At 41.7% G+C, this 125,620-nt stretch overlaps 3 protein-coding genes across 3 annotated transcripts; 2 read left to right on the forward strand and 1 right to left on the reverse strand.

Annotated features, from left to right (window-relative positions):
* Positions 1–10,072: 10,072 nt before the first annotated feature.
* Positions 10,073–75,201, reverse strand: kdm1a (lysine (K)-specific demethylase 1a). The gene is made up of 21 exons (XM_078567321.1): positions 74,560–75,201; positions 62,179–62,344; positions 58,760–58,798; positions 58,177–58,310; positions 50,955–51,033; positions 50,447–50,539; positions 49,625–49,731; positions 47,785–47,866; positions 46,697–46,791; positions 41,352–41,369; positions 37,175–37,317; positions 36,591–36,681; positions 32,714–32,848; positions 31,459–31,532; positions 30,713–30,824; positions 29,348–29,480; positions 26,304–26,491; positions 25,883–25,997; positions 23,249–23,376; positions 16,103–16,249; positions 10,073–10,704 (listed from the first exon to the last, which is right to left on the reverse strand). Exons 1-21 carry the CDS (start codon positions 74,860–74,862, stop codon positions 10,519–10,521), a joined length of 2,568 nt encoding a protein of 855 aa, XP_078423447.1. The 5' UTR covers positions 74,863–75,201; the 3' UTR covers positions 10,073–10,518.
* A 1,310-nt stretch (positions 75,202–76,511) lies between these two features.
* Positions 76,512–102,184, forward strand: tmem30b (transmembrane protein 30B). Its single transcript, XM_078567322.1, has 8 exons — positions 76,512–76,605; positions 78,319–78,548; positions 88,562–88,669; positions 91,833–91,940; positions 95,486–95,576; positions 96,524–96,667; positions 97,464–97,652; positions 100,288–102,184. Exons 1-8 carry the CDS (start codon positions 76,596–76,598, stop codon positions 100,473–100,475), a joined length of 1,068 nt encoding a protein of 355 aa, XP_078423448.1. The 5' UTR covers positions 76,512–76,595; the 3' UTR covers positions 100,476–102,184.
* On the forward strand, positions 79,994–80,320 carry LOC144695479 (large ribosomal subunit protein eL37-like). Its single transcript, XM_078566357.1, has one exon. It carries the CDS (start codon positions 79,994–79,996, stop codon positions 80,318–80,320), a length of 327 nt encoding a protein of 108 aa, XP_078422483.1.
* Positions 102,185–125,620: the final 23,436 nt, after the last annotated feature.

Below are 125,620 nucleotides of genomic sequence, written 5' to 3' on the forward strand. Positions count from 1 at the left end.
ACCAATGACATAGGTAGGAAGAGGGATTTCAGGGAGTTAGGAAAGAAATTAAAAAGCAGGACCTCAAGAGCAGTAATCTCAGGATTACACCCAGTGCCACGTTCCAGTGAGTATAGGAATAGGAGGATTGATCAATTAAACACATGGCTGAAGAACTGGTATAGGAGGGAGGGCATCAGATTTCTGAGGCATTGAGACCAGTCTTGTGCAAGCTAGATGGGTTACATCTTAACAGGACTGGGACTGATATACTCACAAGCAGATTTGCTAGTGCTGTTGGGGTGGGTTTAAGGGGGGGGTCAAGGGGGGTGGGGGGCTGAGGGGCGGCCCAAATTGGAAGGAAGTAAAGTTGGAAACAGGAAGTAGTAGTGAGACTAGAAGGCAGGAGAAACAAAGCAGAGCATTGAGTATGCTTCGAATGGGGAATGATGTCAAAAAGACAAAGTTAAGGGCACTCTGCCTGAATGCGCACAGCATTCACAATAAGGTAGATGATCTAAAGGCACAGAGGTAAATGGGTATGATATAATTGCCATTACAGAAACATGGCTGCACGGTGACCAAGACTGGGAGCTGAATATTCAAGGATATTCGACGTTTTGGAAGGACAGGCAAGAAGAGAAAGGAGGTGGAGTTGCACTGATAATAAAGGATGGGATCAGTGCATTAGTAAGGAAGGATCTCAGATCAGAAGAACAATGTGTGAAATCTGTTTGGGTGGAGCTAAAAAAACAGCAACGAGGAGCAGACATTGGTTGCTGTTGTTTATAGGTCACTAAATAATAATAGTAATGTGGGGCATAGTATTAATCAGGAGATGAGAGAAGCATGTAGCATGGGCAACACAGTAATCATGGGTGACTTCAATCTGCATATGGACTGGGTAAACCAATTGAGCACCAATGCTGTGGAAGACGAGTTTCTGGGTGCATTAGGGATGGTTTTCTAGAGCAGTATGTTGAGAAGCCGGCTAGAGGGCAGGCTATTTTAGATATTGTATTATGTAATGAAAAAGGGCTAATTAATAACCTTATTGCAAAAGAGCCTTTAGTGATGAGTAAGACCATAAAACCATAAGACATAGGAGCTGAAGTAGGCCATTTGGCTCATCGAGTCTGCTCTGCCATTCAATGAGATCATGGCTGATCTGATAATCCTCAACTCCACTTCCCTGCCTTTTCCCCATAACCCTTGATTCCCTTACTGATTAAAACTCTGTATATCTCAGCCTTGAATATACTTAATGACCCAGCCTCTACAGCCCTCTGCGGTAAAGAATTCCACAGATTGACTACCCTCTGAGAGAAGAAATTCCTCCTCATCTCGGTTTTAAGTGGGGGCCCCCTTACTCTGAGATTATGCCCTCTGGTCCTAGACTCTCCCGCTAGGGGAAACAACCTCTCAGCGTCTACCCTGTCAAGCCCCCTAAGAATCTTATATGTTTCAATAAGGTTGCCTCTCATTCTTCTGACCTCCAGTGAGTATAAGCCTAACCTACTCAACCTCTCCTCATAAGAAAATCCCTCCATCCCAGAATCAAGTTAGTGAACCTACTCTGGACTGCCTCCAATGCCAGTATATCTTCTCTTAGATAAGGAGACCAAAACTGTTCACAGTATTTTAGGTGAGGTCTAACTAGTGCCTTGTATAGTTTTAGCAAGATTTCCCTATTTTTATACTCCATTCTCTTTGAAATAAAGGCCAATATTCCATTTGTCTTCCCTATTTCATGCTGAACTTGTATGTTAGCTTGTTGGGACATGCACGAGGACCCCCAAATCCCTCTGTGCTGCGGCTTTCTTCAGTCTTTCTCCATTTAAGTAATATTCAGCTCCTCTATTTTTCCTGCTAAAGTGCATAACCTCACATTTTCCCACATTATATTCCATCTGCCACGTTTTTGCCCACTCACTTAACCTGTCTATATCCCTCTGTAGACTCTTTGTGTCATCCTCACCACTTGCCTTCCCACCTATTTTTGTGTCATCCGCAAACTTGGCAATAGTACATTCACTTCCCTCATCCAAGTCATTAATATATATTGTAAATAATTGTGGCCCCAGCACTGATCCCTGTGGCACTCCACTAGTTACAGGTTGCCATCCTAAAAATGCCCCCAATTTCCCAACTCTCTGTTTTCTATTAGTTAGCCTGTCCTCTATCCATGCTAACAAATTACCCCCAATACCATGGGCTCTTATTAAGTAGCCTTATGTGTGGTACCTTATCGAATCCCTTTTGGAAATCCAAATATATTATACCAACTGGTTCCCCTTTACCTATCCTGCTTGTTACCTCTTCAAAGAATTCTAATACATTTGTCAGGCATGATTTCCCCTTCATGAAGCTATGCTGACTCTGCTTGATTAGATTATTTCTAAATGTTCTGCTATTACACCCTTTATAATAGACTCCAACATTTTCCCAAAGACAGATGTTAAGCTAACTGGCCTATAGTTACCTGTTTTTTGTCTCCCTCCCTTTTTGAATAAGGGTGTTACATTGGCAGTTTTCCAATCCTATGGGACTTTTCCAGAATCTAAGGATTCTTGGAAGATTATCACCAGTGCATCCATTATCTCTGCAGCTATTTCCTTTAATATCCTCAGATGCAACCCATCAGGTCCAGGTGACTTATCAGCCTTTGCCCCATTAGTTTCCCTAGTACTTATTCTCTAGTGATGGTTATTGTATTTATTTCCTCCCCCACTTTTGTCTCATGATTATTCAGTATTTTTGGAATGCTATTAGTGTCTTCTACCATGAAGACCGATGCAAAGTATTTATTCAACTCCTCTGCCATTTCCCAGTTCCCCATTATTATTTCCCCAGCCTCATTCTCTAAGGGGCCTATATTGACTTTGGCCTCTCTCTTTCTTTTTATATATTTAAAGAAGCTCTTACTGTCCATTTTTTATATTACTTGCTAGTGATCACGATATCATAGAATTTTACATTATGTTTGAAAGTGAGGTAGTTAACTTTAACATCCTTGCTGCAGAGTGAAGTAAAGGAAATTATGAAAGCATGAGGCACAAATTAGCTGAGATGGATTGGGAAAATACATTACAAGATATGACTGTACATAGGCAATGGATAGTCTTCAAAGAACTATTACATAGCTTACAACACCTATACATTCCTTCAAGGTGCAAAAACCCAGAAAAAAGTCAGTCAACCATCGCTGACAAAGGAAGTTAAGGATTGTATAAGATTAAAAGAAAAGGCTTATAAAGTTGCCGGAAATAGTAGTGCACCTGAGGATTGGGAGGTTTTTAGAATACAGCAAAGGAAGACCAAGAAACTGGTAAAGAGAGGGAGAATAGAATATGGATGCAATCTAGCAAATAACATAAAAATGGACTGGAAAAGCTTCTATAGGCATGCAAGGAGGAAAAGTTTAGCTAAGACAAATGTGGGTCCATTACAGATAGTGTCAGGAGAATTTATAGTGGGGAATAGAGAAATGGCAGAGAAGCTAAGTGATTACTTTGTGTGTTTTCACTGAGGAAGATACAGGAAATCTCCCAGCTTTAGAGGTCCAAGGGACTAGGGATAATGAGGAGTTGAAGGAAATTGGTATAATGTTATATTGAAGAAATTAATGGGACTGAAAGTTGATAATCCCCGGGACCTGATATCCTGTATCCCAGAATGTTGAAAGAGGTTGCTATAGAGATGGCGGATGCATTGGTGATCATCTTCCAAAATTCTATAGATTCTGGAATGGATCCTGAAGCTTGGAAGGTAGCAAATGTCACCCCACTGTTTAAGAAGGGAGGGAGAGAGAAAACAAGGAACTGCAGACCTGTTAGCCTTACATCAGTAGTAGGGAAAATGCTAGAATCTACTACAAAGGATGTGATAAATGGGTACTTGGATAATCATGAACTGATTGGGTATAGTCAGCATGGATTTGCAAATGGGAAATCATGTATGACGAACTTGAAGTTTTTTGAGGATGTTATTAACAAAATTGATAAAGGAGAGTCGATGGACATAGTATATTTGGATTTTCAGAAGGCTTTTGATAAAGTCCCCCACAGGAGGTTGATTAGCAAAATAAAAGCACGTGGGATAGGAGGCAATTTACTGGCATGGATTAAGGTTTGGCTAACAAGCAGAAAACAGAATAGGAATAAACAGGTCATTCTCATGTTGGCAGGCTGTGACTAGTGGGGTACCGCAAGGATCAGTAGTTGGGCCCCAGATGTTCACAATATATATCAATGATTTGGATGTGGGAACCAAATGTAATATTTCCAAGTTCACAGATGATACAAAGATAGGAGGGTATGTGTGCTTTGAGGAAGATGTACAGCTCCTACAGGAGGATTTGGACAGGCTTACTAAGTGGGCAAGAACATGGCAGATGGAATATAATGCGGAAAAATGGGAGGTTACCCACTTTGGTAGAAGGAACAGATGTGCAGAGTATTTCCTAAATGATAAGAGATTAGAAAGTGTAGATGTACAAAGGAACCTGGGTGTCCTTGTCCATAAGTCACTGAAGGCTAACATGCAGGTGCAGCAAGGTATTAAGGCGGCTAATGGAATGTTAGCCTTTATTGCAAGAGGATTTGAGTACAGGAGTAGTGAAGTCTTGCTTCAATTGTATAGAAGCTTGGTTAGACTGCACCTGGAGTACTGTGTACAGTTTTGGTCCCCTAACCTCAGAAAGGATATTATTACCATAGAGGGATTGCAACAAAGGTTCACCAGGCTTGTTCCGGGGATGGTGGGACTGTCTTATGAAGAGAGATTAGGCAAACTGGGCCTGTATTCTTCAGAGTTTCAAAGAATGAGAGATGATCTCATTGAAACCTACAAAATACTTAAAGGAATAGACAGGGTAGATGCAGGTAAGATGTTTCCCCTGGTTGGGGTGTCTAGAACCAGGGGCCACAATTTCAAAATAAGGGGGTAGCCACTTAGGACCAAAATGAGGAGAAATTTCTTTACTTACAGGGTTGTGAATCTTTGAAATTCTCTACCCCAGAAAGCCATGGAAACTCAATCATTGAGTATGTTTAAAGTAGAGATTGATAGATTTCTGATTACCAATAACGTAAAGGGTTATGGGGATAGTGTGGGTAAAAGGCATTGAAGTGTTCGATCAGCCATGGGCAAGCTCGACGGGCTGAATGGCCTTCTTCTGTTCCTAAGTTATTTGTGTGTGTTAGAAGTGAGTTGTATCTTTAAGTTTCTTTTATATTTCTGTGTGTGTGTTAAGGGAGCCGGAGTTTTAGTTTCACTTTAAATGGACGCCTGCAAATCTGGAGGCGGGGGGTGGGGGCTTTGTTTGTATACCTGGATTCTAATGAGGTTTTATAACTCAAAGTAGAAAAACTATGCTGTTGCCTAGCAACAGGGGTCCCACAGAGACAGAAACAGAAAGCAGTTTGAGTTTGGTTGGTGATTATGCTCTAAGGTGAAGAAAGCAGTTTAAGTCTCTCTCTAGCTGGACATACTAGCAGATTGCTAAGGAAAATAAGTCTAAGAATCTTAGACTAGTTGCTCTAAAGTTAAAGTAATAGTAAATGTCAAGTGAGTTTTGGATGTCGAGGGAGATACTAAGTTGTCAGCAGTCTACTATGAGACAGAACTGCAGGGAGCAGGTCCTAAAGGAAAAGGAAAAAGGCCCCTAGAAGCCCTTTAAGCCAAAGGACAAGGACAGGGATCGGGAACAAGAGCCTGTTGAGTGGAAGTGAAAGCAAAGAGCAGAGGGAAAGGCTACGAATTAAAGAGCGAAAGCTGCAGGAAGCAGACTCAAGGCAAAATGGGCTGGTGAGAAGCCACAAGGTCTGTGGAGACAGTCAAAGCTTGGTGACTCCTTACTATGGATGTGTGAAGCAGTGATGTTCTGTCGGCATAGCTGAGCATCTGAGAGTGTGTGGGAGGCAAAGCTTGAATGCATGTGGTGATCCAGGGGAGAGGAACATTGGAAGGAGAGATCAAAACCTTGGAGGTGGACCCTTGTGAAAGGCATCCGAGAGAAAGCGTTGTTTGGGAGAAGATTCCAGAGCAATTTCTTCGAGAGTGCAGAGTGGAAAGCCTTGTGAGAAAGACGGAGTTCAGCGAGACCGGTTTGCTTACAGTGTGACAAGCGTCTTAGGGGAGATGGTGAGAGATCTATAGCATGTGTTTGGGATGACATGTCACTTAATCTTGAAGCATGCTGACCACAAGTCACCTATTGGTTTACATGAGCTATGTACTTACTGTAAACATTAGAGTATAAGATAGCTTTTGTAACTTATCATTACAAACCTATATATATCTGTAAAGGTATAGTTGTGGGTGACTTATTGTTATATAGTTCATCTTTTCTTGTTTAATAAATGTTTTATTCTTTTGTTAAAAGTTCATCAGCTGACTCCTGTAGCTCTGTTCAGTAGCTGCCCTCCACGTTTCGAAACAAAAAAATAAAAGTTAGCATCTATCAGGCCGGGTCCCACCCTGGGATCTGACTTGTCCAGCAGTATCAGCTGGGATCATGAAGTTTATTTTTTGTTTGATTAAAACCGTGGAATCTTGTACCATTATTCTACTAATGAGTAACTGGGATTTCAAACCTGGTCTAATTTAAGCAAAAAGCTACTGGTCCCTAATCAGATTGTAACAGACTCCTTATTTAGGTTTCAAGCCTAAACCAGTGTGTATTGATGTGCTGAAAGAGCTGGTCTTGCTAACACAATGTAAAATGAATATTCCAGCTACATTTGAAAGGCATTCATGGAATCAGTGCATCTGGCATCAGGATAAAACCTAGGAAGTGAATTTAGTAATGCATATTTGCATCCTTTTCCTGCTGCTTTACGTGCAGTATAACTCAGTGATGCAAAACTAATGCAATTATCCCAGTTTAGCTAGCTTTTTTATTCAAATTTACTATTCCCCCACCCCAAAATACTGTTATGCTTACACATGTGGGAGCTCTGCAATACCTCACCCAAGTTCTCTAGTGACTAAGGGCAAAGCTATTCATTTGGAGTGTGCAAGTCTAGTCCTTTCCCATCCAACATCCTCCCATACATTTCCCAGCATCTGTCACTGTGCAATGGGGTAATGATGTGGAGCAAAAACCTATTCTCACCTTCCTCAACCAGCCCAGGTGCACTGAGGCCTATTGTGGTGGCCTGAACTGCGATCAGCTAACAGTGTAAACCCGGACTGTGGTAGTCTGAACACCTCAGTAAATCAGGCAGTGTGTTAAGTTCAGCAAGTCAATTCAAACAAGATGACCTTGGAATAAGCAAACAAGCATACCTTTCGTTAACCTATTTAGGCACCTTTTCATGAACAAAATACTGAATTGTTTTTTTTTAAATCATCACAACTCAAAAACTCATACATTCGACTTTTTATTTAAAATATATTTGTGGCCTTACACAAGGCGTAGCCTTAGCACACCGATGACAAAAAGTGCAAAATCTTCTCGAATTTAGCAAACAAGGTGCCCTTTTTTTCCCACACCTTTCTTTGCATGCCAAAATATAAATCTGACAAGCCAATAAAAATTACACTGCTCTTCCACTGTTTCAAATGTGTATAAAATGAAAAGTCCAATTGGCATTTCATGCATATCTGTGGACCAGCTGTTAATTCTAATGGAAAGTCAGTTCAGTGTACTTTAGTTCAGAAACTGTCCTTGTAATTCAAATCAATCAATCTACATCATTCTTTGTACAACCAATAAAAAGCATAACATAATTTGCTTTGACCATAGACACTAGGGTTGACAACATTAAATGTCAATAATTCACAGTAAAAATATTGGCACACTAAAGAGATACTATAAAGGAAACCATTGGTAGAGTGGTTAAAACTGAAGCTCGAGGTACTGTGGTGAATTAATCTTCAGCTAGGTTATCAATGTGACACAATGTACCACCACCTCAGGAAATAAGAACTTGAAATTATATAGCACCTATCACAACCTTAGGAATCCCAAAGCACTTTACAGCCAATTAAGTACTTTTGAAGTGTAGCCTTTGGATGCACAGTGCTAAAACCATCACAATAAAGAGTCTTTAGGCTCTTGGGAGAATGGGGATGCAGGGAAATTAGAGGAATTTATCTAAAAAAACCTATAGGATACAGGATAACAAACTTAGTGATTGATTTGCCACTTGCTCAAATTATCCTTAAAAATACCTGCAGTGCTCCTGCTTTAAAAAAGCTGCTCAATCTCTCCTCCCAGTGCACTGCTCATGATTTTAGCACTCAATGTTGGTGCTCCTTCCACTTTTTTTATTTGCTCATGGGGTGTGGGCTTCACTGATAGGGACAGCATTTTTTGCCCATCCCTGATCGCCCCTTAACTGCTCTCAAGGGCAATCACGTTTCTGTAGGTCCGGAGTCACATGTGAGGTAAGGATGGTGGATTTCCCCCCCTAAAGGAAGGTCTATATGACAATCGATGATAGCTTCATGGTCACCATTACCGAGACTAGCTTTCAATTTAAATTTCACCAGCTGTTGTGGTGGGATTTGAACCCATGTATTAGCCTGGGCTTCTGGATTACTAGTTCAGTGACATTACCACTATGCCACTGTCTCCCCAATTCATTAATTCATTTCCAGCCCAAAGGCACTCAGTAGGAGACTTTGTTCAACCCTTACCTGAACAGTAGACAATTAAAGAGCTCAGCTATTTAAAGTGTTGAAAGTGCTCTACCAAACTAGCAACCCAGAAATCGAATTCAAATCCCACCTGAGCAGTAAATCTGAAGAGAAAAACGCAGGAATAAGCAGGTCAGGTAGCACCTGACAAGACGAGTATTTCCAAGCATCTTCTGTTTATATTTCAGATTTCCTGCATCTGCAGTACCTCTGTGTTAAAGCAATAAATCTGGTAGCTTTAACTATGGAACTTGCTGGATTGTTGTAGGAATCTAACTGTTACACCAATGTCCTTTGGCCCTACCCAGCTTGGTTTACACATGATTCTAATCCATGCTATGTTGCTAGTTCTAACTGTCCTCTGAAGTGGCCTAGCAATTAACTCAGTTGCAAAAACGATTGCTAGGAAACCTTCCATCACTTTCTGAGGAGCAAAGAATGTGGGTTTGCTGGTGTCATTCGCATTCTGAAAAACAAAAAGCATACAGCACACAGCATAGAGCACTGGCTTTGGACAGAAAATCGTTGGAATGCAAAAAGGGGGTGAACGTCAAGAGCACCAAGATCACATGCTGTGTAAAGCATCACATCAGCACTATTCATCTCTTCATCAATGAGCATTCCTGATCAAAACCAATGGAAAATCCTGCAAGTTTACAGAAATGGGTTTGACAAACTCTATTAGATCACTGTCTCACCACAAGTGGTGATCACTAGAAGTGGGTTTCACTAAGTAGTGTGTGAAACTATTCGTTAGTAAGGTTGAAGGAGGGAAGGAAACAAATATCCCCGGGTCCCTAACTTTAAGGAGCAAAAATTAAATAGAAGGGCAATAGGGGTTTGAAACAAAACCTTTTGCCCAGAAAGCCAGTTGGAACTCTGTTCCTCCTTCCTTGTGGTATCCCTGAAGGAAACATATGATCCTACGTTTCACCACACTTCTACACATGTTGCAGTGCTCCTCAAGTTGGACACTGGTGGGGATTGTGGCCCTTAACAAAAGGTTTGAGTAACCCTACTCCATAGCACACGGGCCCAAAGGGAGACTGGATAATGCAACACTAAATGTCAGTTAGACGCAGTGGGTACTTTCAATACACTCCAAGCAACACTTGTTCTTGTTTATACCACATCTCTAGGTAGCATTTAAGAAAACAAGATTGGTAGTTGTGATACACGCAAAGATCATTTGACATTTTCAATACTTCAGAGTGCAAAGTAACCAGAGTTAGTTAGGGAAGGTTGTTATAGAGTTAGGGTTAGGGTTAGTAAGTTAGTTAGTAAGTTAGCAAGTAAAAATGGTCCAAAAGAATCTCCTCACAAACCTAGATATTGCAGTTTAAGCATTGTAAAAATAATACAATTTGAACAAACTTCTATATTGAGCTACCTTGTTCCATTATTAGCCCTAGTGTTTACAGTAACCACGCATTAAAACAAATGCCAATTTTGTGAAAAATTTTGACCATTACATCAAAAAGTTTTATTTCTGCAAATTCACACTCAAAATATCCTAAAGCACATACTAGTATGGCTGGGGAAAAACATCATCAATAATACAATCATTCACACTCTTGCTCTCACAAACAAAATGTCTGATGCATTTACACAGGAGTTAATGCTACAGAGTACCCAAGGCATTATAATGGGCTGTCACATAATTTGGTCAGAAGTGCCCCCGCCCCAACCAGAGTAAGTTGCTCCACTTGGCTCAGTCTCATGGTCATGGTGCCTCAAAAACTTGGCAGTAATGGGGAGGAAGAAAAGGAGGTTTGAAACCAGTGCATCAGGTCTACAGTGAGTCTACTGCAGGGCTGCAGGAGCTTTTTTTTAAACCCCCAGATGAAATCTAGAAGGATGATTTCCATCATACGAACCTTTCCCTTTTATAAATTACATGCTACTGGGTTGTTGGGTCGGGATGCCAGGAGTTGCTTGTCGTTGAAGAGTGTACATCGCACCCAGAAACTGATCAGCAATTCGACCAGCTTCCCTTAATCCACTCAATAAAGCACCATGAACTGTCGCAGGGTAGTTGCGGATAGTGTGCTCTCCAGCAAAAAAGAGACGAGGGACTGGCTGTAATGAAAGAAAGAAAATGAAATCAGTTTTCCAGATAATGCATTAAACTAATGCCATTAGCATTTCCTGTTTTATGTTTAATAGGCTTATAGCAAGCCATGATTTTAAGATTAAATAAAATAACCTCAATTAAGCTGCACTTTATGTCTTCTTTTGAGGGGGCAGAGGCTTGTTTGGGTACAATTGTACCTGCATTAGCATTAACATCTCATCTTTTATATTCTGTACTTCTAGGTATAAAGTCCAGCTTTCAGCTTTTTTGGGTGGAACTTTATCACATTCTTTCTGGAAACCCCAATATGCTACAGGGCTTATCACAATCCACTTGAGGTGTTACTTTCTCAAAGTCAAGGAGGCTTGCCAGGCAGGAATCCTTGTTGGCTGATATTTACTGTGGTCATTAATGTACAGATAATCAAGTTGACAATCCATTGCACTATTTTACACAGATGCAAGACTGATAGGTGTATGATTGCCAATGCCTTATTTGCCAACCGTTTTAAACATAGGCTTCATGTTTGCCTATTTTCCAATCTAGCACCTCCCCATTGCCCAATGGCTCTCTAATTAATGCTGGCAATGCCTCCTTCCATAAATCTCCTTCCTAGTCTCGGTAGTCATTCCTCCCCCCCAAGCCTAGGTGCACGTGCGGATTGTTGGAGTTGGCAGAAACTGCTGCCTTAACTAATTCAGCACAGACTGGAAATCAAACCTGGTATTTTCTGCTCTTTCCAGCGAACGAAATAAAGACTTTCATTTACATAGTGCTTTTCACAACCTCCAGATACCACAAAGTGCTTTATAGCCAATGAAGTACTTTTGAAGTGTAGTCACTGGTATAATGTAGGAAACACAGCAGCCAACATGCACATAGCAAGATCCCACAAACAGCAGTGCTATAGATGACCAGATAATCTGTTTCTGTGATGTTGGCTGAGGCCACCGGGGAAGTTACTACAACTAAGGGCAATATTGAGAAGTATCTCTACCACAAAACCATCTGACATACAGACCCGCAGTTAACTTTAAATCCAATGTATTTACTAGCTATATTTAGAGCCCAGTTGCGGAAGCTTCAGCTTCTATGTGCACTACAACACATCATTCTGCTCAGAGCAAAGTCCTCAAACAGAAGCATGAGCCTGCACCAGGGGAAGAATCAGTATGCAATTTAATCTTGTGCAATCCAGTTCTCTTTATTTCATTCCAAATACATCAAAAGACTTTCCCAGGTGAAAGCATCGGAATCAGTAAGGATGGTTGGTTCATGGAGTTATATAACTGTCAGTCATTCTCATAACCCAGCAAGAGTCTTCTAGGGCACATGTATTTAATTAGTATTTTCCAACAGAGGAAATGTTTATAGCTAATCAGTTCTAATGTGCCTCTTCCAGGCATATCCCGCCTGCCACTTGTTCCATCACCAATTTCCAACTTTTCAAATGGACTTAAGTAGCTTGCACTCCCTATTTCCTGCAGTCTCCTCACACAGCTGAGCAATTGCAATATGCAAAAGGAGAAAATGTGTTGTAGAGAGAGAACATGAGAAGGGGGTAAAGATAGAGGAGTAACAAAGAGAAGGGAAAAAGAGGCAAAATAAGTGGAGGAGACAAAGAAAATTGATTAGTATTTACATATAACAGAGGTGAAAGGTGGGTTGGAAGGACATGAGTTAAATAAAACGAGCATGTGGGAGAGGATCAAGACAGAGCTAGTACACACACACACATGGACAGAAGAGATGCAGTGATCATAATGCAAGTTTTGCAAACATTTGTGTGTTGTTACTGTAAAGTAAGATTTTAAACATATTTCGAGTTGCTGTAATGCATCTTGTAGATGGTACATACTGCTGCCACTGTGCACCGGCAATGCAGGGACTGAATGGAGATGAGGTGAGAGCGACTGCCCTTGATATCAAGGCTGCATTTGTCCAAGTGTGGCATCAAGGAGCCCTTGCAAAACTGGAGTTAATGGGAATCAGAAGGAAGGCTCTCCACTGATTGGACTCATACCTAGTACAAAGGAAGATGGTTGTGGTTGTTGGAGGTCAGTCATCTCAGCTCCAGGACATTACTGCAGGAGTTCCTCAGGGTAGTGTCCTAGGCCCAACCATCTTCAGCTGCTTCACCATTGATCTTCCTTCCATCTAAGGTCAGGAGTGGGGATGTTTGCTGATGATTGCACAATGTTCAGCACCATTTGTAACTCCTCAGATACTGAAGCAGTCCATGTCCAAAAGCAGCAAGGCCTGGACAATGATAAGGCTTAGGCTGAAAAGTGCCAGGCAACGACCATCTTCAAGAAGATAGAATCTAACCATCTCCCCTTCACATTCAGTGGCATTACCATTGCTGAATCCCCCAATATCAACATCCTGGGGGTTACCATTGACCAGAAACTGAACTGGAATAGCCATATAAATACTGTGGTTACAAGAGCAGGTCAGAGGGTAAGAATCCTGTGGCAAGTAACTCACCTCCTGACTCCCGAAAGCCTGTTCACCATCTACAAAGCAATGTCAGGACTGTGATGGAATATCTCCACTTGCCTGGATGAATGCAGTTCCAACAACATTCAAAAAGCTCGACACCAACCAGCAACCGGCTTGGTTGGCACCCCATCCACAAACATTCACTCCCTCCACTACCAATGCACAGTTGAAGCATTGTACACCATCTACAAGGTGCACTGCAGTGACTCACCAAGCCTCCTTAGACAACACCTTCCAAACCCACAACTACTACTATCTAGAAGGACAAGGGCAGCAGACACAATGGCAGCAGTTTGGAACACCACCACCTGGAAGTTCCCCTCCAAGCTACTCACCATCCTGACTTGGAAATATATTGCCATTCCTTCACTGTTGCTGGGTGAAAACCCTGGAACTCCCTCCCTAACAGCACTGTGGGTGTACCTACACTACATGGACTCAGCGGTTCAAGCAGGCGGCTCGCCGTCACCTTCTGAAGGACAATTACAGATGTGCATAAATGCTGATCTGCCCAGCAACACCCACATCCCATGAATGAATTTAAAAAATCTTAAGGTGGTGGATGGGTGTTGATTAAGTGGACTGCTTTTTGTCCTGTATTGTGTCAAGCTTCTTGAGTGTTGTTGGAGCTGCACTCATCCAAGCAAATGGAGAATATTCCATCACACTCCTAACTTGTGCTTTGTAGATGGTGGACAGGCTTTGGGGAGTCAGGACTGAGTTACTCCCCTCAGAATTCCCAGCCTCTAACCTGTTCTTATAGCCACAGCATTTATATGGCTGGTCCAGTTCAGTTTCTGGTCAATGGTAACCCCCAGGAGGATGATGGTGAGGATTCAGTGATGGTAATGCCACTGAATGTCAAGGGGAGATTGTTAAATTCTCTCTTGTTGGAGATGGTCATTGCCTGGAATTTGTGTAGTGCTAATGTTACTTCCAATGTTGCAGTAAAGGAGGAAGCAGTAGATAAATTGGATTGGATGAAAATAGATCCAGGAGGTACTTCTGCAGGGTTAAACATGATATACCATTGTTTAAAAAAAGGAGAGAGATAAACCTAGTAACTACAGGTCAGTCAGCTAAACATATATATTCTCTGTATTCTGCCCAACTGACTATCTTCTGTACCTGGCATGAGTCATCAACCCCTTTTCTCTACTTGATTTTAAATCTCTAGTTCCTTATCTATCCAGGGAGCTCCAGGTATAGATTTTGTTAGCACAACTGAAGCCCAGGGATTAAAAGGCAAAAGCAGAATGGATACAAAATTGGTTAGGAGACAGAAGGCAGTGGCAAATGGTTGCTTTTTCAGACTGGCAAGAAGTATACAATGGTGTCCCCTGGAGTTGACATTAGGACCACAGTTCTTTTTGGTATATAGGGCATCATCTCAAAGTGTGCTGATGACACAAAACTCAGAACCGTAGTCAACAATGACAAAGATGGCGGCAGACGACTACAGGGGTACATGGACACTCTGGTGAAATAAGCAGACACAGCAGGTGGAATTTATTGCAGAGAAGTGTGACGGGGTGAAATTTAAATGGGATAATGAAGAGAGGCAATATAAACTAATTGGCACAATTTTAAAAGGGGTTAGCATAATTTTAAACAGGCACTTCTGGGTTTATGTACACACGTGTTAAGGTGGAAGGGCAAGTTGATAAGAGAGTGTAAAATGCATTAGGGCCCATAGATGTATACATAACAAAAACACTTGTTTTTAGGCAACAAGCCAATAGTGATATAGAATGCACTGCCTGAAAGGGTAGTGGAAGCAGGTTCATTAGCAATTTTCAAAAATCTGCAGAGCTATGGGTAAATTGCAGGGGGAATGGGGCTACTGAATAGGTCTTTCAAACGCACAGCGGGTCAAATGGCCCCTTCTGTACTCTGTGATATAGATTAAGCATGCACAACATATCCTTCAAGGATTGCCTGCTAACTGAATATTCTTTATGAAATAACCGTAGAGCTCGATGTTAGTGCCTTCTACAAACTGGGCAGCATGTACAGCTTACGTGTGAATTCAGCTGTAAACGCTTGGCAAAACACATTTTAATATCTTAGTTGTTTTCTTTTCAACTTGCCTCATCCCTTTCATAACCACTCAGTTCCACACTATCCTCCCTCTTGTCAAAGTCAAATAAGTAGGTCACACAGCCCTTCATAGCTTCTGCAACAAACTATGCTCACACTTCCATTAGGCAAACTGGCCTTTTTGCTTTCTATAGAACATGATTCAAGTGCTGAATACAAATTGGATCTCATCACAAACTGAAAAACATTATTGCAACTGATTGAAGTCACACACTTCAACAGAAATAAATTTTCCATTTATTGCAATGAACTGAATTTTCTGCCTTAAAGTTCTGCATTTCATCTACACGTTCGTAGAGGTAGATTTCCGAGTTAGACCACCAAATTTGCACTGCACTGTCATATTATCATCAGGAAACATATCCAGTATTGCAAACTTCCTGCATTCATATCAGTGCGCTACAACAAAAATTGCATTTTATTATCGAGCATACACTCCCTATGCAATAGTTTTAATTCATAGCTCCCATTGTGTTTCACTGTCAATAATGACAAACAGTCCTTCTCCAACTATGTCTTAATTGTGGATGGAGATTTCATAACTGGACCACTGGGAGCTTTCCATGGAAAAAAAGAGATAATTTCACCCCTCCTTCCAATATCCTTTACTGAAATTCCATTGACATTGAGATATCGCATTAGTGATGGATCAAGTTCATGTCTCTGATTCTGATACTTTGCAAATAAATAAGTTTACAATATTATGAACAAAAATTGAACATCTCTAGTAATCAAAAAACACATCTCTTCTCAAGCTAATTATTTCACTGTAATACTGCCAAAGTCTAATTAGATTTTTACCTGAGGAGCCCCAGGGATGCTGGGGCCTGGGGTTACTGGTTGTGCCATTAGATCATAGTCATTACCAGATGAGCCAGCAGCCACATAGGAGTAGGAACCACGTGCCCATGGGTCAGCACGCCAGCGAGTGACAACAGTTTCCTTAGGCTGCAAGGATTTTAAAAAAAAATATTCAATTGAAAAGGTAACAAACCACCTTTCTACTTCAGAGCTAAGGTTTATTCACTAGTTGTGTCTTATGGCCACTCCTCAAGTACAGTAATTGAAGCATTCTTCAGAAATCCAATCTTCAAAAGCTCTACTGATCACCCAATGCAGTGAAAGGGGGGAGGGGTAAAAGAGAAGTGAATTTCTTGCAAATACAATAAATACGTACTGGGAAAGAAAAGTTTTATTTCTTTGGGACTTCATCGTCTTGTATATTTCTGAAGGTTTTTTTTTTCCCTTATGGACCGGTCTGTGCCATTAAAATAGCAGCTTCATATATTTAAGGCTCAACCTTGCCTTCCGTGTATTATTGATGGCAACCCCACCAATACCCACACATACCCCACCATCAAGGGACGCAAAAGATAGAGAGAATTTTTCCACATGTTTGCTCAAAGTTTTTTTAATTATAAAACAGGCTAAAACAGACTAAGTGGAGCATAGCAATTGTTTGCTGTCGCACATCTCAGTGATTAAGGTTGGCAAATGCACAGGGCAATTCAAGGGTCACATATTACGGGCTGTCCTCATTTAATCAGGCAATTCATCAGGTTGATCTGGTTACACGAATCAGAGGACAACGGTGACACATGCTACAAATGACAACCATGGATAAATTCTATTTGTGGTATTTGGAACTGTAGAGGGTGAATTTCACTGAGTCATTCAGAGAGCAGGGGAAAAAAAAAAATCAGCCAAGAAGTCTCATACATAAGTTTAATTGAAAGCTTTAGAAGTAACACTAATAAATGTTATCAATAAATGGTGCCATTATGACATTATTCTGAATTAAGCATAAGATTTTTAAATACTTAAAATAACCATTTAAGAATGACATGCTTTACACACAATTCAAAGTCCCGGTGATGTGCTTTTTCATGCACAGCATTAAAACGCAGAGTAGTTTTATGCATTGCTTCAACACACAGCTATGTGCCTGAAAATGTCAGAACGGGGGAGAAAAATGCTCTACTTTGCATTATTCTAGAGAACGGAAGTATTGTAGAGAAAGAACCAGGGTTGTATTCGCACCAGGGTTGGTGGAACAGGGGAGATTAACTGACCAGGCAGTTCCTGGGATCCGTACGGACAGCAGGAGGTAAGAGGAGGGAGATGTTGTAGTCTGGGGGCACTGGGGAAGATAGCTATCAGCAATGGATGCTGAAGGTCCCTGGATGTGACAGCACTGGTATTAAAGGTGGTCTCAGGAAAACAAGGTCCCACGCTAGAATTGCACTACATCAGCCGTGTCTCAGTTTGTAGCACTCTCACCTCAGAGTCAAAAAGGTTACGGATTCAAGCCTCTTTCCACAGAATTGAACACAAAATCTAGTCTGACACTTAACTGTGCAGTACTGATGGCTGATTTTTAAAAAATAAACAGTGATAGAAATCAAAAACAGGAAATCAATGCAAAATTTGCAGGATGTAGTATATGCAAAAGTTTTAATACACTATAGAGATATGTATGTCTTTATCAACTGAATTCTGTTTTTGCATGTTATACACATTGTCAACCTAATCTGCAATCCAATTCCATGCTATATGCATAGATGTACATTTTGCACAGAATGCTTTTTTTTTAGCATCACTGAACCTTCATGAAGTTGAGGGACCTAATCAGTGCTCTACAGTCTACATAGTGTATTTCTATGAATTATAAACAGTCATCCTGAACTTGTGGAACTTGGCAGAAAAAACTGCACTCCTTGAAAAACATATAGCCCTACTTACATGCAATAACTTTTGAGAAGATGACGACCCTTCACAGAAAAAAATGTTCTCATATTGGTTGATTTAAATTCCAACAGCCAGGAGCAATACATATTGTTTCAAAAACTGCGCATACATGCTAATGCATAATAGCAATGGCACTAATTGTAACATCCCATACCAAAGAGATAATGAATAACTTGGTTCAGAAGTGCTTACACTCATTGATAATGTTGGACCATATTCTTGTCACATGGGCTTCAAGGGCAGTAAAATGTTAACATACATGGATTAACAGCAACAATTAAGCTAATTACTAGGGTGTAGCTAAATTTTAAGCAGGTTTAACCAGTGATTACCAAATAATAACATGGTTGATTTACCCAAATTTCCTGTCAAAGGCTGAATTAATGCTGATCAGGACAATGACAATCAATTTGTTTTACCATGCACAACCATAGGAATGGAAACAGCTACTCCTGTTGTACTGGCACACAGGGAGCAATCATGCCTCAGAACAGAGGACTGCAAACATGTTTCAAATGTGTGTTATGTTCCCTCCCTCACATTAAAAGGAATATAATATTCTGAAAGGTACAAAGGTGCGACACATACACAATGTTCCCTGTAAGCTGTGTAGCAACCCGAAAGTCCTCCGCACAGGCTGGTTGCGTTAGTTACTGTGCACATGCAACTGTGCAAAATAATGTAAAGGAGCCGCACAGGTAAATAAATCACAAGTGCACTCGAAGAAAAGATTAGAGGGAAGGTTGCATATGCATAGTGAAAATATTAGTGTGAATAGGATTGTACTTTTTGCAACTAGGATCAGACAGGGTACCTAAATAATATTGCTGAGATGTGGTGGGATGGGGCAGCGGCAGAAAGAACAGGGTGCTAGATCAGATTTAAAAGCAATGATTGCAGCTCCACTCAGTGGGGTGAGCAGCCACCAAAGTGCAGGTCTCCAATCTGTGTAGGAGCATTTCAAATATTTGCAAGGAGTAGATATAGACAACATTGTAGACACAGTGAGAATAAACGTCTCTTCCTGTGACTTGAAAAGAGTGACATAAAATATGGTTACTTTATAGTAAACACATTAATTAGCCTATAATCCAGGGCATTGCCATTGCAATACGTCAAATGTATATAACGTCAAAATGTGCGTCAGTGCAATGTCTACTGTCTACTACCATCATGATTGTGAAACAAAAGCAATGCTAATCAGAGTACCTGTAATAATTCTGCCTAAACAGTAGAGGATGCTCTTGAGGGAATGTGGCACTTATTTTGCGATTTAAGAAAAACTGGCTACAGAGCTTGGGAGGACCCACCTTGTCAATGATGCTACAGTGGGTGGTACCCTGGGAGTGGGGAGAGGGGAGAGAGAGCCAACCTAAAGGCAGAATTTTACCCTATACACCGCAGAAGGATTTTCAGTCTAGAAATTCCTACATTGGTGGTGAAGAATAAGTCGCTGAACTTTGAGGATGTCCTTACAGAGACACTGGAGTATCTAACAGGCGACCGGTCTTTATGTCACCAGTTAGCATACTTTGAAATCCCATTCCCAAATGGGTATGTGTGTCAGTGTTTACAGCACAGAAAGAGGTCTTTCAGCCCATCGCGTCCATGCCGGTCATCAATCCCCAATCTACTCTAATCCCATTTTCCAGCACTTGGCCCATAGCCTTGTATGCTATGACGTTTCAAATGTTCATCTAAATACTTCTTAAATGTTGTCAGGGTTCCCACCCAATCCACCCTTTCAGGCAGAGTTCCAGATACTTCCCACCCTAGAAAATTTTTTCCCTCAAATCCCCTCTAAGCCTCCTGCCCCTTTGCCTTAAATCTATGCCCCCTGATTATTGACCCCTCCACTAAAGGGAAAAGTTTCTTCCTATCTACCCTATCTATGCCCCTCATAATTTTATCCACCTCAATTAGGTCCACCCATCACCCTTCTCTGCTCCAAGGAAAACAGCCCCAGCCTATCCAATCTCTATTCATAGCTGAAACGCTCCAGCCCAGGCAACACCCTGGTGAATCTCCGCTGCACCTATATTTATTATATTATATTATATATATATATATATATATATATATATTATCAACATCTGCTCTGTTTTTCCATGGGTGGGGACAACTTCTCCTTGCGAGTGAATTCCTTGCTGTTTGATATATTTTCAGTCTTGTCCAAAATGATAATAACTTGTACGGTGAAAGACAGCAATAGACCTGATGACAAAAAAAATACCGTGAAAAGGTATACAGATGGCATTTTAAAAGATTTACAGAAATGGATGTAACAGCAGTACATAGAACTATTTATAAATTTATGCACACTCACCAGTGATCTAGGCCCCGAGGTAAATGCTTGAACTTCACGAATATTTTCCAATCCGTTCCTCCAGCCATAATCAATTCACCTTCAGTGGAGTAGTGCCAAAATGAAATGCTTTTACTCAAAGCATTTTGCTTTATTTTGGCTTGCCCTATAGCCTTGAGTAGTTTGATAAAGCTTGGACACTTTATGCATGCATCATAAATTATCCATGCATTTGTTCTTCCTTCCAGTAGCGATGTAGCTATAGTCAACAAAGAAACTTAATGCCTGGCTGAATGATTGACACGAAGCAAAAGCTCAGACTTGAAGTAACATGTTCATCATTGTTTCCTTTTGAATTCCACTTTGTGTTGTTAGTGCAGAAACACAGGACTTTGCGCTAGTTATCATGTATTAGATTATGCAAGGCAGACTATGCAAGGGAGGCGATGACACAGTGGTATTGTCACTGGACTAGCAATCCAGAGACCCTGGTTCGAATCCTGCAATGGGAGGTGGTGGAATTTGAATTAAACAAAAATTAGAAGTCTAATGATGACCATGAAACCATTATTGATTGTTGTAAAAATCCATCTGGTTCAGTAATGCCCTTTAGGAAAGGAAATTACCTAGTCTGGCCGACATGTGACTGAAATGCCTAGTAAATGCCCTCTGAAATGGCCTAGCAAGCCACTCAGTTGTATCAAACCATGAAGAAACCGGATGGACCACCCGGAATCGACCTAGGCACCAGAAACGACAACAGCAATCTCAGTCCTGTCGACCCTGCAAAGCCCTCCTTACTAACATCTGGTGTTAGCTCCCTCACTAGTGCCAACACCTACATAGCAACAGCCTGATGACTACAATCTTCAGCCAGAAGTGCCGAGTGGATGATCCATTTCGGCCTCCTCCTAAGGTCCCCTACATAACAGATGCCAGTCTTCAGCCAATTTGATTCACTCCATGTGATATCAAAAAACAGCTGAAGGCACTGGATACTACAAAGGCTACATTCCGACAATAGTACTGAAGACTTGTACTCCAGAACTTGCTACTCCCCCAGCCAAGCTGTTCTAGTACAGCTACAACACTGACATCTACCTGGCTACGTGGAAAATTGCCCAGTTATGTCCTGTAAACAAAAAGCAGGACAAATCCAACCCGGCCAAATACCGCCCCATCAGTCTACTCTCCATCATCAGTAAGGTATTGGAAGGGGTCCTCAACAGTGCTATCAAGCAGCACTTGCTTAGCAATAACCTGCTCACTGGCGCCCAGTTTGGGTTCCCCCAGTGCCACTCAGCTCCTGACCTCATTACAGTCTTAATCCAAACCTGGACAAAAGAGCTAAACTCAAGGGCTGAGGAAAGAGTGACAACCCTTGACATTAAGGCCACATTTGACCAAGTGTGGCATCAAGGAGCCCTAGCAAAACTGGCGTCAATGGGAATTAGTAGGAAAACTCTCCGCTGGTTGGAGTCATAACTAGCACAAAGGTAGGTGGTTGTTGGAGGTCAGTCATCTCAGTTCCATGATATCACTGCAGGAGTTCCTCAGGGTAGCATCCTAGGCCCAACCATCTTTAGCTGCTTCATCAATGACCTTCCTTCCATCATAAGGTCAGAAGTGGGGATGTTCGCTGATAATTGCACAATATTCAGCACCATTCGCGACTCCTCAGATACTGAAGCAGTCCATGTCTAAATGCAGCAAGATCTGGACAATATCCAGGCTTGGGCTGACAAGTGGCAAGTAACATTCATGCCACACAAGTGTCAGGCAATGACCATCTCCAACAAGGGAGAACCCAACCATCACTTCTTGATGTTCAAAGGCATTACCATCACTGAATCCCCCACTATCAACATCCTGGGGGTTACCATTGACCAGAAACTGAACTAAACTAGCCATATAAATACTGTGGCTACAAGACCAAGATCAGAGGCTAGGAATCGTGTGACAAGTAACTCACCTCCTGACTCCCAAAGCCTGGCAACCATCTACAAGGCACAAGTCAGGAGTGTGATGGATTACTCCCCATTTGCTTGAATGAGTGCAGCTCTCAACACTCAATAAGCTTGACACCATGCAGGACAAAGCAGTCCGCTTGATTGGCACCACATCCAAAAACATTCACTCCTTCCACCACTGATGCACAGTGGCCGCAGTGTGTACCATCTACAAGATGCACTGCAGGAATTCACCAAGCTCCTTCAACAGCACCTTCCAAACCTACGACCACTACTATCTAAAAGGACAAGGGCAGCAGATACATGGGAACTTCGCCACCTGGAAGTTCCCCTCCAAGTCACTCACAATCCTGACTTGGAAATATATTGCCGTTCCTTCACTGTCGCTGGGTCAAAATCCTGGAACTCCTTAACAGCACTGTACCTACACCACATGGACTGCAGCGGTTCAAGAAGGCAGCTCACCACCACCTTCTCAAGGGCAATTAGGGATGGGCAATAAATGCTGGCCCAGCCAGTGAAGCCCACATCTTGTGAATGAATAAAAAAAAGTACAGCAACCAGCTTTTAATTAAGTATCCATATGCTGGCATTATTAGGACACAGGTTATAGCTAAAGGGTTTTTAAACAGTTTCAACTGGAATTATCAGCCCAGCTCGTTTACTTAATCCTACTACAATAATTAGCTTTCATATATTTCCTCGGAATTACCGCCAGAATTAATAAATCATCAAAAGGTTTTTACTGCAGTATAAATAAGGCCTTAAGTTATGTTTAAAAACAGTCAAGTTAATTTTCTTTAAAGTTTCAAAGCACTAATCTTCTCTCCCTCCTTTCCGTTTTTTCAGCCCCCCACTACTTTCCTTCAAGATACACACAGATTACAAAAAAAGACACACCAAGCAATGTTAGCATCCTCATACCTGTGGTACTGCACTGCTGCCAAATATTCCTTTTAGGATGGCTAGACAGCGACCGACAATGACATCATCACTAATGTTTTCCATGATTCCAGCAGCCTCTCCAGCCACGAGAGCCAAAAGGATTGGGGCTGTTAATGGACAAATTAATAATGAAAGGAATTGCAACCACATGCCCATGATTACTCAAAGCAAGTTCCATATTTTGTGCAACTACAGAGCAACCGCAACATACATGGATTTAAAAGGTGTCCAAATATTTAGAAACTTGAGTCTTATGAATAATATACATTTCCAGGAAAAGGGAATCAAAGAAGGCATAATGGAGCCAGAAAAGCATAAGATGGGTCCAAATGTGTCTAAAAATTTAGAACATTAAAAAAGTACATTTTATTCCAAACGGTGTTGACTTAAGATTGTAAATAAGCCTAGACAATGTGTCACTCTTGTTGCTGTTGAACTGTAGCTACATCTGTATAACACTTGCAAGCTTTCTTTTTCATTAATTGAAGCTCTGCCACAGCACAATATGCTGAACTTGAATTACAAAATCATTTATAAAATGTAGCACCTAGATGGATATTCAGAGCCCTTAAGTAGTGAACCACACATCATTTAAATAGCATTGGACGGAAATTTCATGATTGATACAGTGCAGTGATCATTTCAAAGTAGAAACTCAAGGGTGCAGCTGCTTAATAATTGCTACAGTCTAAATTAAAGCTCAGATCAAGCAAAATTAGGTACTGCGACAAACACATCATAGAGTAATTACTGGGAGGGTATGGAGGAAGAAAAATGTGATTACAAAGAGCAGGCATGTCTTATCTTGATCGGCAGAACATAGCCTTTATGAGTAAATTTGAGCATGGATCCCATTCTCTGTGGGGTTACATTTGAAGTTTTACATTAATTGTTCCTCCACCAGCGCAACCCCACCCCCCCCAATCCCCATCAAAAAAAGGAGTTATTGTGAAGTTATGACCTAGCACAAGTTACTTTTGATCAAAGAAAATGTTAAAACTTATCATAAACCGGGATCGTTAAATAGAATTAAAATTACTGCAAAGTATTAAAAAAATTTAAGGATAATTATGGTCAAGAAAGGGATTAAAGGACCAACAATTATTTCAAATTATGCATTAGCAAAGGAAGCAATGGTTAGATTTTTCTGGCTCACTCCTGGATTTAGTTTCTGGTGTCCAATTGACTAAAGACGACTAAAATTTGCTAAAACCATGATTCCTTTCATTTTTACTGTGCATACGGTACATTTATATGTTTAGTGCAAGGGCCATAAATACAAAAAAAATCATTTATTTTGCTTTTAATACTTCACATCAGACCACACAGAAGATTCTTTTAAGTCTGAGGGGAAGAAAAATTAGCAAAACATCTGCTTTTACTGAGCTTAACCGGACATTTGGCAGGTTTGCTTTTGAGATTCAAATCATTTTGTGGTTCTCAATGAAAATAAAACAAATTAAATTACCAAAAGTTGGATTAAGTTCTGCAGCAGGTAAAGCTGAAAGGATGTACAATGTTCCCCTTGGAGAGCATTTAACAATACAAGATGTTTATACAAAAAATGTAAAAGGCTCTGGGACTTGCCTAGGCTACTTAAACATGCCATACAGTAATTATTATTTAACTTATTGCAGGGGGCATTCCTGTAGCCAATGGAAATCAGCCAATAATCTGTAATCCAAAACTCTGGTTTGACAGCAAATACAGCAAACCCTAGGTGCAGTAATGAAGCCACTTGCAATACATCTATCATAGCTTTAATTTAATCTTCCTTAGGTTTGGGGGATCGATTTAATTTAAACAGGAGATTGGCGTTTGCTGGCTGTGCAACAGGCCAACATGTAGACCACAACCTTGTCGTGCAAAATTTCCAAGCAATAGTCAGGAAGGTACTTAAAGGAGAGGTTTCATGTAATTAGATACATAAAAGTTATGTAATTTGATCTCACATAGTTGAGAACACTTCTACTGACTCCACCTCTGCCACCAAGGGCAGCAGCACCATTTTGGATCACACTTTCAAACAACATGCATCTGACATGGAGCTGCACGAACTTGATCTCTTAAAAATAGTTATTCACAATGATGCTTAAAATAGATTTTGCTAGTGGATGAAATGCCATGGGGGTGAACATTCCAGCAATTCTTTAAATAAGTTGCAGGTCTGCTGGGCATGAAAACTTGAAGACTGAGCCATAAATGTCAGATTTTGCCATACTTTATGTTTAATTTAGACAGCAAAATTCCATTTGGACTCTCAGGCACAAAACTCGGCTAACTCAAAAAATGTGTGCATAATGCAACTTAACCAAATTACATTTTTGACAGATTCATAAGTGTCTATGGTCTGTAAAATGACTGCAGTTTAAGGCTTGCATAATTATATGAATGATGAGATTATAAAGATTACAATTGTTCAAGTGCAAAATAAGTCTAATGATTTGACAGAGTTGAACATAAATAGATTTAAAAGGCAAGAACTATCTTCTTCATAATCAGAAAATAAATTAGTGCTGCTTAAGTTATATCACATTTCATTATTCTTTCTTCCTTGTCACAGAAAGTGTGATTTCTTTAGTACATAATAAGCCATTTCTGATACACAAATACCTTTATAAAGATTCCAGAAAAGGAATAATTCTCCCCTACTGGCAGTAGTACTTCCAACATGACCAAAGAGATTTACACTAGGGTCCCAGAATACACGATCAAAACATAATACAACCTGTAGGGAATAGAAAGAGAGCATTAACAGATGTTAGATTATTTATTCTCAACATGCTTCAATCAATTAAGGTACATCAGCAGTTACCCAACTACCACACTCAGAGTAATAGGATCCACTGATGTATTTCCGCGGAAAATTGCAGTGAGCCAAAATAAATCAAAAAAAGATAACCAAGCAGTAACACTAGCACTTCATACAGACACTTCTAAAAATTTTCCCTTCTCACATTTTTGATTATTCGATTAATGTTTTTACAAGGACTGATCTCACAATTCCAGAGGGCCGAGCTTAGCGCTGTCTTACCTTGTTGAGATTTCCAAAGCCCATACGCTGAATGGCAGAAGTTTTCCACTCAGGAAGGGGAGGCACAAATTGAACGGCTGGTGGCTGCTGTTTCAACACACCCAGCGGGAGTGTGCATAAAACCGCATCACACTTGTAAATGAATGTCTGGCTGTTTGAACGAGTATTCTGAGCAATGACTTCACATCCTGAAAAATATTTGTACAATCGTAGCAATAATTAGCTGTAAAGAACACAGGGAGCAACAAAACCAGAAAGATTAATTAAAAAAAAGTAACTCTGCTCAAGTTACTCATGATTGCAGTCAGAAGTGGAATAAATCTTCTAAAACCAATATTATAATTTTCTTTCTGCACGCAGTCAACTGCAAAACATCTCGCCACACGTTCTAGGCACAGAAGGTGCAATATTCCCTGTTCTTGTCAAGAAAGTTTATTTTACTTCAGTTCGCAGCAGGGCTTCCATTAGCTTTCGATGAATAATTTACTTTGGGGCCCCCAGCCCAAGAATGGAGTTACTGTAAATTACAAACTTACAAGTAAACTAAAATAGGATTTTTTTGTTTTTTTTAAATAACATTTTAAGACAAGATTGAAATTCCAAGAAACTAAGTTAACAATGTTACGGGATTACCGCTTTCAATTCAGAGACTAGAATTTCAAATCCAGGTTTAGTGACTTCTCTTCCTAAATTGACTGATCAACTTGCAGGAGACATCAAGTCTGCTATCTAGACTGTTTGGCCCTCCAGTCTGAAAAAGGTGCAGAAATATGAGAAATTACTTTTCTCAAGCACAATTGTTTAAAGAAGTGCTTCCAATGTCATTAAAAAAAAAACATGTTGCAGAAGTTTAAAATTTTATTTTGTCAGAAGTTGGGCCTGCAGACAACTGGAAAGGCTGATTGGGCCACGCTGATTTAGAAATCTGTCTTGTTTCAAAATGGTAAAAAAAAACAATGTATTTTCATGATTTACTTATGAAAGTCTGATAGCTGGCCAGCTTGGCACTTCAAGATTGGGTTACTGCTTGCTGAAAGCAGCGTAGCGTCTCATGCAATGCCACTTCAAAAGGTAGGTTAAGTTATTTTTCTAGGTGCACCATTTCACCTGTGCTAGTTGTAATGAACAGCCAGGTATTACGAACAATTTCATGGGTATGAACATGATCAGAAAAGCCTGGCAGGCAGACTGTGCACCTTTTTTTGGAACACATTAGTGATTGGCAGCTTAAATTTTGAAAGATACCCTTTCAATTCTCCTTTGTCCAAGCTTACATTTCAAATTAAGGGCAAGGGAGATATGTAACTGGGTCCAGTGACATTGATTCTTCAGCTCCCATTTTGTACTGCTGAAAAGGCAGAGAAAACTTATGAATTGAACTTTCTAATGAAAGCATTTCATTAAGGACGCAAATTATTTAAATTACTACAGAAAATTCCTAAAGATTCCAAATCTTCATTGTTTTGACTAGATTACACTATCTGTTAAAACCTGCTCTGTTTAGTCTTATCCCTGTTTAATTTAATAATAAGCCTGATTCTTAATTTGTAGCCTGAAGTACAAGGCCTATCATATCATCTATTCTTAAATCACACAGGTTCAGGATTAGTGGTACGGCATTTTACTTCCAGTGACTACTCATTGTTAATCCTGCAACACATTAACTAAGACTGCTTCCTTTATGGAGGTTACATTTCCGTTTTTAGTCTTTCCAAATTATCAGGAACAATTAAAAAGCAGTCATATAGGGTATTTCTAGAGTATTTTATCTGCCAGTGGAGGAAGCTTTACAATATCTTTTTTCTTCTTTTAATGGCATAAACTAGGTTCGCCATGAGGATTACATAGTATTTACAGCACAGGAACGGGCGATTTGACCCAAAGGGTCTATGCCCATGTTTATGATCCAGTCAAGCATCCTCCCACCTTACTTCATCTCATCCCAACAATTCAGGATCTAAATATTTTGCATCTCAAGTTGTGTACCATCTACCCACAATAAGCAAATAAATACAAGAACAACCCCTGAAATTAAGTTGAAGTATAATGTGAAACACAACTTAATCAATACAGTACAAAAACAAAAGTTGCTGGAAAAACTCAGCAGGTCTGACAGCATCTGTGGAGAGAAACAGTTAACGTTGAGTCCAGATGACTCTTCTTCAGAACTAAAGAGAAGTAGAAATGTGGTGAAATATAAGCTGTTTAAGGGGAATGGGACAGGTGAAGCTGGACAGAAGGCCTGTGATAGGTGGAGGCAAAGTAAAGATTGCAAAAGATGTCATAAACAAAAGGTCGAAGGGGTGTTGATAGTGGCTAAAGGAGATGCTAGTGGTGACATTAAGAGTAGAAAGCAGAATGAGCAATTGACAGATGGCCCTAGTGGGGTGTGGTGAGGGGAGGGGACAGTGTGGGAGCAAGAATTAAAATAGGCTAAAAGGTGGGGATAAAACAATGAATGGAAATAAATTTTTAAAATAATAGAAATAGGTGGGGGAAAAAAATGTATATATAAAAATTTAAAAATAAATATTTGGGGAAAAGAGGATCCAAAAGGAGTAAGGATAGAGGAGAGAGCTCATGATCTGAAGTTGTTGAACTCAATGTTAAGTCCAGAAGACTGTAAAGTGCCTAATCGGAAGATGAGGTACTGTTCCCCCAGTTTGCATTGAGCTTCACCGGAACATTGCAGCAGGTCAAGGACGGACATATGGGCATGAGAGCAGGGTGGTGTGTTGAAATGGCAAGCGACAGGAAGGTCTAGGTCATGCTTGCGGACAGACCAAAGGTGTTCCGCAAAGCGGTCACCAATTTGCGTTTGGTCTCTCCAATGTAGAGGAGACCGCATTGGGAGCAGCGAATGCAGTAGACCAAATTGAGGGAAGTGCAAACGAAGCGCTGCTTCACTTGAAAGAAATCAATATAGTTTCTGCCTCATTGACTTTACCAGCTTTAAAAGTATCATGATAAAACCACAGGATGTTAATGTTTTCAACACTAGAATTTATCACAAATTAACTGACGCAGAATTCGCACCAGCTGACCTGAGGCAGTATAGCGGACTTGTCGAACAGCTGTATTCAATTTAATGTCAAGACCTTCTGCAAGTGCCACAGGAACACAAGAATAACCGTTCCGTACTGTTAAGTGACTTCCTGTGAATTCAAAGTCATCGTCCTAAAGAGAAAACAAATAGGATAGGATAGCATAAGATTTAATGAGCATAAGAGCTGTAACATTTAATTTTATTTACTTCAGTTGTACAAGTTCCACAAGTAACAGCAAATTAAAATTTCAAGCCTCCGATTGCTCCTTTTCATCAACCATTCGAAATTTTTACATGTAACTATACAGTAGTAACAAAGAGCACACTAGTATACATATCCTAAATAGAAAGCAACAACTTGCACTTATACAATGCCTTAAATATAGAAAACGTCCCTAGGCACACTACAGAAGAATAATCAGGTCAAAGCAGTCACAGTGACAACTAATTTATCATGTTTTGTTGGAAAATATAGACAAGTGAAAGTTGAGATAGAGGAGGAGTGAGTTATCTGAGACTAGGTGGAGAGAGAAATTGGCATGCAGTACTATAGATTAACAACTGCATAGAAAGACTTGAAAAAAATAGGACTGTTTTTGTTAGAAGAGATTCTGTAGTGATTTGATAGAGGTGTTCAAAATTCTGAAGGGTTCAGACAGAGTAGACATATAAACATATGGTTCTTCTTGGATGAGGAGTCAAGGAAAAGGGAACAATGATGCAAGATTTTTAACAAGACATTGAAGACAAAAAAGAAAGGGAATCTGTTTTCTTTTATATAAAAACACAGAAGGTGAGGCTGTGGAATACACTTCCGGAGTTCATAATTGAAGCAGAGACCATGGTCAACATTTAAGGTTGGGTTTTGTAGGTGGGTGAAGAAAAGGGAAATAGTGGGATATGGGGTTAGAAACACTGCTCATATGGAGAACAAATATCAACATAAACTGGTTGGGCTCAGTGGATCATTTCTATTTAATCTACCTGCTCAGGAGATTGCAAAATATCTCAAACATAATTCAAAGAGTTTTTCCAGTGTCCTAGGCAATGCTCTTCCCTGAAGTTATAAACCGTTCAGCGACAGTGCAGACACTGAGCAGCCATGTACTTCCGGGGGTCTTCAATTAATTCCAATGTAGCCAGTGACTTCAGGCCAGCTTAGTCATCTGACTTTGGGAAGTTCCAAGTGGTTCAATATGTAATGGATAAAGATTATATAGCACACACATCATACATACATCACACACGTATACACATATCATACTCTGGAAATAAAACGGATTCATACATCAGCCACATCAGTCATTGCTACATTAGTCATGGTTAATGCCTAATGTGCACTGTATATTAAATATCTATTCACCTGGTCCCAATGCTTCAACGAAAGTGTGGAGAGAGGTGTCGCATTAGCAAATTCCAAGTTGGCAAAATGCCAATCCAGGATCTGTCGGTCCCTTGATGACAGGTAAACGTCACTACAACATGTAAAAACATACTTCAAAAATAATTCAACACTTTCTCTTCATGTTTCCTAAAGTATTAAAAGTTACAGTACACCGGAACAGAGGTTCTCCAAGTGTGGGCCATGAGGGTCCTCCAAGTGGTCCACAGCAAGGTGTAAAATGCAAGTCACTGACGCACAACGCCACGGCTAAGACCATACAAGAGAACAGGCCAGAACCCTCAATGCCACAAAAAGGCAGCAAAATATTTATAGTTTCCATAAGTCCTCGTTAATTCTGATGAGCTTTTTTTTTTGCAGTGGCAAATGAAAGCAGTTGGGGTAGGACCAGTAGATGGTCTGCGGTGTTTTTTTACCCCACCTAAGTGGTCTGCAGATGAAAAAGTTTGGGAACCACTGCACTAGACCATCAGCACTTTACAGTGTTTAGAAAAACGTGCAATTTCAGACTCATCCTCTAAAAAGGTAGATCGTGCATTGTTCACAGCTGTGCACAAAATACAACATCCCAACTGCATCACAGTAATTAAAACTTGTCACTTATACCGGGTCACATGTGAAACAATCTGACCAACAACCAGCATTGTGCTGGTAAGCTACTAGCATTTAATTTTAAACTAGTAAAATCTGCCCATGAATGGAAATACCTGGGTGGGTTTGCTTCTAATTCCTGGAGCTTCTCCTCAAGCTTCACTTGAGATTCTGCAAGCTCATCATACTCCTGTTACAATTTAAATCAAATGAATGTGTCAAGTGATGATCTCATAAAAAAAATCAATGCTATTGAACAGTATAATAAAATTCTGTCTCTTCACCTTTGGAACTGGGTTGGAATCCAGCCCAGGCCGATGGGATGAGAGTCCTTTGCTGACAGTTCAGAATCCCAAATGATAGAAGATTGAACCATTTCAGTCAAGCTTCTATTGGCTACAATAGCATCAAGCTCTGTCCCAAAAGCTGGTCTTAACCCAATCATTAAAATCAATCTTTAGTTCACTAACAGTAGTTGCTTCATTTTCCATGTCAGCACTCCTGTGATCTCTCCCAATCTGAGGAGCAGCTTGTTCTGTATTCAAATATTTATGGACTGGGTTTGAATTATACCCATCACCCAATACCATTCCGCTTCACTTCTCTTGCTGCTCCCCGGTCTCAGTGAATGACTCTTATGACTCTTCATGACAAATTTGGGGGGGGTGGGGGGGTGATGGGACAAACTAGCCAAGAATGTTAATTTACAGGACAAACATCTCAGTTCTGATGTGCGGCCGAAACATTATTCTTCTTGTTTGATTAACTGGTAGTATCCTGGCTAGTTCATTCACAATGAAAAATGCTACTTCAGGCTCAAAAACATAGCTTTCATGTTTCTAAGCTTCCAGTGAATGCATTTCAATAACGATATGAATAGTTTTTCTAAGCTTCGTGTTATATTATTAATATTTCCATTACCGACATAGCAAAAACAAATTTACAGTATTTGAAGTTAAGAACAATTATTTAAATAGCTACAATCCTATACAAACTCTGAATCATAGCATACAAGATGGGCTGGGCATTCTTCTATGGGTGCAGACAAGCAGAAAATATGCAAACAGCCACCAGCAAGTGTTTATTAACACAGTGCAGAACTATACCTGCGCCATCAGAAGCCATTATTATTTTTAGACAGCTTTCTAAACAGCACGCAGTGACAAAAATAATTTTTTTTTTTAAAATGGAGTAACATTCAAATCAGATCATTACACCATCCGCTCCACATCCACGCCAAATTCCAGGCTTTACTGCCTTCAAGAGACAGGGTGAAAATAAAAAGGAACAACCCCCCCCCCAACCACCACCACCACAAAATTCATACAAGGGAAATAAAAATAGAAATCCCCACACAAAAAGAAAGCTCACCTTGCATAATGCAGTTAGGTCTCTCAATTTACTTTTCACCAGAAATTCTGCGGTGATGTCGCGAGGGGGCTTCACTTCAGAGGCTTCCTTATACTGCTGGTGTAGCTCTTTTATTTTTTCTTTCAGCGATACCATCTGAGTTAAAAAAAAAAACCAAAATATAAAAATATACAAAAGACACTGGTGATCATAAGATAACCCTGTGAAATCCTTATAAATGTCATTGTCAAAACAACCTTTAATCTATGATAAAAACAAAACAAAAAAAAACATGCTGTAAATACTCAGCAGGTCAGTAGTGTTTGTGGAGACAGAAACAGAATTAACATTTCAGGGCAATATTATAGAAATTGCAATTCCTTTCTGTACACTTTCTCCTCCACAGAGAAGATAGAATTATGCATTTCGTGATGTTGCAAAAACTAAAATATATGTATATTAAATTAAAATACTAAATCACATAGCAAATGTGTTAAAGATCCTGAAGCAGGATAGCTTTATCCAGTTATCTCAAGCCTGGACAACTATAAAATAACTTTAAAATGGCAAAACATTCCAGAAATCTGAAATAGAAGCAGAAAATGTATCAGCACATTTCTGATATATCTGGAATATCTGATGTAGACCCTCATTCAGAACAACCTATTCTGGAAAAGGGACTGCATTCCAAGCATTAGCCTTTTTTCTTTACAGGTGTTAAAATAGAGCCTGCTGTGGATTCCCATTTCATTTTTTCATTTATATTTCACATATCCCTGAAAGAGGGTTTACAAAGGATGGTGAGAGAAAGTCAATCACTTTTAACAAGGATGTATTGCTCTTCAAACGTTGACTTAGTCAAACAGCTGCAATTACTGCTAATATATGCGATGCGAAGTGTTGCTGTCCTCTGCAGTTCAAAGATAATCAAAGAACAGTCTCCAGCATTACACAACATGCAACAGATTTTCTGAACAATATATTTCAATACATGGTTGTGAATACATGGCATTCTTCCAGGTAATTCTGTTTTTATATTTCAATACATGTTCCATTACAGACTACAATTCACAAACAACTTGACCCATTCTCTAAAATTTATGCGCAAAATATAAGACCAAGCATTTACACACTGCAGTAATTTACAACCAGAACGTCAGGTCTGCAATACTAATAACTATCAGCAGCACCATCACAGGGTAGAAGATGGTACTGCAGCCCTACATAAAATTTAATCACAAAGAGATCTTACAAAGACCAGGATTGATTTCTCTGTAAATGTGAGTGTTATTAGAATACTTAAATTTCCACATTTGGCACAGAACACTTCTGCAATGAAGATGCACATTTAAAGAAATGCTGCAATTACAGACGGTGCATTCACAAGAATAAATAATATTTTCTTAATGAGAGAGATTACATATCGGACGTGGGAAGGAACTTTAGATCAAGGCCAAGCAATACAGATGCTTGCTGTGGTTCAGTTAGTAGGACTCTCACCCAAGTCTAAATGTTGAGGGTCCAAGTTGCGCTCCAGAGACTTGAGCACATAATCCGGACCAACAAGCCAGAGCAGTTTTGATGAAGTGATGCACTGTTGAAGGTTCCAGTTTTGGATGTGATACTCGAGACCCCAAGAGCTCTCTCAAACAGAAGTTAAAAAATCCCTTGGCACTATTTCAAAGAAAAGAGGGGGAATGCACCTCGCCATTCTGGACAATATTTATCCCTCAACCAACACCGCCCAGGACAGGTCATCTTGTTTCTAGGTTGTTGCTGCTTGTGGGGCTTTTTGTGCAAATTGGCTGCCATGTTTCCTACAATCCAACAGTGATTACATTTCCAAAGTACTTAATTGGCTGTGAAGTGCCTTTGGACAATCTGAGGCAGTGAAGCATGCTATGCTATATAAATGCAAGTCTTTATTCTTTCTGCAGTTTAAGTTTAAAAAAAGCAGAGAATTCCTCGAATCTTCCGCAGGAGCAGCTAACTACTTACAAACAAATTCTCTTCAAAAGGAACTGCAGGCAGCAGTTGAATGGATTTTGGGTACAGTACGTACGGTGTGTTTTCATTTGAAGGTCTTATAATTAGTCAATCATTCTTCTTATATTATCCTCCATGTAAGACTGTTCAAAACAGATCAACTGAAAAATTTATGTGGGTAGCATGTTTAAGGAAGTGGTCACACCACAGATTAGGAGCATGCAGGCAGAGAGGGGATGTGACTGCCAGGCAGTCAAAGAGAAGCAGGCAGGTAATGCAGGAGTCCCCTGAGTCTATCTTGCGTGCTAATCAGTTTTCCATTTTGGATACTGGGGGTCACTCATACCTAAAGGTTCTTTGACAACGTTTTTCACCCAGAGGGTGGTTGGAATCTGGAACACTCTCTGAGGGGGTAGTAGAGGCAAGAACTATCAACATCTATTAAGTATTTAGATGAGCACTTGAAATGCCATAGCATACAGGGCTACGGGCTAAGTGCTGGAAAATGAGATTAGAATAGATAGGTGCTTGATGGCCAGCACAGGCATGATGGGCCGAAGGGCCTGTTTCAGTGATGTATAACTCTATTACTTCAAGGGGATTTGGACAGACTTAGTGAGTGGGCAAAAACATGGCAGATTGAATATAATGTGGAAAAATGTGATGAGAAACAAATGTGCAGAGTATTTCTTAAATGATGAGATTAGAACGTGTAGATTTACAGAGGAATGTGGGTGTCCTCATTAATAAGTCACTTAAAGCTAACATGCAGGTGCAGCAAGCAGTTAGGAAGGCTAATGGTATTGTCTTGCTTCAATTGTATAGGATGGAGGTGTCAGCTGTGGCTCAGTTCATAGCACCCTCACCTTTGAATCAGAGGGTTGTGGGTTCACGTCCCACTCCCGGAAACCAAGAACTGTGATTGTACTCCGAGGTGTCAGCTGTGGCTCAGTTCATAGCACCCTCGCCTTTGAATCAGAGGGTTGTGGGTTCATGTCCCACTCCTGGAAACCAAGAACTGTGATTGTACTCGAAAGAGTTGCAATCTGTGACTGTTGATAACTCGAAAGAGTTTCAATTGTATAGAACCTTGGTTAGACTGCACTTGGAGTAGTGTATGCAGTTTTGGCCTGTTACCTTAGGTAGAATATTGTTCCCATAGAGGGAGTGCAATGAAGGTTCACCATGCTTGTTCCTAGCATGGTGGGACTGTGCTATGAAGAGAGATTGAGGAAACTGGGCCTGTATTCTCTAGAGTTTCGAAGAATGAGAGGGGGTCTCATTGAAACCTACAAAATGCTTAAAGGGATAGACAGAGTAGATGCAGGTTAGATGTTTACCCTGGATGGGGAACCCAGAACCCAGGGACACAATTTCAAAATAAGGGGGAAGCCACTTAGGACCGAGATGTGGAGAAACTTTTTTTTACTCGAGGGTTATGAATCTTTGGAATTCTCTACCCCAGAGGGCTGAGGAGCTCAGTCACTGAGCATGTTTAAAACAGAGATTTACAAATTTCTAAACGCCAATGACAAAGGAATCAGGGGATTGTGTGGGAAAAGGGCATTGAAGTGGATAATCAGCCATGATCATACTGAATGGCAGAACAGGCTCGACGGGCTGAAAGGCCTACTCCTGCTCCTATCAATTGCCCTTTTGCAGAAAGGTATAAAGTATTTGGGTGTAGTGTGGCAATGTAAAAGTAGTACATTTGAGGCAGTGCAACATTTTCATCTAGAGCATTTGAACTTTTGACAAATCAAAATACAGGACAAGGCTAAAACCACCCACTGTTTAATAAGTACTGGGAACTTTCTGAAAAATGGGATTTAATGTTAAAATGTCCAACTAAAGGCAATTTCTTTTTTGTATTTCTAGTTTCTAGATAAAGTTTAAAACAAGTTCAAAGTACCTTATTAAGCAACTCTTTCAAATCCTCTTGTGTTTTCACTATTTTCTTCCAGTGTTCAATCTGTTCATCCTTCACATGTTTCTCTTGCAGTCTGACAAGGTTTCAAATCATTGTTTTAATATAATCAATGCTCTGGGGTTTATTGCTGTTACATTATATTTATATTATCTTAATAATTACATAATGGCATAGTTCAAAATTACTTCATTGGCTATAAAGCAATTCGGGACATCCGGAGGTATGCGGAAAGACGCTGTATAAATATTTCCTTTGATATTCATTATGTTAACCTCACTACCTCACCTACCGTACAATTATTGAAGAATACTTGAGGTGAAAGGCAGGTTCTGAAAGACTAGACATTTTTAAACACATCTTTTCCTTGGACCAAGAGCATGCCAACAAAATAAGATGCACATTATAAATGAGAAACATTGCTTGCTGAAGAAACCAATAATTGGTGATGACTTGAAAATACAGTTCACAAGAAATGATTGTGGATATTTGTTATTTAGACTGGCTGGATGACTTAATGCAGTAATGCATGCCTGAGTGTTAAATATATTAAAAGATCAAATACTTACTGTATGACAACTTCTAACGCCTGTCCTAATGATACAGGCTTGTTGTTCAGATAGTTGAAGTCCAACTGATGACTGAGGTAAGATGTGGCCTCCAGCAAACGATTGAATTCCTGCTCCACCATCTCATCTTTTTCTTTGGGAACCTGAAAAACAAGTAGAAATATTGATGTTACCTAAAACAGCAAAGATAGAATCATTTATTTATGCAAGAATACACAACAGCCACATCAATAACACCAATATCTCTAGTTAAATTAGGGTTGAGCAGTGCTTTATGCCTATGGGGTTACACACCCAAAAAAAAGGCTACAAATGTAATATCTTTTAGGAGAGATCCAAGCTTTCAGAAACAAGTCCACCCCAAGCAAAGACTTGTCTCATTTTGAAGTCCCTGAAGCATCAAAAGAATATCCTCACAGGCCTAAGTGCATGGTGATCAAGGAATGCTGAAGGTGAAACAATAAATAGCCGCTACCAATATACATTCTTTTTTTCTTTGGAGTGCACGGTCCCTTTAATCCTTTTATTTTGCTCGGCCCAACACCTGTGGCAACTTGAAAGGAACCAACCTGTATGCGGCCTGTACAGGGACATTCATGCATGTTGCTGCGTAGCCACGCAGCTAGAGGGAATGTTAGTCCTCACCACTTATACTGGACGCACTGGTATCAACACGATTTTTCCCCAATACACATTATGTGATATTTCCATCAAATTCATGGGAGGAGCGAGTTCCATTGTGAATTTGCCACACATGGAAACTGAACTGTTAACCATGCGAGAATGTCAAAGCGGGGTCCACAAGCCAGTGCGAACATTTCGTTGGAAGGAAATATCCAGGAATGTGTTAAACTTGTTGTCATTCTATTTTTGCCTGGGGCAGATAAATGAATCTTCAGCTGTTATTTAGGTTTTACTTCGGGGTTGACGTCAACAGCAAATGATTAGCATAAGTCCTAGCCCACAAAGCGTGGAGGGCTTTTGCCACCACAATCCTAACCTAGACATACATGCTCATCAGTTTGTCCTAAGGTGCACATTGGACATTAAAACCTTAAAAAAGCAAAATCAATTCGCCCTGGAAGAAGGACAACACTGGCCACCATAAACTATGACAAACCAGTAGGCCTCACTGAGGTTTACGTTCTTTTAAGCATTCAGATGAGCAGTTTAAGAATGTTAGCACTAATTATTAATCTGCATAATTTATCCAATGTATCTCCTTAAATAAAAACTAGAATTCTATTTGGGGTAAAAAAAGACAATGAAGACAGAAAGAATATTAATATTCAACAACTTAGTGCAGTTATTACGTCCCAATGAAGTGCATTCAGACCAGTGAATCGCTTTGTGTAATAAACGCTCCCTCCTATCTTATGGTTGCACTCATCTAAAAATATCTCAAATGCTTGATGCGTTCCATGTTAGTTTGTTGAACTTGATTTACTAGCGGTTAATGTACACCATGCTAAAAGTTTGAAGTACAATGAAAGCATTGTAAACTATTAAATTAAATTCAAAATTATAAAGGGTTTTGACGGAGTAGATACGGAGAAATTGTTTTCACTGACAGGAGGTTCAGAAACCAGAGGATGCAGATTTAAGATCATTGGCATAAGGACCAATGATGGCAGATGAGGAGACTTGTTTTTCTTTACAGAGTGAGTTGTGAGATCTGGAATATACTGCTTTAAAAGGATGGTGGAAGCAGATGCAATAGGAAACCTGATAAATACATCAAAAGGAAAGATTTGCAGGGCTATGGGCAAGGAGTGGGCAAGTGGGGCTAATTAGATAATCCTTTAACAGGAACACTGGGCTAAATTGCCTCCTTTTGTACTGTATGATTCTATTATAAATTCCTATGTTCACATAGCATCTGCCTTTATAAATTTGCCAGGCTCCAATTACATTCTCCCACTGTTGTGGCAACATAGCTCCTCAGCCATGTCTTCCCTAGCTTCTTAGTAGAACTGTTCAGAAACATCTACATTCCAATCGATACTATTTATGATTCTCAAGCTGCCATGAGTTTTGCTATTTAACTAAATATAAAAGCAAAGTAAATAAAAATAAGGACAGAATGTATGAGTTTAAAACAAGGGCGGACGATACGAAACCTGGTGGGAATGTGAGCGATGAGGAGGGTGTTAAGAGGCTTCAAGGCGATTTAGACAGGTTGAGTTAGTGGACAAATACATGACGAGAGGATTCGAGTACAGGAGCAGGAATGTCTTGCTGCAATTATACAGGGCGTTGGTGAGACCACACCTGGAACACTGTGTGCAGTTTTGGTCTCTTTATCTGAGGAAGGATGTTCTTGCTATAGAGGGACTGCAGCGAAGGTTTACCCGACTGATTCCTGGAATGGCGGGACTGACATTGGAGGAGAGATTGAGTCGGTTAGGATTATATTCGCTGGAGTTCAGAAGAACGAGAGGGGATCTCATAGAAACCTATAAAATTCTAACAGGACTAGACAGGGTAGATGCAGGAAGGATGTTCCCAATGGTGGGGGAGTCCACAACCAGGGGTCACAGTCTGAGGATACGGGGTAGACCATAAGACATAGGAGCAGAAATTAGGCCATTCGGCCCATCGAGTCTGCTCCGCTATTGAATCATGGCTGATAAGTTTCTCAACCCCATTCTCCCCGTAACCTTTGATCCCCTTACCAATCAAGAACCTATCTATCTCGGTCTTAAATACACTCAATGACCTGGCCTCCACAGCCTTCTGTGGCATTGAATTCCATAGATTCACCACTCTCTGGCTAAAGAAGTTTCTCCTCATCTGTGTGATGGGGTAGACCATTTAGGACTGAGATGAGGAGAAAGTTCTTCACCCAGATAGTGGTGAGCCTGTGGAATTCGCTACCACCGAAAGTAGTTGAGGCCAAAACATTATGTTTTCAAGAAGGAGTTAGATATAGCTCTTGGGGCGAAAGGGATCAAAGGATATGGGGAGAAAGCGGGAGCAGGCTATTGAGTTGGATGATCAGCCATGATCATAATGAATGGCAGAACAGGCTCGAAGGGCCAAATGGCCTACTCCTGCTCTTATTTTCTATATTTCTATAATGTGGAAAAGTGTGAAGTTATCCACTTCAGTAAGAGAAACAGAATGGCAAGGTATTATTTAAATGGTGATAGATTGGGAAATGTTGATGTACAAAGGGACCTAGCTGTTCCTGTGCACCAAACACTGAAAGCAAGCATGCAGGTACAGGAAGCAGTTAAGAAGGCAAATGGTATGTTGGTCTTCATTGCGAGAGGACTTGAGTCCATGAGCAAGGGTGTCCTGCTGCAGCTGTACAGGACCTTGATGAGGCCATACCTGGAGTGTTGTGTACAGTTTGGTCTCCTTACCTAAGAAAGGATATATTTGCCATGGAGGGAGTGCAGCAATGGTTCACCAGACTGATTCCTGAGATGGCAGGGTTGTCATATGAGGAGAGATTGGACCAACTAGGTCTGTATTCACTGGAGTTTAGAAGGAGAGGAGATCTCATTAAATCATATAAAATTCTGACAAGGATGGACAGGCTGGATGCAGGGGTGACATTTCCTCTGGCTGGGGGATCTAGAACAAGGGGGTCACAGTCTCAGGATATGGGGTAGACCATTTAGGATTGAGATGAGGAGAAATCTCTTCACTCAGAGGGTGGTGAACCTTTGGAATTCTCTACCACAGAAGGCTATATATTTATTGAAGTAGTAAATAGATAGATTTCTAGACTCTAAAGGCGTCAAAGGGTATGGGAAGGGCGCAGGAGTACGGCACTGAGATGAAGGATCAGCCGTGATCATATTGAATGGCGGAGCAGGCTTGAAGGACTGAATGACCTACTCCTGCTCCTATTTTCTATGTTCCTATATCCATAGCCCTAATCACATTATAACTTGCTTCATCTCAAGTCTACAACTGGCTTTCACACTTCATTTGCCATGCCATGGGAGACAGCTATAACTATATCGTTCATTGTAGTTCAGTCAGATGAGGTTTCTGCAATCTGAGGATTATTATATTGCAAATCATATCTACATTTATTTTCAATTATCCAAAATGTTAACATTTTTCAAACAATTGAACTGATTTTTCTTTCTCCCCATAATTACTTCCTGCTTGCTATGAGGTTTCATAACATATGCCCATTAATAGAAGTAGAAATACGTACGTTGGTGCATCTTTCTCCCTGGATTAGGATCAGATTCCAAACATCGGGAAGTGACATAGAAAAAAAAAAGTGGAGAAAGGTCATTAGTGCCTTGACCCAGTGGCCACAATTTTGAAGTGTTCAACCTTTAAAGAAACAAACTTGCATTTAATCTCTAATTAGTCCCACAGTGCCTTATTGTGGATCTCAGGATGGCTCCAAATGCTTCACCTACAATGAATTACTCAGAAGTGTGACCACTGCCGTTATGTCAGTAAATACAGTAGCCATTTTGCTTACAAAATAGTAATGAAAATGAATGAGCAGTTAACGTCTTTTTGGTAACCTTCATTGAGAGAAGAATGTTCAGTAGCATACTGGAAGAACTCGCTGCTCTCTCTCGAATCACGCTAATGGGTTATTAATGCCAACATGAACTCTGAAAGATGACATCTCCACCAAAGTAACAGTCTCTCAGTACTGTACTGAAATATCAAACTACAATAGTTGCTTGGATTCTGAACCCGGGCTTAAATCCATAACCTTCTAATTCAGAGGCAAGCTCAGAGTCCATTTATAATGCAAAGAGTTCTCATTCTTTCAATAAGTATGCACAACTTTTTTTTAATTCATTCATGTGATGTAGGCGTCGTTGGCTGGGTCAGCATTTATTGCCATCCCTAACTGCCTCAAGGTAGTGGGGTGAGCTGCCTTCTTGAACCGCTGTGGTGTAGGTACACCCACAGTGCTGTTGGGGAAGGGGTTCCAGGATTTTGACCCAGCCATAGTGAAGGAATGGTGATATATTTCCAAGTCAGGATAGTGTGGGGTTTGCAGGGAAACTTCCAGGTGTTGGTGTTCCCTGTGTCTGCTGTCCTTGTCCTTCTAGATGGTAGAGGTCGTGGGTTTGGGAGGTGCTGTGTCAGGAATCTTGGTGAGTTCCTGCAGTGCATCTTGTAGATGGTAAACGCTGCTGCTACTGTGCGTCAGTGGTGGAGGGAGTGAATGTTTGTGGATGTGGTGCTAAACACATCAGGCTGCTTTGTCCTGGATGGTGTCAAGCTTCGAGTGTTGTTGGAGCTGCACTCATCCAGGTAAGCAGAGAGTATTCCATCACACTCCTGACTTGTGCCTTGTAGATGGTGGACAGGCTTTGGGGAGTCAGGAGGCCAGTTACCCGTTGCAGGGTTCCTAGTCTCTGACCTGCTCTTCTAGCCACAGTATTTATATGGCTAGCCCAGTTCAGTTTCTGGTCAATGGTAAGCCCCAGGATGTTGATAGTGGGGAATTCAGCGATAGTAATGCTACTGAATGTCAAGGGGCGATGTTTAGGTTCTCTCTTGTTGGAGATGGTCAGTGCCTGGCACTTGTGTGGCACAAATGTTACTTGCCACTTGTCAGCCTAAGCCTCGTCATTGTCCAGGTCTTGCTGCATTTAGACATGGTCCACTTCAGTAACTCAGGAGTTGTGAATGGTGCTGAACATTCTGCAATCATCAGCGAACATTCCCACTTCTGACCTTGTGATGGAAGGAAGGTCATTGATGAAGCAGCTGAAGATGGTAGGGCCCAGGGCACTACCCTGAGGAAGTCCTGCAGTGATGTCCTGGAGCTCAGATGACTGACCTCCAACAACCACAACCATCTTCCTTTGCGCTAGGTATGACTCCAACCAGCAGAGAGTCTCCACCGCTAATTCCCATTAACTCCAGTTTTGCTAGGGCTCTTTGATGCCACAGTGGGTCAAATGCAGCCTTGATGTCAAGGGCAGTCACTCTCACCTCACCTTGATAGTTCAGCTCTTTTGTCCATCTTTGAACCAAGGCTGTAATGAGATCAGGAGTTGAGTGGCCCTGGCAAAACCCAAACTGAGCATCAATGAGCAGGTTATTGCTAAGTAAGTGCCACTTAGTAGCACTGTTGGAGAACCCTCTATCAATTTACTGATGATCAAGGGTAGGCTGATGGGGCATAAATTGACTGGGTTGGAGCGTCCTGCTTCGTTTGTACAGGACATACGTGGGCAATTTTCCACATTGCCGGGTAGATGCCAGTTTTGTAGCTGTACTGGAACAAATTGGTTAGGGGCATGGCAAGCTCTGGAGCACAAGTCTTCAGTACTATTGCAGGAATATTGTCAGGGGCCATAGCCTTTGCATTATCCAGTGCCTCCAGGCATTTCTTGATATCACATGGTGTGAATCGAATTGGCTGAAGACCGGCATCTGTGATGTTGGGGATCTCTGGAGGAGGTCGAGATGGATCATTCACTCGGCACTTCCGGCTGAAGATTGTTGTAAATGCATCAGCCTTATCTTTTACACTTATGTGCTGGGCTCCCCCCTCATTGAGGATGGGGATATTTGTGGAGCCTGCTCCTCCAGTGAGGTGTTTAATTATCTACTACCATTCATGACCGAATGTGGCAGGACTGCAGAGCTTAGATCTGATCCCTTGGTTGTGGAATCGCTTAGCTCTGTCTATCACTTGCTGCTTATGCTGTTTGGCATGCTAGTCCTGTGTTGTAGCTTCACCAGGATGGCACCTCATTTTTTGTTATGCCTGGTGCTGCTCCTGGCATGCCCTCCTGAACTCTTCATTGAACCAGAGTTGATCCCCTGGCTTGTTGGTAATGGTACAGTGGGGGATATGCCAGGCCATGAGGTTACAGATTATGTTCGAGTACAATTCTGTTGCTGCTGATGGCCCACAGCAGCTCACGATTGCCCAGCCTTGAGTTGCAAGATCTGTTTGAAATCTATCCCATTTAGCATGGTGGTAATGCCACAATGCACTGCATGCCAGGAGAAAAAGTTCAGCACAAGATTAACATTTTTTATTTTGCATCCCATAATATTAAAGTTTCCCAAGTCAGATATTACAATAACTCTGAAGAAATCCAGAACCTTCCAATGTCAATATCAACTGTACCATCAACAGAGCATGAGTTATACCAAGAACAGGACATCCTCATTCACCAGAAATCTCAATCTCTTTGGCTCTTAGCAAATATTCTGGCAATGAATCAATTAGTAGTATTGTATACTAAACAGGCCAGTCAATACTACTGAAATTTCAGTTATCATCATCTTTGGTCATCTCACTGTCTTGAATGACTTTGTTAACTGCTATATCTCAGGGCCCTAGATTCCACCCCGAAATTCAGAGCAAACTGAGTGTAGGAATTCCTGAAGTAGTTTATCAAAAGCCCTAATGACAACTAACAAGCAATTGTACAATATTTTCTAAAATTGAATATCAGAAAGTCCAAAGCTTTCAATATAACGCATGTTAATGATGCACTTGATGTTAGGCTTTCTATCCTAACAACCTTACTTGTCACATCAGCTAAACAGAAAACACTCCATGGAAATATACAAAACTGCAATGTTTCCGAACTACATGGAATCTTACTCCTTAGATTCTGATAAGTCTAGGCAAATACATTCTCCCAGGGTATCCTTCAGAGAAGGAAATCTGCCGTCCTTACCTGGTCTAGCCTACAAATAACTCCAGACCCACAGCAATGTGGTGGACTCTTAAATGCCTTCTGAACAAGGGCAATTAGGGATGGGCAATGAGTGCTGGCTCAGTTAGCGACGCCCACATCCCATGAACGAATAAAAAGAGATACACTCCCAAATTTTAGGTTAACAAACAGTACAACATTGAAACAACAGTATTAAATAGAACTAGCCAACTTTCCAGAGCAGTTTCACCACAATACTATTAACCTGACCTACAACAGCAAACACAACTTTAAGTAAATTTAAACTTTGATCTTACTCGCTTTACTTCCTAAAGGTAAAATTAAAACAAATAGAATGGCGAAGGGAAGGCTAAGAGAGCAATGGTAAACTTAAATTTATTTGAAACTGTGTTTTCTGTTGTAGGCCTACCCAAATCTTTTCCTACACAAAAATTAAAACACTTCACTTACCAGTCAGCTTCTGCCACCCTCTAAGGCAAAGTAGCCCACTTGACTGGCACCCCCTCCACCACCCAGGCACAGTGGCAGCAGCGTGTACCATCTATAAGATGCACTGCAGCAACTCAACAAGGCTCCTTCGACAGCACATTCCAAACCCTATCACATAGAAGGACAAAGGCAGCGGATGCATGGGAACACCACCACCTGAAAGTTCCCGTCCAAGCCACACACCATCCTGACTTGGAACTATATCACCGTTCCTTCACTGTTGCTGGATCAAAATGCCAGAACTCCCTCCCTCACAGCACTGTGGGTGTACCTGCACCTCATGGACTGCAGCGGTTCAAGACAGCGGCTCACTAGCTTCTTCTCAAGGGCAATTAGGGGTGGGCAATAAATGTTGGCCTAGCCAGTAATGCCCACATCCTGTAAACTATTAAAACGTTTTTAAAAGGCTCCCACCTCCCATTGTGGAGTCATTTACAATTTCTAACATTGGTCTTTGGTAACAAAATCGTTTATCAACCAGTCAAAAGGTAAAAATTAGCATTCACAAACACAGTCAGGTCAGCCTCATGATAAAACAATTTTAAAAAAGGTCTGCCAAAGGCAAATAAAATAATTTATAAATTATTTACAGAAATTACAAGGCTTCATACAGGAAATAGTATGTTTACTTTATAGCTTCAAAACACAAATATCCAAAAAGAAATAGAACACTCAAACATCTATGCAAGTGAGGCTTAAATAAAGTCCAAGAACCTTCAAACTCACTGCTTTACTTTTAGAAGTGGTAATTTGGGACATTTTGATGTTAGGCTGATGTTTGAGGAGCGTGACCCATATCATTGCCTGCCTCATATAGCAGGCAAACCACATGAACACCAATATGCCTGCTGTAAGTGGTGGAGACTGTACACTCATTATATCAATATAAAAAGAGTGTCAACATTTACAGAAAGAAAGGACTCTGGGTTCAGGCAAGTGTTAAAACTTGAATGCTCTTTACGGTACAAGACTTTAAGTTTGGAGTTATTTTCAGCTATGTTTACATATGATCATCCCTCTCCATTCTTTCCCCCACAACACCTTCATTTTCATTAGGATGACAGGTTAGGGCCCATATCTTCTAGTCTATCAACCTGACTCTTTACCCAATCACTAGGAAATGTAAGATTGTGGTTTGAAGTAACCAGCTGCCAATTTTCCTAATTCCCACTAGGGAAGCACTGTCATTCAGTCAAATTCTTCCATAGTAGAATGGCTGGGATTGGGAACCCCTCGCATAAACAAACATCCTTTCGCTCCATAGTGCAGTATACACAAGATCTTTAATCAATGATAAATTCACCGTAGCTACATGGAGTAAAGCAAGTCTAACTATTAAACAATCTGCGTAGTACTTGTAATCGTAACTCATTATTTTAAGACTTACAGCCTGCCCATTTGCCTCATATAGGGGACACTTTTGTTTTATTTTGGCCAGCTCCATGTTCACTTGCTTGCTGACCACTGCCATTGGGTTTCCACCTGCAGAATAAAGGGATGAATAGTTATCTTTGTTAGAATTTAACACCACCACAGTGAACATGGAGAAAAATAGACTGAAAAATAAAAATACCCAACAACATGTTCAATATAAACTTACACAAATTATGTGGCTAAGTGTCCAAAAATCTCCCTTCTCATATTACCAATGCAGTCTAGGTTCTCACTCCTGATTATGATCCAGTCACCTCTGCTCGAAAGGATACCTCTGCCCTCCATGACCAAATAAGCTAATAACATTCAAACATGAAGAATGGTCACTCTGAAGAGGTACCGGAAATATCCGTGGGACAGCAACAAGACAAATTTTGTATTAACTATTTTCATAGGGAAGGGGAAGAGAGAATAAGAGAACAGCAAAGTAGAGGAGAACAAAACTGAGAGAGATTTTCTTTGGTTAGATCCCATTTGGAGTACTGCGTCTAGTTTCGGCCACTGTTTCTCAAGAAGGACATATCAGTCATGGAAGGGGCACAGTGCAGATTCACCAGAAAACACCAAAACTGAAAGAGTTAAATTTGGAGGACAGATTGCATAAATTTGGTTGTTATCCCCTCAATTTAGAACGTTGAAGGGAGATCTAATTGAAATATTTAAAATGATGAAGATAATTCAATACAGAGAAACTATTTCCTGTGATGGAGAAAATCAGCAAAAGCAATCTCAAAATTGCAGCTAGGCCATTTCGAAGTGAGATCAGGGGGCATTTCCTACCCCACATAAAACATCATGTGAATCTAGAATTGTCTCCCCAAAAGGCTATGAATGCTGGGTCAATTGAAATTTTTAAGACTGATATAGGGATATGGAACAAAGACAAGGAAAATGAGAAAGACACAGATCAGTCGTGATCTCAAGAGATGTTACAGGTTCAGTCAAGGATCTGACAGACCTACTTCATTCCCATTTCTTCTCCCATGTTTAGTCTCCTCCCAAAAATGAAAAAAAATCATTTTGAAGTCATGCAAAGCTTACCAAGTCCTGTCACAACCATGGCCCCCAAGTCAGCAACGTAGTTTCCTTTCCTAAATGTGGCTACTCGCCCTCCAACACGATCCTGCAATTGAAGTGATTACGAAGCAATAAGCATGTTTATATGTATACAACATAATAAAACTGATGAGAATTCACACTCCTGATTTGGATTCATCGTTGTGAGCGTTTTTTGAAATCTTTGGAATTCTGTACCAGAGAGAGCTGTGGAAGCTCAGTCATTGAGTATGTTCAAATCAGAGATCGATAAGATTTCTAGATACCAATGACATCAAGAGATATGGGGATAGTGCAGGAAAGTGGCATTTGATGTAGGTGATCAACCATGATCTAGTTGAATGGGAGTGCAGGCTCGAGGGGCTGAATGGCCTACTCCTGCTTCCATGTTCCTATGTGTCACACCTGCACATTATCACCACTGGAGAGAGATCCATAAGCTCTGCCCCATTCCCTATAACCATGCCTGCAGCATTACTAATACACACAGGGGAGTTGGCTTAGTCTAGATTTTCCATGGCCAAAAGCACAGGAAAGTCCTTGTATATGGAAACATTGGGTGGAATTTAAAATTGTCTTGCTGGCAGGAGCCTCACGTCACCTCCATTGGAGAAGGCCTGGTGGTATTAAGTGCCCAGGCATTTAAGTGGCGGAAATCCTGCCCCCGAGAGCTGCCAGTTAGAGGTCGGCAGCTCTCCACTGTCGTCACTGCCATTACGAGTAGTGGCAGCTGCCAGCAACGCACCCACCAAAGGCCCAGGATCAACAAAGGACCACAGGCCATGTGAGAGAGAGCTGGGTTGGGGCGGTGGAAGGGAGGGGGATTGGCTTTCAGCAGGATCCTCCCTTCCCAATGGCGGGTCCCTCAATCAGGCATTTGAGTGCCTTTGAATGAGGGACTCCCCCAAGAGCCTGCAAACAGGGTTTGCTTTTCAGATTCGCCATGTGGTGACTTCCCTGCTGTCACTGGTTGAATACCAGCATTGTTGGGATGAGGCCCTTAAGTGAGCATTAAAGGCTGTCCCCATAAGCCTTCCCGCCCTAGACTTAATCAGGCGAAGGCAGGAAAGCAGCAGGGGTCCTCACACTGCACCCTCTCACCTGATTAAATGCTGCCCCCCCACCCCCAATGTCCAAACTCACCTCAGGGGGTAGAGACATTCAATTCCGCCCATTAATTCTGTTTCTTTCTCCATAGATGCTACCTGACCTGAATATTTCCAGTATTTACTGTTTTCATTTCAGATTTCCAGCAACCATAGTATTTTGTTTTTGCCTTATTATATTAAACATTGAGTAAACTTCTGGTGAACATGGGTCTTAGGTCTTAAATATCTCAGGCAGATTAATTCCAGAGGCCAGTTAAGTATACATATGTCACTTGTTTTATATACAAGTCTGCAGGCCAAAAAAAAACGCTCTGTCCTCCAAAGGACAGAAGTCGCACCTGCAGCACACCTCCCATCAGTGAAGCTATCTACTGGAGTAAAATTTTTCTTCCATTTCATTGTCAAGAAATGGGAAAAGCTGAATCATTAAATAATTGTCCACTTGTCATCTCAAAAATAGCTACTTCAAAGAATGCTATAGGCTCAATGGCACCAGGATGATTTTGTTCTTGCTAAAAGTACGAGCAAACAATATTTTTAAACCATATCTGTGTACTTAACTTTGACTTTGAAAAAAAACCAGTAGGTCAATTGTGAAATTCATTTTGTTAAATAAATTTTTATTTCATCCGTCTCTTATGCTACAGATGTTTAGGTTTCACAAACTTCTCCTGCTAGGTTTTCTGCATTAGTGAACAAAAAAAAACTGGACTTACTCTTGCCTCCAGGACTGTGACATCCATTCCAAAGCTCTGCAATTGGCGAGCCGCAGCCAGACCCGACACCCCTGCACCAATGATTATCACCTTCCCTGTCTTCTTTGCTGTGAAGCATAATTTTTTTCCAGTTACTAAACAAAGGGAACATAGATCAACAGCATAGCCCAAGATCATCCAAACTACCAGAGCACCCTAACTTTATTTAGATATTCTAATTAATTTGGAACATCTTTTGGCGCTATTTTCTCACCACAGTGAACTCTTTTCCTTGGTCACCAGTTCCAACCTCCCTCCCTTGTCATTGCAGTCTGGTTCAGTCTGAGACAATCTTGCCATTCTAGCTGATCCTGAGCTGTGTTTCTGACTCCATACCCCCCCATCACTAAGATTACCTACTACCACCTCCATACCATCACCCATCCCAGACCCTGCCTCAATCCATCAATTGCTGAAACCCCCATATTTGTTATTTCCAGACTCTACTATTCCATTTTTTTTTGCCTGTCCTCGCCAACTCCATAAACTTGAGCTCATCCCAAATTCTCCTGCCTATATCTTAACTCACACCAGGTCCCATTTCCCAATCACCCTTCTGTTCATTGATCTAAGTTGGTTCCCGGTGATTAAAATTCTTGGTTCCTGGTGATTAAAATTCTTGTGTTCAAGTCTCTCCACAGCCTTGCCCCCATTCCTATAATCTCTGCCAGCTCTACTACGAAAAATCAAGCAATACTGGGCAATATAATTAGGTGTCATTAGCGTTCTTTTTAGAATGGACATCGTAAAAAAAAACTGTTAAGGTATTAGGGAATTACTTACTTGGAAGTGGTTTCACCCGTTTGTAGATGCCAAAGTTAATTAACCCATGGCGCTCCAAATAGCTGTGTATCCTGTGAACTAGTACAGCATCGCCTAAGACAAAGAGGAATTAACAATGTGTGGCTGGACAAACTGGATTACTGAAATAGATCTCACACACACAAACAAAACAGATTTTTCCATATAGAAAACTACATACATGCTTTAATATTGATCCAGGAAAGCACTGTATATCAGTTTCACATGAGTTTATTATTGTTCTGGAAATTACCGGCTCCAATTGCGGCCTAGACAATCTAACACGCAATTGAAAATAATCTGACAAGTAAATGAGCACTTTTCGTCCATATTTAAATTTTGCAATAAGTATTTTCAAACCATTTTATATTGTAAATGAGTAAAGCATTTTCATTAGTCACAGATTGATACCCATTTGAACATCACCCCAAATTCAGAAAAAGCTTTGTATGTAACCTCTTGCAAGCTCACTTATAGTAATCGCACTTACTGTTATATGGAGATTCCAGTTGCTGATGAGTTACCTCAAAGGTCAACTGCACTTTAGGGTTGTCCAGCCAGAGCTGCAGCTGTTTAAATAGGGAAAAAAAGTGATGAATAATTGCACTTCAAATTAACTTATGGAAATGTATTCTAGGTTGTCAAGAGGACAATGCCAATAGCTGCCCACAGAGTTTTCATAGACTTTTGTCCAGACCTGCTGCCACTGGGCTTCTGATACTCTGTGGAGGGCATTGTGCTGTATTTGTTGTGTCTGCAAGCAGGGCAAGCAATAAGGAGGCTCTTCAACCAGTCAGACTGAGGGATCCTTGCAGACACACAGAGTCTAAACTAGGGAGTATAAATTAGATTTAAACCATGTACTGAAAGTGAAATAAAAGAGAGGAAACAAAAATGGGATAGAGAGAAATAAAAGGGACAAATAAAATCAAACAAAAAATTCCAAGTTATTAAATTTTAAAGGAATGAGACTCCATGCTTGTAAAATTAAATTTTCAGGGGCAGAGGGGTTGTTTGGCAGTAATAACATGCGGTTAAAAATTCACTTACATTTGAATGGAACAGCCCTAACTTTTCCTGCTGCACTTAAGTAGTGGGTAAGTACCACAAAGTCACCTTGATTTCAATGTTGAGTCTATCAGCAATGTATTATTACAGCATAGCCTGTGGAGGAACAGGGTAACTCTGAACACAAAGTCCAGATTTCCGCATTTAACTGTGCAGGTCCGTAATCCAGAAATTGCTGTCCAATGTACTCCATAATAATGGTAAGCATCATTAGCCTCACCATCATTCTCAATACAAAAACTGAGCCATTAATATACTCAGCCATGTTATCCATTTTCCTACCATAAATTGTATTAATAGTGACAGATTTCAATAGTAATCAGATTTCTGAAAACAAGGGTTGATTAGCAGCATTCCAGAATTGGATTAATGGGAAATGAAAATAATCTTTTAAAGATCAATAGTTTGTTACAAGATTTTGCACAAAAGTAGAGTGTCAATAAGAGTTACCCATTCCATAATGTACTGTTAACAAGTCTGCATTCACCGGAATTCAAATCCTTCAAGCAAAGGACTTTGTGTTTTCCAGGTTGAGGGAGGAAATAAATTAACACATTTATGGTACATGGAGATAACGGGAATAAGTAGGAATCAACAGCCAGAAATAATACAAAAATAGAGAATTAACAACACAGCTATTATTGGTTCATACAAAATTCAGCAATTTGTGATGAGAAGACACCACAACATTCAATTCTTCAAAGATTGCTGGTCAATTTGCGCCATTCCAGCATTACCGTCAACAAAACCAAAAAAATGCAACCCTTCCATGAGTGTCCCAATTGAAGATCACCAAAAGTCAAGAAATTGCTGAATTTACTACATTAATGCAAATTAATTTAGGACTGGTAATTCATGTTGTAAAGACCCTATTAATGACCTGATTTATCATCCAAACATGACACTCAGCCTCAGAGGCCCAGAAATGGAACAATGAAGATGTGGAGTTGCATTCCAGCAGGGAGTGAATTGCTCCTAGAGGTTTTAAATATTTTTTTCAATCTGTTTTAGCAGAAAAGGTAATTTTGGACCAATGGGTCCCAAAGCTTTTGTCCACTCGAAGTTTTTTCACATATCATTTTTGGTCTGTGGTAGATTAATTGGTAGAGATTGATTGTTCTGATTAGTGAACACCATTATCGTGATATCGTGCAACTACCAGAATAGTAGAAGGCAAACGACATAGATCCTGGTCTTTATGCAAATAGCAATTCCTACGGGCTGTAACCTCCGACTAGCGTTGGAAAGTGCTGGCACGCAGAAATTAGAAGAAATAAATATGTACTTACATGGTCTGGAAAATTGGGTGGCCACTTCCATTCGCCGGAGCTGCTTGGGGCCTGCAGCGAAAGGCTCCTCGCAGGCCCAGTGAAGTGTAGCTCCAGCCAATTCAAGGAGGTCACTGGGGGAGGGGTCCCGAGGTTGGGGGAGTGGGGGACTGGAGGGTCCAAGGTCAGAGGATGGCTCCAGGGTCGGGGGGGGCGGTGTGTCAGAGGTTATGGGGAGGTCGGGGGGAGGATCCGAGGTTGGGGGAGTGGGTCAGGAAAACAGACCATGTTTTCTAACAACAGTTCTAATAACAATAGACAGAGGTCAATTCACAGTCTTTAGTAGGGGTCAGGATATCCACAATAAGTGAGAGATTGAATAGGTTGGGGTTATTTTCCTTAGAACAAAGAAGGCTGAGAGGTGGCTTGATTGAGGTGTACAAATTTATGAGAGGAATAGATAGAGTGGACAGGATAAAACTGTTTCCCTTGGTGGAGAATTCTAGAACCAGGGGAGAGTCCAAGGTCAGGAGTGGGTGACTCCAATGTTTGGGAGGGGGCTTCCGAGGTCGGGGGTGTCTCAGAGGTCATTGGGGGGTGTGGGGGGGGGGGTGTCAGAGGTCATGGGGAGGTCAGGGTCCCGAGGTTGGGGGAGTGGGTCAGCAGAGTACAATGGGGGTGGCTCCAGAGGTCTGGGGGTGAGGTCAGGATTTCAAGGTCGGGGGGGGGGGGGGGGGGAGGAGGAGGTGGAGTTTGGGGGATTCCCGTGAGGTCAGCCAGGGCCTTTACAATACTTACCCAGAAATTAGAAGATTAGAAGAGGTTTTAATTTTCCCAACTTTTTCTGGGTAAATATTGGTATAACCCAGGCTGAAACATCCAAAGTTTGCAATTTAAATCACATTTTCAGATGGTTCCCAGCACAGTGTAATTGACCAGAGGAAGTTAGCGCTTCTGGGCAATTGCCATGCAAACCTTTGCCTGGGAAGTTGCCAGAGGGATTCCCCAGCGCACCTTTGGGGTATCCCCCAAATCCGACACTGGGGAGCGTGGAATTTACGGGCCATGTTTTCTGAAAACAGTTCCACTGTTTGACCTCTGTAGACAGAGGTCAAATCACAGTCTTTAGTAGAGGTCAGGATATTCACAATAAGTGAGAGATTGGATAGGTTGGGGTTATTTTCCTTAGAACAAAGAAGGCTGAGAGGTGGCTTGATTGAGGTGTACAAAATTATGAGGGGAATAGATAGAGTGGACAGGATAAAATTGTTTCCCTTGGTGGAGAATTCTAGAACCAGGGGACATAGATTCAAGATAAGTGGCAGAAGGTGTAAGGGGGGCATGAGGAAGAACTTTTTTATGCAGAGGGTAGTGGGTGTCTGGAATTCGCTGCCCAAGTTGGTGGTAGAGGCAGAAACTCTAAACTCTTATAAAAAGTACCTGGATCTGCACGTAAAGTGCTGTAAGCTGCAGGGCTATGGGCCGGGTGCAGGAAGGTGGGATTAGAAAGGGCACCTGGGTGTCCTTGGGCTGGCATGGACAAGATGGGCCGAATGGCCTCCTTCTGTGCTGTGACTTTTCTTTGGTTCTAAGTAATTTATTTTTATTTATTCTTTCATGGGTTGTGGGCATTGCTAGCAAGGCCAACATTTGTTGCCCACCATCCCTGATTGCTCTTGAACTGAGGTCAGTTAAGATTTAACCACATTGTTGTGGGTCTGGAGTCACATGTAGGCCAGATCAGGTAAGGATGGCAGATTTCCTCTCAGAAAGGACATTAGATGTGTTTTTACAATGATCGATGATAGTCATCAAGGTCACCATCACTGAAACCAGCTTTATATTCCAGATTTACTCACTGAATTTAAATTCCACCAGCTGCCATGGTGGGATTTGAACTCATATCCCCAGAGCATTAGCCTGGGCCCCTGGATTACTAGTGTAGTGATAATTAGACAATAAAATGGCAATTCAGTCCAGGATACAGAACATTTCTTTGTGGCCAGTTATGCCACGGCTTACAAGATACCCAAGAGTACACTGCTGCTTAACTGCCTTCTGTCCTTCCTTCTCCACCCCGCAAAGGCAGAGAATTATCTAATGTAAAGAACATATATTTTTATTTCTGTTGGACTGTGGATTAAAATTACAATGGCTGCAGTTTGAAAGACATGTCCACTGAAACAGTGTGAGGGATATATACAATGTTGCTGTCCTGGAACAGAGTGCGCCATGAAAAGACAGGATAGTGCCGAGGAGTCGTCTAGTCTAATGGGGAACTGCCTAGCAACAACGTTTTAATTGGCTCCTGACCATGTGATCAGGTTTTGTGTGAGAGCAGTTCAACAGAATAGCTCCTAGCCTGAAAGGAAAAAGACCTAAAACCTCTCTCCTATGTGTGTAAGATTCCAGTAATCCTACAATAATACCTAGCTGGCTTTTTCGCCTCGTATCTCTATAACCTGCTCTTTCTCTGAAAACCCCTGTCAAGGGAAATGGGGAAAATCACCATTAGAGACATTGAAAGACAAGTGCTCAACCAGTGAACTAAAGACTGAAAGTGATGGAAGACCACCTCGTGTCATCAACAAAGAACTGAAAGAAATTTGGGAGACATCGATCAAAATCAACCCATTGAATCCTGTGCTCCGAATAGGTGCTACTGAACTGTTTTATCCTACCCTTAAAATCCACATTTGTGTGTGCCTTATGTGTCTTGTACGTGTATGTATAGGGATTTAAGAAGGGGTAGAGTTTAGGTTATAGGGCTAGAAATTACCAGTTCATATTTCTTTCTTTTGCCACTGGTTCATGACAGTTTGTTCAATAAACAGTTATTTATTTATTAAGTTTACAAACCTGCTGTTCGTATTTTGTTAACCTAACTTACACAATTAGGTGGGTTGATCAAACTTTTTCACATTTGTCCCAGCTCGGAGAGCAATGGGGCGATATTGCAGCGCACTATCCTCAGTGAGTCATGACACTAATAAAAGAAGGAAGGGTGGGGAGGGGAAGATAAAGGCAAAGGCAACACAAAGTTCATCCTTGCTTTTGTGGAAAGAAAGTCTGTGTAGATATATTTTGAATAGTTAGGTATAACCTGCAGCACCCCATTGTTATCTCTATTTGTCAATCATCATCTTCTGATGAGGCCAGGTTAATCCAACAGCAACATATGTACTGCAGTGTATACCATCCCTCAAAAGACTTTTCTTAAGGGTAAATGGTGAATGACCCACTGTGAAGCCTATAAATCTAAATTAGCTATTTGATTGGTCTGCCACATTATGTTGTTCTCATATTCAAGTTTGGGGATTTGGCATTGTTGCAAGCTATGTGCTAGCACTTTGGGCTACACCTGCTGAGATGACACCAGTACTATAAATTATTTAAAAGGCACAATAATGACAAATATTATGACTTCTACTTACCATGTAGGCAGAGTACAGCTTCTGGACTGTACAGCCTGCACAAGAAATAATTGCGAATTCAGGTAGGGGCCTGGGGCAGGGGTGGTTTACTGACATGTCATTCAGTACAGTTACTCATACAGGCACACCCAAGTTATGTTGGACAATGAGTACACCTGAGCTGAGAGGAAATTAGTCATGGCGAAAGTCAATCTAAGTGGTTGCCATTTGGTGCAGAACAATTCACAAGAAACAGGTGGAATGGTTAAACTTCACCAGAGCAACAACATGCTGAGAAAGTCAGTTTGTCACAGGAGATACTTGCAATAGCAGAATGTGGGGGCAGTCATCCACCCTCACTAAAATAGTCACATGAAACTCCAAACCTGTTTTCAGTTTTTCAAACAAGTCTTGCAGTGTTTGATTCACACCTCAATCCCTTTAGATGCTGCCTTCTCTTGAAGGTGACAAACAAATCATCTCAACCAACCTGTTAATTTGAGAACATTAAGAAATAGGAGCAGTGGACCAAATGGCCCCTCTAGTCAGCTCTGGTGTTTGAGCTGACTGGTCTGTTTCTGTGCTGTAAGTGCTTGGTAAAAATACCTTAAGAATCAGACCAGTATCAGGATTTATTTGCTGCGCCACTAAATACAACTGAAGAAAAATACGTCAATAGACTGACTGACCATCAATGCCTCATAATAGATCATAATTCAGCTTTTCTTCTAACAACCTATCAATCAGTGCCCACAACATCAACTCAGTGTCCATAGCTATACCTGCACTTTCGGTAAACTTCAATTTGTAACCTTGAGTGGAGTAAATAGGTTAATGTGCCACCAGATTAACAACTACATTTTTTAAGCACAGGTTACATATTCTAACTACAATAGAAGTGCTACAGGATGCCCACCATATTTTCCTGACCTCTTTGATAGGCAGTACAACAATATGCTGCGAGACTATGCTACACACACAAGGCTAAAACTAGAAGTCAGATTTACATGCAATACTTCAAACCCTTCCCACATCGAAATAACAAATGCTTAAATTCTTAAGTCTTTTTAGCAAATGTTTTGAAGATTTATATGTGGAACACTTCTCATCTCAACAAAATTCAGTCTCGCTGCACAAGAAATACCAGTATAAACTTGAGTAAATTGAATATACCAGATATGCTGCTAAGATATGCCCCATACTTACTTTGAGATCATCAGCTTCTTCAAAGGACATCCCCTGATCAAATCCAGCAATTTGTGTGACATGTATTCACTAATGGGAGTACTTTCCCAAAGAGGTTACCGCCAAAGAGTCACCCATTACCGATCACTCGGTGGCAACCTTGACCACATTATCGGAAGTGCTAACTGTTTTAAAGTACTGTTAGCAAAACTTATTAGAAAAGTCAAAGACAGACAGAAATGTCCTTTATCACAACTGACTACTTGGCAATTAGTAGCAGCTAATGGAGTTGGTCTACTCAACATCAGCAGAGTACATTCTGCTCATTTTTAGGTGGATGAAAAGTATCCTTGCTGGAGTTAATAAAGGAACCCTGCAATAATGTGTGTGAAATACGTGGAAAACATAGAAGAGCAAGTATGTTACAATGGCATGACAATCAGCCTCCCATGCTGTATTTTTCATTTAAACAGTTAGTAAACTGATACCTTCAAGTTTATAACATACACTTTTGGTTATCCAGTGAATGTGTTTGTAAATTTCTGTACAGTAACCCAGGACCTTAAAAGTGTCGCAACCACAGGTGGGAGTTCTGAACATTAAACTAGCCAAACTGTCAAAAGGATCCCACTGCTAGTTGTTAGACTTCTAATACTCAAGATACAATATTGTAGTTTGAAAAAAAAATCCAGAGGATTCTCATTCCCTTCAGCAAAAAAAAACTATTATGCTCATCTTAAAAGATTTAAGAAATTATATTTCTGGTATATAAACTTACTGTGCGATTTCTGATGTATAGAAACACCTTCTGGGTCTGCGCAGGACCACTGATAATGTCTGGGAAACAGGCTGCTTCCTGTGAGGTCATGCGATCGTGAGGTAGACGACTCTGGAAAGCAGCACCCTCAACACCTGATAAGAATGAACTCACAAAATTAGTGCAATAAAACTTTTAACCTAGGGCCGTGAAGAAACACGAGATAAACCTCAATAGCCTCCAATTAAAAAAACAAAATGTCATCTGCCAGGTGACACCACGTCAGGGTCCATAACTCCTCCCGTGAATGTGACTGCTGACCCTAACAAAACTCGTCCAAGAGCCCCTCCATGCGCTGTTCCCCACCTCTGCCCCTGGAAACTGTCCTAAATAACCGCCAAAGATTGAACCCTGATCACCAGGTCCCACCCATGGATCAAACTTTAGCTAGGAGATACTTCAGATCCCACAACCCAAAAGTCATTCACCACCTTCCTTCCTCACAAATACTACCTGCAACATAAAAAAATTAAACATAAAATTAAAACTAAACCAGCGCACAGAATAAAAAATAAAAAAAAAGTAATTAAAAAAAAATACATACCTGCGATCGACCCTGCCAGATTGATGTTGCTCCAATGCACTGCGGGAACGAACGTAAAAACATTCACACGCATGCGCACACTACTAATTTCCCTAATTTCCGCGGTCTTGTATTAAAACAATATCTTAAATTTAACATTAATATATTTTCTTATAGATATTTAACGTCTGGCAGATAAATACAACATTAAAAGCATTGAAAGGGTTGCCAGGGCAGTTACCTCAAGCCACTACGGCTTGGCTGTTATCCACTGCATCTCCCCTCATCGGGATCATTCCAAGACAACTGCCCCAGTAACCCTTCCAGCACACTAATTATATTATTGTATCTTTAAATTTTTAGTCCCCTTTTCTACAAAGAGCGCCTTTCACTGCCTCCCAAAAGTCAACATAGATGATTTAAGTTACTGGAGACCGATAAATTATCAGATTCAATCCAACTTGGGGGTTGACTGTATGGTTAGTCAGTCTAAATAGCAATTTCTTTGCTGATTGTTGTATTAAAACTCCTCTTACATTGATATTTACAGAAGAGCTCTATAATTTATAATCAAAATCCAATGTGAAATTTTAGCACAAGGTTTAGGGAAATAGATCACTGAATAGGATTAATTGTTTACTTGAAACTTATATTTCTATACCAATATATACATACAATTATAAAAAAATCTTTTTGGATCTGTATAAAATTAACAAATTAGAATAGCTTACACATTAATAGATATTTAAATATTACAATGAATAAAGTAGGATATCCCAATTTCACATTATGGAAGATCAGAAGTACCAATGGTTCAATGTCTGGTCTGCCCTCCCCAAACTTAGTTGGCCTCAACTGCAGTAACAATAACGGTACTAGAATTGGCCTCAGCATTCCTAGGGCTAGGAAATAGGCAAAGGGAAGTGAGAAAAGTCAACCATAGTTTACACTGCTGACCATTATCCGATGATCCCTGTTAGAAAGTGGGTACATGTAAACATCAGGTGATGTCAGGTTGAGGCACGGTAATTATACCCTTGCCATTCAAACAGCCTGCTAACGCTCACCACCTAGGCTCACAAGCGAAGAATGGCTGCTTGGCCAAGTTACATGCTGATTGATGCCTGTTATACTTCTGTTGCTGGGTGCAGTTTAAGCAAAGAAATGGGCAGGAGGGGAAATGAAATCCTATGAAAACAAAATTACAAAAGGTCCAAACATGGGCTTAGAGGATATCAAATCTAGACCACTTTGCATCAATGCATACTTCTAAAGTTTGACCGAGTCTCTGGTTGCAGTGAAGAATTGAGTACACTGTAGCTGGATGATCTACTAGACATTTTAAATGCTAATATACACGGTTGCTTTTTAAATAAAACTCTTTATTAGTAAGCTTTACAATCTGTGTGTGTGTATGTTCCTTCCCCACCATTAGCAGCAACAGATTTCCTCTCATTTAAAATCTGCACTGGTCCATGCTCTTCTCTAATCTCAAGTGACATTCCCATATCCCAATTTCTATGCTGCCTCAAAGAAGCTTGCTTTTCTTTTCATGCCACTCCCTCCTCTACCACTGTTACCACTCTCAACTCCCCCAACAATCTCGGCCATATTTTACTTGAATACTTCCTGCCCTATATCTGGGAAAGCATCTCTCATAATATGATCACAGCTGCACACAGGATATTAGAAACCATATGTCATTGGATCTGCAATCCTTCACTTGCTTTTTGTTGCTAACCTATATCATATCTATGTATATCCACAATTATGCTTCTTCTGATCTATCTGCTTCCTCCTAAATGCCAAAAAGTGTTGTGCCACCTGGTCTTTCTATTCCCAATATTTCTTATTGAAATCAAGACTCATCACACCAGATTCTACTCTAATTTATGCTTTCCCAGTACCTCAAAACTGTTTACAATCCCCCTTTCCTCCAACAGTTAACATGGTGCACATAACATGACACTCAAATGTAAAACAGTAATTAGATCAAGATATTATGAAGTACAACAAAACTTGGGCAAGATTAACATGACCATCTTAATCTCAAGATTGGATTACAGTATGAAATCATAACCAGGTATTTCTTTTTTCTCAGCAAGTCTAACAGCATCTGTGGAGAGAAAAACAGAGTTAATGTTTCGAGTCCGTATGACTCTTCTTCAGAGCAATGACTCATACGAATTCGAAACGTTAACCGTGTTTTTCTCTCCACAGATGCTGTTAGACCTGCTGAGTTCTTCCAGCATTTTCTGTTTTTGTTTCAGGTTTCCAGCATCCGTAGTAATTTGCTTTTATTTCTTTTTTCTCTCTCTTCTATATCCTGGTTGTATAGTTTACAAGCAACCAACAGTTAATGGTGAAGTCACAAGTTTAACCCTTCATTGTGGGCATCAAACTTCAATAGCAAGAAATTCAATGGTGGCCTGTTGCTGGCAAGAAAACTATATAAAAGCCAGAGGAAAGGGGAGGAAACAGATACACTGGGGTCATTTGAAGGTTGTGTAGAGAGGAATCTTTAGAAACCTACAGATCTCTTAGTGATTCAGCAGAAATCTGAGGGCATGGCTTCCATTATAGAAAACTTCGACATAGAGAGTCAACTACTCAATTGTTTGGCCCAAATCTGAATTGAGGACTTGCCAATAAAACTGATGGGGGTCTCAGAAACTCAGGGAGGTAGATACTGTCAAGGTATCAAACAACCAGCCTTACAGAGACAAAAGGAGTTCCAAAGAAAATAGCAGCTGGAACTTCCACAAGCCTTGCTTCCAACACATACTGGAGTTCCGTTACACACCAATGATGAGCAGACAGAAACCCTGAAGGAAGCCACTGTTGGGAAGGGAGATCGAGTGCTAGCTAGGTGTTTTAAAATAAATGTTCTAAAACAGACCAATCCAAGATAATTATCTTCCTTGGATACCATGAAAGAAATGAAAGAACCAAGTCTGACTGAGGGATTGGTGAGGGGGGTTGCACTATAGAACTGGACAGTCATACAACCCAGAACACAGGGTACACTGCTGAACAGCAGGGAAGCCGAATGTCATACATCTTGACATTGGACAGGTAGACAACTGGAGGTAGATAATTGCATTTCCATTAACTTTAACCATCAGCTGAATTGTACCATAATCATTGGTGGCTAATACACATTTTAATTTGCAATCCAATTTGCCCAGCATTCCAATGCAGAATAATAAATGGGACAGTTACAATAGTAGCAGAAATTAGATCACATAAATTGTAATCTTATCTGAGTTTAAAAACAAAATTTGGGAATGGTTAGTTCCTGTTAAACTTAGAATGTTGAAGCAATAGTTTTGGGGAATTTGACATCCAGTGTATACTTAACACCATCAGCTTGTTGAGAGTTTCTTCACCTCCTCCCCACCCCATTATAAAAGTCACCGGTCTTAGTAAATGTCACTTACCAGATGGTTCTTCTGGGTCACTTTCAATCTCCTCCTCAGGTGGAGGTGGCTGTGGTGGCGGCACCTGCTTCTTTTCTTTTTCAGCCTTTGCATTACGTTCCTCTTCTGAATAATATTCATCTTCTGATAGGTTTGCCAGGCTCTCATCCATCTCTCTGTACTCAACCTACAAAGAGTATTGCAGAGGAAAAAAAAGGTAGAACTCATAGCTGCAGGTCAATCTCCCACACTGTGGCAGTGACCATTTAAAAACTGCAAACTATATTTTTAATTTCAGTACTAGTGTTCTATCAACACAGATCTCTCTTTCGTAATGAGAGACATGCTTAGGCCACCATGACAAAAATTCTTCTCCACGTAATATTTTGATTTGTGAAGTGATCTACAATAATGAGTCATTTTGCTGCTCACAGTAAGCAGAGAATCAGAATTATGCAATACAATAGGGGACCATTTGGCCCATCGTGCCAATGTCAGCTCTTTGAAAGAGCCTTCAAATAACCACACTCCTGCTTTTCCCCACATTTCACCCCCACCTAAATTCAAGTAATTATTCAATTCCCTTTGAAAATAACTATTAAATCTGCTTCCACAACCTTTTCTGGCAGCACCTTCCAGATCACAACAACTCAGAAACAAAAGGTGTTGGCAATAAATTTAAAGATATGATAAGCATCTAAGGAGACAACGCACTGTAATGTTACACCAATATTTTCCTCATAGATTACTCTTACTTCACTTCAGATTGACAATTGCATGGATCTCACTTGAAAGATAAAGATGTTATCACCCTGCACTATCATGAACGTGCACATCAGCCAGATGTTCAGGGGGCTAACAACCATGCTATGAGTTGAGAATTTCAAGAACTTGCTGATCGATTCATGCCACTCTGCCATTTGTCTCACACAAATGTCACCCGTTATCTTTAGGAACTCGCTGGATTTGCACATTAATTGCTCAGGAAATTTGCCACAAAAGGTTAGGGATGCCCCTTTTCAATGACATGGTAATTGTCAATGCATTAAATCAATCTGACTCAAAGTGAACAATTTAAATTTATCAATTTCATTCCTACATGTAGTAAATAGTTGTTAGAGATTTAAAAGGTCAAATTTGAACAATTTTTTTTCTTTACCTCTTTCTCTTTTAATCTTTTTTTTTCCTCTCCCTTAATTTCTGTTTCTGAACCTGGTTTAATTTGTCCTCCTTCTTACTTCCATTGTTCCTTTGTTTCTTTCTCAGTTCTTAAACCTCATCGGTTGAGGGTCTGCCTTTTGGTTCCACCATTCACCAACATCCCAGATGCCTCATTGCCCTTGCCACACCAATATCAGCCTGCACTTCCAATAAGATACTGCACAAGAAATAAAATGAGCTGAAGGGCACAGGAAAAAGTCTAACAGTATACACTGCAAGATGCCCCACTCCAGCAAGATTTGAATCAGTGATAGATTTGTCACCACCATTAAGGCAGAAGTATCTGCAACATTCTTCAGCCAGAAGTGCAGAGTGCGTGATCCATCTCAGCCTACTCTGGAGGACCCCAGCATCATAGAAGCCAGTCTTCAGCCGATTTAATTCACTGCATGTGAGATCAAGAAACAGCTGAAGACACTAGATACTGCAAAGGCTATGGGCCCTGACAATATTCCGGCAATAGCACGGAAGACTTGTGCTCCAGAGGTTGCCGCACCCCTAGCAAAGCTGTACAGCTACAACAATGGCATCTACCTGGCAATGTGGAAAACTGCCCAGGTATGTCCTGTACACAAAAAGCAGGACAAATCCAACACAGCCAATTACCGCCCCATCAGTATAATCTTGATCATCAGTAAAGTGATGGAAGGGGTCATCAACAGTGCTACCAAGCGGCACTTGCTTAGAATAACCTGTTCACCGATGCTTACTTTGGGTTCTGCCAGGGTCACTCAGTTCCTGACCTCATTACAGCCTTGGTTCAAACATCAGGAAAAGACCTGAACTCCCGAGGTGAGGTGACAGTGACCGCCCTTGACATCAAGGCAGCATTTGACCGAGTGTGGCATCAGGGAGCCCCAGCAAAACTGGAGTCAATGTGAATCAGGGGGAAAACTCTCCACTGGTTGGAGTCATACCTAGCACAAAGGAAGATGGTTGTGGTTGTTGGAGGTCAGTCATCTCAGTTCCAAGCCATCACTGCAGGAGTTCCCCAGGGTAGTGTCCTCGGCCCAACCATCTTCACCAGTTTATCAATGACCTTTCTTCCATCATAAATTCAGGAGTGGGAATGTTCGCTGATGATTGCACAATGTTCAGCACCATTCGCGACTCCTCAGATACTACAGCAGTCCATGTCCAAATGCTGCAAGACCTGGACAATATACAGGCTTGGGCTGACAAGTGGCAAGAAACATTCGCGCCACACAAATGCCAGGCAATGATCATCTCCAACAAGAGAGAATCTAAGCATCGTCCCTTGACATTCAATGGCATTACCATCACTGAATCCCCCACTATCAACATCCTGGGGGTGACCATTGACTAGAAACTAAACTGGGCTAGCTATATAAATACTGTGGCTACAAGAGCAAGTTAGAGGCTGGGAATCCTGCAGCAAGTAACTCACCTGCTGACTCTCCAAAGCCTGTCCACCATCCACAAGACACAAGTCAGGAGCGTGATGGAATACTCTCCACTTGCCTGAAAGATTTCAGCTCCAACAACACTCAAGAAGTTTGACACCATCCAGGACAAAGCAGCCGCTTGATTGGCAAGCCATCCACAAACATTCACTCTCTCCACCACCGATCCACAGTGGCAGCAGTGCGTGCCATCTACAAAATCACCAAGGCTCCTTAGACAGCATCTCCCAAACCCACAACTATCATCATCTAGAAGGACAAGGGCTTGATACAGGGGAACACCACCACCTGCATGTTTCCCTCCAAGCCACTCACCACCCTGACTTGGAAATATATCGCCATTCCTTCAATGTCGCTGGGTCAAAATCCTGGAACTCCCTAACAGCACTGTGGGTGTACCTACAGGACATGGACTGCAGCACTTCAAGGAGACAGCTCACCACCACCTTCTCAAGGGCAATTAGGGGTGTGCAATAAATGCTGGCCTAGTCCTCATCCCATCAATGAATACAAAAAAAACCTCACCCTAGCTACATAACTCCAAATGTTCTTTTCAGGCACAACCAAGTTTGCAAAAGTAAAAACAGATCTCTGGGCATTAACAATTTGAATGAACGCAGGCTGGTGACCATTTCTGCACTAACATTTCTGCTCAGAACAATAATAACTGTGATGTCAATGTTACTTCACTTGCCATTATCGGGCTCCATGGAAAAGCAGCCCCGTCTATTTGATTTTTATGATGAAGTAAAAAGGGTTTTCTGCTGCCATTGAAACCAAGTGATCCTCGATAATGCACCAGTTGAAAGGTATGAACTATGTATATAGGATGACTGATTTACCACTTTGCAGTATGGTATTTTCTGGATACATTGTGCATTGTACAATTTAGTACGCAGCCTGCACTGGCTCAAAATTGTATCGCTGCAATTTGTTATATTGGTGAGATGCCTGGAGCTTTACCCATGGAAAGTCAGGACAACGTGAATTTGCTTCAAGGGATGCTTTTGGTAAGGGAATCCAGTTTCTGGAGCTTGGATGGTTCCATTTAATAGTATAGGTGGAGGGCAGTTAGAGGAGGTTGGTGTGGGTCATCCATGTCAAAAGCACGGAATTTGCAGCATACATACAAAATTATAAATATGAAAATTCTTTGTACTTTAGGTCTTGCAACATGAGGAATTAGTTTTCAATGCATTTGTGCACACCAGCAGATCTTTTTCGACAATGAAAATCTGGGTGGAGGGTACATTGTATAAAGCATACAGCTATAGAATCATCCATGACAAAAGATACATTCAAGAACAAGCTGTGTACTAATATAGGCTTGATCCATACTTATTTCATATGTTGGGGAGAAACAGATTGCTGTGACATTTACTTTGCGAAACACACTGCACAACTTCCAATGTGATTCATAAATTGACAAAAATTCTGAAGTCATCTTAAAAATTCACATTTGCAAGTACATACAAATTAGAAGCAGTAGTAGGCCATTCAGCCCCTTGAGCCTGGTCCACCATTTAATGATATTGTAGCTGATCTGATTGTAACTTCAACTCCACATTCCTGCCTAGCCCCAATAACCTTTCACCCCCTTGTTTATCAAGAATCTATCTAGCTCTGCCTTAAAAATATTCAAAGACTCTGCTTTTACTGCCTTTTGAGGACGAGTTCCAGAGACTCACGACCCTCAGGGAAAAAATTTCTCCTCATCTCTGCCTTAAATGAGTGACTCCTTATTTTTAAACAGTGGTCCCTAGTTCTGGGTTCTCCCACAAGAGGAAACATCCTCTCCACATCCACCTTGTCAAAACCCCTCAGGATCTTAAAGGTTTTAAACAAGTCACCTCTTGCTCTTCTAAACTCCAGTGGATACAAGCTTAACCTGTCCACCCTTTCCTCATAAGGCCACCCGCCCATTCCTGATATTAGTCTAGTAAACCTTCTCTGAACTAACAACACATTTACATCATTCCTTAAATGAGACCAATAATGTACACAGTACTCCAGATGTGGTCTCACCAATGCCCTGTATAACTGAAGCATAACCTCATTACTTTTGATTTCAATTCCCCTCGTAATAAATGATAACATTCTATTTGCTTTCCTATTTACTTGCTGTACCTGCATACTAGCCTTCTGTGATTCATGCACTAGGACACCCAGATCCCTCTGCATCTCAGGGCTCGGCAATCTCTCACTATTTAGATAAAAAGCTTCTTTTTATTCTCCTGTCAAAATGCACAATTTCACATTTGTACACATTACACTCCACTTGCTAGATCTCTGCCCACTCACTTAACCTACTTCACTCTGTAGCCTCCTTATGTCCTTTTCACAATTTACTTTCCTACCTATCTTTGTGTCAACAACAAATTTAGCAACCATTCCTTTGGTCCTTTCATCCAAGTTATTTATATGATTTGTAAAAAGTTGAGGCCCCAGCACTGATCCTTGTTACATACTGCCAACCAGAAAATGACCCATTTTTGGCTACCCTCTGTTTCCTGTTAGCTAGCCAATCTTCTATCTATGCCAATATGTTATCTCTCCCTATACTATGAGTTTTTATTTTCCACAATAACCTTTGATGTGGCACTTTATCAAATGCTTTCTGGAAACCTAAATATAGTACATCCACCGGTTCCCCTTTATCCACAGCACGTGACTCCTTCAAAGAACTCCAACAAATTAGTTAAACATGATTTCTCTTTCACAAAACCACATTGACTTTGCCCAATTACCTTGAATTTTTACGAAGTGCCCTGCTATACCATCTGTAATAATAGCTTCTAACATTTTCCCTATGACAGATGTTAAGCTAACTGGCCTGTAGTTTCCTGCTTTTCTGCCACCTCCCCCAACTTTTGAATACAAGGAGTTACATTCGCTATTTTCCAATCCAATGGAGCCTTCCCCGAATCCAAGGAGTTTTGAAAAATTAAAACCAATGCATCAACTATCTCTCTAGCCACTTCTTTCAAGACCCTAGGATGAAGTCTATGAGGACCCGGGGATTTGTCAACCTGCAGCTCCAACAACTTACTCAGGACCACTTCCCTGGTGATTGTAATTTTCCCCCGAGTTCCTCCCTCCCTTCCATTTCCTGATTTATAGGTATTTCTGGGGTGCTACTTGTATCATCTATAGTGAAGACCGATGCAAAATACCTGATCAATTCATCTGCCATCTCCTTATTTTCCATTATTAATTCTCCAGACTCACTTTCTATAGGGCCAACACTCACTTTTTTTTAAACTCTTTTCTTATTTAAATATCTATAGAAACTCTTACTATCCATCTTTATATATCTAGGTTGCTTCCTCTCGTACTCTAATTTTTCCCTCCTTATTCATCTTTTTGTCATTCTTTGGTGTTCTTTATATTCTGTCCAATCTTCTGACCTGCCACACATCTTTGTGCTTTTTCTTTTAAGTTTAACATTATCTTTAACTTTTTTAGTTAACCACAGTTGGTGGGTCCTCCCCTTGAAAGTTTTCTTTCTGATTGGAATGTATCTATTGTGCATTCTGAAACCCATTAGACATTTCACGAGCACAGTATTCGGACACATTTTGGAGAGAACTCCTCAGAAAAATCCTAAAAACATCCGTATGCAGTCTAAAACTTGCAACAGTGTACAGGCCCATATATATACTTAGACCCATAGAAAATTACAGCACAGAAGGAGGCCATTCAGCCCATCTTGTCCATGCCAGCCCGAGGACACCCAGGTGCCCTTTCTAATCGCACCTTCCTGCACCCGGCCCATAGCCCTGCAGCTTAATACAACTTGCCAAGGCTCCTTCGTCAACATCGTCCAAACCCACGACCTCTACCACCTAGAAGAAAAATAAGGGTAGCAGGCACATGGGACACCAGCACCAGGAAGTTCCCCTCCAAGCCACCCGCTATCCTGACTTGGAATTATGTCGTTGTTCCTTCACTGTTGCTGGGTCAAAATCCTACAACTCCCTCTCTAATAGCACTGAGTGTACCTACACAACATGGACTGCAGAAGGCAGCTCATCCCCACCTTCTCAAGGGCAATTAGGGATGGCCAATAAGTGCTAGCCCATATCCCATAACCAAATTAAAGGGAAAAGGAGAGCCGTGCAGTTTGATTCATTCAGAGCCTGCACTGAAGTAGTACTGCTGAGTATGTCATTCACCAAAATGAGTTTGAATATCTCTGGTACGACTCTTAAGTAGTTCATCTTGTTATTTCCTTTTAAATGAAAATCACATCCCCTCCAGTCTTTTGCCCTCCTCTCCTGAAGGCACTAACTCTGCACCCCTTCCCTGGTCGGCCTGCTGCAGTTTCTGTTCTCAGTAACAGAAACCCAGGCAACACAGCATCATTTAAGGTACTTGAACTTTCTGAGGAGCTGATATTCTCTTCGTGGTTCAATACCAGTCACTGGGGCCCTCATCTCGCTCACGGTAACTTGTAATAAGGCACATGATTCGAAACTGTAACTTTTTAATTACTGTATTTTAGACATTTCCATCCTAAACAGCCCTCCCTCTTTCTCCCCACCATCACCTCTGCCCCTATTTCCCTCCTGCCCTTCCCCGATGGCACAGGGACGTGCTGCGGTACAATTCAGCCACAGTGGCTACACAATACTCATCCGTCACGCCTGAGCCTAAATAGTGACTTAAAAACAAAAAGTGCTGGAAAACCTCAGCAGGTCTGGCAGCATCTGTGGAGAGAGAAACAGAGTTAACATTTCAAGTCCAATATGACTCTTCAAGTTCCGAATGGACTCGAAACGTTAACTCTTGTTCCTCTCTCCAAAGATGCTACAGACCTGCTGAGTTTTTCCAGCACCTTCTATTTTTATTTCAGGTTTCCAGCATCCGCAGTATTTTGCTTTTATCCAAATAGTGACTGGTTGGCTTATTATTCGCCTATTGATGCGACTGTAACCAAACCTGCTCCTGTCCTCCATTTGATGGTCAGAAACATTGAGTTTTCCAGCGGTGACAGGCAAGTTGGGGAGCAGGATCTTCACCTTTGAGGTCAGGCCCATCAGCATCACCAAAGCTGTGCCTGAAATGGCACTTTACATTCCTTGGCAGGTTGGTGATGGTGTTGACTGGCAGAGGGTGGCCCCAGGTTCTCGTCTCTGTGCTAACCCTGGCAACCTAACCGTGTCACACATGGGATTTCCAACTCTCCAGGATTGAAAGATCAATCCCCAGGGCATTGCCATGAGCAATTTGGAAGGAAAGTCATGGCAGCATTAAAAGAATTTTGTGTCTTTTTCACTTTCTTTATAAACTAATCAACAGAAGCGTTCAAAGATATTGGGGAGCTGTGCAGGGGTGTAGGGGGTGTCCAGGGAAAAAAAAAGCTGTTCGACCAGGTGGGACATTTGGAGGTGGGAGGTCATGTAATGAAACCTCCAAGAAAACATCCAGCTAAGGGGTGGCAGCTCTTAACTTCAGAGGCCTCACTGCTGGACTGAGTCGCTCTGAATCACTGAGCAAGTCATGGGGATGGTTGGAGAGTCGGGGGCAACCTTCCTGAGCCCATTGATCTGACCACTTCAAAAAAAAGGTGAGACTAATCATTAAATAATGTAATAAATGTGCATATGAGCAGAGTCAAACCGTTCCTGTTTTTATAACAAGCCTTGAAACCCGCAACAAAACAAAGGATGTGTATGAATAAGGCATGTCAGACTGTATCTTACTGAAACACATTTACAAAAAGGACACGATACACAGTGTGAATATTCAGAGTGGCCAGAAAGACAAGACTGATAGGTTTTTTTTAAATTCATCCATGGGATGTGAGCGTCACTGGTTAAGCCAGCGTTTATTGCCCAACCCTAATTGCCCTTTCATTATACAAATATTAGGAATTGTGGATATTTGAAAATATTTTTTTTTAAATTTGAAAATATTTACCTTTTCTTCGCCCATTTTTAATATAAAAGTCCTGCCGAATACTGGATGACACCCAATTCCAACAACAACTTGTATTATTACAAAAGCTAAAATGTCCCAAGGAGCATTATAAAACTAAATTGAACACCGAGCCAAATAAGGAGATATTAGGGCAGTTGACGAGGTGGGTTTTAAGAAGCATTTTAAAAGGAAGAAAGAAAGGTAGAAAGGTTTAGGGACACAACTCCGTAGCTTATGATCTTGGCAGCTAAACTCAAGGGAAAAAAAATTATTTTTCTTCCCCCCCCCCCCCCCCCCACCATTGTCAGTGATGATCCTGTCAAGTTAAAGCTGGTGGCTGCCAGATACGGAGACTTTGATGAGCCACATTCTGATGTATCCTGAGATTTAACAGTAGAGTATTTTAAGGAATTGTGTCCCAGGATAGCATATAACATTTAGCTTCTTATCTCCCTGGGCCAGGCAGTGTTTGGCATATGGAAGCGTGGTCAGACGGCCAAGACCCACTCCCAGACGGACTTTTCTTTCCTCCTCCACACAGAAAATTTGATGCAATTCAAAAGTCCAATTCCAAAAACACTTGGTAAAAATCCCTGGAGTCTCATGTACCACAAAACAGAATTTGATTAATACGGTCATCATAAAACAATGACCCCGAACGTAATTGCGGGTTTATGATCCGTGTAATTCGGTTAAAATTCCTGGAGTTCGATTAAATAAATAGCTTGACTTATGCCAGCAAGATACAAGAGTGGCCTTGTGGATGATCTGCTTCCACTCTTCTTCCCTCTGTTCGGTTTCCTACATTACAACACTTCAAAAGCACTTCATTGGCTGTAAGTGCTGAGAGGTCTGGCACTTGTGAAAAGTGCTATATAAATGCACGTCTTTCTTTCTATATTATAAGAATAGCTGTTAGAAAGTGCTGTGGTGATTTTAGGGGCCTCTTGCACAACTACCTGCATTTTGCATGAGCATCAGGAACATAGGTATAGGAGCAGGCCATTCAGCCCCTCGAGCTAGTTCTGCCATTTAATTAGACCACAATTGAATCTGCATCTGAACTCCATCTACCCGCCTTGGTTATAACCATTCGCATTTCAGACCTATGGGATGATTCCTCAATTAGATCGTCCCAGTGGGCAGTGCTGATCCCAGAGACCATTGGTCAGGAAATCAAGAGCTTCCACCCAGAACGGATTGAGAGAGTACCAACAGCGAAACAGCTTCATATCAACAATGCTTCTCCCAAGATGACCCCTCCAAACTACCTTGCCTAGTTCTTCTGCACACACACAAATTACAACACAGAGGCCCAGCCAATTCCCATTCACATTGACCCTCCACACAAACAAACCATTTTAATCACATTTACTCAACCCGTATTTCTTGCACTTGATAATGCACGTCAGTGATCGACGGCAGAGTGGGTGAGATAAAAAGACAGAACATGCGGAAACCACACTTGTGTGTACTCTGTATTTTTTCCCCTCTAACTAAAATCCTTAGAAAATTCCACAGCAAACTACAACTTGGTTCAAGTTCTGATTACAAAGTCACTTCTACTTGAAACAATTCACCAGCTGGGGCTCCTGATACTGTGGAAACCCTGTCATTTCTACTGCAGAGTCTATGGCACTGAGGGCAGCACGATCCCACGTCGTTTCTTGCCAATCAGGTTACAGATAGTTTGAAGTAAACAGTGTGGATGGCAAAGCTAGCGTTGAAAAGCCCCAGGTAGGCCCCTGAAAACACCAGCTTGCACAGGTTTTTCAAGCCTTCCTAGTGCCTCGATGTAAATATTCTGCCCGGAGGTGAAGGTGACTAAAGAGTCAGTGGTTTCAAGTCCATTTTATTCAGCTTGTTGTTTGACAGAGGCGATAGTGGCCTCAGTCCCAAAGGGCAAGGGACGGAGAAAAATGAATTACTTCAGCTTCATACTTCCAAAGTCTCCTGACAGAGTCTGTGGATATAGGGTGGGAAAAGTTCAGTGACCCCTTGATACCTTTCAATGGTTGAATAGTCCACTGACACTGACTGATGATCAGCTACTGGGTGGGTTCCCAAACGATGACCAGTTTCCATAGGCCCATATGACAACAAGCATCAGGGTCTCCAGAACAGGGGGAAATATCAATGCAAAAATATATTTTTGTTTCAAATGCTACCAGGTCACAATAATTAATTCAAAAATATCCATTGTTGTTTGGTAGTACAGAACTTGAGCATTGCTGAAAAAGAGAGACATGTCAAGCTTTTCATCTTGCACTCATCAGGACACTTGCAAGAATACCAATATAAGGGGAAAATAACAACTTATACTGTATGTGAAGAGCGTGCTGATTGGTTGGCAAGTGGCATTGCCATGGAGAATACACCACTGATGGTGGCTGATAGTTAACTGCCAAACGTTGTTTGAAATTTAAACCAGGCAGCTTGACCCTGATTGGCCAAGGCATTGTCCTGAGGAACGAATCAGCGAATGGCCATCACTTATTTTGTTTAACTGAAACAGGCACAATATGTGTACATGTTCTTTCTGTCTGCATAGAACAGGGCCCTGTGTATTAATATATGTAGCTACCAGTACAGGCAAATGCACCACACTGCGAGGCTGACTGACAATCTTAAATTGGCTGTCAGCATAATTCTCAGCACTCTCTTCACATACGGTATAAATTGTTGTTTTCCCCTTAAATTGGTATTCTTACCAGAATCAAGATAGACAAAATGCATTGTACTGGATTTATACAACAGCTAATCAATCCAGAACCTGATTCTTTTATCCAGATCAGTATAAAAGATTTGGACAAGTTTATCTGAAATAATACTAGCATAAACTACTGAAAGAGAAATGTAATCATATGAACGTGAAAGACCAAAGGCAACCACTATTCTTTGCATAACTTTAGTGTTAAGTAATCTTCCATTATTTAAATATTGTAATACAATCAACCCTGAGCACAGAACAAAGACAATGAACACTCAAACTCCCGTCACAAGACCTTGTAAAGCTATCCTCCCACAATCTACCTAAAGAATACAAATAGATACAAATCACATATGAACCATGGATTCATCCCTGCCTCAAAAAACTTAATTGAACGCTATTTAAAAGTACATCTCTTTCGTATCGTTTTCAGTTTTCAATGAAATGTGTTCAAGGTTTGTGGGGCAATAAAGACAACCAGGCCCCGCCCCCCCCACCACAATGTGGAAATCGATTTTAAAAAAGGGGGGGGCAATCCAGCAATCCTGTGCAAAGTGCTATCTATTCTTCCTTTCCCAAAAAAAATATAGAGGGGGGGGGAGGGGGGAGAAGAACCTCTAAAATCGCTTCTTGTTACAATGTAGTTTCAATCTTGCCTCCTTTTTTTTTTGGTTTTAAAAATGTGCATCAGAGCTGGAGAACAAAGCCTGAGCCAGAGACACCCTTGAAGTGCCAGTTTCAGACGTGAGAGCTAAGACAAAGGAGAGTGGCAGGTCCCAGAGCTCACAATTCCTGCTCGCAGATCCCCAAGCCAACAATAAAAAGGAGGGGGGCATTTCTACAGCAAAATAATAGGAGGAGATTGGGGGGGGTGGGGGGGAAAGAGGAGAGAGAGGGGAAATCATAAGGATAGAATAATCCACAATTGCAATTAACCATGTGGGGAATGAGCCAGACACAAAGAAAATGCCCCTCCTTAAGACAGGCACCTCCTGCACCCACAAAATTACAATGAAAAGATGCCCAAGCCTTTCTCTCTCTCTCTGTCTCTCTCTCTCTCCCTGTTATCATGTGTACTTTTTGGGTTTTCTCTCTCTCTCTCTCTCTCTCTATCTGGAGCCTTACTTTAGCTCGCTTGCGTTTGCTGGTTCTCCGGCCGTCCGGGGTTTCTGCCGTGCCTCCCTCCATGGTGCCCTCGTTGCTGCTGCTGCTGTGTGGGGACGCTCGCTCTTTCTTCTTGGGGGTCCGCTCGCTGCTGGTGCTGGTGCTGCTGGTGGTGGTGGCGGTGGTGGTGGTGGCGGCAGCGGCGGCGGCGGCGGCAGCGGCGGCGGCCGCCAAGGCCAGGCCTCCGTCGGCCGGCGCCTCCAGGCCCTCGGGGCCGCCCGCCGGCCTCTCCTCATTCTTCTTCGCCGCCGACAACATCATCATCGCTGCTGCTGCTGCTGCTGCTGCCTCCCCAGGGGGTTGGGGGTTGGGGGGTGGGAGGGGGGGGCTCCCCCCCGCCGGCCTCACTCACAACAACAACAACAACCTGCCGCCCCCCCCCCACACCCTCCCTCCCCTCCCAAAACCCAACCCCCCCCCCCACCTCACCTCAGCACAACCAGATCCAAAAAAAAAATGAAATCAAGAGAATCCACCTCAGATTGCTTCGCCCTTTTTTTTTTTAACAAAACAAAAACAAGTGAGGATAAATGGTGGGGGTAAATTATTTAATATATAAATAAACACAAACCCCAATACAATCGATTGATCGCCTAACGCCGAACCAACCTAGCTTGATTGGCGGAAGCACCCGCCTCCCGTCGCGCCCCCGGCCGGCTAACGATTGGATGGCGCGGACGTCCATCACGTTTGCCTGACTGCCCCCGGCGGGGGTGGACTCTGCAAGGGTTCGGTTGAGGGGAAGATCAGGGCCACCGCGCCCGGACGCACAGGTCGCACGTCAGCACGTAGGCCGGCACGTCAAGCTGCAACCGAAACAGAAAGGGAGGGGGGAGGAGGAGGAGGAGGAGGAGGAGGCGGCGGGGGGAGGTTAGGACAAGCAAGCAGTGATAGGAGGAGATAACCAAAAGATGGTCACAGACAAAAGGAGCCAAGAGGTGGTGATGTTATCTAAAAGAATGTGCTAATTAAGATTGGAGAGCAGGACAAGCAAGGTAGCTCTAGTGGAGGTGGGGGGTGAAATAAACCATGGGTGGAATACATTTAAAAATAATGCCCTTGTTCAGAGGGCATTTTTTTTTTAAAGAACCAACCACACTGCTGTGTGTCTGGAGTCACATGTAGGCCAGACCAGATAAGGACAGCGGATTTCCTTCCCTAAAGGGCATTCGTGAACCAGATGGATTTTTACAACAATCGACAATGGTTTCATGGCTATCATTAGACTTTTAATTCCAGATTTTTATTGAATTCAAATTCCATCATCTGCCGGGGCAGGATTCAAACACCAGAGCATTACCCTGGGTCTCTGGATTACTAGTGCAGCAACAATACCACTATGGCATTGCCTCCCCTTGCCTTGAATAAATTCAATGAATACATTTAGATTGATAATGCAGTAGTTGCAAATTGTTTCATAAAGAAAGGAAAGACCTATTTCCAAAAACCAGACACTGATGCAAACCAGTATATATTGGTGCCAGTCCACAGCCTGGATAAATAGCGAGAGTTGGCAACAGGAAGGGCATTTGACAGCAAAACCAGCCCCCAAATCCAAAAATGGTGGTTAATGTAAATTGAGAAGGGTGATCAACTAGGGTAGTGGTGATCCAATGTAACATGGGAATAGCCAAAAAAGAGAAGAGAGAGAAAGGACCCAATTCCAATAACTAGGAAGGTCAATAACGATGGAGCATAGATTTAAAATAATTGGTGAAAGGAATATTGCAAACTGAGGAGATTTTTTTCATCCAGTGGATGCTGGGGATCTGAAACACTGCCTGCAAGGTGGTAGAGACAGAAACCTGGATCATATTTTTTTTTAACTCTTGGATTTGCACTTGAGGTGCTGCAACCTTCAGGGCTCCAGACTAAGAGCTGGAAGGCGGGATTAGGCTGGATACAAATACAAACAGAAAGTATCGGAAAATCTCAACCCGTCTGGCAGCATCTGTGGCGATGTGGGAGATCCGTGGAGATTGTTCTAGGGACAATACATGTCTCCAGGTGAGTGCATCTTCTTAACCAAGACAAAGTTTCCATCATTGCATTAGCTCATGGTACTGGTTCTCTGCTGTGCATTTAATTGAATTTTTTTTTAATTTTAGTGAAATGTAATTTAAAAATAGTTACAGCACCAACAGTCCATTCGGCCCATTTATTAACAGAATTAACTGTTGAGTCCAATAAGACATTTCATCTCAAGAACTGAGGAAGTGGCAGATGAGATTTGAAACATTAACTCTGTTTCTCTCTCCACAGATGCTGCCAGAACTGTTGAGTTTTTCCAGCACTTACCATTCTTACTTCAGGTCTCCAGCATCTGCAGTTATTTGTTTTTATATTAGGCTGGATCACTGTTTTTTGGTTGGCATGGACACAAAGGGCCAAATGGCCTCCTTCTGTGCCATAAATCAATGTTTCTATGGTTTTCAGCTTCCCCTTAAATGCATCTGTGTTATTCACCTCAACGACTCCCTGCGGTAGCAACTTCCACATTCCAACCATTCTCTGTGTAAAGTTGCTTCTAAATTCCCTATTGGATTGAGCAGTGACTATCTCATATTTATTGCCTTTAGTTGTAGTTTCATCTGCAAATGGAAACAGAGCAACTCAACCATCATGTGTACATGTGTTTGTATTTGACACACATTTTCAGACTGAGCAAAACCTTCTATTCTTTCTTTCAAATGCTCCTTAATACCTACCTCTGATCAAGTTTCTGGCCTATAATCCTATAACGCATTATGTGGCTCAATGCCAAATTTCGCTTCTATGATACGCCTTAGGATGCTTTATTATGCTAAACGTTATATATAAATATAAGTTGTTGTTATTCTTTTCACCCTCATGTGCTTTTCCGGCTTCCCTTTAAATGTACCCCTGATATTTGCCTTACCTTGCCATACATTTCTCTAGGTAGAGAATTTTTTCCTGAATTCCCTATTGGATTTATTAATGACTATTTTTGATTTATGGCTCCTCGTTCTAGTCTCGCCCGCAGTATAAACATAAGAATGTCACCAGCTAAGTATCCAGATAACACAGCAATTGGAAATTATCCCTTCAGGTACTAGACCTGTTGACCAGGGCTGGGATTTCCAATGTTCATGCCCTATTTTAGCAATGGCTTTATTGAATTTTCCAAAAATTCATTGGCTTTAAGTATGACCTATAACACATTGGGGGGGTTTATATAAAAAAAACTTTGCGGGATTTCGTGATCTTGGGACTTAAAACAAATTTCTAAAATTAAAATGTTGGGGGGGGGTTATTACTGACGTATCAAAATTACATCAGCGAATACAAATTGCCGCTGATTTCAGGCCAGTTAGTTGTAAATATCGAGAATAATTGCATTTAAAAGTTGGATTTCCAGCATATAAAAACATGACCATGCTGATTGTGAATGTGAAAGATAGTCAGTAGCTGTGGTCATCTTTGGTGACCGGGTTGTGGAACCGGTTTGATAAATAACCATGTGACGCTCTTTCCAAACCCCAGAAACTAGGTGGAGCGCTATCTATTAGCAGGTAGGAGTTAAGGACTCGGGATCAAAGAACATTCGGGACGACACTTTGCTTCCTCCTTCTACTAACTCGGTGCGTTAGCCTTAACTTCCCTCTCTCCAGCCCTTTTATTTTTTTTTTAAAAAAATAGGAACCAAACAGGACGATGTCCGAGTTTAATTTTTTTTTGTCAGTTTCTTTCTCCCACTAGGAACTGGCTGGGAAACAGCGCCGGAGATGCCGGGTTCGTCCCGAGAGGAAGACGGGGCCGCTTCGAAGAACAAGCCTGACAACACCGCTTTCACCCAGCAGAGACTGCCGGCTTGGCAACCCTTCCTATCCGCGGGCTATGTCCTTCCCGCCTTCTTCCTGCTGGGCTTGATATTTATTGCGATCGGCCTCGGATTGTACTTTACCTCCAACAATATCATCGAGTTCGAGGTGAGTGCAATGGGTGGCCGTATTGTCACCTACCCCTCCTCTCCCAGTATCTCCCTTATTCAAAACATTGGTGAAATGCCTACGTGACTCTCTATTTCCTTTCTAACAAGTTGTCCAACTAGTTACCAAAGTCATTGTTGCATCAACTTATGTACTATACCGAACATGTTGTTCCAGCAATTTTTAACTCCTACTTTCTTACTTGGTCACCTGAGCTTAGTTTTTGGCAGATGGGGAGTGGGAAGCCTCAATATTTTTTCTTCTAGTATGGACCCCAATGCTATGCAGAGCGTTGGTCTTATTTTTCAGGTTTTATATGGGTTATCATTGATGGATTTTATTACAATTTCCATCAGAGACACATTAACATGTAAAGAGAAAATTGAACACCCAGTGATTAACTGAAAGAACGACACCACAAGGTTTCACACTTTAAACAAAAACCAACTTTACTGTCTATTTTTTTAAAAAAGTTAAAGCAAAGCACTAAGATAAAGGCAAAATACTGCCGATGCTGGAAATCTGAAACAAAAACGAAAAATGCTGGAAAAACTCAGCAGGTCTGACAACGTCTGTGGAGAGAAAAACAGAGTTAACATTTCCAGTCTGTATGACTCTTCTTCAGAGCTGAAGGGAAGTAGAAATTTGCTGAAATATACACTGTTTAAGGGGGGGGCAGAACAGGTGAAGCTGCATAGAAGGCCAGCGGTAGGTGGAGGCAAAGGAGAGATTGTGAAAGATGTCATAAACAAAAGATCAAAGGGCTGTTAATAGTGGTGGTTCTGGCTAAAGGAGGTGCTAATGGTGACATTAAGAGGAAAGCAAAATGTGAATGGCCAGACCAGGGTAAGCACTCTGGAAAGTGACAGACGGCCCTAATGAGGGGAGGGAGGGGACGGAGGTGGGACAAAAAAGATCGAAAAAGCTAAAAGCTGGGGATAAAACAATGTATAAAATGGAAATAAATTTAAGTGAAAAACCTGATTGAGAAACGTTATCTACATTTGAAATTTCCAATCCCCAAACTAAAAAGTTATATTTCTAAAACATATGAATTAGGAAATTAGACATTTCCAACACTGTCATATTTTATACCTGTTTTGATTAAAACCTAGAATTCCAATAATCTAGTGAGATGCTTATTAATTTGAGGTACTGCCTTTAAAGCCCTGACAACCTATACACCCTCCAATTCCTTCTGCTCTTCCCAGCAGTGAGCAGAATTCCTTTCAGAGTATAATTATTGATGTTTTACTTGGGAAACAAATTTCCAATATATATACATATATAAATGATTTTGAGCTCCATTGCACTTCAGGTTTCATCTTTCGTATAAAATGGCAGCTGATCGCAACTGATCAATTTTCTTTTTCAAAAAGTCTCCATGTGTATGTCATTAACAATTTGGAGCGAAGTTCCAACAACTCGAGTGCGCAGTGAAATTGATGAAGGGAACATCGTCATTTGGTAAGAGGCGGAACAAGGCCCACGCTCTTTGCCGGCGACGTGGGGCTAAAGCATTTCACCTGCAGAAATCGACCTGCGGTAAATGTGCCTACCCTGCCAAGAGAAAGAGGAATTATAATTGGAGTGCTAAAGTCAAAAGGAGAAATACAACTGGTGCAGGCCGTATGAGGCACCTGAAGGTGGTGAATCGCCAATTCAGGAATGGGTTCCGCGAAGGGACCATCCTGAAGCCCAAACGTTCCAGAATGGCTTTCTCTAGCACTGCACAAACTACCAGTGTATCTACACAACAAATAAAGCTATGATTCGGAAAAAAAATTTTTAAAAAGCCAAGAATTAGCCTTGTACTTGGCCACTGGATTCGTTTGAATCATTTATCCACAAGGAGTACCTGATCAGTGACCTTAATTGAAAACCCAGGTTCATAGTGAGGCTTTGCAACCATAATTCACTTCCAGTGAGTAATGCCACAGGGGAGCAGCCAGCATAAGCAAACCTATGTATATTTAGTTTGTAGCTGGAACATGGACATCCAAACTCATGTACTGTGTACACAACATCAACATTTCTCTACTTTATTGTGAGCTTGCAAAATATACTGAGATGCGTTGGTTTGATTCTGGACTGGTGACTTTCTTGCTTGACGAGTTTTTTGTAATGTGCAGTAATAATACAACTTGTTACTCCCCTTGCTGGTGGGGCAATCCTAACTTTATAATCCGCACAGGATTTCTACTTCATAACTTATTTCTCTTCACTGGATATCTTAACTCTGATCTGACTTTAATCTTCCCTGTGAAGATAATCGGGCTGGCTTTTCCCGTGATACTCTGGGCGAACACTATGTAACACATTACTTAGTGAATCATAGAGAGCAGAAAGATCTCTAGTTTGGTCATTGGTCTGTATTGAATTCATTAGTCCCAGCCAAGGTGGTAGCTGGAGTGTTGCAGTAGTCCTCACGTTTCTCTGGATTGTGGGCTGGGAGACAAAGAAATAAGTTATGGTTCCCGCTCCAGATTGTTATCCATTGCTATATGGATGGAGAAAAAAATTGAGCTCTGTTGCGGTGCACACCATGAATTAATAGCCTGTCAAAATTTATTGTCTTCGAACCTCCATAAACCTGAGCTTATCAAAAACTCTGCTGCCCAAATTCTGACCTCCACCAAGTCCCAATCACTTATCATCCCAGTTTGCACTGACGTACATTGGCTCCTGGTCCACCAATGTCTTGACTTATCCAAAAAAATATATCATTCTTGTGTTCAGGTATCTCCAGTCCCTGGGCGGGATTTTCCAGCGGCGGGTACAGCTGGTCGGGAACGTCCGGTCCCACCGGAAATCAGTGAGCGGCCAAATCTCCAGTGGCAGTCATGCCCTGAAGGGGCCAGAAAAATCCCAACCCCTGTCTCTGCAATCTCCTCCAGTCCACATCCCTCCTGGAACTCTGTGCTCTTTCATTTCAGGCCTCTTGTGCCCCCCACCATGTCCTTCGCCTTCTTTCCTCAAAACTCTCCACCTCTTTCTCCTTCAAGATACTCCTTAGCATCTACCTCTTTGGCAAAGCTTTTAGTCAATTGTCTGATATCTCTTTCTTTGGCACGTTGTCAGTTTTAAACTCATTATGCTCCCGAGAAGTATCTTGAGGCATTTTACTATTTGGTGTGACATTAAAGCAAGTTGTCTCGGTTCATGTTGTGGCTAGAAGGGAGGAATGCAAAACAGAGCCTAAGATTCTAGATTTGGGTAAGGCTAACTTCAGTGCAATGAGACAAGGACTCTTCACAGTAAACTGGGAAAATACTTTATAGGTAAATGGACAGAAGGTCAATTGGTAGTGTTCAAAAAAAGCATTTAATGTGATACAGAACCAGTATATATCCCTCAGGCAAGAAATCTACTTGCCAAAAAAAGCCATTACTAAAGAGATATTAGACAAGATAAAATTAAAAGAAAAGGTAAACAAAAATGCAAAAAGAAATGCAAATTGTAGCAAATGGGAAGGATACAAAGAACAGCAGAGGGTGACAAAGATGGTATGAGCTACATAAGAGTGTGAAAAGAAACTTGCAAGGGGTAGAATCACAGAATTGTTACAGTGCAGAAGGAGGCCATTCAGCCCATTGTGCCTGCACCAGCTCTTCAAATGAGCACTTCATCTAGTGCCACTCTCCCACCTTCTCCCTGTATCCCTGCTCATTCTTCCTTTTCAGATAACTGTTTAATTCCCTTTTGAATGCTTCAATTGAACCTGCCTCCACCTCACTCTCAGGCAGTGCATCCCAGACCTTAACCACTCGGTGCGTGAAAATGTTTTTCTCATGTCGCTTTTGCTTCTCCTTTATTAGAGGGAAACGGAAACAGAAAGCTGAGCTGGCTGTGTGGGCATATCAAAATCAACACAAAAAATACAATTATATTGGGGTAAAGTGAGTTGTCAGGAGCAATGTGAACCCCCTTGAAATTGATAAGTGATATTGTCATTGAAATGGCAGACATGCTGCATAATTTCTTTTGCACCAGTATTTATAGTTAAGGAAGAAGTGAGCATGCTGGAAGTACAAAGGAAACTAATATTGAATCAGGCACAGTGACTCACCAAAATTAATGTAAGTCATGGAAAAAAAAATGACAGGGTCGCTTGGTAGGCCAAACCTTGAGTATTGCTTGAAAAAAAAGAGACATAAGGTCAAAGCTTTTCACTTTGCACTCACCAGGACAGATGCAAGAATGCCAAATTTCAAAGGGAACAACAATTTATATTGCATGAGTAAAGAGTGCTGATCGGTCAAGACGTTGCAGTGGAGAAAATACCAGGGAATTATTTTTCCTGTGCTTTTTGTTTAATTCAAAAAAGGTGCAATAAGACCATAAGACATAGGAGCAGAAATTAGGCCATTCAGCCCATCGAGTCTGCTCCGCCATTCAATCATGGCTGATAAGTTTCTCAACCCCATTCTCCCGCCTTCTCCCCGTAACCTTTGATCCCCTTACCAATCAAGAACCTAACTATCTCAGCCTTAAATACACTCAATGACCAGGCCTCCACAGCCTTCTGTGGCAATGAATTCCATAGATTCACCACTCTCTGGCTAAAGAAGTTTCTCCTCATCTCTGTTCTAAAAGGTCTTCCCTTTACTCTGAGGCTGTGCCCTCGGGTCCTAGTCTCTCCTACTAATGGAAACATCTTCTCCACGTCCACTCTATCCAGGCCTTTCAGTATTCTGTAAGTTTCAATCAGATCTCCCCTCATCCTTCTAAACTCCATCGAGGATAGACCCAGAGTCCTCAAATGTTCCTCATATGTTAAGCCTTTCATTCCTGGGATCATTCTCCTGAACCTCCTTTGGACCCTCTCCAGGGCCAGAACATCCTTCCTGAGATACGGGGCCCAAAATTGCTCACAGTATGCAAAATGTGGTCTGACCAGAGCCTTATAAAGCCTCAGCAGCACATCCCTGCTTTTACATTCTAGTCCTCTCGAAATAAATGCCAACATTGCATTTGCCTTCCTAACTACCGACTCAACCTGCAAGTTAACCTTAAGAGAATCCTGGACTAGGACTCCCAAGTCCCTTTGCACTCCAGATTTCTGAATTCTCTCCCCATTTAGAAAATAGTCTATGCCTCTATTCTTCCTACCAGAGTGCATGACCTCACACTTCCCCACGTTGTATTCCATCTGCCACTTCTTTGCCCATTCTCCTAACCTGTCCAAATCCTTCTGCAGCCTCCCTGCCTCCTCAATACTACCTGTCCCTCCACTTATCTTTGTATCATCTGCGAACTTAGCCAGGATGCCCTCAGTTCCTTCATCTAGATCATTAATGTATAAAGTAATAAGTTGTGGTCCCAACACTGACCCCTGCGGAATTCCACTAGTCACTGGCCGCCATCCTGAGAAGGACCCCCGTATCCCCACTCTCTGCCTCCTGCCAGACAGCCAATCTTCTATCCATGCTAGTACCTTGCCTCTAACACCATGGGCTCTTATCTTACTGAGCAGCCTCCTGTGCGGCACCTTGTCAAAGGCCTTCTGGAAGTCCAAGTAGATAACATCCATTGGCTCTCCTTTGTCTAACCTACTCGTTACTTCCTCAAAGAATTCTAACAGATTTGTCAGGCATGACCTCCCCTTGATGAAACCATGCTGACTTTGCCCTATTTTACCATGCACTTCCAAGTATTCTGAAATCTCATCCTTAATAATGGACTCTAAAATCTTACCAAACGACCGAGGTCAGGCTAATCGGCCTGTAATTTCCCATCTTTTGCCTCACTCCCTTCTTAAACAGGGGGGTTACATTAGCGATTTTCCGTCCTCTAGGACCCTCCCTGACTCCAGTGATTCCTGAAAGATCACCACTAACGCCTCCACTATCTCTTCAGCTATCTCCTTCAGAACTCTGGGGTGTAATCCATCTGGTCCAGGTGATTTATCCACCTTCAGACCTTTCAGTTTTCCTAACACCTTCTCCTTAGTAATGGCCACCATACTCACCTCTGCCCCCTGACTCTCTTGAACTTTGGGGATGTTACTCGTGTCTTCCACCATGAAGACTGACGCAAAGTACCTATTCAGTTCCTCCATCATTTCTTTATTCCTCACTACTACTTCTCCAGCATCATTTTCCAGCAGCCCAATGTCCATTTTTGCCTCTCTCTTACCCTTTATATATCTAAAAAAACTCTTGCAATCTTCTTTTATATTACTGGCTAGTTTACCTTCATATTTAATCTTCTCCCTCCTTATTTCTTTTTTAGTTGTCCTCTGTTGGTCTTTGTAGGCTTCCTAATCCCCTGATTTCCCACTGTTCTTCGTCGCATTGTATGCTTTCTCTTTAGCTTTTATGCTGTCCCTGACTTCCCTTGTCAGCCATGGTTGCCTCATCCTCCCTTTAGTATGCTTCTTCTTCCTAGGGATGAATTTTTGCTGTATCTCCCAAATTACTCCCAGAAACTCCTGCCATTGCTGTTCCACTGTCTTTCCTGCTAGGCTCATCTCCCAGTCAATTCTGGCCAGCTCCTCCCTCATGCCTCTGTAGTTGCCTTTATTCAACTGTAATACCGTTACATCTGATTCCAGCTTTTTCCTCTCAAATTGCAGGGTAAATTCTATCATATTATGGTCAATTCCTCCTAAGGGTTCCTTCACCTTAAGCTCCCTTATCAAATCTGTCTCATTACACATCACTAAATCTAGAATTGCCTGTTCCCTAGTGGGCTCCACCACAAGCTGCTCCAAAAAGCCATCTTGTAGACATTCCACAAATTCCTTTTCTTGGGACCCACTACCAACCTGATTTTCCCTGTCTACCTGCATATTGAAATCCCCCATGATCACTGTAGCCTTGCCTTTCTTACATGCCTTTTCTATCTCCTGGTGTATCTTGTGCCCCACATCCTGACTACTGTTCGGAGGCCTGTACATAACTTCTATTATGGTGTTTTTACCTTTGCGGTTCCTCAACTCTACCCACACAGATTCTACATCATCTGACCCTACGTCTTGCTATCAATTTAATTTCATTTCTTACTAACAAAGCAACCCCACCCCCTCTGCCAACCTGCCTATCTTTTCGATAGGATGTAGATCCTTGGATATTTAGCTCCCAGTCCTGATCCCCTTGCAGTCATGTCTCCGTGATGCCCACCACATCATACCTGCCAATTTCAATCTGCGCCACAAGCTCATTTACCTTATTTCGTATACTGCGTGCATTCAGATACAACACCTTCAGTCCTGTATTTCCCGTCCCCTTTCTCATTGTCGTCCCTTTATCTGATGTGCTTGAAGTTAGATTCCTAGCCCTTTTCAAACACTCTGTCCTATTTTGTGTTCTGGAGACTTTGATAGCCTCTCCTGGGCTCTCCTTTCTTTTCAGTTTTTTCATAATTTTCCATGAAGTTGAATCCACCCCCCAACATGCTAACCTGCTGCTTTGTTTCCCATTAGCCATACTTCTTTGAGTTTTACCCTTCCCTCCCCCCCACTTTCTAGTTTAAAGTCCTGTTGACACCCTATTTACCCTTTTCGCTAGAACATTGGTCCCAGATCAGTTCAGGTGGAGACCGTCCCAACGGTACAGATCCCTCCTGTTCCAATACTGATGCCAGTGCCCCACGAAATGGAACTCCTCTTTCCCACACCACTCCTTTAGCCACGTGTTTACTTCCCTTATTCTCGCGTCCCTAGGCCAATTTGCACGTGGCTCGGGTAGTAATCCGGAGATTATAACCCTTGAGGACCTGTTCTTTAATTTAGTTCCTAGTTCCTGATAATCCCCAAACAGGTCCTCTTTCCTAGTCTTACCCACGTTATTTGTCCCGACGTGGACCACAACAACTGGATCCTCCCCCTCCCTCTCCAATGTCTGGATATGTTCCTGTTTGCCTGCAGTGGACAGGTCCTTGCATATGCATACATGTAGTTTCTAGTAAGTGAGCCGCATTGTGAACTCGACTGATGATCTTACGTTGGTTGTTAGTGTAATTCTTAGCACACTCACAAGTGCTGTCCAATCACTTCAGGGAGACAAGTCCCCAGGGCCAGATGGTTTCCATCCCGGGATTTTAAAGGAAGTAGGTGAGAACATTGCAGATGCCCAAACTATAATCTTCCAAAGTTATTTTGATTCAGGAACTTTACTCTAGATTGGATAGTAGCATATGTCACTACCGTATTTAAAAATGGTGTTATGAGGAACCCAGAGAACTATAGACCAGATAGCCTAACATTTGTTTTCAGGAAATTACTAGACTCTATAATTAAGGACTGGCTGACTGAACACCTGGAAATTTTTCAGCTAACCAGAGAGAACCAGCATGGATTTGTAAAAGACAGGTCATTCCTGACAAAGCTGATTGAATTTGTTTGAAGAGTTGACTAAAGTAGTGGACTGAGAATCTCTATGGATGTTATTTAGTTGGACTTTGAGAAGGCAAAAGACTATAAGCTAAAGTTGAAGCCCATGGAATTGAAGGCAAATTATTGGCCTGGTTAGGAACTTAGCTATGTGTCTGGATACAGAGTAAGGATGATGGGCAATAACTATTATTGGCAGGATGTAACTACCGTGTCCCCTAAGGATCCGTGTTAGGGCTTCAACAATTCATCATATTTGTTACTGACTTAAATGATGGCATAGAAAGTTACTTGTTCAAATTTGTCAGTGACACAAAGGTTGACGGCATTGTAAGCAATGTAGATGGAAGCGTAAAATTACAGATATTGATAGAATGAGTGAATGGGCAAAACTGTGACAAGTTGATTTCAACATAGGTCCAAAATGGATGAACTGGCTTTTGCCTATCCTTTTAAATGGTGAAAAGCTAGAAACAGTGAAGGTCCAAAGAGACCTAGGGATCTATATTGCTTTTCTTGGTATATTAACAATTTAGACTTAAATGTAGAGGGGCATGATTTAAAAACTTTACAGATGATACAAAAACTTGTCGTTTGGTTGATAGTGAGGAGGACAGCTGTAGACTGCAGGAAGATCTCAATTGATTGGTCAGGTCAGCAAAAAAAAATAACAAATAGCATTCAATCCTGGGAAGTATGAGGTAATGCATTTGGGGAATATGAACAAGGGAGTAGACAATAAATGTTAGGATTTTGAGAAATGTAGAAGAACAGAGGGACCTTGGAGTACATACCCAGGGAAGGTAGCAGGATAGTCGATGAGGTGGCTAAGAAGGCATACAGGATAGTTCCTTTTTATTAGCTGAGGCATACTATATAAGAGTGGGGAGGTTGTGCGAGAACTGTATGAAACACTAGTTAGGTCACAGCAAGAGTATTATATACAATTATGGTCACCGTATTGCAGGAAGGATGTGACCACACTATAAAGGATACAGAGAAGATTTGTGAGGATGATGGCAGGACTGAAGAATTTTAGTTATGAAGAAAGATTGGATTGGCTGATTCTTTGGAACAGAGGAGGCTGAGGGGAGATTTAATTGATGTGCATGGGCTTAGATAGAATGGATGGAATGCACCTATTACTTTTAGCTAAAAGGTCAATAACTAGGAAACTAGCTGGGAAAAATCCCCCCCCCGCCCCCGTCTCAGTGCTTGAGTTAAACTGTCAATATGTTGAGTGCCTTTGCATGATCTTTGACATTAAATCACTATGCAAATACAAGTTGTACCTAGACTGGAGGTCTTCAGTGTAGTTACTGGATGTTCAAAATGGAAAAGTGTTGGAGGTAACAGTGCTAAAATCCTTGTCACTTAGAGCACAAAAGGGACCAGAAGATAATTTCTTATAAATGTCTCAAGTTAGAGAGACCACAAATATGATAGCTCACATGAGGACTTGCACACACATGAAAGAGGAAGGAAACTCCTTCATATCCAGAATGGAAGACTAAACTAAAGCTGGTCTCTCGATGCAGGAAACCAAGTGTCAAAAATTTACTACATGCCCTTAATTCTTTGTGAGCAAATCTGATTCAGCTTTCAATAAATGGTCAGGGTCACATGGATTGTTTGCATATTGTCGAAACGTTTTACATGAGAGCTTTTTTTTTTCCAGCTTGACTATACGGGCAACAGCCCCAACAGTTCATGCCACCATTGCACCAGGAACAATACCACGAACTGCAAGTGCACAATACATTTCAAGGTGGACAAGGTGTTACCGGTAAGGACACTTGGAGTTCTGGCCAACAAATAGTTCCATACTTGGTTCAAGTTTAAACGTTGCACCCTTTTTTGTTTTGGAGGTATCTCTAAATTCAAAGTATTTTCAAAAGGAATAAAATGGGAACCATATGAAACAAGTGTATATTATCAAATTCAACCCATCATTGCAACTAGGAAGTACAGATCCTTAGTGTTATGCCCAGTAGTGACCTGGTAATTGTAATACGTCCATTTGGGAGCTACTCCAAACCAAGAGGAATTTCAAGATGGACCCTTGTGTTAAACTTCTAACAACCATTTGGTGAAGGAGGAGACCAGAAGTCAATCTTTACTCAGTTTAGATTTATTCACTAAGTGTACTGTTCCTCATCCTACAAACCCCAGTGTCAGTAAGTGTCTCTTTATACTCTTTTGAGCACCAATAAAAATAAACTAATTAACAAATTGTCAACTAATTGACAGCCCCTTAAAGGGGAAATGTCCCTTTTATAATCTCTGTCAAATAAAACCAATAAACTAACGAGAGGGGGTGACAGCCCCTGGTGGGGCACTAACAAAAAATCAAAATTTCAAAAGGAAACTTACAAAATCAAATCAAAATATCATTCCCGTGGTGAAGATGCACCCCAGCCCACACGACTCCCACTGGTCGCAGAAAGCGCCATGCGTACCGATGGACACCACATGCTCCTTCTTCAGGGCCACCCGACCGCAAACATAGCCGCAGTGGAGGGGGCAGATGGTCGGGTCGGATGACCCGCCTTAACCACCCACTGTCTGGAATTATTAATTGGCCGTGCCCAGGAGCAGGCTTACAAGGAGGCCCTCCCCCCCGATTTATCCCTTTATATGTGCTTAAATAATGAATGCCCTCCACCTGTTTATCCTTTCCCTTCATTAATACAATTAACGCCTTGACCCTGGGTTAGCTGATCTGACCTGAATGGGCATTAGAGGTGATACATTTAGGTTCTATGCTTTGGGTTTCAAGCTGGAAGATGCACACATTTTAGACATTGGATAAGGATAGAATTTGGCTCAATCGCAATGTTCCCGCTCATTTCTCAACCACCAAATCAAACAGTCCAAAGATATTTTAGGGCAGATGGCGGTGTAGTGATAACGTCACTAGTAATCCAGAGACCCAGGTTAATGACCTGGGGACATGGGTTCAAATCTCAGTATGGCAGCTGGTGGAATTTGAATTCCATTAATAAAATCTGGAATATAAAGCTAGTCTCGGTAGTGGTGACTATGAAACTATCGTATTTTCCTTGTTGTAAAAACCCACCTGGTCTGCCGTCCTTATCTGGTCTGGCCTACATGTGACTGCAGACCCACAGCAATGTGGTTGACTCAACTGCCCTCTGAAATGGCCAAGCAAGCCACTCGGTTCAAGGGCAATTGGGGATGGGCAAGAAATGCTGGCCTTGCCAGCGATGCCCACAAAAGGGAATAAATACTTGAGGGAAGAAATTTTGCAACGTTATCAGGAAAAAGCAGGCAAGAGGGCCTAACTGGATTGCTGTTCGAAAGAGCTGCTGCAGACTCAATGGGCCGACTGGCCTCCCTCTCTGCTGTACTGTTCTATGATGCTCTGCTGAGTTTCACTAATGAGGAACCATCTCCTGGGTGAGGTATCAGAGTTTGTTGCAGCCTTGGCCTAGCATGGGACATCGCCCAGAGGAGAGGAGAAAATTGAGAAGGTGAAAAGGTAAATTATCTAATTACCTCATTTTTAACAAATAGCATAATTCATCTCCCTTGTACCACATGAATTGGGGAATTTTGCATCATATTCCCCTTTGCTCTTCGATGATGCATTTAAGTGTGAGTTATTATGTTTAAAAAAAACCTGAAGTTATCAAAAAACATCAATACTTCTTTTAATCTGTTGATCTGAGTCAAGTCCATTCAGGAATCCTGGATTTCAGTCCAGCTCTCGTCACTGGAGAAAGCCTCCTCTCCTTCTGATGGTTACAAGGTTGCTGAATGAAATGAGTTTGGGATGTCTCAACGCATTTCCTATTGGGGAAAGAGCTCACAAAATGAAAGTGTTCATAATTTGCCAGTCTGAATTGGAGAACCTATGCAGATGAACTTAAACTGGGGGCTGAGAAGTTGTAATTTAGGAAATTTAAGGCCAGGGTTTTCCAGGGCTTCTGTATCCAGGACTCTTAGAAATATTGGCATACTAATGAGGACCCCCATCTCAACTTCCAAAAGAAAATGTAATTCAGACAAAGAAAAATGTTGTGAGATAAATGTACACAGTGACGGAAATTATATATACATGGTAAGTTCACATACATAATTCTTTACACTGTACACAGTATATAATATGTACAGCCTGAGATGGACATTGTTGATGATCAGGTTGTCCCTCATGGGCCTACTAGATCCAATAACTCCATTTTGAAAGCCTATTTTATAGATGGAGCATCTGGTGAGGGAGTACCTGGGCACACTACCAAATGGCAAACTTCTTCAAACTAACATGTGTTGATACTCGACCTGTGATTTGGGTCAGCACTCCTAATCGGTGAGGCTGTAGCATCCATTAACATCAGGAAGTCATCTAACGCGTCAGAGAAGGTTCACTTGAGCCATTCCTGGGGTGAAAGGCTTATCTTGTGAGGAAAAGTTGAAGAGGTTGGCCCTATGCCCATTGGGGTTTAGAAGAATGAGAGGTAATCTTACTGAAACATATAAATCCCTGAAGGGATATGATAGAGTAGATACCGGGATGATGTTTCCACTTGTGAGGGAGACTAGAACCAGGGGGTGCAGTTTAAGAATAAGAAGTCTCCCTTTTAAAACGGAAATGAGAGCAATTTCTGAGGGTTGTTAGTATGTTGAATTCTCTTCCCCAGAAAGCAGTGGAAGCTGGCTCATTGAATATATTCAAAGCTGGGTTAGATAGATAGATAGATAGATAGATAGATTTTTGATAGACAAGGGAGTCTAGGGCTATGGAGGGCAGACAGGAAAGTGGAGTTGTGACCACACCCAGATCAGCCACGATCTTATCAAATGGCAGAACTGGCTCGTGGGGCTGAATGGCCTATCCCTGCTCCTGAGTCCTGTGTTCCAACTAGGGAAGGTTTGTGTAAGAGTTGTCATTGAATCTAACAAATGGACCACGTTGTGTTTCTGTTTAGGGCCCTGTTTTCATGTACTATAAATTATCGAACTTCTATCAGAATCATAGGAAGTATGGAGTCTCCCGAGATGATGATCAGCTGAATGGGGATTTGGACTATTTAAAGGTAAAAGTTAAAATAGAACCTGATAAGTGGTTGTACTGATTCTAAATGCTTTCAGTATTTTTCTATACTTGCCTTGCATTCTACTCATCAAAGGTGAGCACAGCCCTTTGAACTCAAAGCCAGACCCAAGTCATGCGAAAACATAATTTTTTAAAGAAGCAAAAATATTCAAATACTGGAAAAGCATGGCAGATCAGTCAGCATCGATAAAGAGTAAAGACTGTTTATAATGTCTCAGGTATGTGGCCTTCATTAGAACTGATGAAGTTTTAAACCTGTCTTTTCTCATAACAGATCCTGACAGACAGATGCTGTCTGCTTCCAGTGTGTTTTGTTTTATTCCAAATAATCAAATAATCCTGCACCTAACTTGTGCAAAGTTTTGGTCTTGCTTGGAACATTGAGTACCAAATGCCTAATGACAATTGGCATTGGAACTTAATAATCTGGAAAAAAAAATTTCTCTTCTTCCCCTTGATTTTAACGTAATGAGTTATGATGATCTGGAGTGCACGGCCTGAAAGGGTGGTGGAAGCAGATTCAATAGGAACATCCAAAAGGGAAATGGGCTATGAGGGAAGTGCAGGGAAGTTGGATTAATTGGATAGCTCTTGCAAAAAGCCAGCACAAGCACGATTGGCTGAATAGCCTCCTTTCAGTGCTGTATGATTATATCGTTTTTGCTTCTGTACAATTCATATTTCTAACCATAATGACTCCAAGAGGATCATTCTAGGCACTTGCTCAGGCTTCCACCACTTCCATTTTTAGACCTTTTCGACCCAGGCACACATCATGTGTCATATGTAGCGTACTGCAAAGTCAGGAGTCTATTGCCCAAAGATACTTTTTTAAAAAACCTTCTAATTTCCACCCCTTTTCGTCTAAAGGTTCTGTCTCATGTGCAGGCAGTATCAGCAGCTATTATACGTATAAGCCTAGACTGGGGGTAGAATTTTCTGCCTGTCAGGCAGGCTGGCCCGACCCAATCTCCAGCGGGCAGGGAGCCGATCCCTGCCGGAGAAGCGGGCCCCACCGCCATTTTACGTCCCGCCCAGCGTGACATTCAACGGGAAGTGCCTTGCGCTTCCTGTGCGGGCGGGGGGATTCCCCAAAAGCGAGAGTGTGCTCTTTCACACGTGCACACGAAAGAGTGCACATCTCCCTGAGGCTAAGTGCAGCCACAGGGAGATCGCTTACACTGTGAAAAATATGAACAATAGAAAAAAAAAATTCCCTAACATGTTCCTCTCATGTGACAATGTCACATGACATGTCCATAATTTACATAATAACTTTATTAAACTTTTTAAAACCCTACATGAAACCTCATCCCGCTGCTGGATGAGGTTTCATGTTTTATCTATTTACCGCTGGGGCTCCTGGCCTACCCGCCAACCTCAAGGTTGGACGGGCAGGTCCTTTAATTGTATAATTGATCCTGTCAATGGCCTCAATTGGCCATTGACAGGTCAGTGGGCCCGCAGCTGATTTCGCTGCGGCCCCGTCTTCCTGAAAATTTAAATGGGCCGGGAGGACATCGGGGGTTTCGCCTGACATCATCCCGCGTCGGCAAGCGGGCCCCGCCCCCTGCTCACCGACGGCAAAATTCTGCCCGGAGTATCCACAGCCTGGGAAACTGTGGGACGCCGGAGATCCCCTGATATTCACATGCGTGTCCATCCCAGCAACTAATCCAGAGTGGTATCCTGAATAAATTTCTACTCCCTTCCCAAAAGTCAGTATGAGTAGTATCTGCAAACTCAACACCTTCTGCTTGAAGTTCCATAACTGGGGTAGTTTCCTCCCAACCGAGACAGCAGAAGATCCATAACTGGGGTAAATTTGTACGTTGTTTCTGGTGTCATATCTGCAGCAGCCTGGACCAGAACCTTACTGCAAAATGTAAAGCAGAGGGTCTGCATCTGCCTCTGGTATGGAGGGTTGTACGGACCTGTTATACGTGCTCCCTTGTGGAGTTTTGCAGTCAGTGGTGAAGTGACAACGCTCATCGGTGACCTCGAGAAAATCAGCCCACAAAGAGCTAGTTTTGGTGTTCAGTAATAGTGATGTCATCAAGCAGGCCATGCAACCAATCACACTGAAGAGCTCTCAGACAGCAAACCAGGAAGTAATAAGCAAGTTTTATCATTTACTTTTTATAATTTTACAGAAAACAAAGATTGGTACATGCACATAGGATTAAGGTCGAAGCTGAAATACCAAATTCATTTTAACAAAAAATATAAATATTAAAAATGTACAGAATTTTTAGCATGGAATGAAAAAATTTGATATTCCACAAATATAAAATTAATTTTTCAGGGCCAAAGAGGTTATTCAACAGTGATTATGACTTAGTATGCCACTTGAAAACCCAGTTACATCGCATTCAACAAAGTGTAACATTTTCAAATGCTTTTACAGTGGGGATACTAGCATAGAAAATTAGGAGCAGGCTTGAGGGGCCAAATGGCCTACTCTTGGTCCTCTTCCTTAGGATTAAAAAAATAGTAGTTATATCAATTCATTGATTTCCATTGAACTTCAAGAGCGTACCATGCAGAGGAGTGGGTAATCATTCACAGCAACTTCTGAATTTTCACATTTAACTGCACATGCGTAAACACCAGCTGCTGCTGTCAGTTTCACTACAGCAATGGCAGTTTCGCCATCATTATAGCCACAAAATCTGAGCCATTGTTGCTCTAAAGAGTTAGCTTTGTTCCAGGAGAAATTCCCAGAAAGGAGAATTTCTCAGGATCCTTAAAACCTGACAACATGGCGAAGGAGTAAACCAGCATTTGAATCACAACTTTTTTTTAAAAAAATCCATTATCCAGGCTCCTGTCACAGCTGTCTGGTATAAAACCCATAACATTCACTAGTCACAAATCTTTTTAAGAGACTGTGCCAGGTACCAGCACTGCATGGCCATTTCCATACTGAACCCTGAAAAGCAGCTTAGTCGCTCTGGTATTGGTGTGAACCAACCTGCTGTGCACTTATAACTGCAGCTGGCACAACAGCAATGCATTCCGTCTATCTTTAAAGCTCATGTTTTCCACCTACATTGCCATTCTATTTGTTTCTGGTTTTCTGACTGTCAAGAGCAAGGTGAAGAAAATGGTGGCTGGGTCGGAGACGGCATAAACTTATATTCTGTGCGTTTGTGCACATGTGGAGTTCTTTTACCATCTGCCACTCAACCAGGGTAGGGAAAGCAGTCAATGCAACTCCCAACTCCGATAAACCACTTTAACATCCATCAGCAGAGGGCATATTACACCTGTCATTGACAGCACACTATAATACAGAAATAACGAGCTCTCAAGGCACCCCCTAACTGACAGTTCATGAGCCCCAGGAGCAGAAGTTAGAAGCCTTGTCCTGTTGCCCATCTAAAGGGGTTAGCCTCACATAAGTGCACTAAAAAACAGAAATGAAAGCAGCCCACGTATTAGTAAATCTTGCATTGGGGCAATGCAAATCCGCCAAATTGGCTTTGTCAATATTATTTCATTGCCTGCTCGCCATTTTCACAGGTACCTTCTGAATACTGTTTTCCATTTCGTTTGGATAGTCAAGGCAGGCCTATCGCTCCCTGTGGAGCCATTGCAGACAGCTTGTTTAATGGTGAGTTCCTGCACATTGTGAACCCCTGTACAATTCAATTGAGATTAACATATACTATATGCTGACAAGTGTTGCACCTAATGCAGTCAATGTTTTCAACCACACCATTTTTTATGTACGTGTCATTGGGAAGATTCTGTGTCATTTTGTGCCTCTGTACTTCTGTGAAGCATTCAGCAGAAGAAGCATTTCAAAATTAGAATCATAGAATTTTGCTTCACAGGGGAGGCCATTCGACCCACAGCGCCATGCTAGCTCTCAGAAGTAGCTACCCACTTAGTCCTATTGCCCTGTCCTTCTTTAAGTGCTTTTTCTTTTAAACCAAATATTTATTCACTCCCCTTTTTAAAGCTATTATGGATTCTGCCTCACTGTTTCTGATGAGAGATATCCTATGTCCAAATCTCTCCTCTTTTTCATGCTATATACTAGAGTGGACATTGACCAAACCTTGTTTGAGTAATTTCAGATTGAATTATTTTTTTTTGGCAGCATAACAGATGCCCTGTTGGTGTTTTACAAGAGGCAGCAAATTTATAGAGCAGGATGCAGGTGTAGGGTGGGAGGAGAGGGAGAGCACAGCCCAGCGGCAGCTTCTAAGGAGGCGTTTGAAGGTGGAGGAGGAGAGCGATAGCAACGGAAAGGTGTTTGGGAAGAGAATCCCAGAGTCTAGGCTGCCAGTTGTGTCTCCAGTGATGAAGCAGAGGGAAGAGGGATCATGGTCCAGACAAGGCCATCAATCAAAACAACTTGAAGAATTTTCCAAGATGTGGCAAAGTCATGAAAGCATTTCTGAAGACTGCTTCTGTTCAATATTCCCAGCAAACCCCCGTGATCAACACATTGCCCCACTGCCTCTCTCTTTGCTCCCTATTACTCAGTGACAAGTGTAAACTCTGCTTTGCTAAGTTGGAAAATAAACCTGTCAATGTATTTCTTTCTTTCAGATTCCTTTGTGGTATATAAGATAAATAGCAGTGGTGTCTCCAAGGTGTCTCTAAATGGCAAAGGAATTTCTTGGTGGAGTGACTACAATGTCAAGTTCAATAACCCTAAGTCAGACAATGGAACATTGGAACAGACATTTCAGGGTAAATTAACTTCTTTTCACTAAATGTTTCTATCCATCAAATGGGCTTTATGTGGGGGTGGGGTGGGGCGGGGGCGATGTTGGCGGGGGGGTGGTGATGGGAAGGAATGCAGGCCAATGAACTGAAATTCTGTGCCCACCAACCTCCGTTCCTGCCCCAACCGGGGGCTAAAAGACTCTCTCCAACGTCCTGATGCTGAAAATCCAGTTCAACCAACTGGAGCCCAGCTTAACCAAAGAAAGGGAGAGTGCTCATGTCCAACCAGAAGGATTTTTAAGCTTTGATTTTAGTTTATCCCATGTATAATGGAGCAAAAGCTTGTGTACACAGATCAGGACAGTGTTGGTCCCTGTGGAGGAAAGGTGAGTCTACAGCTGATTGCTCACTGTATGGTTACAATACCTCACTACATAACCAGTTGGCTCATTGTTTCCTACGTTACAAATGTGACTACACTTCAATTTCTTCATTGGCTGTAAAGCGCTTTGAGATGTTCGACGGTCATGAAAGGTACTATATCTTTTCTCTCTTTCCCACTGGGGCTTAAGCTCTGTTTTTGAAATCATTGAGTAAAGTTCTCATTAAAGTCATAATAGAATACAACTGTTAGATTATTTGTCCTGTAAAATTGTGACAATGGCATTGTTGCACAGTAATAGGACTAGACTGGTCAGAGGGGAAAACCACTTAATCGCTAATAACTGATGTCATTTTGCAAATGTTGGATGATAATTGTTTTGTCTGCTTTTTAAATAAGTGTCTTTTTGCACCTCAAACCCTACACGCTTAATTACAGGAACTGTAAAGCCTAACAACTGGCCCAGGCCTGCCTACGAGCTGGCCACCAACCCAGAAAACAATGGCTTTATCAATGAGGACTTCATTGTTTGGATGAGGACCGCGGCCTTGCCAACATTTCGCAAACTTTATCGTCGTATTGATGATGGGATGCAGCCAGGAAATTATTCCGTGGAAATAAGTTACAGTATCCTTGAATTTTTCAGCTGGTAACATGGGGAGGGCTAGCATGACCAAATATTTTTTAAAAAACAACAATAAACTGGGTCATGTTCAAGACGAGTTTTTTTAATGATCTGGTTACACTGCGTCATGGTGGTGTATTATTGGCTCCACACTTAGCCAGTGTGACAGCCTGTTCATACTATCCAAGTAAGGAAGTGTCCCTTTGACTGTAAATTTTTAATTGAAAAGAGTTGATGTGATAGTCGGATTTTACCAACAGTTGATATTGTCAGCACAATGTGCTTCCCTGATTATTTTTATACTGTACTTTTTAAATCTTTAAAGTTCATCCTGAGGAAAATAGAACCTGATTTCCAATAACAGGAACAGGGTTGGCCCTAATTTTTTTAATTTCCATTTAAAAAGTGGAAATATATTGCTGTCCAGTCCAGGTACACATTTTATTAAACTTTAAAACCCTGATGAATAACTATCTCATTAAAGATGCCTAGGGGCAGATAATTCATTGTTTCTATGTGTGGGGGAATTCAAAACCACTGATCAGAAATATTGGATTTTTTAGTGACTACCATCTAAGTAATTCAGGAGAAAGATCTTTATTCAAAGAGCAATGAACATGTAGAACTCAGTACAGCAAGGAGTAGTTGAGATGAATGGTATAGATCCCTTTTAAGGGGAAGCTAGTTATGGACATAAGGGAGAAAGAAGTACCAGTGTAGACTAATTGGGCCAAATGGTCTGTTTCTATGCTGTGAAATCTATGTAATGTAATTATTCAGCTATTGAGATTTTGTTGGTACCTTCCACACTCCCAAATGAAGCAGTGTAGGTCACTGCAGCATCCACTCCTCAGAAGAAGAACAGCTAGTGCTGCAGCTCTGCCCTAATAAATTCCTGGGCTCCCAAAAAAAAACACAATTTCCTTCCTTCTCTCTGTTTCCTTGAAATCAAGACTCAATCTCCCACTCATTCTTGTCCAGTATTTTTTTCATTCTTTCATGGGATGTGGGTGTTGCTCACAAGGGCCAGCATTTGTTGTGCATCCCTAATTGCCCTTGAACTAAGTGAATTGCTAGGCCATTTCGGCGTCAACCACATTGCTGTGGATCTGGAGTCACATGTAAGCCAGGTCAGGTAAGGATGTCAGATTTCGGAAGTCCGAGCACTAGTGAACCAGATGTGTTTTTAACACCAATCCATGGCAGTTGTCATAGTCACCATTGAGAGTGGTGAGATTTGAAGCCCAGAGCATATAGCCTGGGCCTCTGGCTCACTAGAGCAGTGATATTACCACCACCACCATCACCATCACCCCCACCCCCACCACCACCACCACCACCCCCACCCCCACCCCCTGCAGGAAGAGAGGACTTATTTCAGTAAGTCTTGTCTTCCTCCAACAATCTGCAAACTCTAGTAACCAAGTTTGGTGCCAGCTGACCATTCTTTTCAGTATTCTATCCTCCTGTTCAGTCTTGGTGCTGTGCTGCCTTGCGTGCCTTGGTGCTCTGTTAAAGTTACTCAGTAAGGAATAAAAAGCCATCAAATCTTGAGGATTGAATGTGTCACCGAGCAGTGTTTGTCTCTCAGATTGAACCAGTGAGCTGAAGAAAGGCATTTCTCAACAAGAAGTGGGACGGCGGCGGTAGCGGTTTTCCTGTGACATGTGTTACAAAATTGTAAATCCATTGATGAAGAACAGGCTGCGGCTTCCAATCCAAGAATAGGATTGTGAAGACATGAGATTAGGTTTTCCTGCCTGTCCATGCCCCTGTTTTATGATGCTCAGGAGACATTTCCCAAAGGTTTTTTTCTGAAATAGTCCATTTGTGTTTTGTTCTTTCCCCCTAAGGAACTAAGTATTCCTGGTAGTTGGGGAAGGAAGTTTTATCATCTGTTGGATAGGGAATGAATTGATGGGCCTGACAGTCTTTCAGTGCTTTTTTGTTTGCATATTTGTGGCACCAGATTTTCACCTAAGATGTCGGAACCATCTTTGCCATGGGGAATGGCGCTGGAAAGAACCTAGAATCATGAGTTCAAATCCCATGATGGCAAACTGTGAAATTGATTTCAATTTGTAGACTGGCACGAGAAAACTGTGACTATTAAAGCTGCCGATTTGTTGTGTATTTTTTAAAAGAAAAATGAAGTGATGGGAGTCTGTTGTCCAGTTTATAAGTGACTCCACTCTCACGCAACATGGTTGACTTGTAATGCTCTTTGAAAAATCTTAGCCACGTAGGAAACTGGAGATAGGTCTGCATTTATTGCCCATCAGCATCTCTCATGTTTTAAGAGTAAATATATATCAAAATAGTTAACTTTGAAAGGTTTCTTCTCCATCAGCTTCAAGTTCCCCTCGGAGCCACACACCATTCTGACTTGGATGTGTTTAGCCGTTCCTTCATTTTTTGCTGGGTCAAAATCTTAGAACTCCCTGCATGACCGGGAGTACCTTCACCGTACAGGCTATGGTGGTTCAAGTAGGGCATCTTCTCAAGGGCAATTGGGGATGGGTCAGTGGTGCCCACCTCCCACAGATAATTTTTTTTTAAATAAATTTTTGAAGTAATGTCACACTCTCTGGTATTGCTAGTTGCCATGGCTCTGTTCCTCCTTAACTCTCTGTTCAGATTATCCAGTGTTGAGTTTCAATGGACAGAAACGAATAACTTTCAGCACCATATCCTGGATGGGTGGAAGGAACGCGTTCTTGGGGATTGCTTATCTTGTATGTGGTAGTGCCTGTATTGTTACAGGAATAGTAATGTTCATAGTCTACATAAAGTATCAAGGACAGCACGTCTTCAAAGAGGAATAAGCACAAAATGCAATACTAATACCTTTCCTTGATGGGTAATTTGTTTCAGAAACTGTCACTAAAAGTTAACAATACATTTTACCACATTAAGCTTGGGCAGAACACACAACTTTACCCTTACAAATTGATGATTTTGACATTTTGTATTGTCCATCTCCCTAAATGCAGCTCCAATGATTCATACACTGTGAAATTGTTTTAATTTCACAGGTTTATTTCCACTGTGAAACATAATGGTGAAAGACAAATGATTTAGTATTGAGTTAGTGAAAATGATTATTAGAATTGTTGTCAGTCAGGCACCAGTGGTCCCAGCAGTAAAATTTCTTGTGTAAAACCATTCCACGTATTCAATAGAGCTGTGATGTTTGGTTTGGTTGTTACAGTAGAATTCTATTGTACAGTTTTTCTAGTCTCGATTCTCAATAGATCCATTAATATTTTTCATGGCTATCATTTAATTGTTAATTTCACGTATCACTAAATTGTTTTCTAAGTGTCACTATCTCAATCCCTTTATCAGATTTCCTGATGTCCTTCCTGTTAATGGAGAACACAATCAAAATTAAATTACAGACACTAAAACTCATTATGTCTCACCTTGTTGCGTTTTATGTGAAGAATTCCAATGATAAAGTTTAAAGTGCATCATGCTTTTCCAAAAAATTGGAAACCAATGTCCTGGGAATTCCTTCACATGGTCCAGCTTTAATACCAGAGCCTTTTCTATAAATTGACCTCCAATTAACTTGTGCTGCCAATAGTTATCCAAAGAGTAGCCAAAAAAAATCTAATACCCAACCCTCCCCTTAGCTTGAAGCTCAGGTTGAAACAGTGTTACATAAATAGAAAATGCTGGAAATACTCAACTGGTCAGGCCGTACCGGTGGAGAAAGCAGCTGTTTTGTTTTAGGCTTGTGAGCCTTACATCAGAACCGAGGAAAGTTGGGAATGTCGTAGGTTTTGAGCAGGTGAAAGGCGGGAGGGGGACGGAAAACAGAAGGAAAAGTCTGTGATAGGGTGGAGGACAGGAGAGATTAATTGACGAAAGATTTCATGATAAGTAAAGAAACAAAAGACGCCTCTAGATGAGGTGTGAATGGCTGGGTAACAGCCATCAGAATGCAAGGTAAAGGAATAAAGAAAGAGACGAGAGGAAACAAACAAAGCAAAAGAAACACACACACAAAATCGAGGCAGACGTTATGATCAATGTTGAGTTCAGGCTGTAAGAGTGTCGAGTCGAAAGATGATGTACTGTTCATCAAGCTTGTGTTGAGCTTCGTTGGAACACTGTAGCAGATCAAGGACAGAAAGGTCAGAGTGAGATGGAGAATTGAAATGACAAGTGATAAGAAGCTCAGGGTCATGCTTACTGACTGAATGGAGGTGTTCCGCAAAGCAATCACCAGCCTGTTTTTGGTCTCCCCAATGTAGAGGAGACCATACTCTAAGCAGCCAATACAGTATACTAAGTTGAAATAAGTACAAGTAAATTGCTCTTTTACATGGATGAAGGGACCATGGATGACCCATTGTTAATTGAAAACAATTAAACGCAATTAATATACAAGTTGTGGACATTAATTGCCCTATCACTTGAGCACAGATTTAAAGGGACACTCACTCACTGAAACTGTGGTGCGGTTGAGTTGGGAGGTATATGCTTGTAATTCTTCACTCTGTAAATAAATGTTATACTGAGTAAACGTTGTCTCCAGCATTATCCTTCCAGAAGGGAACAACCATTTTGTCTGGATCAAAAATGCAAAGTTAGATTTGCAATCATAAGACAAATATTTTATGTGCCTCAGTTCTGAGTCTAACATCTTGGTTCATTGTCATTGTTTTCCATGTAGTTGGCACAACCACCAGTTGCTGACACTCTCGCCTGACTCAGAAGGTTTTGGGTTCAAGTCCAGGACTGTAGAAACTTGAGCACAAAGTCTAGGCTGACATCCAGTGCTGCAGCACTGAGGGAGTGCCCTTTTGAGTGAGATGTTAAACTGCGGTGCCGTCTGCCCCTCGAGTGAATATAAAAGATCCTATGGCACTATTCAAAGATGAGCAGGGGCATTCTCCCACCTCCCACAGGCAGCCAGGCTCAACAAGAGAAATTTCAGCAGCCCCTGGTATCTTCCAAGAGGATGGTGGAGGTGATTGTGTCATGACAGCGGATCACAACCCAAATTACTTACAGACATATTGAACTTTTTTAAGGAAGATATGTGTTTTTTTAAAAAGGACATACAAGCAAAAACTGGCTGAGAATTTAAAGCAACCACTTTCTGGAAAATTTCTATGTAGATTATGCTTGACCAACTCGTCCAGGGAGGCCTTGGAATGTTGCACCTAAAAAGGTGTCAAGAACTACTTCAGACAGAGACACTTGAAAGGGAGATACACAATGCAAAAGACTGAACTTTAATCTCCTGTGGTTGCAGAGACAATGGAGACTGATTACCATCTCCTGTGGAATTATATCTCAGAATGTGGACATGATCTGAGTTGAACGAAAGCAGATTCTAGGCAAAAGACATGTTTGTTTTTCCCTTCCAGAAATACACAAGAAAATAGGTTAAAAAGCCAGCTGCAAGCAGCAACTAGATATCCCTGCAGCTTGCCAGTAAAAGTCTTCTCTCCCTCTTGCTCTCTCTGTCGCTGGAGGCAAGTCTTCTCATTTCTAATCTGTATACGTGTGTGTTGCGTTTTTATTATTCTTTTCTTGGGTTTTTAGTAGCTAATAAGCTCACTCCTCCTTTGACTCAAGAAAGCCTGGTTAAATTGGCTCCTTTCAAAACATAAAACACATTTGGATTGGGAAAAGGTATCCACAAGGAAAGGGGTCCTTTTTAAATTAACCCCGTTGTGATCAACCTAGGGGGTTGAAAAAAGAAGGGGAGCCAGCTCATTCCTCCTCACCTGAGAGCATAACAAAATTGGGGTCCCGTTCGGGAAGTTAACAATTTGTGGAGTATCTTGTCTGGGATCAAAACAAGTTGGGGGGACCTCGCCAAGGATTGGTCAGAACAATTGCCAGAATGGGGCAGATAGAGGGGGTACTCCCGTACCTCCGGGTTATACATAAGAGTTTTTTATTACACTTTTTAAAAAAAACTTACCTGGCATTGGCTGTTGAAGAAACCTGTGCCGGGCCAACCTGAACACCAGCCCTCACCAGTAACAAATTTTGCCTAGGTGTGATTCGATGGATGTTTAGGCCCCAATGGGGAGGCAGTGGCATGGTGGTATTGTCAATGGACTGGTTATCCAGAGACCCAGGGTAACGTTTCAGGGGACCCCGGTTTGAATCCCACCACAGCAAGTGGTGAAATTTGAACTGAGTAAAAATCTCAAATTAAAAGTCTAATGATGACCATGAAACCATTGTTGATTGTCGTTAAAAACCCATCTGGTTCAACATCGCTCTGTAGGGAAGGAAATCTGCCGTCCTCACCTGGTCTGGCCCACATGTGACTCCAGACCCACAGCAATATGGTTGACTCTTAAATGCCCTCTGAAATGGCCTAGCAAGCCACTCAGTTGTATCAAACCGTTACAAAGTCAATAAAAAGGAATGAAACCGGACAGACCACCCAGCATCGACCTAGGCAATGTAAACGACAATGGCAAACCCAACCCTGTTGATCCTGCAAAGTCCTACTTACTAACTGGGGGCTTGGCCCAAAATTGGCAGAGCTGTCTCACAAGTTATTCAAGCCACAACCTGACATGGTCATCCTCACAGAATCATACCTTACAGACAATGTCGCGGACACGACCATCACCATCCCTGGATATGTCCAGTCCCACCAGAAGGGCAGACCCAGCAGGGGGGGAGGCACAGTGGAACACAGTCGGGAGGGAGTTGCCCTAGGAGTCCTCAACATTGACTCTGGATTCCACGAAGTCTCATGGCATCAGGTCAAACATGTGCAGAGAAACCTCCTCCTGATTACCACGTACCGCCCCCCCTCAGCTGATGAATCAGCGCTCCTCCATGTTAAAAACCACTTGGAGGAAGCACTGAGGGTGGCAAGGGTGCTGAATGTACTCTGGGTGGTCGACTTCAATGTCCATCACCAAGAGTGTCTTGGTAGCACCACTACAGTCCAAGCTGGCCAAGTCCTAAATGACATAGCTGCTAGACTAGGTCTGCGGCAGGTGGTGAGGGAACCAACAAGAGGGAAAAACATACTTGACCTCATCCTCACTAACCTGCCTGTCACAGATGCATCTGTCCATGACAGTATCGGTAGAAGAGACCACCACACAGTCATTGTGGAGACGAAGTCCCGCCTTCACATTGAGGATACCCTCCATCGTGTTGTGTGGCACTACCACCATGCTAAATGGGATAGATTTCAAACAGATCTAGCAACTCAAGACTGGGCATCCATGAGGCGCTGTGGGCCATCAGCAGCAGCAGAATTGTATTCAAACATAATCTGTAACCTCATGGTTTGGCATATCCCCCCACTCTACCATTACCATCAAGCCAGGGGATCAACCCTGGTTCAATGAAAAATGCAGAAGGGCAGGTCAGGAGCAGCGCCAGGCATACCTAAAAATGAGGTGTCAACCTGGTGAAGCTACAACACAGGGTTACTTGCCTGTCAAACAGCATAAGCTGCAAGTGATGGTTACAGCTAAGCAATTCCACAACCAATGGATCAGATCTAATCTCTGCAGTCCTGCCACATCCAGTCGTGAATGGTGGTGGACAATTAAACAACTCACTGGAGGAGGAGGCTCCACAAATATCCCCATCCTCAATCATGGGGGAGCCCAGCATAGCAGTGCAAAAGATAAGGCTGAAGCATTTGCAACAATCTTCAGCCAGAAGTGCTGAATGGATGATCTATCTCAGTCTCCTCGCAGGTCCTCAGCATCACAGATGCCAGTCTTCAGCCAATTTGATTCACTCCATGTGATATCAAGAAACAGCTGAAGGCACTGGATACTGCAAAGGCTACGGGCCCTGAAAATATTCCAGCAATAGTACTCAAGACTTGTGCTCCAGAACTATCTACGCCCCGAGCCAAACTGTTCCAGTACAGCTACAACACTGGTATCTACCCAGCAATTTGGAAAATTGCCCAGGCATGATCCACACACAAAAAGCAGGACAAATACAAGCCGGCCAATTACCATCCCATCAGTCTACTCTCGATCATCAGAAAAGTGATGGAAGGGGTCATCAGCTGTGCTATCAAGTGGCATTTGCTTAGCAATAACCTCCTCACTGACGCCCAGTTTGGGTTTCGCCAGGGCCACTCAGCTCCTGACCTCATTACAGCCGTGGTTCAAACATGGGCAAAAGGGCTGAACTCCAGAGGTGAGGTGAGAGTGACTGCCTTTGACATCAAGGCTGCATTTGACCGAGTGTGACATCAAGAAGCCTTAGCAAAACCGGAGTCAAGTCAATGGGAATCAGGGGAAAACTCTCCACTGGTTGGAGTTATGCCTAGCACAAAGGAAGATAGTTGTGGCTTTTGAAGGTCAGTCATCTCAGCTCCAGGACAACCACTGCAGGAGTTCCTCAGGGTAGTGTCCTTGGCCCAACCATCTTCAGCTGCTTCATCAATGACCTTCCTTCCATCATAAGGTCAGAAGTGGGGATGTTCGCTGATGATTGCACAATATTCAACATCATTCGCAACTCCTCAGATACTAAAGCAGTCCATGTCCAAATGCAGCAAGACTTGGGCAATATCCAGGCTTGGGCTAACAAGTAGCAAGTAACATTCATGCCATACAAGTGCCAGGGAATGATCATCTCCAACAAGAGAGAATCTATCATCTCTCCTTGATATTCAATGCCATTACCATCACTGAATCCCCCACTATCAACATCCTGGGGTTTACCATTGACCAGAAACTGAACAGGACTAGCCATATAAATACTGTGGCTACAAGAGCAGGTCAGAGGCTAGGAATCTGGCGACTAGTAACTCACCTCCTGACTCCCCAAAGCCTGTCCACCATCTACAAGGCACAAGTCAGGAATGTGATGGAATACTCCCCCTTGCCTGGATGAGTGCAGCTCCCACAACACTCAAGAAGTTTGTCGCCATCCAAGACAAAGCAGCCCACTTGATTGGCATCCCATCCACAAACAATCACTCCCTCCACCACCGACACACAGTAGCAGCAGTGTGTACCATCTACAAGATGCACTGCAGGAACTCACCAAGCCTCCTTAAGTAGCACCTTCCAAACCCGCAACCACTACCACTTAGAAGGACAAGGGCAGCAGATACATGGCAACACCACCACCTGGAGATTCCCCTCCAAGTCACTCACCAGCCTGACTTGGAAATATATCATCGTTCCTTCACTGTCGCTGGGTCAAAATCCTGGAACTCCCACCCTAACAGCACCCTGGTTGTACTTACACCACAGGGATTGCAGCGGTTCAAGAAGGCAGCTCACCACCATCTTCTCGAGGGCAATTAGGGGTGGGCAATAAATGCTGGCCCAGCCAGCAAAGCCCACATCCCATGAATGAAAAAAAAAACACAAGCTATGTCTGTAAATAATGCACCGTTTCACTCTACAAACCCTTCCGTTTTGGGGATGGAAATACTGATTATAAGTTTTGATGTCTAATGAGTAGCTGTTATTTTCACATCTTCATACTCCTCTCCTTGGAGAAATGTGTAAAATAATGAAAGAATTCAGGCTGTAAGGGTCTGACGGGTCGTGCCATGACTGCGCCCTCCATGACTGTAGCTGTAATACCAGCCAATACGCTGGTTAGTCCAACATGAAGGAATGGTTTTTTGTGCTCCCACAACCGTATATGGGAAGGTGGGGGAGCACCCATTTCCACCAGGCACAAAAATCCCCTCAGGAGGTCAAACTAGAATTTAGAGTTGCTTCCACTCACCAGGCCGCTATAGATCAGGGTTCAAATTCTGACAGAGCTGGAGATGCTACCAGTCATCCAAAGACTCAGTCGAGTCACTAATGGTGTGGAAATATGAGTCATAAACTAGGTCATAGTTTCACAAAGTTTCATTTGGCCACCAGTGTTTTTCAGAACTGCTCCTTGAAAGGGACATTAAATAAACTTATACTCTCTCAGTGTTTGGGACTAATACAGTTAGCAGTTTACTTGGTTCTCTGCTTCCAACTAGAATGGAAACAATAGCTCATATAGGTTTATTGTGCAACCTAAAGGGGTCAGGCCTTAGCTGAACTCAATCTTGGAAACTCATCAGAAAAATCCCAGAGTAGGAGCTATGTCAATGTTTGAGTACTATGTGGATCTCTACAATCCTGTACATCACTCCAGAGTAATTGCTATGGTGGGACTTGAACCCATTTACACAAAGAATTAGCCTGGACTTTCTGGATTATTAGCCCATTGAAATTACCACTACACCACCTTCCCCCATTTACAGAGTCAGTAGAGCACAAACTCCCTTTATCCAAATTAACTTTTGAACTGGTTGCTTTCGAGACTCAACTGATTTGTATTTGAGTATTTTCAGAACTAGGAATTGGAATCTATAAGTGCTGGTTCTCTCCAGCAGTTTATTGTGAAATAACAGTTCACCTGTTCCCTCAACAGCTTCTGTTCAAAATTTCCCATTCAGTAAGATTGGAATTGGCTCCATCTCTCAAATCCCAAAAGGCTCATTAAATTAACAGTAAACCCATTTCCTGTTTCAATTACTATCTCAAGTAAAAATCCTAGGCCTCATAACACCATGTTGTCATTTATTCTGACCTTTCTTCAGATTGAAATCTTGGCTCTGGTTTAAAGGGACATAGAACCATAGAAAAGTTACAGCACTGAAGGGGGCCATTTGGCCCATCTTGTCCATGCCAGCCCGAGGACACCCAGGTGCCCTTTCTAATCCCACCTTCCTGCACCCAGCCCATAGCCCTGCAGCTTACAGCACTTTAGGTGCAGATCCAGGTACTTTTTAAAAGAGTTTAAAGTTTCTGCCTCTACCACCAACTTGGGCAGTGAATTCCAGACACCCACTACCCTCTGCATAAAAGAGTTCTTCCTCATGTCCTCCCTACACCTTCTGCCACTTATCTTGAATCTATATCCCCTGGTTCTAGAATTCTCCACCAAGGGAAACAATTTTATCCTGTCCACTCTATCTATTCCCCTCATAATTTTGTACACCTCAATCAAGTCACCTCTCAGCCTTCTTTGTTCTAAGGAAAATAACCCCAACCTATCCAATCTCTCCTCGTAGCTACACTTTTCTAACCCTGGCAACATTCTTGTAAACCTCCTCTGCACTCTCTCCAGAGCTATTACATCCTTCCTGTAATGTGGTGACCAGAACTGCATGCAATACTCCAGTTGTGGCCTCACCAGTGTTTTATACAATTCCAACATTATATCCTTACTTTTATATTCTTTACCTCTGCCAATGAAGGAGAGCATTCCATATGCCTTCTTTACAACCTTGTCTACTTGAACTGCTGCCTTCAGGGACCAGTGTACTTGTACACCAAGATCTCTCACTTCATCTACCCCTCTTAGTATATTCCCATTTATTGTGTAATCCCTGTAACTGTTTGACCTCACTAAATGTATGACCTCACACTTCTCTATGTTAAAATCCATCTGCCACTTTACCGCCCACTCCGCCAACCCATCTATATCGTTTTGGAGATTATGGCTATCCTCTACACCATCCACTACGCAGCTAACCTTCATGTCATCTGCAAATTTCCCAATCGTGCCCCCAATGTTCACGTCCAAATCGTTAATATATAACACAAACAGCAAGGGTCCCAACGCCGAGCCCTGTGGAACATCACTTGAGACAACTTTCCATTCGCAAGGGCGTCCATCAACCATTACCCTTTGTTTCCTGTTACAAAGCCAACCTTTTATCCAGTTTGCCACATTACCCTGAATCCCATGGGCTTTTACTTTCCTGACCAATCTGCCATGTGGGACCTTGTCAAATGCCTTGCTAAAATCCATGTACACAACATCCACTGCACTACCTTCATCAACCCTTCTTGTCACTTCCTCAAAGAATTCAATCAAATTTGTGAGGCGAGACCTTCCTTTAACAAATCTATGCTGACCATCCCTGACTAGTCCATGCCTTTCCGCATGACAGTTAATCCTATCTCTCAGGATTGATTCTACTAATTTGCTCACCACCGATGTAAGACTAACTGGCCTATAATTGTTTGGCATTTCCTTTGATCCCTTTTTAAACAATGGAACTACGTTTGCATTTCTCCAGTCCTCCGGTACCTCCCCTGTATCTAGTGAAGATTGGAAAATCATCCTCAGAGCATCTGCTATCTCCTCCCTGACTTCCTTCAGCAGCCTCGGAAACAATCTATCTGGCCCTGGTGACTTATCAACTTTCAAGGATTTCAACCCTTCAAGTACTTCCTCTCTCTTTATGACTATCCCATCCAATATCTCGCAGTGTTCCTCCTGGACTATTATATCTACATCCTCCCTTTCCTTTGTAAATACGGAGACAAAATATTAATTTAAAACCCTTCCCACAGCCTCTGCATCTACACACAAGTTTCCATCTTCATCTTTGATGGGTCCCACTTTTTCCTTAGTTAACCTTTTAGTATTAATGTATTGGTAAAACATCTTTGGGTTATCTTTAACTTTACTTGCTAATCTTTTTTCATGCCCTCTCTTTGATTTCCTTATTTCCTTTTTTACTTCGTCCCTGCACTTCCTATGTTCGTCTAGGCTACGTACCTAATCAGCAGATAAAAGCAAAATACTGCAGATGCTGAAAATCTGAAACAAAAACAGAAAATGCTGGAAAATCTCAGCAGGTCTGACAGCATCTGCGGAGAGAGAAACAGAGTTGACATTTCGAGTCCGTATTCCCCTTATCTCTGACAGATGTCAGACCTGCTGCGTTTTTCCAGCATTTTCTGCTTTTGTTCTTAATCAGCAGATTTACTGAAATAGTTGCTTGTCAATGAATATAAGGGCTTTTCCAGACAGTACAAAGGTTATTGTGACACTTCTGAGCAGCTTGGTGCAAGTCAGAAATACGATAACTAAGCCTAGCATCTGTTGATAACATCTGGTTCAAGCAGTTAAACTCCTGTGACACTTTCTGGAAGCTAAATAAGACATTTTGTGAGGTCAAAGTCATGGGTCTGATCTTGGATAGGATAGAGAGAACAAAACTATTTCCTCTGATGGGAAAGTCCAGAACAAGGCATCATAACCTTAAAATTACAGCTAGACGATTCAGGGGTGATGTCATGAAGTACTTCATTACACAAAAGGTAGTGAAAATCTGGAACTCTCGTCCCCAAAGAGCCATTGAGATTGGACCAACTGGAAACTTTAAAACTGAAATTGATTGATTTTTGTTCAGTAAGGGGATTAAGGGTTAAGGAAGAGAGGCAAGTGGATGGAGTTTAAATACAGATCAGCCATGATCAAGTTGCGTGGCAAAACAGGCTCAAGAGGCTGAATGGTCTACTCCTGTTCTTATATCCCTACAGATTTAATTATGGGCAAGAAGTTTCCTTCATGCCCGGATTTTTAATGGCAAAAAAAAATCAATGTAGTATTAACAGCAAAATTCACTGTATTTTACAAACCCAACCCATTGAATATTTTGTAAAACATAACTTCTACCTAAACGATTATACTGACACAAGGAGGGAGAAAGTAGAAAGTAAAAGGCTTGTTTCTGTCAAAGTATCACTAAGCACTTCAAATGAATTACTTTGAACTGAAAATGACATCACTCTGTAGACAAATATCACAGCTAGCTTCTGTACTGTAAAATCTGACAAACAGCAATGAGATGAACGACCAGTTAATCTTTTTTGTTATAATAGTTGAGGAATGAATATTGACCAACTGTAAATGTCCACCAGAAGAGACAACTCATCCAGTGCCTGACGCGTTTTGATTGAATATCTCACCCAATGAATGGTATGTCTTGACTTAACATCTCATCTTGTGAAATGCAGGAGTTTCTACAGATTAAAAACCTCCAGCACCAGTTTTCTCGTTAAGAATCTGCTCATACTAGGTTAAGTGTTGCCCTCAGACTACCACACAGGCTGAAACCATCTGACTAATCTTTGACCAGGAATTAATCCGGGCATCTTCTGCACCACACAGGTACCAAAGGATTGCATCGGTGATTAAGTGTATTCCTGGAGGTTTCATCACATGACTTGCCCCTACACTTCAGCCATTAGTCGGCCAACATATCCAACCTTGTGACGCATGGCCTTCCTACACAAATTGGAAAGCAAAAAGACTCATTACCCAATTGGATGATGCTTGACTGTTAACCAATCAGCCTCTTTCCCCCATTTTCAATATCTTTTGTTCTGGTAAGGAGAAATGTTCAAAGAAAATGACGAAAAAATCTTTTTTAATGCTGCTATGATTTTTCTCCAGGGTTGCGCACAGCAGTGTCTTGGGGATTGATCTTCAATTCCTGGAGACTCCAGGCCTATCCTGGAGGGTTGGCAACGCTCGTACCAACAGTTGTCAAGGAGCAGACTGAAATATTCTTCATGCTCAGATGAGATGATGATGAATTTGTAACTTTTCCCAGCCTAGTTCATTTATTTCCTAAACTGAAAAGAAAAAAAGGGCAAAAACCATTGAATGCAGAAATTCAAGTAAAGAAACGGGAAATAAAGATCAAAGTCAAGTTTGGGCGAAAGCTTAGTTTGGGCCTATTTTCAGGACCAGAACTGCCTGCTGGGGTTAGTCAGTATTCAGAGTCGATGCTTTTTTTTCATTGAACAAGTCCTATTTCAGTCAGCTGCATCGCTGGTTTCTCGGCAAGAGTGGGGCTCAACACGGGCCTGCATGCCCTCATGGGTGTTGTGGAGAAGCTCCTCCTGGCTCCCCTCATGAAGGTAAAATAAAAGCCTACTATGCGGGTGGCCACTGCAGCCATGGCAGAGAGCCTGAGAAGTTTGGCACACGCTCTGCTCTTGGCTGAACAATTTGGCAGAGAGTTTCTTAATCAGATATTAGACCCCTCATTAGCATGTGTAAGGGGCCTAATGCCTGTTTAGGGTGGCCAGTAGGATTGCCAACTGTGATTAAATGTTTTCCTTGAGGTTTCATCACATGTCTTGCCCCCACACTCCAGCCATTAGTCAGCCAATGCATTCATCCTTCTGATGTACTACCTCCCTACACCAACTGGAAAGCAATAAGACTCATTACCCAATTGGATGATGCTTGACCGTCAGCCAAACAGCCTTTCCCCCCACTTCCCCCGCCCTATTTTCAATATTTTTACATCTGGGCAAAGAGAAATGTTCAAAGAAAATTACAAAAAAAAACTTTTTAAATGCCTCTATGATTTTTCTCCAGGGCTGCACAGAGCTGTGTCCTGGAGATTGATCTTCAATTCCGGTGGACTCCCAGGCCAATCCTGGAGGATTGGCAACCTTAGTGGCCATCCAGGATGCCTGAATATCATCCAAGGCCTCGCTTACAGAGCTGTAAATTTGTCAGAGATCTTCTGACCTTGTTTTAAAGCCAGAAACAGATTAAGTTTGTCAGCCATTTTATTTTTAAGTTCCACCAGAGTGTGTTTGACTGTTTCAAGCTGTCACGAGCAAAGGTTTGTGACATCAGAAGCCTGATTGTGACACTATTAAGAAGGTAATGTCCCTCCTCATGTTCCTATTTTCAATGCAAAGTCTGTTGAGCAAAGCTGTTCAGAGTTTATATGTTCAGGCAGAGAAGGAGAGTCTAATGGTCACTGACTGGTAAGAATAGCTCGCAAATAGGGCGGCCTATCATGAGGGCCCTCATTTAGAAACTTTACTATCTTTTCTTTTTCAGTGAAGGAAACCCGATTAACTCAGTTGGGAGGTACGTTCCAGCATTGTCCAGTGTAAAAATCAAGAGTTTAATCCTCATTTGATCCTCTTGATGCATTAATATGAGATATGGCCTCGAAAGTCCCATCTCCTCACGTCAATAATGTCCGCTGATCTCAGCCAGAATGGCCCTCGGGAATGAACGATCGCCGAGGGAAGGGGTAACAAAAGTTAGCCAGTCCTGATTGACCCCTGTTGAAAAGTGTGGGCAGGTTCATAAAATTGTGGCCTCCATGTTTGAGCTGGCCTGATTCAGTCTCAGCTAGGCTCAATGACAAAGTATAGCCATTTGGACAAAGGGCAAGTGAAGTGTTTTGGAATTATACACCAGGGAAAGGGTCTATGTCCAAGGGTACCCCAAAAGAAACATCCAGTTTTTGGATCAAAGGAGTGTTTGTTAAATAATTTTCATGAAAATAATCCTAACTGTAAGACATGCAAAGGGACTCATAAAGAATAGTTCCCATGAATTATCAAAAATAATTTTAAACACACCTTACATCTAGAACAGTAAATGGTTGAGGAATACTCGACAGTAATTTAATTCAGGTATTATAAACAAGATTGCTTTATGGACATCCAATTTCAGCCTTTTACTCACAGCCACTGATTTACTTTAGTACCACAGGTGGTTTTTTTAAAAATCCAAAGTCGGTATGACAGATAAATATTTCAGTGCTTAAATTACATTGAGATTGAAACTTCTGAAATCCTCCTGGGACTTTTATTTCTCAGTAAAATGAGCAATATCCTTTGCCTAAACTATTATTATTTATTCAATGTTAGGTTTTAAACAATTCTTTAGCTACACACTTGGGGAAAATACCTTATTGTGATGTCACAATGCAATAAATGGAATGAGACGAGAACAGTTTTGCAAAGGGAAAATTATTAAGACCACACTTTATATTTGATAGAGATCACAACATAGAAACAGGTAATTCGGTCTAACTGATCTATGCCAGTATTTATGCTTCAAACGAGCCTCCTCCTACCTCTCTTCATTTAACCCTATTCCTTCTACTCCTTTCTCCCTCATGTGATTATCTAACTTCCCCTGTGGGCCAGAAATGATCTTGCTTAGCACCGGTGAAGATGGTGCAAGGGAAGCTATTTGAAGGGTGTCCTGCACTGTTGGACATTTCCTTTGTAACTTGTGTGGCATTCTGCAAGGAGAAGGGTGCACAGGGGCATCCCTTAGCCAGGAATCAATGCCATCCTGCAGTCACAGAACCCAACCAGCTGATATGATGCCAGGATCCCTAATTTTGGCAATGTTAGTCCCGGCAAAGAATTCAAAGATCAGTCTCAAACAAAAAGCGTTGTGTTGCAAGATTGCCTTGCACTAGCAATATTTGTAGGACTATCGTGTAAAATTAAAGCGTATGGGATTGGGGGTAGTGTTTTGAGATAGATAGAAAACTGGTTGGCAGACAGGAAACAAAGAATAGGAATAAACGGTTCTTTTTCCGAATGGCAGGCAGTGACTAGTGGGGTACCGCAGGGATCGGTGCTGGGACCCCAACTATTCAAAATATATATTAATGATTTAGATGAGGGATCTAAATGTAATATCTCCAAATTTGCAGATGACACAAAGCTGGGTGGGGGGGTGGGGTGAGCTGTGAGGAGGATGCAGAGATGCTTCAGTGTGATTTGGACAAGCTGACTGAGTGGGCAAATGCATGGCAGATGCTGTATAATGTGGATAAAGGTGAGGTTATCCATTTTGGTAGCAAAAACAGGAAGGCAGATTATTATCTCAATGGCTATAAATTGAGAGAGGGGAATGTGCAACGAGACCTGGGTGTCCTCGTACACCAGTCGCTGAAGGTAAGCATGCAGGTGCAGCAGGCGGTAAAGAAGGCAAGTGGTATGTTGGCCTTCATAGCCAGAGGATTCGAGTACAGGAACAGGGATGTCTTGCTGTAATTATACAGGGCCTTGGTGAGACCACACCTGAAATATTGTGTGCAGTTTTGGCCTCCTTATCTGAGGAAGAGTGTTCTTGCTATAGACGGAGTGCAGCAAAGGTTTACCTGACTGATTCCTGGGATGACGGGACTGACATATGAGGAGAGATTGAGTTGGTTAGGATTATATTCGCTGGAGTTCAGAAGAATGAGGGGGGATCTCATAGAAACCTATAAAATTCTAACAGGACTAGACAGGGTAGATGCAGGAAGGATGTTCCCGATGGTGGGGAAGTCCAGAACCAGGGGTCACAGTCTGAGGATAGGGGGTAGACCATTTAGGGCTGAGATGAGGAGAAATTTCTTCACCCAGAGAGTGGTGAGCCTGTGAAATTTATTACCACAGAAAGTAGTTGAAGCCAAAACATTGTATGTTTTCAAGAAGGAGTTAGATATAGCTCTTGGGGAAAAAGGGATCAAAGAATATGGGGAAAAAGCAGGAGCAGGCTATTGAGTTGGATGATCAGCCATGATCATAATGACTGGCGGAGCAGGCTTGAAGGGCTGAATGGCCTATTCCTGCTCCTAGTTTCTATGTTTCTATTCCCCCAGATTGCAGGTACAGTGATTTTAAAGAACTTTTTTCTGTTGCAAAGTGTCTAGAAGTATTCTGGAATGTTTTTGGAGGTAGTGTGGTGAATTCTTAGATTTGCCAGGGACTGTTGATGAATTCTCTTGGAAGGGAGAAGATGGAGCAGAAGAGTAGGTGACCTGTCCAGACAAAGGATACAGGGAGATATTCAATTCCTCCCAAGTAAGATATATTCCAAAGAGTAAGAAAGGTGGTAAGAGGGGGAAAAAGCATCCATGGCTAAGCAAGGAAGTTAAAGATAACATAAAGGCAAAAACTAAGGCATACCAAATTGCAAAGGACAGTGGCAGGCTGGAAGATTGGGAAACTTTTAAAGATCAACAAAGTGTCACTAAAAAAATAATAAAAAGTGCAAAGGTAAATTATGAAAAAAAACTAGCACAAAATGTAAAAACTGATAGCAAAAGTTTCTACAAGTATATAAAAGGAAAGAGAGTGGTGAAAGTGAATGTTGGACCCTTGGAGGATGAAACTGGGGAGCTAATAGTGGGGAACGCAGAAATGGCAGAGACGCTTAATCAATATTTTGCCTCAGTTTTCACAGTGGAGGACACTAGTACCACCCCAATAGTGACAGGTAGTGCAGAGGGTATAGAGAAGGAACTTAGAACAATCACCATCACTAGAGAAAAACTGAATTTTTTGAGGAGGTGATCAGGTGTGTAGATGAGGGTAGTGCAGTTGATGTAGTTTATATGGAGGTCAGCAAAGCTTTTGACAAGGTCCCACATGGGAGACTTATAAAGAAGGCAAATGCACATGGGATATACGGTAATTTGATAAGGTGGATTCAAAATTGGCTTAGTTGTAGGAGACAGAGGGTGATGCCAGAAGGATGCATTAGAGCCAGTGTCCAGTGGCGTACCACAGGGATCTGTGCTTGGTCCCCTATTATTTGTCATTTATATGAATGACATAAATGACTATGTGGGGGATAGGGTTAGTAAGTTTGCAGATGACACAAAGATTGGCCGGGTGGTTAACAGTGAGGTTGGGTGTCTTGGGCTACAGGAAGATATAGACAGGATGGTCAAATGGGCAGATAAGTGGCAGATGGAATTTAACCCTGAAAAGTGTGAGGTGAAAAACTTTGGAAGGAGTAATTTGACAAGGAAGTATTCAATGAACGGCATGACACCAGGAAGTTCTGAGGAACAAAGGGACCTTGGCATGTGTGTCCATAGATCTCTGAAAGCAGAGGGGCATGTTAGTGGGGTGGTGAAAAAGGTTTATGGGACACTTGCCTTTATCAATCGAGGCATAGATTATAAAAATAGGGAGGTCATGTTGGAGTTGTATAGAACCTTGGTGAGGCCACAGCTGGAGTACTGTGTGCAGTTCTGGTTGCCACATTAGAGGAAGGATGTGATTGCACTGGAGGGGGTGCAGAGGAGATTCACCAGGATGTTGCCTGGGATGAAACATTTAAGTTATGAAGAGAGGTTGGATAGACTTGGGTTGTTTTCATTGGAGCACAGAAGACTGAGGGGCGACATGTACAAGATTATGAGGGGCATGGACAGGGTGGATAGGGAGCAGCTGTTCCCCTTAGTTGAAGGGTCAGTCACGAGGGGACATAAGTTCAAGGTGAGGGGCAGGAGGTTTAGGGGGGATGTGAGGGAAAACCTTTTTACCCAGAGGGTGGTGACGGTGTGGAGTGCACTGCCTGGGAGGGTGGTGGAGGCGGGTTGCCTCACATCCTTTAAAAAGTACCTGGATGAGCGCTTGGCACGTCATAACATTCAAGGCTATGGGCCAAGTGCTGGTAAATGGGATTAGGTAGGTAGGTCAGGTGTTTCTTATGTGTCAGTGCAGACTCGATGGGCCGAAGGGCCTCTTCTGCACTGTGTGATTCTGTGATTCTGTGATTCTGTACTGAGCAAACTATTGGGATTAAAGGGTGACAAGTCCCCAGGACCTGATGGCCTACATTTCAGGGTCATAAAGGAAGTGGCAGCGGAGATAGTGGATGCGTTGGCTATAATATTCCAAAATTCCCAGGATTCTGGAAAGGTTCCAGTGGATTGGAAAAATGCTAATGTAACACCCTTCTTCAAAAAGTGGGGGGGAGGTATAAAATAGGAAACTATAGACCAGTTAGTTTAACGTCTGACATTGGGAAATTGTTGGAATCCATTATTAAGGAAGTAGTAATGAGGCATTTGGAAAGTCAAAATGCAATCCATCAGAGTCAGCGTGGTTTTATGAAGAGTAAATCGTGTTTGACTAATTTGCTAGAGTTCTTTGAAGATGTGACAAGCAAAGTGGATAATGGGGATCCTGTAGATGTAGTATATCTGGACTTCCAGAAAGCCTTTGCAGATGGCAATCCAATTCCTTTTGAATACCTTGATTGAACCTGCCTCCACCGCCCTCTCAGGAAGTTCGTTCCAGACTTCAACCACCCTCTGGGTGAAAAAAAATTTCCTCACATCTTTTACTCCTTTTGTCAATTATTTCCAATCTGTGCCCTCTAGTTCTTGATGCTCTCTCGAGTGGGAACAGTATGTCACTGTTTACCCTGTCCCTCGGGATCTTGAAGACCTCTTTCATGTATCCTCTCAGCTTTCTTTTCTCCAAGGGGAAACAGTCCCAACCTCTCCAATCTATCCTCATAGCTGCAGTTCTTTATCCCTGGAATCATTCTTGTGAGCAATCAATAGCAATTCAAAAGGTCCAAATAACGATGAAAATGTGACTGCAATTTGGAAAAGTCACATTGTAGTTTTCCAAACCACTTAAGTCAATGAGCAACACTCTGGGAGAAACCAACGTGAAAGGATTAATTTCATCATGCTGCAAGGAGTTTCACTTATCTTTTCTCCTATAGGATGTTACGTTTAAGGAGATAGAGGGGTAACTTTGGGGTCAAGTTCACTGCAGTCCTTCAGAGCCATGTCAATGATGGAGCAACAAACTTGGTTGAATAATGGAGGCTGGAGGCATAGACTAACTACTGGAGGTTGTGATTATTGGTATTTAATTCCGATTAACCTTGCAAACCAATAAGGTACAGTGATCATATCTGTACAGGTAGCAGGAAGTTTACCAGTGCTCTGTGATGGCAGGGTACGTTTTTAGGTTATTAAACACCTGCAATATCCCTGCACAGAATTGGCCATCCTGTCAACCTCTACCAAAGGTTTCAGGGCTTAAATAAGTAAAATGTTTACTTCCAGGTAGAGAAGAATATGCTGTCCATAATCAGACATAGAGGAACTGCTAGTGTTTATTTCTTCGTTGTTTGCCAACTTATGCATGATGGTGGATCTCACTGCATGCTCTCAGACTCAAAACTGACAAAAAAGAAAGTGACTTTTAAATGTAATTTTGTGTTATTTACTTTGCTTCTCCATTGAAATTTCTCCACCATTATTATCCCCTCCTGTCCTGACTCCTTGCTGGGGGGCTGTTCAGGACAATTATCCTCTAGTACTTGCCCAAGGGGCCATTCTTCCTGTTCAAGCCTTGACCGTGATTAGCAGCACATTATTTGTGTGCGTCGTTCGTACCCACACCCCATGTCCACACTTGCTTGCCTATTCAATAATCATTCAATAACACCCTCCCCAGCACTATGTCCAACCATAGAATCATGCAGCATAGGAGGTAGTCATTCAGCCCATCATGCCTGTTGTGTAGCAAACCTCCCATTGTTCCAGCTGAGATAAACTGAGTCAACACTGATTGGGACTTGAGCCCAAGACCTTCCTGACTCCGTGGGTTCACCTCCTTCCGACACTTAACACGATGACTTTAACAACGACCTGAGCTGCAATATTCCAGGCTCTGAAAAGTTTCAAGCATGTTTTTTCTTCCCCCTTCTTTTATTAAAGGAGCTCAAAACATCAAGAGTCAGGATGGAGATGATTCCGGAAGACTTTAATCTGTGGGCGACCAGTAAGCCTGCACCGACGCAAAGCACAATATTCGGTCAGATTGTGCTCGATGTTATTCTATTCCTCTGCCTCGCTGTATTTATTGTCCATGTGATCAATTTTCTAATTAAATATTTATCCCGTCACCCTTCAAAGGTTAGTGATCAGATCTCTTGCTAAAGAAGTTACTACAGACCATGTGAGGTTTTCTGGGAGCAATGGCCTTCGTTTTTTTTTTAATTCATTCTTTCGTGGTACGTGGACATCGCTGGCAAGGCCAGCATTTGCTGCCCATCCCTAATTGCCCTTGAACTGAGTGGCTTGCTAGGCCATTTCAGAGGGCAGTTAAGAGTCAACCACACGGCAGAGAGTCTGCAGTCACACATAAGCCAGACCAGGTAAGGATGGCAGATTTCTTGAATCTGATGGGTCTATTACAGCAATTGATGATCGTTTCATGGTCACCATCACAGATTAGCTTTCAATTCCAGATTTTATTAATTGAATTTAAATTCTGTCAGCTGCCGTAGTGGGATTTGAAGCTGTGCCCCCAGAACATTAACCTGGGCCTCTGAATTAATAGTTCAGTGACATTACCACGCCACCATCTCTCCTGTTTAATTTCATTACTTGAATCATAACATCTTAATCAGTAAAATGATTTGAAGTTTGTAGGAAAGGAAACAACGATCGTGGTACTGTAAGCTTCCTGTAAATTGCATAGTGCCTTCAGATGGTTATACCTGCTTAACTATTTTATGTAGGTCTGTACCTTTGAGTAGTTCTGTTGACCACCCCTGCTTTATCATGCACTGTTCTCAGCTGGAGAGGGAAGACTTGGCAAATTTTCTGCAAATGCCTGGGTCCAGTTACTTTCCAAAACAATGAGAGGGAGGAAGTTATCACTGATGCTAACAGGCTGACAATTTTTTTTTATTATTTACATTCCATGAGGAGACAACAAGAAGGTTAGCTCATTGACATCCCAACCACTGAAACCCATTTTTAAAAGAAATCCTACATGGGACCTGCAGCTTAGAAGAACGAGAGGTGATCTTATTGCAATATACAAGGTTCTGAAGGGGGATTGACAGGGTGGACACTGAGAAGTTGCTTCCCCTGGCTGGGGAATCCAGAACACCAGGGCTGCAGGGGACAGACTCAGAATAAGGGGCCGATCATTTAGGACTGAGATGAGGAGAAATTTCTTCATCCAATGGATTGTGAATCCTTGGAATTCTCTATCCCTGAGCGTTGTGGATGTTCCATTGTTGAGTACATTTAAAGCTGAGATCGACAGGTTTTTGGTCTCTCAGGGGATCAAGGGAATCGGGAGTGGACAGCAAAGTGGAGTTGAGGCAGAAGATCAGCCATGATCGTAGTGAATGGCGAAGCAGATTCAAGGGGCTGAATGGCCAACTCCTGCTCCTATTTCTTATGTTCTTATTAATACACTATGCTTTAAAGCATCATGTTTAAACAAATACAAAAGCAAAACACTGCAGGTGACGGAAATAAGAAAATGCTGGAAATACTCGGAAGATCTGGAAGTATAAGTCGAGAGAGACACAGAGATAGTGTTTCAGATCGATGACCTTCCTGAGGGGTCATTTTTTTTTTAAGTTTAGAACTAATGGTGGCACGAGCATTGGCCAAAGAATTTGGATGGGGGAGAAAGTAGACGGGCTTACTGGTCCCAGTTTAAAATTAACCTGCTGTAAAATGGACCTGTGTGAACGCAGGGTGAATGAGTGTGAGGTGTTAACATCACCACCCGCCCCACCCCCCAAACTGGCTGAATAACCGGCCAACATTCAACTTGGGGGCCTACGTGTGAAGTTGGCCCCTTTTCATATATCAGTAAGCTGTTGGTGATGATGGAACTGTGTCTTAGTGGGATTCTGTGCCTTTATGAGTGAAGTGGAGAGCAAGTTATAAAATGATTTTTAAAATCTTTATCAAAAACTTCTAGCAATTTTAAGTATCAAATGTCAAAAAAAGTAGCTAATGTTTTTAGGTACCAACCCTGTAGAGCATCAGTCATAACAGCAGCATATTTATAAAGCACCTTTAACGTAATAAAACGTCCCAAGGTATGTTACAGGAACATTATAAAACAATACGGCATTGAGCCACATAAGGAGATATTAGGTCAGATGACCAAAATCTTGGTCAAAGAGGTGGATTTTGAGGAATTTCTTAAAGGAGGAAAGCTAAGTAGAGAGGCAGAGAGGTGGAGGGAGGGAATTCCAGAGCTTAGGGCCTGGGCAACTGAAGGCGTGGCTACCAGTGGTGAAGGGAATAAAATCAAGAATGCTCAAGATGGCAGAATTAGAGGAGCAAAGAAATAGCATAGAAATAATTTATAAGTAAAAACAACTCTGAATATATTTGGTTCGTGAAAAAAATGCTACTTAAATATCAAGTAGTTTTCCCTTTGGTATGTTGGTTTGCATTGACCATTTTACTTTCTCCAACTCAGGAAAAACATTACAAGCTCAATCCTCTAACAGCAGACGAAACAAGAAGATTGCATTATGGAATCACCATCCAGAAGGTTATACTGAAAAAGATGCAGCTGGTTGAGTTAAAGATAGGCTTATTAAAAGCTATTCTCGGCTCCCTTAAGAAAAAGAGGAAAGTGAAGCATATTCACGGCCACAACAGAACCTTCTGTTGCGCATGTTCCTATTGTTACAATGCCAGTACTGGTACAGCTGGCACAGATGTTAGTATGGCTGGATCAGACAGATGAAACACTACAAAGAAATTGTACTAAATATTAGAACAAACTTGAAAATATCTAATAGTGATTAAAATAACCTACTCTAACCTCAGAGCATCTGAATTGTGTTTGTTGACATGCATTTTGGTTGAGGACGGTCAGAGTTCATAGGAGAACCCCTCAACGTTTTTGAAATTTTTATCCTCAGGATGTGTAAAAAAAAAACTTGCATTCATATAGCACCTTTCGTGACTTTGGGACATCCCAAAGCGCTTTACAGCCAATTAAATGTTGCTATTATTGTAATGTAGGAGCCACACCAGCCAATTTACACACACCAAGCTCCCAGAAAAATCAATGAGATGAATGATGAGATAGCCTTTTTTCTGTCATGTTGATTGAGGGATAAATGTTGGCCAGGACACAGGATAAACCCCTGTGCTCTTCTTCGAAATATTGCCATGGATTCTTTGGCATCTGCCTGAGAGAGCAAACATGGCCTCACGGTAATGTCTCATCCAAAAGATGGCACCTCCAGTAATGCAATACTCCTTCAGTACTGCACTGTCAACCTAGATAATTGTGCTTAAGTCTGAAGGTTGAACCCACAACCTTCTGACTGAGGGGTTAAGAGTGCTACCCACTGAGCTACAACTGACATTATTGCATTTATTTCCCATCATTTGTTTTAGGAACAGGAGGAAGTCATACAGCCCCTCAAACCCATTCCACCATTCATTTAGATTGTGGCTGATCTGTGCCTTAACTCTATCTACCCTTCTTGGCTCCATAACCTTTAATACTCTTGTCCAACAAAAATCTATCAATCTCATCTTTAAAATTTTCAGTTGACCCCCAGCTTCAAAAGCATTTTGGGGGTAGCAAGCTCCAGAATTCTACTACTCTTTGCGTGAAGTTGGCCTGACAAGGGGGTATTGCACCTTAGTTTGTATTAATTGTTTCTAAGTGGCATCAAGAATCAGCCATGTAGTGTGAGACTGGAGCCAGACCAGGTGTGTGTGCGCACCCACAAATTACCAGCCTTACCGAATTCAGCATCAGAATGGGATTTGAACTTATTACTTCTTCATCAAGTATCATAACCATTACACTATCCAAAAACAAAAATGGCCCTGTTCTCCTGGGTTTGGCTAGCAATGTTTGCACTGAGTAATATTACAGTCAAACCCAATTACAATCAACTCTTGTCCAGTTAAGAGAAAGTTAAACATGACTTTTAGAAATGAAAATTAACCAATAAAAACTCTTAAGTAAGTCTCCCTTCCCTAGGCCGGTGACACTGAGACAAGTATCTGTGATTCTATGCCTGAAGTTAGATCACTAACCCACTACAATAACCATTTAGTCACTGGGTATTCTTGAATTTACATCTTTTCAATTTTCTCTTTTTGCACCTCATTCACTTCTTCAAGTCTTTATCCATGTTTCTCCTGTTACCCCCTTGCCAGCTATATTTTCTGTCTTGTTTGTTGTCTTATGTAACCCTTCCAGTCAATATTGTTCCACCCTCTTACTCACAACCCGCTTTGAAATTTGTCTGAATGACTATTTGCATTTCCATTAAAATATTTTTGGTGTCACTTTACCTCTCAGTTAAGAGATGGGCAAAGAATAAAAGAGTGAGGAGAAGAATGTTATATAAATGTGCCAATTTGCAGTACACTACCACTGAGGCAAGTCTACAGGCAGTCGAACATATCTCTCCCTGCCAAAACTTTCTTCATCACTTACCTTGGGTTAAATCTCAACTTTCCCTTAATTTTCCACTATTTTTTTTTGAACTCTATGTCACCTGAAGGTATCTGCTCCTTGTTGACATATTGTTCCACAAGTACTCTTCAGTAGCTTATTCTATCCGTCCTTTTCTCAGTTGTGAGTTAGTTGTTGGAAGATTATGCAACGCAACTGAGCATAATCATAAGAACATTAAAAAAAGCAGGAGTCGTGGGCCACACAACCCCCAAGCTTGCTCCACCATTCAAGAGGATTGTGATTGTCTACTTCTATTCCACTTTCCCGCCCATTCCCTATATCCCTCAATTCCTTTATAGTGTCCAAAAATTATGAATGACTAACAGTTACTTTGGAGCTTTTAGGATCTTTGGATGATTCTATATCCATAGGAACAGGAGTAGGCCCATTAGCTCCTCAAGCTGTTCCACTATTCAATGAAATCTTAGCTGCTCCATGACTTGACTTCATGTACCTGCCTTTGCCCCATATCCTGTAATATCTTTGGTTAACTTACCAATCTCAGATTTAAAATGAACAATTGATCTGGCATCAATTGGCATTTGCAGATGAGAGTTCCAAACTTCTACCATCCTGTGTGTGAAGTATTCCCTAACTTCATTCCTGATGGATTTGGCTCCAATTTTTGGACAATTTTTGAAATTTGTCTGAATGACTATTTGCATTTCCATTAAAATATTTTTGGTGTCACTTTGTGCGCTCTACCTCTCAGTTAAGAGGTGTTCCAGACTTTCCAAACAGCGGAAATAGTTTCTCTCTATCTACCCTATCAGTTCCCCTGTCCTCATACAACATACAACATACAATTTCCAGTAGAGGTCAACTAGAAATTTAACTGCACGACTGGAAGGGGACGCAAAAGAGGTGAAGAGAAGTCTGGCCAATGTTCCAATAGCTTTACATACAAAAGTTTGAAAAAGTAACAAGGATTGCATACCAAACATTGATTAGGTGATAGTTAAGAGTGCTGTGTGCAGTTTGGGCACCAGATTATGGGAAGAACATTAAAGCCATGGAGAACGTACATTGTAGATTCACAAGTACAACACCTGCATCGGAAACAATTATGAGGAGAGACCTGAGATACTTAGGTTATTTTCACCAGAACAGAGAAGCCTAGGAGGAAATTTAATAAAGGTTTATTTAAAATCAAGTTTATGACAATGTGATGAGGGAAAAACTATGCCCTCTGATTGGAAATTCAATGTCAAAAAATCAAATTATAATTCTTTAAGAGTAGGGAGAAACTTACATAGTAGAAAGCGTGGAAAGCTTTACCACAGGAAGAGGTTGAGACAAATTTTTAAGGATATTTTAAGGTTAATTTGAATAAACATTTATAGCATAGC

Source organism: Cetorhinus maximus, chromosome 21, assembly GCF_964194155.1.
Source record: "Cetorhinus maximus chromosome 21, sCetMax3.hap1.1, whole genome shotgun sequence".
NCBI lineage: Eukaryota > Metazoa > Chordata > Chondrichthyes > Lamniformes > Cetorhinidae > Cetorhinus > Cetorhinus maximus.

What these genes read in the sequence shown, in the direction of transcription:
- kdm1a (XM_078567321.1), bottom strand. Translation starts at nt 74,862, where the DNA reads ATGATGATGTTGTCGGCGGCGAAGAAGAATGAGGAGAGGCCGGCGGGC. An exon ending in GCTTTGGAAATCTCAACAAG is followed by an intron (nt 25,998 to 26,303) that starts GTAAGACAGCGC and finishes TATTCCCTACAG; the next exon opens with GTTGTATTATGTTTTGATCG. An exon ending in TTTCTGGAATCTTTATAAAG is followed by an intron (nt 23,377 to 25,882) that starts GTATTTGTGTAT and finishes GTCCATTAACAG; the next exon opens with CCCCAATCCTTTTGGCTCTC.
- tmem30b (XM_078567322.1), top strand. An exon ending in AGGTGGACAAGGTGTTACCG is followed by an intron (nt 88,670 to 91,832) that starts GTAAGGACACTT and finishes GTTTCTGTTTAG; the next exon opens with GGCCCTGTTTTCATGTACTA. An exon ending in TTCCGTGGAAATAAGTTACA is followed by an intron (nt 97,653 to 100,287) that starts GTATCCTTGAAT and finishes CTCTCTGTTCAG; the next exon opens with ATTATCCAGTGTTGAGTTTC.
- LOC144695479 (XM_078566357.1), top strand. Translation starts at nt 79,994, where the DNA reads ATGAAGGGAACATCGTCATTTGGTAAGAGGCGGAACAAGGCCCACGCT.